General features: G+C 38.9%; 1 protein-coding gene and 1 long non-coding RNA gene across 2 annotated transcripts; one reads left to right on the forward strand and one right to left on the reverse strand.

The window, feature by feature from the left end:
* Positions 1-32,762: 32,762 nt before the first annotated feature.
* Positions 32,763-72,286, reverse strand: LOC124049839 (cadherin-12-like). The gene is made up of 10 exons (XM_046371914.1): positions 72,154-72,286; positions 68,927-69,046; positions 67,127-67,294; positions 64,259-64,446; positions 51,047-51,300; positions 46,235-46,371; positions 42,652-42,773; positions 38,644-38,761; positions 36,744-36,995; positions 32,763-33,992 (listed from the first exon to the last, which is right to left on the reverse strand). The coding sequence occupies exons 1-10, from the start codon at positions 72,164-72,166 to the stop codon at positions 33,481-33,483; spliced, it is 1,884 nt and encodes a 627-aa protein (XP_046227870.1). The 5' UTR covers positions 72,167-72,286; the 3' UTR covers positions 32,763-33,480.
* LOC124049840 lies at positions 34,836-60,372 on the forward strand. The gene is made up of 3 exons (XR_006841482.1): positions 34,836-35,606; positions 45,252-45,344; positions 59,151-60,372. It is a non-coding gene; the product is annotated as an uncharacterized LOC124049840 (long non-coding RNA).
* Positions 72,287-144,179: the final 71,893 nt, after the last annotated feature.

Raw genomic sequence — 144,179 nt, forward strand, 5'->3', positions numbered from 1 at the left:
CTTTTCTCTTCCAACAGGAGGAACATCTTGTGGTCTTTCAGGTAAAAGGAGAAAAACATCTGAGGGCGAGATTCCACTTTGATGTCAAGTTGCCATCTCTGACAGTCATTCTTTCTTTAAGCTGATTCTTGGGGTTATGCAGCTTGAGACCGATCTGATCTGCTCCCAGAGATTTCTCTTATTTCTCCCCACTACAGCATATCAACCTTGCTGAGCTTTCTGATATCTCATTGCAACACCTTGATGTAGCTGAACTCCACCACCTCCCCTGCAGTTGTCTGCAAAATTGTTTGCCGCATCCCTTGCCAGGTCAACCAGAATAGGGCAGTGAATAGATGACTACCTACAATTGCAAAAGCGATTAAGAGTAAAACCTTGTTATGGTTGATTGGCAAAACACAAATGAATACAGTAACAGATATCACCATGAAAGCTGTACTCATGGTCCAAATTAAGTGGGGGCCAATGGAAGCTGAGCTCCCATGGAGAGAGGACTGGCTAAAACAGTAAAATACATACATCCATGGGGGTCATTAAAAATGCAGCATCATTATATTGTACTCACAAACAGTTCTTTTCCTGCAATATGTTGAATAATACTTATGTTAGAGATAGACAAAAAGGCCTAGAATAAACACGTTTTCCAAAAGAACTATGCATTACTGCTAGGTGCGTACTCTTGCGAATGCAGCCCAGCCCAGTTACACCACAACATTATATGGCACAGGAGAATGTCGTGCAAACTGTCCTTGTCTCGGTTTTCAAGACAAAGAATTAATATGTTTTCAGGATAAAGAATTAATGAGTTAGACTACTGGCTACCATGCCTCCAAAAAAAGGCCACTACTGCCGACATTGGATTTCAGATGTCACCGTTGCTTCCAGGAACACGACCACTGCCTGCTGAAAACAGACTACTTTGGGGGCCTCCTGTTTTGAAGATGAAGAAGCTGGTCAGCTGCCCTCTTTTCTGGTACACCGTCTTCCTAATTTAGAGGAAGTAGTACTCAGACTTGACTACTGATATTCTTCAGATTGTTTATATACATGTGGACTGTGGACAGCTGCATCCCATGGCCCTGAGACCATTGTGCCAGGAAAAGTCTTTGTATCTTGCATTACCTGGATAAGTGAATGGTGTACGCATGCTTGGAGGAGCAGTGCTGCAGCAATATGAATTCCTGGAGAAGTGGGAGGAGAAACCGTGGGTTCCAGCCCTCACAGTTCATGGTCTTCCAAGGCATATATTTGGATACCAGAGGAGAAAGGCTTTTAGTCTCCTGGAAGACAGGTCACACAAAAATTGCTTGTCCCAGTTTTGTATGGGGCAGGGTATATATGACCTGTAAATTTTTTGGGCAAACAGTAAAGGAACAGAGAAAGCATGTATATGTTATGGTAATCATCTGAATGGTGTTGCTTTCTTCTTTTTAGCAAGTATATAGAGTTGTGTGCAGATATTGGTATGAATGAATAATCCTTCATGTAAAGGTGCCATAAAACAAAAGTACAAAACACCAAAGGACATGCTAAAAATAAATGAAGACAACTTATATGTAAACAATGAGCAAAAAAAGATATGCAGAAAACAAGACACTAGAGAAAAATTCAATGGCAGTGCTCAAGAAAATTGAGTCCTGTGGGACCAATTAAGTCGGTGCCAAGAGACCATGAATGAATACAAGCAGTCTCAAAAACTTTTCACCTATGAAGTGCCACTAATTAGCCCAGGCTTTGGGCCTGGCTCTAGAGACCCAAACTGCTAGCCAAAGAGGTGCCCCAGTCTACAGTTAGCAATCGGCAAAGAGCCCAGCCTTCATCATCATCTTGGGACACAGATTGTCATTGTTGAGTAGTGTTGCAATTATAGTGCAACTCAAAACAGAGATATCCAGTGTCCTGCATGGTTCATGACATTCTCCTGTTCAAAAAAATGTTGGTGGACAAGTCTTCATCATTTTTAGGGGAACGGAAGCAGTCCAAAAAAGGAGGCTCGTGTTGGGCCCTGAAACATGCAGAGTTGTTGCAACCTTATTGCTTAGTTTATTTAATTCCTACCACAGATGGACAGCTGCCCTCCCATGGGATTTACAGGTGGTGCTGCACTGCAGCATGAGCCATTCAAGCCCCTGGAAATAGTCTAGAATAGTCTAGAATTCTTTCAGCATTTGTGTTGGCTTAAACAATGGGAGAGCTCCTGCTCAATACATAAGGAATACTGCCGTTTCTTGTGAAGCTGAGGTGGTGCTATGCCCGAACACTGCATTTCACCTGATGGTCTGGTCCAAGTCTCCTGTCTGTCAGTCATTTGAGCTGCATCCTTTCCAACCACCTTAGGATGTTAGGTGAAACGCTGTTGAGTGGGCAGCTACTGTTGTGCCCTGTCAGGTCCTTGACAGTGTATCTTCATTAAACAAATTAATTAGAATTATTATAATGAACTATGAATTATGTACTTCTTGGCTCATTGCCAAGAACTGGCAAACTCTTTGGATGTAAGTAATATTAGATGCTTGCGTTTTCTTTCTCTTTTCTGAATTCATTACTAGACTGGAGGCTTTGGAAGGTCTGGATTAATCCCATGGGCCAACAGCAGAAGCTGAAGTCGTGGATGTGGACATAGTGTATATTTGCAAATATTTACACACACACACACACATATATACATATATACATATATATATATTGAAATAATACATCTCAATCTAACTCAAATGCAGTTTCAGGCTCCTGGACCTTCTTGGTTTCCTCATGGTGTCTAACCAGCAATACATTTAACTATTCATTATGCAAACAAAATAGCCTAAATTCTAAAATTCAAGTGGTGCTAAAAAAACTTTTTTTTCGCCTGCCTTGTTGGCTTCCAGGGATGAAAGTGATGAAAGTCTGCAACTCATGGAACTAGTAAATTCGAATTATATACAAGGATCTGGGATGGAATATTCTGCAATTTAGGAACAGGCACAAATTTTAAACACAAATCCAGATAAGTCCTGCTTCTAATCAATTTATAATAATCTCTTACATTTAAAAAGATCAAGTGGCTGAAAAAATACAGGCCCAAATGCACAGTTAAGGAGAGACATGGTGGGGCATCTTTGGCTACAGGCAAGCTGGAGTAGATTTTCATTTGCTTGTGATTGTGTTAAGATCCTACTAAACAAGTATAATAACAGACACACAGAACAAATCAAAAGACTATTACCAACTGAGCCTCACTATAAATGCAAAGCAAGCACACTGTATTTTTCTATGTGCTACTTTCAACTCATGCTGAGGATTTTGATTGTTTTTTCGTGGCATTTTCTAGTTTCAAATAGTTGAAAAATTGTTTGTGCTACATACAGGAATCATCATCAGATGAGAAGTAATCTATTTAACCCACCAAGCACAAAATTTATCATTTGCACTATAACCTTTATTTCCTCAAGGGAAGCACAGTGTGACTATCCCCCTGAGCTGTTCATCGGGGGATTACAAAAGTAAACTGCAGCTTTACAGGGACAAGAGAGGTCACCCCAGTAAACCCTATCCCTCATCCCTCCCTCCCTTTAGCTTCCCTCCATCCTATCTGGTACTTCTTCAATTTCTTCAGACTTCTTCTCTCTCTCTCGTCTCATCACTCTATTGCACAAAGGCATCCTCCCGCTGCTGCTGGTCTCACCTGGGACTCGTATGTGACCTCCCCCTCGTTGTCTCATTGTGCAAGGACAGAGCCATACAGAGCAGGCAGCCCTGGCAGAAAACCAACAACACATCTACCCTACATAGACACAAAGAACATGTCACTACATGTTGTCAGCTGTGTGTTAAGTAGCTGGGAAGATGAGGTTTAGTTGAGCTCCCATAATAAAGCAGTTTTTGACCATGTCACAAAGTACATGTGGTATATAACTCTGTTTACTTGTATATTTCACCTTGTCAGATTGATCACATACTGTGTCGACAGAGCTGACACTGGCCTGCTCTCAGAAAGGTTATGAAATACAGAAATCACAATAAAGAATTAAAAAAAAATACATATAATACATAAATATGAGATTTATTTATTTATTATGTTTTTCTTTTCTATTTCTTTACTTTATATGTTATCTGTGCTAGCATGAACAAATATATAGTCACAAGCAAAGAAATACTGTATGGAATCCTACATACTTACTTACATTACCGAAGTCTGAGATTAATTAACCCCCTGATAACTCCTTGTTAGACTTCTTATAAGCATACTGTTATACTTAGGACACTGCATTAACCTCCCTAAATGTCCTGTCATAAAAGCATAACAGTATCTGTCATATCCAATCAGCTAACACATATGGAAACTTGTATTTTATAATGCTTTACAGTAGAAATCATCGTTCAATTAGAAATAGAAATGGATATTTAATACTCCTTTCTAATAGTGAAAGGACTTCACCATTGTTTTCTGTTGACAGTTTTGTAGTTATCCTCTTATTATCCCTTCACTTCTTTTTCCTGATTGCTAGAGACACATCAGCATAAACCTCTTGAAACCATTTTATACTTTTGATGCCATGAAGTGCCTTGAGGCCCCTTGTTCTTTCTTTGGTAAACCCGGTATTTATGACAAGAACAAGTTGGTGCATCATAAAAATCTATAGGAGCAGGAAAGCATTTAATAAAACAGCTAATGTATTAATAACAACGTTATTACCAATCTCTGTTTAGTCAGTTGATTCTTCTGCAAAACAGATTTTCTCAAGGCAATAAAAATAACCTTTTTAACTACAATCTACTGGGATTTGTCACAGGAGTGACACTAGTAATGTAATAATAAAGATATGTTCCTGAAATATTCCCCATAAATCTTATTTCAAAATAACAGCTCTGCTATGTTTGAAATTGTGCCTGCACTACTTGAAATTAAGAAGTGTGTTGGGATAGGAATCAGAAAAGAAAATAATGAAATAACGAGAACAAAATCTGTTTGGGGAAACACTCCCACATGCACAAATAAGAATCAGCAGCATTTCCTTGAAGCTCTCAGGGATATAAACATCTTCAGGCAAGTGGGCATGCTCACAGATGATGTCACACCAAGGTAAAAGTTCAGCTTGAGGCCATTGTCTTCTCCTTTTCTATTCTGTTTTCTGTCAATGCGCTTTTAATGAACTGCGACTGAGCGTTTGTTTTAAATGTCTCAAGAATGTTTCTGCTAAATCCTGCTGCTTTTAAGCATCAGATATCATTGATACACATCTTTCATACTCCAAACTCAAATTCACTTAGAGTCCTAAAAATAGGCACCTGGTTCACTTGTGATTCACTAATCAATTATTGAACTTGTTTGCACATTTGAAAGGCTCAGGCTGTATCTTTGAAGCTATCAAGGTGTTAGACTTTTCTTTCATTTTGATCAAAATATACACAGCGTTTGAAAACCACAAAGTCTGCACATGTTACATGGATGTGTTCAGTGATACATGTTTGTAATGTTCAGACCTATTTCCATATATTCTGTGCATACTGACATGCATGTTCATATTCTGCTAATGGAGGCTTGATATTTGCACTGCAATCATTCAATACAGTATAGCCTATAGCCTATATGAGAGAACCAGACAAGAAAAAGAATGAAAGAAAGAAAGATGTCCACATGGTTGAGCTCTTTCACTTTGGCTGTTAGAGTGGGTGTTACATATCTTATTACAGTTCACTTAACAGAAACTTTGATCTTTAATCATTTGCTGGTCCAACAGAGTAATTAGCCTCAAGTCACTTATTAAAACTAGAAATACGCCGCTTGTTTACACCTCCTTTAGAGATTCGGAAAGTAAGGCCTTATTGTTTTTCTTCTACACAGCACCTGATATTGCTATTCAAAACAAACAGAGACTCTGCCAAGGCGTAATGTTAACACTGGGGGATAGGAGGTTATAGGCAGGGCTGTGGCCATGAATTAAATATCCATTAAAATAGAAGCGTTTCCCTGCACCTTTCCAGGGACCTGGGAGGCAGTACGTTAAACATACAGCTCGGAGATTCTCGGCTTGTGACTGACTGCAGTAGATCCTCGTGCTGTGCATCACCCTGTTTGATGATGAGAACAGTGCTTTAGCTCCATTCAGCAGTTTGCTAAATAATTAAAAGTGCATATCATTTCTCAGCCTACCCTTGCTTCCTCATTACACACTCAAGACATTTTTGATTAGCCTATACAGTCTGGTTAGTAGTGAGTCTGCAGTTGCTGAAGGAATGTAAGACAGTTCGTGAGCAAATAAAGCAATCAATATGTCACTGTGAAGGGTGCATTTTGTGTTCATTCCATAAAACTTTGTTTATAAAAAAAAAAAAATCAAGTGAAGCTTTTGGAAAGCAGTTAAGCTTACTGCTGTGGTCGAAGCACAAGCATTTGTCCCCTTCAGAAATGCACCTTTGAATCAGTTCAATCGGCAGCTCAGCCATCTATCACGCCAGCAGTAAACTGACGTAGCCACAACACTAGCTCATTCCAAGAGGTCTGGAGAAAATCAAGTTAGAGACTGCTGAATAGTTGGACAGTGTGGAGCACAAGGTTTGCAATTGGATTGGTCACAAGTTTGAGGAAAAGTTTCTCATGCCAAGGGCTCACTTGCTGTATTTATTGGACGGGACGGGGCAAGTTCTCAATTATTATAATGCAATATGCAGTAGTGAGAATAGTCTTGCCAATGTGACTCAAAAAAAGGAAAACAGGTGAAAACTAATACTGAGTAAAACTGAGTAAAATCTGATCACTGTTTTGCCTGTAGTTTGGATGTTACAGCAGATTTAAAGCGGTACATATCAACATATCACACTCAGGTGTAATGTTTAGTTTACCAAGCTAGACTGTCATCTAATGGCACACCGATTAATATTAAAACCAGTGACAGTGAATGACTTTAATCATATGTTTACAATACAAGGTTCTACCAGGAACCTTGGGTTCTGGCAGTCATGTGGATGCTCTTTGAGACCCACAATCCACCTAAACATTGCAGACCAAACCTAAAAGCTCCCAACCCCATGTCAACAGTTCTTCCCATTAGAAGCATCCTCCATGCAGCTGGACAATATACTCTGCCACGTTTCCAAAACAGCTCAGGAATGTCTCAAGGACCACAGCAATGGCCTGCAGACTCTCAATCTGATCGAGAATCTATGGGATCCACTGAAATAAGCCTCCAATCTGAACTCCCCATCCTCACTGCACAGGACCCAAAGGATCCAACATTCTGATGACCACAAAATACCCCCAGAGGTCCTGTGTCCCTTCCCCTGACAGGTCAGAGCTGTTTTGGCAGCACAAGGGAGATCTACAAAATATTAAGCAGGTGGAATTAACATTGCGGCTGATCAGTGTATATTTGAGAAAGAAATCTATAATAACATATTCCTGTCTTCACATATCAATAATGCTGGATCAATTTCCTGGGCAAAAGTAATCAGATGACAAAATGTGGTGTGAAAATAGTCTCTATAAAAGAACAATAACAATAACAATAACAAACAACAATTCCTCAGAAAACAATGATGGATAGTAACGAGGCAAAAACTACAAGATAAGATGTCAGTCAAAGAAAAACAAACTGCTATTTAAAGAGTAAAGCCTGGACATATTAATGTAGATCAAGTATGTATGGGCCCATAAGAAGCCATATGAGAATATAATGACCAGCTCAAGAACTGAAAGTGTGAAAACACGAGTAATAAATATTCTACTGTCCAAAGAGGAGATCATTTCTCTGCACTTATGGCTATACTGAGGAATCTGCTGTAGCAACCTGTAAGCTGGAAAATAACACCATAAAAGACACATTATTACACATGATTCAGTGTAATTCTTTACATAATTATCTGAAGTTCTTTCCTAATTTAATGGGCATTTTAATTATCGGTCTTTGAGGAATGAATGGGAAATACAGCAAAAAAAATAGGACTTCAAAACCTGGTTTGTCACATACAGCACTTATGGATTGCATAATGCACTTGGGTAATCTTGTTTAGACAAAGTGTAAAAACTGACAACCATGAGAGAAGCAGGAATGATAACGCTTTCATCAAAGCAATTGCTGAATTATTCAGTCAAATTAATGGAAGTTCATAAAAAATGTAAGTCTTTGACATAGCGCCGCCTTTTTGACAGACATATCTCAGCAAGATTAACCCTGAAAAGCTCCTTTGAAATAGTGAGAGGTCCTTCATTATTAAACATCTCTGGGGTTTGCTCTTTGAAACTAAGAATTACAAAGTCTAAGTGAGGGACACATGAAGTCATGTCTTGGTCTGGTCTAACAAAAATCTAATTTGTTTTTGGATATTCTGTTATATATAGTTAAAAACAAGCTCCAGAAAGGCATGGATGCATTTTTTCTGCATTTGAAGCATCATTCAAATTTGCCCTGAAATAACCAGTTCCTTTCAAAGTAAGTGCAAGTCTAGTTTAAATCAAAACTTCCTCTTACCCCTCCCATACTGTATGTCCAGTTAGAAGTTCAAAGCATTGATCTTCCTTTTTTCTTCATAAACCTTTAATCATGATGCACATTAACTCTCTATTAAGATTAATCGACTGATAGTGTGTGTGAAGACACTTGGTAACTTAGAGTTGTAGAGTATTATTTATGACTTATGATGCTTCTTACATTTAATGGCTAAATTCATAAAAAGATAACTTCAAATGATGACTGGTAAGACATGTTAATATTTAATCAAAGGCTAATCCAGGCGAAATTTGTCATAACAAAAGTTTAGGCAAAGTTTACAAGGAGCAAAATTAACAATGAAGTGAAAGGGAAAACTTGAACAAAGGAGCGGAGAGACAAAATGAATACAGATGCCTCCATACAGTTGTGCTGAATGAAACCATTTGGCAGTGATCAACTGTATAATGCTATCTGAGAAAGCTGAGCAGGCCACGATGACTTAGACCTTACCAGCTCATTGTCTTAATCCAAAATTAGGGCAACAACTGCTGCTACAGTTTCTACAATTTATCACCAATAGAAGCAATTGATGCGATGTGTTTATATATTTTTAACATGAATTAAATTAAATATGCTTACATACTATGAATATTTTGAGATTAATTTCCAGAGATCGAAAATGATTTATGGAGTTCATTTGAATCTGCTGCTGAACCTCATGAACCGTCCTGCAACATGCTGCAGCTCCAATTAAAAATTCTAATTAAACTGACCAACATATGGGTTCAACAGAGTGCACATTCACATGTGGTTTAACACACGCATAATTCAGAGCCTCATGGAGCTGCAGACCCTAAGGCAATGCAGGTAAGATCTCATTAGTTGTGTTCACACTACCCCAGTGGATGACTACTGCAACTAAAAAAACATCAACCAATATTGTTCATTTATTGCCCAGTAAGTTTTTCAACTGCATGCAAACTACACTATATAGACAAACATATTCAGACACACCTCTTCAATTCATTTGAATTCAGTTGTGATATGGGGCTGTTTTTCAGGGGCTGGGTTAGGCCCTTACTTCCAGTGAAGGGGAATCTTAATTCTTCAGTATACCAAGACAGTGTGGACAATGCTATGCTTCCAACCTGGCATCAACAGCCCAGGAAGTGCCCCCATCTACCCCTGCATGACTGCGCCCCAGCCCACAAAGAAAGCTCCTTAAAGACATGGCCAGATGAGTCTGGTGCAATAAGAATCCAACTGGCCCACACAGAGTCCCGACTTCCCATCAAACACCCGTGGGACAAACCAAAACGGAAACTGAGAGTCAGGCCCCCGTGTACAACACCTGTGCACGACCCTACAAATGCTCCACTGCACGAATGGGCGAAATCCCCTACAGACACGTTTCAAAATCACAGGGAAAGTCTGCACAGAAAAGCGGAAGCTGCAACAGCCACACCAATGTTCATGCACTTAGAATGCAGTGCCACCAAAGTCCTCATTGGTGTAATGTCAGAAGTCCATAGAGTGCATTTAATATGTTTTTTTTTTTCAATCTCTCCTTTTTTGCATTCTCCTTCCCATTAAATTAATACATTCTTGACTTGCAATTTCCTCCCCCAATATTAACACTGAAATCAATTGAGTATTATTATTATTACCCAACCAAAACTCATACTCATTAACATTTCATGAATTAAGGAAAATGTGTTTTTCTTCTTCCATCATAGTAAAGCAGAAAGCGAGTGTTATTCAGACTTTCTTAGAGTGAATATGTGGGGATTATGTTGACTGTCAGTTGAGCAGTGAGCCTTGGACCAGTGACCTTCTGGTTACAGCTCAGTCTCTACAGCAACTGAAATGCACTAATAATAGCAATCATCAAGAATAATATTCTAGTCCTTCCAGTGACAAACATGGTTTAAAGGTTCACTGTTGCCTAACAAGTGGCAATAATTCAATACAACTATACGACCATGATTGTTTTCAGACTCACCACAAGTTCACATCATTCATGTGGTCTGATATCAAACAGATGCACAAACCGGCATCTTTTTTGAAATAAGCCCTCACAAAGCTGTCAGCTTTAGTGGCCCTCACATTTCACGAGTTCCTCTGAGATTTACTCTTTGTTAGGCTCATGAAGTAGCCATGTGTTGGCACCTTCTGCACACAATTCTGCAGGACCCATATGCTCTAGCACAGGCTATTATGTCTGAAAGAAAATTAAGGTTCTTGACATGTAGATGAAAAGGTTGTTGGAACCCACACTCTGTCGTGACATGGTAAAAGCCTGTATTTCTTTATTTTCTGTATTTTCCATAAGAAAAAAAAGAAAAAATGAAATCTTTGACAATTGGACCAGTTTCAGAAGTTCATGTCTGGATATGTTTTGTGGATGTTGAAGATGCTTGAAAACGCACCTGCATTCCCTAAGGTGTGCCGAGGGAGTTGTACAGAACATCGGCAGCCAAGTCCATCTACATAGGATGGACAAAATAGCAGGAACTTGCAATATAAAAAGCATAAGGCAACATTATAAACTATGGCCACAAATATCGCCACATCTTTCAGACATGGAGACATTTAAAACCAAAATTTAGATTTAGTACGGTAAATATTATACCTGTTAGCATTTACTGTTGTTGACAGTAAGAAGCTCTTTTGTTCTTGGGCATGGTCATATAAACACAGCATCCTGGTTTCATCTGGGTATTTCATTTGATTCAGCTTGAATTCAAGCCACATTTGCAGTGGCTGGCATTCAGCGGAAACCCCTCAGAGAATAATTATTGTCCTTAGTGAGGCAAATTTTAATTTTGTTCGCTTTGCAAAACTGCTCTATAGAGAGTTTCAGTGTTCAATTAGATATTTCACACATCTTTAATAAAAAGAAAGGCATAGGAAATGAGCGACCTAAACTGTAATGAAAACATTTCAGAATTATCATGTAATTTATACTTTATATTGGATATAGGAGCAAGCTTCCTCTGGAAAATGTATTTTAAAAAAAGAAAACTCATTAGACTGTGGGGCTCTTGAACAGTGTGATCAGTGCTCCTCCTCCTTCTCTGTTTATTTAATTATTGTTTATCCAGTCGTGTGAGTCAGACTTTCTCCTGAACCACAATGAAATTCTTCATTAGCAGGTAAGGAAATCTAAAACCCGCTGTAAATAATTCACACGTGGGTGATACAGTAAAACCTTTATATTCGAATGCCAATTCAAATGTTGTGACGTGAGTAAGCAATGACAGAAGCATCATACAGAGACACACATATAGTATTTCATACCCACACAACAATGTGGCATCTTTATGATGTGAGAGTTATGTCTGACATCTCTTATGAAAGGGCACGAAACACCACATTGAGCTGAAACAAGTCCTATGCCTTTCTGTTATTTACATTCAGACACAGAAATAGCTGCATCTTTTTGTGCAGCGCTTAAAACAAGCGAAAGAGCAACAACATGCAGAAATCATGTGGGAGATCATGAAGGTGCTTCATTTTCTTTGAAGGAATCGACTCATCAGGGTACATTTTCCTGGCTCTGCCAAAACTTCTGAAGACGCAGCTACTACAGCACCTCTGGGAGAATTCCGCCCATTACCAAAATCCCATTAGCTACATCCCTGCACACTGGCATCACAATGAAATGACGCATGCCACCAAAGTTCCATTTTAATTATTCATTGTTTGCAATAAAAGTTCTCTAGTATGTCCAGTGAGGTAGACAGTAGAGCTTAACCGAGCTTTTCTCTTCTCAAATCTTCCAAGAGAGAGGAGTGAAAGGAAAGCACGGTGATTCAGAGGCTCTGTTGCTAATCCTTTTTATGTAAAAATTGTGCAGCAAGGTTGCCTGATGATCAGGGAGATGGGCCGATGGTCTTTCCTGTAGGACTTGACTTGGCTTTCGTTTTGTACTAGTATGAAATTTAACCTTGCTTTGTTTAAAAAGTATATTTAACATTTCTTCAGTAAAATGTCAAAAACAAATGCAGTTTATTTAGTTAGCATTTACTCACATTGACTATTGGCATCATATCAACACCCAGCAAATATTGAATAATTGAACATGATTATTTTTTGGCTATGAGAGAGCAAATGTCTCAGAATTTGCAATATCATGTACAGGCTGACATTTACTCAGACAACTGGAATAGTTTGTGAGCAGAGCCTTGACTGCTCCTCCAATCTTGCAACTTATTCCCATATCAGAAGCATAGGAAGCAAATTTCATTGAATTAAATAGTAAATCATCTGATTTATTTTCAAATTCTCATTCTAAAAAGTGTTATTGCTCCATATAGATTACATTAGCTGTATATGGACTTCATCTATTTTCATAATCTTCCTTAAGTATTTCATATAAGATTGTAAAATCCAATATGGCCAGAAAATATCTCGATATGTAACCCCTGTAACAAGTTAATCGTTATACATTCATTGGGAGAGAGGCAGGCTAGATGCTGTCTTTGTGTCAAGTTACCTAAACATTTCAAATATGCAACAGCTAAAAACGTAAATATTTTTTTCTTAACAAGTTCATGGACACCAAACCAGAAATACCTGTAAGGACAGTGAATACTGACGCTTGATGCGTGTCGTTAACAAAAACTTTGTTTATGAATCTCTGTGAATTGAATCAGCCACTTTTCTCTATGAGTGGTACCTAATTAACTGAACAAATCTAGTAATGAATCATCCATTACTGTTTTTGTGCACTCCAAGTAGACACATAATACTGGTTAGTTACTAAGTAGTCCATCATTACTTGATTATTATCTTACGATCAATTACCCTTTCTGTGTCCTTTCAAATAAAGTGGTGGATGATGCAGAGTGGTTACTGAAAACTGAATCATTTTTCTATAGTCTGGCATCCATAACATAATCAACAGATATGTGCATCAGAATATAGCTATTAATGTCAGCAATGTGTTGTATTAATGTCTGGATTATACGATTCAGGTGTCACTAAGTGCATACTGGCTTTCTCAGAAACATCACTGCTGAAGTTTTATGCACAGCTGGCTGGGTGTCAGATTCTTTCCTTTGACTTTATTAAACACTTGCAGCATCGCACGGCAGCTGAAATGATAAGTCTGTCGGCTTTAAACTGAGAGAGTGATGTGGATATTTGGGCATATGGCACAAAAGCCATTACTTTGGATCTAATTAATTAATGTTCAGCTACACATCTACGCAGTTCAGCTGTTACACATAGACTCTAGATTTGAATGGTGGAATTGTTTGTAAACAAAAAAGAAGCCCGTATAGATGAATCCTGATCTCTGGCAGGGATACCAGGACATTTTTATTTCATATTCATTCATTCATTTACAAGGAGAATGGATTAGATGTCAGGAAAGAAAACGTTCCTTTAATTCCAAGATGAGCTTAATAGTCTTAAGGCTCCAGCTTCCAGATTTGGCAAAAGAACACTGAGCTCATTTTATAATTAAACAAATGTATTCTTTCACATGTAATCCATTCTCGTCCACCCACCTGCACCTATGTAGTTGGTCAAATGTATGAAACGGATCGAACCTGGTATATATGAAACAGACAAGTCTTCAAAATTCATCTTAAACAAAATCTTCAGACATTTGAGGGCCACTGAATAAACCTGAAATCTGTTTGTAATGGCTGAAGGACTTAAATAAGGACTGATGCTGCTGTGTGATGCTGCAGGTGTGTAATTAACTCAAATGAAAGAGTTTGACACACAGCCAGCCGGGGACAACAAAAAGAACATCAGCGTGGAATGTTTCTGAGAAACCCAGGATAAATTCAGCAACATCTGAACAACATTATTGTAATGTAATTGTATGTTTCAGACCTGTCTGTCCCTGCCTGTTACAGTATGTTATGTTATAGAGAATTAAGAGAAAGCCACACATAAAAGCCACACAAACAAAAGCTTTTTGTTCTCTGTGCAGTTTTCATTATGGGCCAATCTTGTATTGAAAGATGGAGAAAATCACTGGAGAGAACTCCTCTCTTCATAAAAATGCCTGTACTGATCTGATAATAGCTACATTCATGGACTGTACTATGCATCTTGTTATGTGCAGCACCTCCCTCTTCCTTTATTGGTACATGTTATGCAAGTTTTACACTGTTAAATTAGAATACGGGTGGCACAGTGGTGCAGTGGTTAGCACTGTCGCCTCATAGCAAGAGAGTTCCAGGTTCGAATCCCCCTTCTATGTGGAGTTTGCATGTTCTCCCTGTGCCTGCTTGGGTTTTCTCTGGGTATTCCAGCTTCCTCCCACAATACCAAAAACACGCACATTAGGTTAATTGCTCCTAGGTGTGAGTGTGAGAGTGTGTGGTTGTCTGTCTTTGTGTGTTGGCCCTGCGATTGACTGGCGACCAGTCCAGGGTGTACCCCACCTTTCGCCCGTAGTCAGCTGGGATAGGCTCCAGCCCCCCCGCGACCCTGACGGATAAGCGGTATAGAAAATGGATGGATGGCAATTAGAACACCAGTTTTTATCTTAGAGACAATATAACAGTGACGGCTTGCAAGCAAAGCAGTCACGTCCCTAATATCCAAGGTTAAAATAAAGCTTTGCTAACTCCTGCACTGTCATCTCTACACACTGCTTTCTTGTGAGTAGGAAACACTCTCATGCACACAAAATGTGTTCTCATGAGCACAGGAAACTTTCAAATGGGATAGTTTTCCATGCTCATCAGAAACCTACAGATTTTTTCCTTTTGGCCATGTCCTCTTAGTGGCTTCATATCTTACTGTACTAACTGGGAGACATTTAAAACAACTATGACTTCAAAATGAAAAATTAAAGTCTTTAGGGGCTCCGGCTCTTTCATTAAACTGTGAAACAGAAACCATTACACTGTACACAGTACACACAGTACCTTTCTTATGCATTTTGTTGCATAAGAATGAACCACTGAGGTCATCATGCGTTATACTGTAGCCAGAGCAGACTTCACAGAGAGAGCCTGCTGCCCTTGTCTCACACCCCCATCAATAATTACCTCCCTTTAAAACTTCCTTTTGGAAAGCAAAGCAGGTGGACTGTTGTCGGTTTTATCCTTCATGAAAAGAGTTTCAGTGGGTGGCCTGTGGTGTATTTCTTTTTAATAAGGCGATTTTCATAGAAGACTAACCTGGGGTTGAACAGGGTGAAGGTTTAGAAGAGGACAATGATGAATCATCAGAAAATGGCTTTATAGAAAGTGTGGTCAGCTTTTTTGCTTTAAAATTCCTGCCAGAATTGTTGTTGTTCGTTTGTTTTTTTGTTTTTTGTTTTTTTGTGTGTGTGTGTGGGGGGGGGGGTGTTTCCCTTACCATGTGTGAACAAGCTGGATAAATGACATAGCAGTTTGAGTAGCCACCATTGGAGAAGAATAAGAACCTTCCTTGTGTAGATTGTCAGTTGAGTGAGAGGATCCCTTCTTGATGTCTAAACTTTGCTGAGGCTCAGCTTTGTAGCACTGTGAGTGGATCAGCTCTCTCGCACACTCTCAACCACGAAAAGACAGTACTGAGAGTATATCTACAGCAACCCCCCCCCCCCCCCCCCTTTTTTTTTCTTTCTTTCTTTCTATCTTTCTTTCTTTTTGGAAGACGAAGAAAAAGAAGAATACTGCTCCCTTGCCTGTCTTGTCACTGAAATAGGGCAGCATCAGCCTGAGTTGCTTTGAACACTCTGACATTATTTCAGGAGGCGTCTTAAGGGAGCTGAAATATAAGAAATGATCTCTCAAAGGTGTCGGAACAAAAGCAAAAAGTTGAGGACTGTTGAAAGTTTATTGCTCTGGAGCCAGCGTGGAACTATTTTCAGCCGCACAGCAGTTGAGTGTTGTCAATAGTTAACTGTGATATACAGACCTGCCCTCAAGCATAAACATGACGTGATGCTATTAAAAGACAGATAGTGTACCTCTGTGATCACAAGAATCACTGCATCACCGTGAATGCTTTCTTTTATTCCATCCGTCCATTGTATGACTGCTACAAAGGTTCTGTCCAAAACTGTTCACTACATGTGTTTGTCATTTTGTGTGGTTGTGCTGAGAATTATTATACCTTAGTATAATATACCCAGTGGCATATATTACACAATAAATTATAAAAAGTCTTGTACAGAAGAGCTTAAGCTGGGATAACTGGACTTCAGTTTAAAAAGCGAAGGCGTCCAGTTGCCCCAACTTAAACTCTTCTGTGCGAAATGACCAGGATGACTGAGAGTCTACACAGACAAAAAGTCTTACAGAACTGCCATCACTATACACAGACTGAAAAAAGGCAATTTGAAACAACTGCCAAATGAAAGAAACAACCTTGTGGAAATTTTTTGCAGATTTTTTTTTCCCTTAGTTTCCTAGCATTCCATGTGTACTGAATATGTGAATCATTTCATGATATGTAACTTCAAGAAACACATGGTTCTATGACAAGAACCTCAAACCCAGGAACTAAGTACTAAGTAAACACACCTGCTGTAATTTTCCTATATGACTGCAAACATTTTGAAATGCAAAAAGGCAGTTGTCCCTGGTGTGCTCAACATACCTGAAAACATACTGAAATACTTTCATTGTGTCATATGCCCTTTTTGCAGTAGGGGTCTGGAGTCTTTGAGCTTTGTAAATAAAACAAGTCTGGAAATCATATATATCCAAATGTAAAATGACTAATACAAACTTGCAATCATTATAGCGCAGACAGGTCTCCAATAAGCATAATTTCTCATGTGCTTCCTGGTGAAGGCTAAATCCTCAGTGGAATTTAAACCATGATTATAATCCAGAATAAGTCTGTCTCATTATTAGGCAAGTAATCATCTGCTTCTGAATAAAATTCCACGTGGTAATAGTGGAGATAAATTTGTAAACGTGTGAATGCTTTGTGGGGATGCGGTGCAGCTTATCTTGAATTTAGTAGTTTGACAGGAAATAGAAAAAGATGGTGTGTGTGTGTGTGTGTGTAAAGTAAAAGACTGGCAGTCATGGATGACCACACTGATCTCCATATCTTCCAAACACAGCCTTGTTCTCTAGGGTCACCTTGTCTGACTGCTTTGCTGCAAGGGGCTTCATGCATAATCCGCCATTTACTCCCATGCTCTAAAAACACGGGCTTACAGACACACAAAGCTTGAGTTACGCCAACAAAGCTTGTGTTCCTGCTGATCCACACCTAAAACACCCAGGTGGCAAGCTGAACATGTGGGGGGTGTACACAGATAAAGCTGGAATTGCTTGTTGTCTTACAATGAAATGATTTGCATGAAGCTTTGGAGAAGAGAGAATCTAACAATATGGATTATAATTGAGTGTAATTTTTATTTATTGGTTTACAAAGTGGTTTAGCATAATCTAACACAAATCCTACCAGAATGAGCTTTGCTGGTTCTACTTGTTTTATAAGTAAACACATTGCAGAAGCTGAAAACATTAGTTAGTATGCTTGAGCATTGTTGATGGCACATACTTAGGAGAAGATTAGGTAGCCTATAAAAATAAATTCCTCCACACCTCCGGCATGTAAGCTATTTAATTTCAATTAAAGTATGTCACAGAGAAATATTTTACTGAGTGTGAAGTCATTCATTAACCAGCTTCAAAAGCTTATGGCAAAATTAACATTTGCTTTGTTGTATCAAGGTTTATGTTGAACAAACAACCGAATTTTGAATGCATGATGTAAGCAGGATATTTTTGTCTAAAACACTTACTACACAAGGCATTTGTATCACCAAGGGAAGACCCAGTGATGAGAATTCAGTCTCACAGGACACTGTGAGACCTGAGAGAATCAGACACAGGGCTTTTCTCTAGGTTCTCCAATAGAAATTTAGCTCTAAGTACCAGTGCTGTAGTCTGAGCTGGAGTCCCAGATGTTTCATGAAGGTTAAATTTGTCCCTTTCCTGATTTTTTACTGGCAGATATACTGACTCATGCACACTTGTGTTTATTCTCCATTTTCTGCTATTAATATTAATGATTCTTAATGACTTGTTTAGGTATGATAGCATCTGGGCTCTACAGATAGTTATGTTCATTGTTCTAGCTACAATTTGGACCCCAGAGATTTTGTACAGATTTTGACTTGAGCATAAAGTCAGCCATTCAGGCAGTCTGCCAGTGTTAGCATAGTATATGAAAGGTAGAATGTACTAAAGTAAAACTAGCAGTTGAAAGAATAGTGAAGTCAAGAGATAATGATTTCATAACCACCACACACAATGCATAAAACTGTATTGAGTCAGAAAGACAGTCTAATGCAGGTTCAAATAACATCAGATATTTATTTATTTTATTTTTTTTGTCAGTGTTGGGAGACTCAAAATTTGCTCAGAGCTTAACCTGCCAAATAAAAAACCCCTCAAAAATACAGATGATGTCACATTCTTTTCCTATGTGCTGCTTTTTCAGTGATTTAACTTATTGACTGTGGCTGCCATCTATCTAAACTATTTCTATGTTTATTTCCCAGTCAGAATCTCCAAATATTTTCAGACTGTGATCTCTTAATTGTCGGTGTAAAATAAAAAATGATTGAGATTTAGGTATTCGTCTATCACCAGTTATATAATGGTAAAACAAGCACTGTGCAAGTCATGAGCAAAGATTCTGCATTTGGTCCTCACAGTCTCCTCACGACCCACACACTTTGTCATTCTGCCAACCTGCGGTAAACACTGACTACGCCCAACACATGCTCCTTCACACAACTCTCAGTTCATCATTGCGGTAGATGCACAGTCCTTGTGGTAATGCTTCCTCGACCATGAAGGTATTTCATACTTCATGGGAGAATTTAGATCATGAATTAATATACCCTTTGATTTGGCTGTGTCTTTTGATTTATTTACCTCGCAAACTCACTAACCTTGGAAGAGCTCTAAGCTTACAAGGCACTCCTGGAGGTTGTACACATTACTGTGGTTAGCAGCAGTCTTGGCATGACCAATGTACAGCTGTTATCAGTAATGAAGTCATACATACATAATACATTTTTTAATTCATGCACATTATACAGGAAATTGAGTGATTTAAGTGACAACATGCCTGTGACAAGCCAGCATTGTGAAGAAATGAGACATATTATCACAACCCAGTCACCAGAATTTATTATTAGAACTGTACATTTCTGCAAACCACAGATATATTAGTTTTGTATATTTTTTATGTATCTCAGCAACATTTCTACACTACATAGATAGATAGATAGATAGATAGATAGATAGATAGATAGATAGATAGATAGATAGATAGATACTTTATTGATTCTGAGGGAAATTCAAGCATCCAGTATCCCATTACAGCAGTGTAGGTTAGTCAAAAGTAAGCAAACAACCAACCAAACAAGGTCTAACTGTTAGTGGGAAAAATAGACTAAACATGCTAAATAAACTAACATACGCTACATAAAGTACAATAGAGTGCAGAGAAAGCAGGTCAACCAGATTGACTGTGTATATAAAACAAGAGACTAAAGAGCCACAGTGTAAACATATGTAAATGGATTGCAGGTTAATTGTGCAAAAGCCCATATAAAATAAGGTGCGTAGTGGAATAAATGTCCAATAAATAAATGTGATTTTTACGCCTGACGTGAGTCAAGCTCAGACTGTCGTTGGGATCGTGGCCCCTGAACACCCAGAGATGTGTGTTTATGTACATGCTTTATCACGTTCTGACTGTATTTATATGAGCTGAATTTCTCAGCGGAAACAACAGTTTGGTCAGAGATTCGGGGTTTTGTGTTAGTAATGGCTAATGCCTGCCCTGAGCTGCTAGCCTCAGGCAAAGATGAGGATTGGGCTATATGGTCTATTAACCTCACTTAAAAGAAAAAAGATACTTTGTAAGACATAATTCTCAGATATTTTAGAATACCTCAGAGCTTTGTGCTTTGCTTACATCTCTCTTCAGATTAGGGAATCCAACCTACTAAATTTTAAACTGTATTCAATCATTTTTTTGCTGCCCTCAGTATCATCAAACAGTGTTCACACATTTGTTACCAATATATATATATATTACACACTAACTAATGTGCATTCCAAAACAATGATATGATATTTTCTGTTGCTGTCAGTGTAGAGACAAGATCCTTTATTTTTGTCTTTTTTCAATTCTTTCACTCTTCTCTAAAAAAAGAAAAAAATGGTGCATGTGTGTGTGTTAACTCTGTATGTCACTTCGATGACTATGCTTCCTTGACACTGATGGAATAAACTTTCTTTCACCCCTTTTTTTTTTTTTTTTTTTACTGTTTTGTGTCATTCCTGCAGGTGATAAAGCATATTTTGCTTTGTAATTTCTTCGGTTATGGAATAATGATGTTTTGAAAATTTGGTGCACACATGTGTTTAAGTATGATAACCCTAAGAATTAAATTGGATTAAGAGGAGGTAAGACATTCATCAGCCATCTCTGCTCTCAACCTGCTGCAGCCAGCCTTTTCGCGAAACTGCTTCATATGCAGTCATCCGGAATGAGGTCATATCATACTAAAATGAACACCATAATACAGTGCTCAATAGGGCTTTAAACACAAATCTTCCCTGACATTTACCACAATTAGATCGCTTGATTGAGGTTCAAATGTATTGACCTTGCTGGTTACCACATTCCCAGCAGATTCAGCATCACCGATCCTGGGGATGACTTGATTTATATTGCTTAGAAACAGGGGATGGCTGTTCTCACCCACAAACTAAAACCACCCTGCTCTCCCCAACCTATTTTGAAAACAACAAATAGAAGATCTTATTTTGAAGTTGATTCAAGGGCACCCCAGTGAAGCACTAACAGCAACAAATTCATGCTGTTATTATATAGCTTTCGAAAGGCTCCCCGTTGTTTGTCTTTCCATTAGAAAGGTGTTCAGTGTTTATTTCCTCCAGAGTCCCTTCATTAACTGGAAACAGATAAGAGAAGCAGCAGATCAGTTCCACTTACGTGCTGATATTACTGTAGAAGCAGAACTGTTTTCCATCTTTAAATTCAAACTTCAATGAAACACTCACGCTCATTAACATGATTGTTCTCAACAGAATCACATAATGGCTACTGATGAAAAAAAAAAAGCTTTCTTCAGTGTTTAGATGCTTAGTTTGAGCTATAATTTTACATGTCAAGATCTTTAAATGTGGGGGCAATTCTTGTCTGAAATAAAAATGTCCAGGACTGGCAACATTAAATAGATATCATGTATTTAGGTTCTTTCCAGACATGTTTGCATGATAAATGCGTAAAATCAATTTAAAATCTATTTCACATTTTCTGTTTTCGTGTTGAAAAATTTTAATTAGCTGTCAATATGCATATGAAAACAATCTACAAAAATAGAGCCAAACTGAAAGTTATAATCACCTCACTGATTTTGATGGGTGACACTGTGCAAAACAAACCAAGAAAAATCCTGCAGTACTGCAAATAAAAATGTTTACTGGCATGTACAGTTAATTGAATTTGTTATGGAAAACAATCATGATAGACATCATTTATGATCAGATGTCAAAGTTAAGTTTGCATTGTCATTCTTAAGTTTAGGTGAAGCATTACTGAGTTAGAACGGTGACAGTGAATTTTGGCGTTTAAAAGACAATTTGATATTGAAAACAAAACCTGAAAACACTCACAAAGACTGATATTGGAAAAAGTTCAGTTCATACTAAATAAACGTTCCACATATTATTTATTTGTTTGGTTGTTTTTTACTTTTGTTCATGTATCGATTTTGTATTCTTCATATTCTGATGTATTTTTCAATGACAGTATAGTTATTTTCTGCATAGAGCTGAGCTAGGATTTTATAATGTATATATCACATATCGCTCTCAGAAATGATATGCTTGGGTGATTTTAACTCACTATTGTCAGTCCTCAATTTGCTTATAAATGCGAACTGTCTGCTTAAATGATCACACAGATAAAACACTATACAAGCACAGTGAGTGTATTTGATAACAAACCTCAAAAGAGTATAATAGATTGCAAGTGGTGGTTTGGGAATTGTTCATAGAAGCAAGCAAACTTTTTTAACTCCACCAAGATGTGCTGTTTAGATGTTGAGTGGAATATCACTTGGAATTGACAGACTCAAAAAGAGCTCTGAAGTGAAATCACAACCACCACATAAACATTTACTTTTTCAGTGTGGTGTCTGATGTCAGGTAGTTTGCAGAGGGCACACTGCCTCCTTGGTTAGGCATCAAGAATTAGCTTCATTGCTATTGCTGGAGTGATAATGAGAGTTCCATCATGCAGAACGGAATTACACTGTAAATGTCTGCACTTACACCTGAATGAAGTGGCCAATTTCAGGGTAACTATATTTTTTCTTCTATTCTCTATGGCCCCCCCGGCAGTTTATGAGTTACAGTAGTGTGCTTCTCATCAGTGTGCAAAACTTACATGGGTAATGAGTTTCCTCATTTTCTCTTGGTGAGTTTCTATTTCTGTAATATGGGTGCTTTTGGCAAAGTTATTCGAGTTGAACTTGTGTTACTATCTCCTAGTATTTTCAGCATCACTTTTAAAACAGATTCCAAGCAATTCACCCAGACAAATTTTCGACCAGGTACAAGTGCAAAAATACTAAAAATGTCCCAGTGAAAGCATTTTGTTTTTTCAAGCTTTTCATGCTGCATTGTGTTTATTTCATTCATAACAACAATTAACATTGAAGCATTTTTTCACTAAACAGCTTCTCACTTCAGAGAAATGCCGCACCTTTAATTCCTAACATTACCCCATAATGAGCCCTATTGTCAAAGAAGGTATTTTTGAAACACTTTAATAATTAGCTTCTTGCAGAAACCTTAAGTGTGTGCAGAGCAATGCTGCCAGTGACACAGAAAAGCAGTTATCTTTCCTGGCAGAGTCGGTGAACTGCCTTTTCATTAATAGGTAGGAGCAAGGGCTTCTACTTGAGGAGTGTCAAATCTCAGGGGCCTCATTTATAAAAAAAAATGTTCTCACACTTACATTTGAACTCAAGAGAAAAAATAATAAACTTGCTTAAGCAGTATCCCATTTGTCACTAACACAAATGTGATCTATAAATATCAAATCAACTTAAACTGACAGTCTGCCGTTACTCCTTATATAATGCCAGTGCTAATGAGGGTTTAGTCGAGAATACCTCTGGACCAAATGAGAAAATCAAGCTTCAGATCAAGCCAGAAGACAAGATCACAGCAATGGTGGAGGAAACCGAAGCCAGGCGACCCGTTTTATTCAGTAAACTAAATATTGGGTGGTTGACAAATGAAGTTAAATGAGCAGCATGATATTTAAAAGAAATGGTCTAGTTTATCAAGATTCAAGATTCAAGACCTTTATTGTCATCAAATAGTTGCCTGTACAATGAAATTAGACAGCAAGGCCACAAAGGTGCAAAGTGAAAGTGTCAAGTGAAGAAGCATTGTAAGAGCAAAGGAAAGAGGGGAGTATATATAAGGGCATAATAAATAATAAACAACAAGCAGCAATAAATGGGCTACGTACAGATGCTGTGAATAACAATACTGCACTTCGAGGTAGGTATTGCACATCATGCGGCAGGCACAGCACAGCAAGGGGTAGCGGAGCAAACCCGCATTGACATCAATCAACAGCAGCAGTGAGGCGACAGGCCTGTATTTAACATTAGTATAAATATATATATATATATATAACTATATATATATATAAATTCAACATAAAAAACTTAGGTGATGCAGTATGTCCAAAAATAATGAGTGGAGGTCTGCTAATTTGTCAGACTTTATTATTAATTACTTATACTTGGTGTTCTGCTCAAGCACTATCCATTATCACTATCGATCCATTATCTACCACTTACACTTTGTATAGCACACCCTGCTCACCAGTTCACCAATTAAGGACCATGAAAGGCCAGTGGATGCTGGATTCGAACCCAGAACCTGCTCGCTGTTAGGCGACAGTGCTATAAGGTCAAAACTGATCCTAAGTCTGTTTTATAAGAAGTACCAGGTTTTTACAAAGGTGTCAGGAGTGTTGATGATGTCGGTGCACAGGATAAAGAGAACCGGATGGTTAAGTCTTGGCACACAGAACACAAACTGAGGCAGCAAGATTCTTAAAGCACATATCTTAAGATATCACATGAGTCAAATGGATTTCACAACCACAAGTACTAAGATGGAATCATGCAGATCAAAATCTGTAGCACTCCCACCTCAGGACTGGCTCATCCATGAAATAACCGTCAGATCAGAATAAACATTCAACGTGCCTTTCTACACTGATTATTACACACAAAAAAAAAATCTGTTGTAACGTCTCAGTAAATCAAAAAGTATCAAATAAAGGAAAAAATACTGAATAAATGAAAAGTTTTACTGTCAAAGACATTATGACATCTATAAGCCAATATCATTTAATTTTACATGAATAAAATATCAGCCTCAAATTTCTACTTCTAGCTCATATTTAACACCAAATCAATGGCAAATTTACCACATGGTAAAACATTAAATTCTAGAAATGAGGTTAAAAATGAATGCAGTACCAACACATACAGTACCAGTTTAAATGATGAAGACATAATTACTATTATCAAACCTTTTGAACGACAAGGACATAATGACACTTTTCCACCAACAAGTTAAGCAGCCAGTGCATGAAAGCGAACCTGTCATGTCTTTGTATGGCTAATGAGAGAGTGAGCCATTAGTGACATAATGCAGGAGGGTGAATGGGCATCACTTACTGAGTCTTTTCATTGCTATCTTCATTAGATATTTAAATATTATTCTAAAAATATTTATATTTCTATCTAAATGCTCTAAATAGTTTTTGTAACAGATGAAAAATAATTAAGTTATTGTCAGTTAAAAGAAAATTGTGTTCCTTTGGTTTCACAAAAGACTCAAACACTGGTCTCCTGGGTGAAAGTGTGTTTGTTGACTCATTTACTACCACAGCTGATATATAAACTTTTTAGGTTCAGTTCAGTTAATAGGTCATTAAAATGACAGCCAATAAAAGCACATCCCTCCCCCTCGGAGGCTAGAGGAACCACTGATTAGTTAAATTTGACAAACAGGTTATTGGATTACATCCGGAAACTGTGCCTTTAAGTCATTATGTCACACAGTGCATTTAGTACAGACACAGGTGAATAACATACACAGTAAGAGCAATCTTGAACAGCACTCTCTGCAAAAAAATGCATTTGCTTGGAACTTCAAAGTGGAACTTTAGATTGATTCATGTTTCGCCCCAGTGTGTTGTTTTACAAAACACATGGATAATCACAAGCGTCATTACACTGCGTGGCTGAGATATTATTTTGCTTCTTTTTCAATAGAATGTGTTGCTTTTGCAATTTGTTTGGTGGCCTCAGTGGATGTAGCATGAAATTGGCACATTTGTGGCATGTTTTTAAAATTAACATTTGGTGCGACATGTGAATTTCCTGTTAATGACATTAAAACAAGGAAAAGTCTCTGAGAACTCAACACCCTTCTCCATATTTCACTCAACACAACTGCCACAGGTTTATGAGGTAACATGGAAGTGTCATGCCTTCAACCGAGAGCCATCCATCCATCCATCCATCCATCCATCTTCTTCCACTTGATCCAGGACCGGATCGCGTGGGCGGCAGCGTGAGCAGGGATACCCAGACTTCCCTCTCCCCAGACACTTTCTCAAGTACTTCCGGGTGGACCCCAAGGTGTTCCCAGGCCAGCCGAGTGACATAGTCCCTCCAGCGTGTCCTGGGTCTTCCTTCAGGGCCACCTCCCAGTGGGGCATGCACCTCCCCAGGAAGGCGTCCAGGGGGCATCCGAAACAGATGCCCGAGCCACCTCAACTGGCTCCTTTCGATGTGGAGGAGCAGCGGCTCTACTCAAAGCTCCTCACAGGTGACAGAGCTCCTCACCCTGTCCTTAAGGGAGCGCCCTGCCACCCTGCGAAGAAAGATCATTTCAGCCGCTTGTATCTGAGATCTTGTTTAGGTGAGGGTAGGAACATAGACTGACTGGTAAATTGAGACCTTCACCTTACGGCTCAGCTCCCTGTTTACCACGGACGGACCGATACAACGACCGCATTACTGCTGTCGCTGCACCGATTTGACCGAGAGCCAGAGTAGAAGTGGACAAGAAGCTATATTTTTAGAAATACTTAATAATATTTTCCCACAATCAGTATGTCACATCCTAATGAAGGGATACTGTTTCTGGGGATTGTCAGAATTACTTACTTGCTTTTTGCTTCTAATTACTGTGATCCTAACTGTAATGTTACACCTTGTTAAGGCTTGCCAAGACACAACATGTATAAGACTCAGGTTGTCCAAGTCCCAAGCAGACACAGAGACAGACTGCTCAGATTTAACAACTGTGTCAAGTTATTTGGTTATTTACTTCAGCGTAGGTGGAGCTGTGAATGTGTGAATGTGAGTTTTGCTAAAGGTTTTGTCTTTGTTCCTAAAAGCCACTAATATATCTGCTCTGACACCACTATGGTTAAGTTTGGGAAAGATCATAGTTTTTTCGGTTAAAATGGTTAATTTACGGTTAAAGAAATAAATCTTGGGAATGATCAAAAGAAAGCAAAGGAAACAGAAAGTGAACAGTGGTGTCACATGTCATAGTTATGTTATTCTTATACAAATCCCAGCATCACTCTCAGTAGACTCAGATCCAGATTAGGTCCCACAGTAACAAGGTGACTTGACTTGGATAATAAAACAAACTGGCCTTTGCTGCAATGAATATCAACATCAGACATCTTGTAGACATGAAATATTGCTTTTAGGGTTTGTTTGCTCTTGTTCAGATAATTTGTACTTGCCAACAGCACCATCACAGTTGCAGGAGATCTGAGAAACACATTTTAAATAATAATTTCTAAAACTTTTGGAATAAATTGCTTCAAGCACATACAAATATACATCCTTAGCTTAATCCTGTACCTTATCAAGACCTCTTTATCAAGATTTCAGGGTATTGCAGGGGCAACCAGCTTTAGACCCTCCCTCTCGCAAGAGAAAAAGAACAAATGTATAAATAAATTCATACTGAAAGAAGCCAAAGAAGAGGAAGACTACAGACAGAGCATCTCTGACAAATATCTTTTTTTTAGATTACACCCATCTCTCTGTTGTAGGAGTTGCTGCCTTTGTACTGTAAAAGGATGCACATTTGTATCTCAAGAGATGCCTTCACCTGTTTTGTACTGGCTTTAAAAATTACACGCACACTCCCTTGGGACAGCATGTAGGCAGTGGTCTGTGTTTCTTGTTGTTAGTAAAACACACCAGCAGATGATTGGGTGACTAACAGGAATGAGTTCAACCTGTGTGTACTCTATGTGTACATACCAAGTATAAATAGATAAGAGAGCACATTATGATCAGAGAAGCTGCCACTCCTTAGTTAATGAACTGGCAAAGACGATGGCATCTAAAAGACAAGATTTGGATTTGGATGGATTTCCGGTGTTAAAATGACTATTTCTGCATTAAACATGAAAGACGGTAATAATGTCTCAAAGTATCTTTTTAGCGTTGTTTTCACCCATACAAGACCTTGTGAATTCATAAAGGGAGTAATTTTCTTTATTAAGTCCAAACTGTCAAACTTTTGACAACTGCAGCATCATTATTACTTCTGAAATTTGAAAGGATCTTAAGTAAGCTGCCCTTTGTCTCTGATCCAAACATGAGTGAAAAGGTGAGAGGAAAAAATGGACATTTTTAGATTATGTCACCACATTAACCCACAGAAGAAAATATGCACTCATCTTTTTGATTTTATATTGTGTGTCATTACCATATTAAAGTATGAGAGAATAAGTGAGGGCTTGAGTGTGGTATAAGCTGCATGCTGAGTTATTGGGGCTTTCAATGTTTAATGCATCTGTTTCCACTCTTGCAATTTATCGCCTGGAGCAGTATTATCCAGGACCTTGTACTGCAGTGTAGTAATTGGGGATCGATACGAAGATTAAAAGTCAATGCAGAACAGATTCTGCTTCTGTGTGTTAAACACAAAATATCACTAAAGCAAACTTTTTAAGCATTAAATTTTGTTTTATTATGGAAGATGTGCACTTCTTCAGTAAATTCTGTATTGTTTTATTTACTTCTTCACTATGCTTTAATGTACATTCCTGATATAAAGTACACTGTCTTGCTTTTCTCTCGCTGAGTATTCATTTTGCTTTTTTGCAGTATTAAAGCCAAATGTTATACGACATGTCAGACTAAGTAAGCAGTAAGTGTTAAAAGGGTGTGTGTATCTGTGTGTGTGTGTTGGTTGGGGGGGTGGGGGGTTGTTGCTGGTGGATTACATTCCCGTCAAGTGTTAACTCTGGGAATGTCAGTGTTGATTAGTTTCATAGCACTTCCTGCAGAGAAGAAAAAAATAGTAAAAATGCAACACTATGCTCTTTTTGTTTCTTTTTGGACTTGTTAAGGATCAAAATAAAGACAATGTTTCACGTATGCCTTTGAAAATTGTGGATGGATTTTAAAAAGTTACTTTGCAGCTCAGTTTTTATGTAATATCTTCAAAGGAAAAATACAGCCCTTTTTATTCGCTGGCTAACTTTTTCACCCCATTCTTTTCAACCCTGTCTCTAGTGTATTACCGGGGATAAGGTTGTGTTTGGTCTGTGAGACTTTTGAAGCTGATATTGAATGAGCGAACTATACTTGTATCTAGACTATAATAGAGTCATTGGTGGTGCACACTGAGTTCGGCTTACAATACTTACATGTAGCCAATAAATTGACAAAGCTGTAATTTGCCCATGCAAACTTATTGTTGCTGTTTCTCCCGTCAGTTAACACTTTAATCACTACTGAACATGTTCTTAGAGTGTGATGATGACGTGCTCTGTTCGCTTATGTGACAGTGTCTCAAGGTTAGTTACTGCATAATTAAAAGGGTTAACAAAGGTTAGTGGCTGCAAATTCATGCACACTAACATCAGCACATTCCTGTAAAGCAAACCTGTCAGCTTAGAGAGCATGCTGTAGCAGTGGTGACAGCTTTATTTCCATATGCATAAATACCCTTAGATGCAAAATAATAGAAAGTGACTTGTATTAATTAAAGCACACATATCAGCACTGTAATACTTAACCACAGAAGTGCGAAGTACACTTCTAAGACTACTGGTAAAGTTTCCTTTTCAAATGGAAGATGGGATGTGGTCAGTGTCAAAGGTTTGTAATGTGGACAGGTTACTTCTGTAAAAGTGCAGAAGCTGAGGCATGTTTCTATACCACACTGAAAAGTAATAACAGAGAGCGGTCTTGGGGATGTTGTGTATCCGTTTATTTCAGCCTAAGCAAATTGTTCAGTGCCTACAATAGGAGAGTTTATTCAAAAGGCACTGTGACAACTCGTCTTTGTTGAATCATGACAGCTATGCTTGCACAGACTGGTGTGACTCAGAAATTGAATGCTGTAAACATCTTGGTTCACAACTAGACAATGTTTCCATAATTTGAAAGACCTGTAAAGTGTGATGTTTTCCTACACTGCAAAGTAAAATGTTTACCGAATCTGTCCTGAAGCGAATAAAGCATGTTATTGTGATGAAATTACTGATAAATGACTTGCAGGGGAGAGGATATTTGGATTTTACACAGTCACTTTGCTCATGGTGGAGGACTGACAGTAAAAGGCTAGAGAGGAGATTGAACAATGAGTCTGGACAATGCTGCTCACTGGGCCACAGAGGGCTGAAACTGATCCAACATAAACAGTATCAATGCCATCACTTCTTTTTTTTGCTTTGGCTTGTGGTAGTGGTTGCTCTCCCCTGAGCTAGGCTGTGCCAGTTCTCATGTTTATGTATAGGATGGCAGCCCCATCATTTCCACACCCAACACTCCTCCCTCTTATTGCTGATGTCTCTGTTTGGTCTGTCTACACTGCCTAGTGCTACGAGACAGGGTGAGTCATAAGTGTCATGGAAGTGTTGGCAGGGGAAATGCAGTGTTTAGTGATCACATTTTCCTGCTGTAACACTTTAAAGACGACTTTCACCGAAATGACCAATCAAGCAACCAAGGCAGGAATTTTACTGGCAGCCACGAAGGCCTTGGCCATCATTGTCCCTCTGTGTGGCTTTGATGCCCTCCCCCTCTCCTGTCAAGCCTGCTTGGTAACAGTTGGTCAGCAGTAACATAATTAAGATATGTGATGTGAAAAATGCAAGTATGACAGAGCTCTTGTTTTAAAGTTATAGTAATAAGTTACCATAATATAGCACCACAGACTTTACAGTCATGTAGCAGATCTGTGAGGCTGGACTTGGGCACAGTTATGCTTTGAAGTGCTAACATGGGTATGCTAATTATCAATGTCTGCATCAAATTCTGTGCCAGTTCATCAAATAGATTGTAAATATCTCACAGGATAAGTTGCTAGAGTGGCTAAAAACCCAAATCAATTTGGCTTCTGTTGGGCATGAGATAGAGAAGAACTGCAAAATCACTTGAAAAGCTGGAGCCTGCAATTCCATGTTTATTTACTAGGCAAGCAGTTTATTGTTTCACCGTGGTTAAGGAAGTAAATAAATAACAGTAGTTCTACGTAATAAATTGCCAAGAATGACTACAGTGTAGGCCTACATGTTAATACAAAATGGCAGTGGTACAAGTTTTGAAACAAAGCTTCACTCCCTGACTAAATTACTAAATTTTATTACAAAGACACAAAAAATTAAGTCGATATTTGGCAGAGCCCTCCTCACTTCATATGACTGCTACAAAAATTATTCATGTGACAATTTTCTCATCTGGGAAAAAACATCCTCCCCAACATTTTCCCTAAAAGACGTTTTGTGTTGCATGAACATTGCAATGTTTCCACCTTCTCATCACCACAACAGGAAAACATACACATGGGTCAGTTTAAATGAACTCACAACCAACACTTTTTTGGTGAGTTTTTTTATTATTAAAGTAGTTTGTATCAAGATGATATATCACCTCTTTCCTACATTTTCCTGTTGTGTCTCTGTTCTAAATTACCAAGTCACTCCTGTCTCTTTTGAAAATGAGACCACATTGTTGTCAATTACAGACAATTCAGAAGGATGGTGAGGGTGTATAAGTTTGTTTATATCACTGTTGTTGCAATTCCTGCCGTCTGCTAGGGTCATAGACTGCTTAATGTCCAGTCAAGCACATCCCCGGACATTTACTGAAGCTCACCCTTGAGGTATACCTGTTGGACATGATAGAAAGAGACAGAAAGGAGAATCACTTCACATCCATTGGTAGAGGCTCTGCATTTTATGTCACTGACCGCTTTGGCTTTCATCCAGACCTTCCATTATGTCGTCACCAGACCGTAGCAAGAAAGGTCTGAGCCACTCTATTCAATGACTGGGGAAATAGGGCCATTTTGATACAATACTGAAGCTCTGCTGTGATTTGCCTTTTGTCAGCATGGGGATGTTTCGCCAGATCCGGAAATACTCTCTTTAAAAGCATTTATTTGTTGATTTATCTCAAGAAACCCAAACAGCTGTAAAGTAATTTGTCTCTTCCAGGAAAGCTGTCAGCTAGATGCTAGCATGAATAACAAAGGTACAGGTACGCTAATGGGACCCAAAACCTTGGACCTAATGATGTAGCTAGACTAAATCTAAGTGCATCAAAGAAAATATTCATCTGTATCAAAAATTTCAAATGATGGCTGTAAAGAAAAAAAACACCAAAGTCATAAAGTCATTCAGGTACATTGGAACCATGGATGTTTCTACCAAATTCTGCACATCTTGAAGATGGCAACCAAATCAGTAAATTTGACCCGCTGATGGTGCTACATAAAAAGTTATCGGGTCTTTAAAATCATTAAGATTCATCCTCTGAGCTACATGGATATCTGTACCAAATTTGATGCCAATCCATCCATTTTAAACAAAACCAAAAATGCCAAGTTGTTGGTGTTACAAGAAGAAAATTCAGGGAAAGTCAGGGATTATAAATAAGAGTACTTTCATAGCAATCTATATTTGTTGAGAGTTTTATGAGAATTGGACCAACTGAATAACATTAGCATAGCCCTAAATAGCAACAACAGGTAGATGTGAAGAGTAGACAACTTTAAACTTATCTTTTGATGTTGCCATGAGCCCAGAAGTTGTGTTTACAGCTTCAAGAGGACACACCACCTTGCGCAATACAGTATTTTCTTTAATCCATTGGTGAATGAGCTTTAAATATACTAGATGAGACACAAACACTGCAGTAATGTAAGTCAAATAAATACATTTCAAAAGGTATGCTGTCCAAGTGTGGTTTATTTAAGAAAACTGTTTATTACATGACTGAACTGCAGTATTTAGCCCTAATGTATTTTTTACAACTCTAGTACAAGTCTATTCACAGGACCCACCCAACAGAAACATACATTTTCATGTGGGCCTTGACTGATTACAAAATCTCGAGTGTCTCCAAAAATAAAAAAAAACACAGATTGATGACTGAGAGATAAATAGATAAATACACAAAAATCTAATCAAACTCAATCAGCCAATAAATAAATTGAACAATAAATAACATTCAAAAGATCTTTGGCCAAACTTGGGCCGCTTCATTGTCCTCACAGAGTTGACATTGGTCTGGGTAGATGTCTCAGCCAGTCAGAGCACAGTAGGCTGACTGAATTAGCTTGATGTATGGGGTTCTAAGGAACAACGCTGGATATGTGGCATGACATAGCAAAGAACAATTATATTGAGGCACTTTTAAGGATGTTCTAGGAAATGAGAACATTTCCATGTGTATGCGTGTTCCCCAAGAGGAAACAAAATATAAGACAAGAAACAACATTCAAGTGAAAGATAATTGAATGGCTGCTCATCTAATGGTGTCACCATATATTCCTTTGCCTTTTACAATTTTGGGATCGAGCATGGCAAAATGAAACACAAAAAATAGGAAATAGTGAGCTGGAAAAAGATGAAAACAGATAACATGGAAAGAAATCAATGGTAAAACATTGTGTGTCATCAACCAAAAGAACATTGTTACATATTTTTGTTTTGGAGTCTGTGAATAACATCAATGTGTGTTCTCTGTGGTGGTTGAGTCCGACTGGGTTTCTGACTGCTCCCCGAATATCCCTGCCAGTGTCTTAAAGCGGGGTCCCCACTCGTTGAGATAATCATAGTCATCCTCAAGGTCTATGGCGAGGGAGTCAATGGAGCTGAGCGACTCTGCCACAGAGCCGTTGCCCTCATAAGCATACGTGGCCAGAGAGTCGTAGGGTGGGGCTGAGTTGTCCATGTCATGCTCTTTGAGACGCTGGTTGATAAAATCTCGGATGTCGGCACTGTCCTGTGAGACAGGAGGCCTGGGACCTCTCTTTACCTCAGGTTTGACATCCCTGCGGTAAAGGTTCTCCTTGACAACCTTGGGATTACGAAGTGTTCCCATGTCAAATGCATGAGTGTCCTCCTCCCCACCTCCTTCATCATCATAGTGGATCACGTTGTCCCGGATGTCCTCTTTGGATGACATTAGTGTTTCCTTTTTCTTCTGCCGTCTTAAGCCCACATATAGGACCACAATCACTGAGAGAACAAAAATAGAATACATTTCAATACACTAGTGGTAGTAATAGCAGTTTTGGTAAACTTGTAAAAAAATATTTGGGTTAAAAACCTAGGTTTAAACCTAACTGAATCTGAACCTGCTTCTCATTGAGATAAAGTAAATAAAATCCCACTGAAACTGTGGTAATATCTACATTTTCACATCATAAATTTCCGCCCAGATAAAGAAAACTCAGAAATGACTGACAAAATTTTTTTTTTTTTCTTGTTTTGTTTTTTTAACATTAGAAAGCATCCTGACTAGTAACATCAGAAACTGGCTTGGCCCAGGAGAGGATGGCTCTGCAGATGGTGATTAAAACCACCCAGAACATCACTGGTAACTATCTACACAGCATCAGTGATGTCGGTGAGGTGAGGTGAGGTGATGTGAGGTGAGGTGCCTGTCCAGAGCTTAAAGGATACTGAAAGACAATACCCACTCTAACTACAGCCTGTTCACTCTGCTGCTGTCTGGATAAGATACAGAAAAATACATTGCTGTTCCACCAGACTACAGTGCAGCTTCTTTCCTCAGATTGTGAATTATTATATCATTTTTATGACTTATCATTAATTTATCCACCTATATAATTTCTTTTTTTGTGAGTAGTATATAGGCAATAGAAATTTCATTCCATACTTATACAACCCTGTTGTAACATGATGAAAAAATAATAATAAATGAATCAATGTGAATTTGACCTAGGCCAAAATGGTTTAAAATAGTTTTCCACCAAATATGGCCAAGTCTTTACCAGAAAAGTCTAGTTGTACTATGATAACCTTTTGTTGTCCAAAGCAAATAATGTATGCTGAAAGCATTACACTTTACACACTAAGAAATTGTACCACTGAGAATATACTTAATTCAGCGATTTACTGCTCTATCACGCAATCCTTCAGAAGTTGCTTGAGGCTCTGCACCTTTCAGACACTGTAATGCAGTGTGATTTTTAACACATGTTACAATGAATTTTCTTCTCTCCCTTTTCCTGTCAGTACAATATGTCTCTGTCTGTACCTCTCTCTCTGTCTCCTGACTGAAAAATGAAGTAAAATATTTTTTTTCTCCTCTGGGTACACAGTGGCATATGGGATGAAGAGCAATGGAAAACTGGCTAAAACTTGAATCATTTACGTGAAAGGGTCCAATGAATACATTCAGACTGAAAAAGGCAATAAGTAGGTCTCTTCCTTTCATCCTTATTATATCTCACTTCCTTTCTTCCTCCCTTCACTGCCAAGCAATTTTATCTGTCTGTGTGTAGTGTGCCAGCTCCCCCCAGTGGTGCCTACATGTTCTTTTACAACAGTCTGTTATTATAGAACACTGATTGAACACAGCTTGTCGCTGGGTGCAGCCAATCCACATCAGTTTGAAAGAGACAGCAATGCAGATGAAAGTCTCAGTGCTGGTCTGTTTAATTTACCTCATCATTTCTCCACACAGGACAACTGGGTCATCCAGACAAACCCTGCACAGGAATTAAGTGGCTCTATGGAAATGCTCACAGTGTGAGTTGTGATTCTCTCTGCCACTTTGCTTCTCAGGGACAGCATGACAGTTTGGCATCAGCCTCAGCCTTGGGGGTGAGTCGACTTGTAGCTTTGAAGGCATTCTTCTCTGATGAAGTGAACACACTGACACAGCTCTACAGCACACCACTATACTATCAACTGTGTTCTGATATGTTCCCTTGCATATGAAACATCGAAATTCAAGCTAATATTTCATATGAATACATTCATGAGGGTAATGAAAAAGGATTTATGATGAGACACAGCATGATTTTAACAGTGGATTACTTGCAGGCCCATATATTCAAAGTGATAGAGAAATGTAAATAGAGATCACTTCAAAGGTCATGGCTATCCTGCACTTCCACTGTCAGACAGGAACTTCTTTAACAGCCAACCACCCCATATTCATAATTTAGAAAATGATGCTATAAACCTACATTTACTTCCTTCCCACTGAATAGATGAGTTTGGATATTAATAGCAGAGAATTAGGGAGGAGTTTTACAACCATGACCTTGTGTGAAATGTAAAAGCTGTAGCCTGGGAAGCAGCCACAGGGCAGCAAGATTGGATTTAGTTTATAGAGCTAAGCGCACCCCCCCAACCCAATCCTGAACATCACATTGGATGCATATGGGTTCAATAATTAGATGCTCTTAGAGAGACACCAGACTATACTCAGCACATTTGGAACCAGGTCCTGTCAAAAATTGCAAAAATTAAAATAGACATGGCTGTTGTTAGATGCACGTTTGTATTTTGGGTGGTACATTTAGTGCTTTGCAATAATCTGGAAAGACTAAAAGACTAAAAGTAAAACTAGCAATACCTGCCCCGTCATATCACAGAAGCTGGTTTGAAAAATGGTTCAGATTAAGGGATTGACAATAGCATGATATTTTAGAAAGCCTATTGAAGATGGCAAATTTTCTCCTGAACTTGAAAGAAAAGCAAAATGACTTGCAGACATTAAATCGCCAGACATATGAGAATATGGAAAATGTATTTGGATCAGAAAAGTACACAGCTAACTGAGGTAATGATAATAATTATATTTTATACCCTAGTAGGAGCTACCAAAGTGCTTACCTTGTGCTGATGTTTATAAGATCAGGGCTGTAGCACTACATAAAACACCTTTACGATCATCAACGATGTTGCGCTAAAATGAAGATCGTTTACAAGCCTGAAGACAAGAGGTCTCACCTAACAGGATGATAATACATAGAAGGATGGCGATCAGAGCTCCTGTGCTGAGACCCACAGGGAGAAAGATGGCCTCTGCACTGCAGGTTAGCAGGGAACCATCTGATTCGCAGCCACATACACGGATGGTCAGAGTGCCTGTGCTGCTCTTAGGTGGGTAGCCATTATCTTCAATCACCACTGGAAGGAAGTAAATCTCCTGCAAACGCCGTCTGAAGCCACTCCGCTTTGTCACAATTCCAGCTGTGTTGTCTTGAACAAGAGAAAATGGAGAAATTTTGAAATCAGTCAATAAAAACCAAAAGTATATGTCTTAGAATGCAAGGAATGGCCTGTAGTAGTGCAGCAAACACTCACTCCTTGATCTGTACACATTTTGCCAAATTTCTTTTGCCAACGCTAAAAAAAATATATATTCTACTAAGTATAACCTCACATCAATCACAATCCTCTGAGCTACATTAAAGTCTGGAGGTCCAAGTATGAGAAGATAGATAAAATTTACTATGTAAGATAACTATGTTTCATATCAAATCCTCCCTGAATATGATGAGAAACGATAATGTATCAAAGAGTTTGTCTTATCAAAGTTCTCACCATTTTACACCACTTACTTTAGAAGTTGATAGAGCCAGACTACATCATTCCCTGAAACACTGCAAAGCGTTTTCTGTCTCCTTGCGCTGTGAGAACTATTGGGATCTGTTGTTATTTTGTTATCTCCTTGTGCAGACAGCATCACTCCAGAGAAACAGCAGATTAGCAATGAGAGATAATGGATAAAAAAATAAATAAATACAAGAAGGGAACAACTTGGGAAGACAGCCGGAGGTGTGAGGATGGCGAGTGGAATAGAGGTCGACAATGTATACAAGGGAGAGGCAACATGTCAGGTTGGGCCTGCCTGGTTCTGTCTGCTGCAGCTAGACTGTCTGACCCCTGTCAAGCCAGGTTTGTTCCGTTCACGAAGCATGGCACTTTTTCTTGACAGGAGGTCAGGCATTCTAGCACACCTTGCATGTTGTGCACAACCGTGATTTTGTTTGTGTTCCCGCTCCCTCTCTTGGTGGACCTGTCTGAGGTGCCCGTGGTGTTTGTATTTTCTGTCCCTGCTTATCAGATCTCACTCTGTGTCTGGAGAGAGTACTTGTGGGGCCTATGGCAGCCAGGAAACTGCAAGACAGTGTGTCCAAAAGGAGGAACTGGATCAGAGGTTCAGTCCTGGGCTTGTCAAGGATGGTGAATGCATTCGTTTTTCCTGGCCTCATCCTGCCGTGTCCTACTTTTCATTACCCATCTTTCTGGTTAGACTTCAAAGGGGTTGGCCAATGCGGAGTGTCGTACAGTATATGCCCTTATCATAAGACAACGTCTGACTGCATGTGCTGAAGTTATTTTTAGCATTGAGACATCCCACTCTTATAAGCTTGGGGCAACAAACTTTTTAACCAACTAATTGATCTTGAGAGGTGGCTGTTCTAATACCAAACTAGCTGTATCGAGACTGGAGGGTAGCTGTCAAGATACAACTAATGTTTCTATTTGTTGGATTATTTGTCCCTAAAGATTCAAGTGTTAATTAATATACAAGAAGTTGATATTCTTATTTTTATCAAGGCCAATTAAGTATCATTTACAAATATTCTAAAGTAGTGTAATCACATAAATTCATTTTCTTTCATAAAAAGTTAGCAATTCACCATCTGCTTTCTTTCTGCACGCACCGTTTCTTTATCATTCATAATCATCCGTCACCTTTCACATCTGAAGAGTGATGCTATTTAGTAGTTGGAGCTGCATAGACTGTGGAAGAAAGTGTGACGAGGTGGCATGTCTTCAGGTTATATAGTCAAAACTCATTTAGCTGTATCGCACTTTGCCAGACTGAAAGAACACTCACTTCCAAAGTCCCGGATGGTGAAATTCTTGTTTTTTATATCTTCCTTTGATGACTTGAAGGAGAACAGTTGTCCAGCAGTTGGTAGATCCTGGTCTTTTGCACTGAATATTTGAATCACCTGTGGAAAATGAACACCAAAATCACGTTCTTGAATGATAAAAAGGAAGGCGTCGTACTTTTGATTCAACTGGCATTTACTTGTTTCATTTTAGTGCTAAGGTTTTAGCTAAACTTTAACTTTGCTTGTAGCCCTGTGGTCCTGTGTGGGGTAAATACTGTGTATTGGTTACAAACTTGCAACCCTTTCATCTAGCCTACATTTTGACAGAAAACTGTCTGATGTTTGGTGGTTTTGTTTTGAGTAGTTGTTTCCTTGTCAAATGTTTCTCTTTAATGGAAAATAAAACTCCTCGGAGTCAAGCTGTTCTTGCAGAAAATATGAAGTTATTCAACACTGAACTGAAGTGTCAACTAGTCCTGAACTGACTGCATGTCAGACCTGTCAGGGCTGAAACAAGGCGGTGAATTGCTCTCAGTAGTTTTGGATACAGTCGCTGAACGCTTGATTGATAACTTGTTGAAATTTCTAGATCACCTCAACACACTGTGTGATGGATTAAATTCATTCAAAAACTGCTGAAGCTTGCTCAAGAGCCACGAAGAGAAAACTGTTGTTTTACAGGATATTGGACTTTCATTACATTGCATCTTTTGGGAGCACAAGGCCAGCTCCAGTTGCTTTCTCAAAACAACGCACAGTAAAACAAGAAAAAGACACCATATGAACAGGAGAACACCAACTGTAGCACTGCAACGCATGAATGATTATACGTGGCCACGTGTTTGCTGAACAATACCTAGCCAACCAACCACTAACTTCTCTGTATTTACACCTTGCTAGACACAGACTGCTGATTCAGCTGCCTGTGTACCAGACTGCTGACAGCTTTATACATTCTTCTTTTGCCCTTACGCCTCAGAGTTTTGTCTGAAAGCAGCTGTCCTGCTAGACCAGCTGAGCTTCCAGTCTGCTCTTTCCTTGCCCACTGGGCTTGACCTGCTGCAGACCTGATAACTCAGTCCTGGATCCCACACAAGGAGAAGCCACGAATAAGCCCCGGTGCCCTGTTACATCACCCTGACTATGTTGATCTCACTCTCTTTCTCCTCTCAATATCTTAATAAAATCCCCTGCAGGGAAATAGCCTGAATCTGACACCAGGTGTGACGAGAGCCCTGTTGTGTTCCTCACAGCAGCTGTACACTCCACATTATTGATTTCCAGCAACCAAATTAGCTTAGTGAGAAGCAAATCGAAAGCTGAAATTAACAATAAAAAAAATAGAAAGTAAAGCAGCCAATCTTTACATTTTATTAGGAAATGTTTAATAAAAATTGTCAATAATTAATAATCTGTTGATAGACCTACTAATTAATCAGGAAATCGCTTCGGCTCTAAAAAAAGCTACATAAATACATTTCAGCAGTAAAATTATCATTAAATACTGAGCAATCCACCACTGCCATTTCCTTCCTGCAGCTACAGAAAATTTGTATTAAACTGAGGTTTCTATGTCATGTCAACACTATCCCTTTCTTTCAGAAGCAACTGAATATTCAGCAACACTGAATCAGTAAAAATATGTACTGTATATATAATATGAATATTGTATATGACACTGGCTATATTCAGCTCAAGGACTAAAGCATTAGCATTTGGCATTGGCTTTTTAAAAGCTGTAAGGTTTGATTTATTTTCTAATTACACTATTAATCATGTATATGTCATTTTACAAAAAAAAAATGTTGGTTTTCCTGGGCTTAAGGGTGTTTCCCACCTTTTCTCAACCATAAGTGGTTTGAAGGCTGCTGAAGCTGCTTATTGCTGGGTGCTATTGTATATGTTAAATGGCTTAAAGTGTATGTTGCTTTTGCACTCATCTGCATTGTACATTAAGCTTAATAAGAGTGTCAGCTAAATGCTGTAAATGTAATTATTTCATCGTAACAAACATAGCATAATGTAGCATTATGAAAAGCAAAGAAAACATATTTGAGAGCAAGAAGCGCATTATAGCACTGACTGTCTTATGTATATCTCCACAGCAGTAAATGTGCATGTTTTATGATTCCTTTGTAGAGCCTATTTCTCATTTCACACTTCACCAGTCGACCAGTCAGGTTCTTGAGTACAGTTAATATTAAAATAAGGAAACTGCTAATGTATTACCAACATTTCTGACCAGTTTTATTTGCAAATCCCATTTTAAGGTCTCAGGCCATACATTTACATGAAAAAGCTGTTTGCCTCTCTTGCTTGGATATGCCTTGGTTACAGATTATTTTCCATGGGAGGTTGTGCCACAGTGTGAGACACTCCAGCATGAGCGGTTTTGTATGTTTTTTTAGCAGTGTGAGTCCAGATAATCATCAAGAGAGACATGTGATGGATTTTACAAGAGAGGATCTGCAGTTCTTCCACCAGCTGTGTGCAACACCTGGTGGAATCATGCTGTGAAAACACTGTATATTCTGTACTGTAGGGCAAGTGAGGAGAGGAGAGGAGGAGGGAGGAGAAAGAAGAGATTAAAAGAAGGTGATTAAAGTAAGAATGCAAGGAAAGGGACAACCTAAGAGGAAAGGAGAAAAGGTGATGTCTTCGAAATTCAGGCCACGTATTGCGTGATGATTACAGTCGATCTGAATATAAGCCTAAAGTTATCTAGCTTTGCACTTGTTTTATACCTTTTTTGACTTGTCTTTTTTGTCTGTTTAATGCTTTCCGAATGTAACAACTTAACAACTTATAACTTAACTTATTATACTATAACTTATAATAACAACTTATGGACCTCAATCCTTGATTTTCTTCATTTGAAAAAGTTTGAAAAGACATTGAGCAGATTTGTATGACAATGGCCTAACATAAGCAAAAAAAACATAAAAAATTGTCATAGAAATTATATGTAAGTATTGGATTTATCTACACAACCCCACGGTTTTCAAACTGAGCCCTTCAGCCATCCAACCAGTAAAAAGTGCACAGACAAGTGAAATTATCTAAACTTAGGAAGAAAATTGAGCATTCATGTTGTAGCTGATTGAGAGAAAAGGTTGTCAAGGCCCTTATGCTCTAAGTGTTTTGACTCAATCTTGAAGGCTGAAAACATGGCAAAAATCACAGCTAACTTCATGTTAGGAAGACAGTGGTGCCTTCAAATGCAGGGCACAGCCGTTGTTTTGATTGCAACAGGCCTGAGGACCGGCAAAACATCCTCAATGTGATGAGGAGTCTACAGCAATTTGATAGACTGCCAAAGAATCTGTTCCCTCAGAACGCTAACTGCATATAGATGCTAGTTAATGGGCTAATTTGCAGGCACAGGTGGTTTACAACGTGCACAGGCAAATTCTCCACTGCGTCTCAAAAATATCATCTGAAATGTATTCTGGGTTACTGATAAGCGAAGCACTGTTGTGCTTTATGATTGCTTCTTCTGCTGAATCTATGACACAGTAAGTTCAAGATCACGATTCATTCACTGTGCTGAAGGGTTCTCTGCAAACTCCCTTGAAATGAAAGGTTTTATTCAAGTGACCTTGAGTAAAACACTGCAAATCAACCACCTATTAGCTATCGATGTGAGAGCGGAATGTGTACATTTGCAGTAACATGTTGTTCCAAAAAGAAGAAAAATACCACTAAATTGTGTTCCCAGATGTCTCAAAAGCAGTGTTTATTTCTGCCTAAGTAAAAAAAAAAATACTTTTTGCCAGTGTTTATGTGGACCCACACCTTTCAGATTCAATTTAACACCTTTAAATAGTTTTCAGCAGCCACCCCGAAGTTATGTAAGCCCCATGAGAGAACAAGCAACACTCCAATCAAGAGTTATTAACTCACTGAAGGATTAACTCACGATGTATTAACACTAGAAAATGTTTTTATGTTCATTGCTATGAGTGCATGACAGAAAGATGTGGGGAAGGCAGCTAATGTGAACGTACCTGTCCCACTTTGCCATTTTCACACACAAAGGTCTCATAAGGACTGGCGAGTTCAGGGGGGAACTCGTTGATGTCCAACACATGGACAGTGACGGCCACCCGGCTGGTCAGGACTGGACTATCTGAAGAAGAAAACACAACATAGAAGTGTTTAAATAAAGCACAGATAGACTCAGGGCTGCGTAGTATTACATGAACAAAAAAAATATATATGGGAGGAGTTGTTTTTGTTTGTTTGTTTTTCACAGCACTAGCATCATGCGGATATCTAAAGTACTACCATGATGAGCTGAAGCATAAATGTTTATCACTGTTGCTGTAGGATGGCCAAGTGATTAAACAGGTTGTCATGCCTGAGTGTCCATTCAGAGTGTCCATGAGCAGATGCGAAACTGCCTAGCTGTTTGCCCATTGTAGGTCACTCCGGCTAAATGTCTGTGCTAGAAAATCATTCAGGTGTCTGGAATATGTTGATGCATATATTGTACCCAGATACTGCTGTTTTCTGACACTTTTGATTGATGAAAAGGAGAATTAAATAAAAACACAGAGCATCAAAAAGCATCCCATGTACTGCTTACAAATGAAGAATGACTCACACTGGGAAATGTGGCTCTATAGAAAGAATATTTTCTTTGTAAGCTTTTCCCCCCTCTGGTTCTATTGTGGATTTTATCCATAAGATGTGCAGCCCATATTAATTAAAGTGTGAAAGCCCCCTTGACACTGACCAACTTGAATCCAGGATTGTTTGTTACAACATTTCCTCACTGCAGGAGCACAACAGGGAAATGTTCTCTCTATGTGAAAGCCCAGGTAAGGTAAACTTTATGGATTTGATGTGGGAATAGGCTTTACTCTGCAGTGGGGGGCTTAGTGTGCGTTTGTTTGTGTGAGCGCCAATGCAGGGGCATGTAGGTGGGTAGGTTTGTGTGTAGGTGGGTTGTTTAGAGGAATGGGTGGGGGTGGGGGATCTGTAGAGTTGTCTCATGGGGATTACAGACACAGCCACAGCTCAGTTAGTAACCTGTCTCTGACCTTGATAGAAAAAGCAATCTTCCCACCAAGGTAAAAATGACACCAGGCATGGGATTTGCTGCTTTGCCCTGACTGACTGAACTACTAACACTGATGCTCATCCTGCAAAAGTACTGATCTTTTCTGTCGGTGAGGTTGTCCATTCTTTTCAAATCTTGTAGATAAATGAAAATTTGTCCTATTTATCATCATGTTGATCATTTCCTCCTCATCTCATCTCAAAAACTCATCTCCATAACTGTTTAAAAGAGTCGGCATGTCATCAGTGATATATCTTATGGCCCACTAGATGGAGCAATGGTATAGTGGTTATATTGAAATCTGACTCGTGTCAGCATTTCAGCCCAGTAACAAATGCTCTCTTTATTTTATTAAAACAGAATCCTATATTCCTATAGAACGCTTGGTCGATCAGCGATGAAGTGGCCTCTGCTTTATAGTGCCTTTCTACTGGATATTACTTTTTTTAATTAAGCTCATTTTAATAAAAAAAAAATTAAGAAAAAGTCCATCTCCGCAAGCAATCAACCACAAATCTATAAAAAGTGCTACAAAACATTCTTGTGGCTGGCAGTCTGTCAAAGTGCAAGTTCAACAGAATAAGTAGGCAAACTAGCAGCACAAAACTCCATGCTGGTGTGGAACTACGCTCAATTGCTGTAAATAGAAAGTGTGCTTCCTCATTTCCTCCTGCCAAGGTTATTATTGCATTTAATAGATCTTCCCCCGTCTTAGACTCCTAAAAATTGCCACTGGGTTTAAATGCCAAAACGCAAATGGTTAATCTAGCACGCCTTCTGCTATGTACTGTGTCTCAGGAGAGCAGCAGACACTGCACTCATTTTGCTGCATGACTGCGGTGTCTAGCAATGACCGGACAAATCTCGAGGCTTTATGAAATGAAAAGTCTCCAACTTGGGTGTTGTGCTAATCATTGTGGAGGGAAGTTACCATTATTCAAGGAAAATGTCATCCAACAACTCACATCCAACTGCACTTTTTCCTCAGCCATTGTAAGGGGGAATAAAAGGTGTTAGTGTACAAGTGTTAGACAGCATAAGCAGCAAGGACACACAGTAGAAGCAGAAACAGGTCAAATACGAAGATCTGAAATAATTTTCTGTTTTTTGTGAAAAGCTGCTGTGCATTGCTGGCGAAGGCTGCTCCTGACTGTGTGAAAGCCAGGACATTCTCTTCTATGCATGACCTCTTCTAATGCACTGCGTTATTTATATGGGCACTGAAGATAACTTGCTTCAGTATTTATTGCTGTTCTTCATGGTTAAAAACCTAAAATAACAGACAGACAACATCCAGAGATGATAATAGAATGCACCGCAGAGGAGCTATAACAGCTATCCAATACCCAGAACACAAAGTTCTGCCAAATCTCAGTCAAGGTCAAAAACACATTTGAACTCACAAGTTGGGATACAAACTTTAGGGTGCTGAGTTCATCTCTATCCCTCTTCTGCCAGTGCAGACATTATTATTATGATTAATACTTTTTTCATTGGCTCTAGATAATTTATTATTGTTGTTATTGTCATTTTCCCTCATAGTGAAAATGGTGTCCTGCGGAAAATCAGTTCTCCGAGAGAGGAACCAGAGCGGGCAGAGGGCCGGATCAGAGGCTGATGTGAAAGGAGTGAAAGGTAAGTGTGTGAGGGCAAGATGTGCGGAAATATTGCTCGATTCCTGCGTCCGTAGACTGAACGTGTAACACTCTTGTGAAACTCCCATCTTCCACTTCCTCCCTCCTCCCACCACCTTGTATCCTTTTAGTCTAGCTCATCCTCCAGTCCCTTGACACTGAGGCACAAAAGCCACACAAAGAGACACACACGTACATACTGAAAACAGAATTAGCATGTCACTGCCATGACCTTGTGGGGAAGTGAGTAATATCAGTTTCCAAGGCAACAATGACTCAAGTTTTAACAGCCCATATTTCACAGTCTGTCCTAATGAATATACAGCGTGGGTAATTTTGATTGAGCACCAGCCTGCCTCTGGGATAATGACTTTGACGGTTCTTAGCAGATTTGATGACTTGATGACGATGGATTTGCTTATTTATCCGGAAATTTGCTCCACTTCCTTCATAAAAACATAATTAGCTTGATGACATGTCTTAAAGCAACAGCTCTGCAGTCCTTCACTCAAGCTCGACTCACAACATGCTGTGATGCGACTGCATCTGATTGCTATAAAACTCCAGAAGCTTCACACTTTACTGCTGTGTAAGTAAAAGTAGACTCTGGCAAGTGAAGCTCCCTCCCAATGCCAATGTCATCAAATGTGTTAAAAAAAGACAGTTAATAATGAAAACAGAGTTGAAGCAAGTATTCTAGAGGAGACAGGTCCTAAAGATACATTCTTCCGGGAGAGCCATCATGGTTTATAGTCAACTATAAACCTTTCCAGCAAAATGGGATTGAGTATTGACTTGAGTAAAAGCGTGTTAAATCCTTCACACAGATTATGGCTGGGGAAGGACAACGCCACCTGCATGAATCACAATCGATCTTGTTGTCATACTCACTAAGTTTGGTCGCCACGATGGAGATATTGTGCTGGGCGATGCTCTCTCTGTCAAGGAGTTCGTTCGTGGAAATCGTTCCCTCCACCGGATCAATGTCAAAGTAGCTGTCCAAGTCACTCTTCCAGTCAATGGAATACCTGAAAGAAAATGTTTGTTTAATGACACCCATTTCCAACATAAACCGGAGAGTTAAACCACGGTCATTTTCCCTCTGGGCTCATGTATATGAGTTAGGTGTAATATCATTTTGTCATAGCCTTCATTACTCATTCTGAATGGTCATTTCCAGAAAATGTGCTGAGGATCGCATATACATTCCAATCTAGTAATGGGGCACATGTACTTTGACCGTGCTGAGAAAATGGTTTTCTTCTGAGCATAGATGAATTTTAGGCAATTGTGTCAATCTCTGACGGCCAATGAGCAACAAAAGCATAAAAATTGTTGGTTTTGTGTCTGAGAACAGAGGATACAGTGTCCTCTCTGAGAGACACATCTCTGGTGTTGTCCAGTTGCTGTGAATGCAAACTATGCAATACAAAAGAGATCTGAAACCAAACCGCACGCCACTGACAGCGCCATTCATCATGCCATGCTATTTGATCTTAAAGGCTATTTTTCATTAATAATTTTGTGATCGTCAGTGGAGTTCCCACAGGAGAAAATATGTTGCTGTCTTTTATTCCCCTTCACAAGACAGTCAGAGGATGGGGGCTCAGTGCCTTGCTCACAGGCACTTCCACAAGGCAGATGCTTAATTTCTCATGGGCTTGAATCTAGACAGCCTTTCCAGACCACCATTCAGACACTGATCTTAATAGGGTGTTACTCACTAATATTTATCATGCTTGTTTTGTTACTTTGTAGAGCCATAAACTCGACTTGATTCACTCATTAAGACAAAGAGGCCCAGTATACATTCAAACCCTGCAGTCTTTCACTGTAATGAGAATGATGACAAAACCACTTCTTGGTTTCATCAAATTTTGTTTCAATTTTGATTTGTCCATGTCCTCTCTTTAATTCTGTCTTACACACAGCCTTGAAGTGAACACGGTCATGTCAAAATAGTTTAGTGTGAGTCTCTTTGATAATATTACAGCTGAACTCCCATGAAGAGTTCAAAAGATCAATGGTTTGCAATTTTCCCTCAGGGAAAAATGTTTTTTATGGAGGGACATTATTTGAGTCAAGCTGTTGCTAAAGCATACAGCCTTATAACCAGTATTTTACAAACTAAGTCACATAATATGAATGTTCTGAAATTCCCTTGCCCAAAACAACATGCCCAGACCAGTGCACTTGCAATCTGTCAAAATAAATGGCAAAAAAAATGTTTCAGAAACTGCTTTTTTCCATATAAGACAAAAAACATCAAAAGTTACTTGTAATTGTTTCAATCTCTGAGTTATCATTAAGGACAACAGAGCTCATCAACAGCTCTGAGAAAGAAATCATAGATCTAAAGAGTCTACTTAAGTTCAACCGAGTGCTGATAACAGTAGATATGAAAATTAATTACAGTGCTATCTCCTTCTTTAAGCTGCAGTAAAGTTAACTCAGTGCAGAGAACATTTAACACAACACATCACATATTAACACAAAGCACAAGGCAATTTAAGAAAAAATAAAGGCACATTTATGTTTATTTTTCACATTTTTATACAGTAAATGCTTTCAAGTTCATGACCAATGTGACTTCTCACTGTCATGTGATTTATGGAATTTTAGACAGAGGCCAGAGGTTCAGTCTTGAACAGTCACGGATTTTAAGAAGGTCTTTAGAATGAACTAGCAATGCCTTATTCATGATGCCCTTTTGTTTCCCCAGCTACAGATAACTCGACACTATACTGCTAAATAGCAGAATCAGTTGAGTATAAAGTCTAAAAGCATAATTCCCTATGCATGATGGGTCATTGGGTCTATTGTTCTGAAGTGAAGAATGCAAGCTCTCTGCTTTCTGAAGACAAATGAACAATGTCAGCTGTGGTGCTGATGAATATTTAAAGTCCTGGAGACAAAGTGGAGATCCACAGAATAGGGGGCATAAGCTTTATTGTCTAAAAAAAAAAAAAAAATACCCCTGTAAATTTTTTTTGTTGTTGTTTACTTGAATAAAATATTCATCATAAAATAGCTTCTGCCCATGCAACAGGTATTATTGCCATTTGTGTTGCACTCGAACACTACATCTTCGAAGAACCATTACAACATAACAACATGCCTGAGCAAAAGGACCCACAGCAATAGATTTTAACAGAATGGTTCTCATACATTTTTAAGAATGCACTTCTTTTGTCTTTTTCAGTGATGATCTATTGTTATCTCTTAACTCTTAACTTTTTATGAACATCGTTTCATGAGTTTGAGGATGATTTTTGAGTTCTATGGAAAAAAAAACAAAATAAAATGAAAACATAAGGAATCATTGCACTGCATTGCTGCATTGCTAACATTTGTATCAGCTGTCATGTTCAATTGAGATTGTATTTACAATGTTCTGATGTGCAAACTTTCTTTGACAGAAGCTCTTCTAGTCTAAAACTGTTTGACAGTGTAACACTACTCTTAACATTAACTAATTAATGCATCACAGTTAATTCAGAATGTGGATAAAAAAATAAAAACATGAGGACAGCTGGTACAGAACTCAAGAACACAGAAAACATTATCCTCTCAGTTATGTCATATCAGCCTGCCAGACATCAACAGCCAATGTGCACATTGTTATGTAAGTTCCCATCTACACAAAAATAAAGACAAGTCTACAATACATAGCATTTCTGTTTATTTAATTATATCCAACAAATATCAAAAATATCTAACTATCTAGCAGCTTCAAAGACCTGCCTCCAACTGCATGGAAACAGTTGGCTGCTCTAAAACACTAATGATATTATTTAAAACAACATTCCTGTTTCTTCTGTTTTTAAGCCTTACTGGATGTCAGGGGAAGAAGATAATCTGCATGTGTCTTTAAAATGGTCCAAAAAAAAAAAAAAAGGCGTCACACTAAAACTTGTATGACTGGTCAAAAGGTGACAGAATAATTCTTTCTGAAACTGCAATCCGAATTCCAAAAAAAGGTAGGAAGCTATGTAGAACGTGAATAAGAACAAAATGCCTATTTTCATCTTTTTTTTAAATCAGTATGAGTATATATTTACCAATAAAGTTTGAACACTGAATTTCTTGCTTGTACTAATTTTATTGTTCTATATTCAATATTAATCAATACATTCTGTGTTTGTTTACATTTTGCAGTGTCCTGACTTTTGAAAATTCTGAGTTCTAAAAATTTTGTGAACTTAATATACCCCCTAACCATAATTATGAGGGCAAAATATTACTTTTATTCATTAAATAGCAGTGTGCATTAAGTTGAACATACTGTAAGCTGTATGTAAAAAGCCGCAATCAGTGGTCAAATAAATCAGTGGTCAAATAAATTTAACATAAATAATCTTAATATATATAATTTATCAGACTAAAGTCGGAAAATAGCTGACAAATATATAACAAATAACAATATGGGGCCTTTTATAAAGTTATAATATTGTCCCTGTCATGTCGCCAACATGCCCTGCATCGCCAAGAGATGATGCAGGATTTTACATGACAATGTCAAATGTTCTACACAGATTGATTAGTCCCAAAACTGATGAGTAAAAGTGACAGTTCTTTCAAGATTAAAGCCATGGTGACATTGATGAATGGAGACTGGAGACATTGATAAGTGGATTAGACTTCTAAAACCATCAACGACTGGCTTCAGTATCACAGTACTTCTACCTTTATCTATTTTATCCTCACAGGAGTTACGAGGGGTATTTGGTTCAATGATAAAGCTTCTTAAAATGAAGATGTGCATCCCAATTGAGGGCAACTTAATTCACTCAAAGTAGTCTTTGTAGAATTCTGAATAATACAAAACCCTCACAGCAAGAGGGTTCCAGGTTTGAATTCCAGTCTGGGCTGAGAATTTGGCTGGTTTGACTGGTCACTGGTCACACAAAGGCAGAGTAGAGTAGCCTAATGTGCATGTTTGTGGGATTGTGGGAGGAAGCCAATGTACCTGGAGAACACCCATGCAGACACAGGGAGAACATGCAAACTCTGCACAGAAGGGCCCAGACTGGGATTTGAACCATCTGATAAGAATTTTACTTTTAGATATTTAATTTGAATAAGCGTATGAAAAACGTGACCAAAACAGTCACATTTTGTTAATTGTGAAAATTAGTGATCAACCTTTCTGCTGAGGACTTCCTGTAACCCACTCAAGGACCCCTGGGGTTCCCCAGAACCACTGATCTACGGTATTTAAGCTGCAAAGTCTTCAATCAAAATGCAATCTGCATAGTTTTTCAAAAAGTAGGTCAGATTGTGATGCGCCTCTCCTTCAGAATACATCAGAACAGAATTGTAGATCATATTCAGTCCATATCTTAAATGTATAAAAACCACAAAAGTATCCTGATGCCCCTTAAGTGCCTTTAAATTCAATTAAAATTGGGAATGTGAACAGAAAGACATATTAAAATAATACAAAAAAGAAGCTCACCAGTGATGATAATCTAAACATGGTAGGAGTAACCTAAAAAGACATCCGCCAAACATTTGCAAATGTGGCATTTTAGCCAAAGTGGAACAAAGTCCTATAGAATATTTATACGGTACTGGTATTTTCTGGTGAAATTTGCAGCCACTGTTAATCATTCTGATAAATGCATTTTCTATCAGTACAATGCAATCATATGAAACTTCTGTAAAGTGTATCTTATTTTAGACAGAAGAGTTTAACTTTACCTGACTGGACTGCTGCTGGCATCTAAATCCTGTGCCGTAACCGCGCCGATGATGGTGCCCGCAGGTGTATCCTCATACACATCCATCACATAGGAGGGCTTATTGAACACTGGGGGCTCGTCCACATCCAAAACGTTAATCTTTACTGTTGCTGTGTCTTTGAAGGCCCCAAAGCTTTGAAATCTTGGGTCCATATGAGCGTTGGAGGCATCTACCTTAAAGGTGTATGCCTTCTTGGTTTCAAAGTCCAACGGCTACAATAAATCAGAAAAGAGTACAGTGAAAGTTACTGTTAGAACCACACTTTGTTTTTACAGCATAACTTTAACATGACTGATAACATGTCTGCACTTCTGCTTGAAATTATTTTCTCTGCAGTGTTCATTTGTATAAGCTGAGAGCACTTGAAGATTTGCAGTAACTGAACAAGAGCATGAGTGCTGACAATATGTTTGCCCTCAGTTAATTTTTGTTAGTCTAACATTTTCAAAGATGAGTAACTGCTATATCTAATTTCAACACCAACCTGTTCACATCTGACAAATTTCAGTATTTTGATGATTTGAATGTTTATGTTGTCTCTCAAAATAAACTCAAATAGTATTGTTCTCACCTAACTAAAAAGCAGAACTAAAGAAGAAAACATCCCCAAATCGGTGAAGATTGAACAGGTTTCTGTTAAATGACAGCTCTAATGGCAGTAAATAGTAGAGAACCTACAGTATTTCACCAGAGACGTACAGTAGGTCCTGACCAGGTTAATGTCTTGTCCCCTCAGTAGGAATAGGTTAAGCTACCGTTACTGGGTTCAGCGGAACTATGCCCCTTCAAACAACAGCTTAGGTGTTCATGTCATACATCCTGAAGCCCCTGACATATCAGCCCAGACTCAATTAGTCAAAAGCGGGGGCGCAGGGAATCTGCATCCTTAGTACGTCTGCTGCTGAGGTGTAAACATCCGACAGCAGTGACACCCATGTTCGTACTTCTGCCTGTCTCCTGCTCCCTCATGTGTAACCAACCATACTTGGCGAGCTTGCAGTTGTTTACGCTCTACTGGCCTCAAGTCACATGAGAGGCATTCCTTTCTGTGTATTTCAAATTGACTAACATGTCACCACTATGGCACCAATACTATCTTCCTGCCCCAGGACTTGGGCTTCTCTGGCTTGTTGTTTCAAAAGACACCAAGTGAAAACAGCTGGTAATAGTACAGCAAAGTGTGCTTTTGTAAAGAAACAGTGAATGGGAGAGGGGAGGAGCACTGGAGGATGTAGATGCAGGATAAATATGACCAGTCAACTGTCCAAATTAAATGCACATGAATTAGGGGACTAATTAGAGTGCAACCACTAGAAATGACCAGAAGCTGTGCAATCATGATTTTGCGGTGATAGCAGATGCTTCTCAAGCCCTGTGTCTTTCCTTCATCTCCGTGGTTTCACAGTCTTGCTGCTACAGCAGGTGTCCGTAAAAAGAAAAAAAAAAGGGGGGGGGCTATGTGAAGGCAAGCCAATCTGAAAGCAATCATTGACCATCAACCACCATGATTGGTTTGATTACAGTGCGCCAGATGCAACTGGCTAGGAAGAGCTATAAGATCCTTCAATAGGAAATACACTCTGTCCCTTTCAATCTCTTTCAAGAAGTAGCAACAGTGACAGAAGACCAAGCTCCCTGCTGTAGGTGTCAAATGCTGATCCCTACAATCATACCGAAAGATTTCTTGCTTAGTTATACCTCCAAAGTGGCCTAAAATTTACAGCAGTCATTGTTTCAGTTTAAAGAGCTTCCTACTGGTTTCTCCAAATTGCTGGAAATCAGCATCAAAAGGAACTCAATGTATTGCCCTCCTCAAAAAAGTGTGTTTTAAGCACTGAAATGTAGCAATGATGTAATCAAAACTTTCTCATTATTTGGAGTTTATCTGATTCAAAAGCAGCATGAAAACACAAACTAAATACTATACAAATAAAGTAATACCTAATAAGAGACCTTTTTGCATTGTATTATATTGCATAGTGTCATATTGCACCAGTACCAACACATGTAGACAGCCATGCAAAGCTCAGCTGAAATGCCTGAACAGGTGGAAGAGGAGGAGGGAAGGCGATGCTGGGGAGGTGGACAGCAGGAGGTGTACACCAGGCCTCATTAGCCAGAGTCTCACTGGGAGTGAGGAGAAGCACTGCTTTCCATCTCAACATGCTGCATCGTCACAATTAGGATAGAGGTCCAAACTCTCACCCTTTATAACTGTCTGATTTTCATGTAATCCTCAGCTAGCAGAGGACAGGGACTTGTGGAGTGTGATGGGGGAAATGCTCAATTCACATGCAACCCTTGGCATTTCTGACACAAATCTGCAAGCACAGCTGGCATCCTTAGAGTTCAATTTGAGAAATTAGACGTGTAAATAATGTCTAAATTTAATACAGCTAAGCATGAGAACTATCATTTAGATGCAGGTGGACTGGGTGAAGTTAAAGGTAACTGGTTTGATGAGATATTTTGAGATTTTAGCATCTCAAAAAGCTTGTTTTCACTCTTGTTCTGGTCCAAGAAGAAGTGATCACAAACGCCACCTCAGTCTCAGACGTTTGTTTTAACATAACTTTGCTAAAATACTATTTTTTTTTATTATTTTTTTTTTTTTTACAAAGTTAGCACTGGATTAATATTGACTAGCACTTTCTGTCATAGATGATTAACCAAATAATTGACATAGCCATTGCTAGCCTCCACTCACCAACTCTTGGGTTTTTCTCCTGCTGTTATCTGTGACAGGATAATATCCATTATGCTAAACCAGCATCATGGTAATACAATTTGCTTTTCCCCATAACTTTACCAGCCACTAGTTCAATCCGATCATTAAGAAAAACTTCATGTGATGGTTACTAACTTACAGAGATAGTAGAAGAAGAAGTGCTAGCAGGCATAGATCTTAATGTTAAGCCCTTAAAAACTTTAATGAGATACTGTCACCAATCTGCATCAATTACTCTGACAATAGTTTCATTTGTGAGAGTAATGTTGACCAGATGCTTTTATTAGTTAACTTATGAGCTAATAATATCAACCAACTCAAACAAATAATTTTTTCTATTTGTTAAAAGGTTAAGAGCCCCTGAATAACCATGATCAAACATGATCTGAAATGTCTCTGCACTGAAGGTCATCCATGTCAGTTGATTTATATTTTCTTTTTCTTTTCTCGTTTTCTACAATACTTCATTGCAATATTCAACCCAATACAAATATTTACTGATTTCATTTGATGTGTTAATCCATTATAGTACAACACCATACTATTTCATCATGAATGAAAGGTTTTGCTGATAAAGGTACCTGCTAATTAGCAGTCAAGACAAAAAAAGAAGACATCAGAGGAATAAACGCAGTTCATTTCCTTTGCAGAAGGAGGAGGGAGAAGCCTTTCTGACACTCACGGAACAATGCATGGACAGCCATATGATTAAGTGTCAAGCAAATCCCACAGATTCATTTACATATTCTGGTTTGGCTGAAAAAAAGTTAATGTTGAGAGCTTCACTGCCTTTTTAATGTGTCTGAGACACACGATGTTCTAAGTATGTCTGGGATATCTGTTGTTAAATAGAAATAAAATGGGGCCAGGAGGGGGTAATGAGAAACTCAGAGTTAATGAGAAGACGTGCTAATGTGTCAACGCTTGACTTGGGGAAAATCAAATCAGATCTGGAGGCCATAGGGGAAATTTACCAGGAAGAAATAGACGGCCATTCATTCTCTGGCTGCATGTATCATTTTTGCGTTTTTCCCCCTTCCTCGAAGATGACCTACTTATACGCACAGAACCAATGCTGTATGAGTAACTATTACCCAAATCCACACACATATATTATCCTTAAACAAGATGCATACACCTATGCATGTTCAATTACTTGTTTGAAGTGTCTCATTATAGCGTCAGTTGTTATGCACCTTTTATGGGTTACTGCGGACACAATAAGGAAGCGTATCAACGGAGGAATTTGTAAGGAGGACAGACGAAGTTCCTCTCATGTCAGTGCTGCTGCTCTTCAACATCACAACAGAACACACTTGAAATTCTAGACATGGTGCTGCGCCCTTTGATATGTAAATGTGCACCTTCATTGCACCGGCAGTGGTACTGAATGAAGGAACTTTTTTTCTTGCCAATTGAACATGCTATGTTCCAAGGGAATTTGTTAATTCAGAACAGGGGACTAATCAAGGCATCACAGTCTGATAGGTGCGATGTTATACTTCGCACACATTAAAAAGTCCTTACATCGTCAGATTTACACATGTGAATACTGAACAATGGATGTGCTCGTTTACAGTTTATACTGAGACAAAACAAGAGCAAATCCACAAACTGAAATCTGTTTCTCACTTGATATTTCGCTGTTTCTGGTCCAACCCCCAACAGCTTGCTCCCCATGCAGTGTAAAGTGTTAGTTGCAGCTGTTTTTTCAGCTTGCTGGTTATTTTGAGGACGGGGGAAACAGGATGATATGCATTTTGAATAGGTTCTCCGTTTGGCGTTCAGTTCAGTGTCACAATAGCGGAGTTCAATACTCTTCTCATACCTCAGCTATGCTCACTCAATAATATGGAGGACAGTCTTCTGCCAACATCCATGGGTAAACCGAGCTTTTCCCCTTGAAGAATCATTATCACAGCCCTGTAAGTCATTAGCAGGCTAAAACCATTTGTTTGTGCTGAACGCAGGTATTACCCAAAGAGGGTGAAGATTAAATAGGGTGAAAAATACTGAAAATGTTGTTTAATCTGTGATATGCAGAGCAGTCTTAAATCCATTTAACCACAGTATTATATATTTACAATACAATTTATGAATCATTAAAACCCTCCTTACATTATTTATCCTCTGAGAGTAAATCAAAGCTGAGCCAAACATGCCTAGAATATCACACATTTCTAATTACAGCTGTGTGAGCCAACATATTTCTCCAAACAACATTAGGCCATGTCTGGATGCTTAATTCTAGCGAGGCCATAACCTCCTGATCCCATTTGACAGCGTCCATCAGCTGAAAGCTAAAGATTTGCCAGTTGGGTTTGCAGTAAGCTCTAATAGCCCTAGCAATGTCTAATATGTTAACCACATTATTTCTGGGATGCAAAGATGCTTCAGGGAGAAAATTTGACTGAGATTCTGAGATAAACAATTATTCATCAGTGGTTTGAGTCTGGCTTGATATCTCTGTTGTGAATGAGTGACTTCTATATAAGGTCATGGCAGCTATTGACTGACAGGCTAGCAAGACTCTGCCATGCAGAAGAATGCTAAAGACCTCTAGCGACCATAAGCACTCAAGTGACCACAGGGCACAATGAGCTTATCATCAGTAGAGAAAAGGTTTCATGCCCCAGAGAGCCATTTGATGTCCCTCTGAATACTGTGGGGTCCTAACACTGTGCCGGAGATGCTCACTTTATTGTGCTGCCATCGGTCACATCAGTTTGTGTCCTTGGCTGCCTCGAAGCATCTGCACTCCCCCCACCCCCCGAGTGCTCACAACAGTGGAGTGCCATCTGAGAGCCTTGCCAGCAGCCCTGTCCACACTGCAGTAGAGTGGAGTGACTGTGAAAGACTCGCACTGCCACTCTTAATAGGACAGGGTTAGCCATGGGATGAGCCTCGAGACACTAGTTTAATCTATTACACCCACACCTCTCTAGTCCACCAGAGAGAAAGGCACTTCATCGACTCCAAGCATCACCTCTCCTCTTTGTCACCCTTACTCTCCTCTTTTTCCCTATTTATACTCATTGACTCACAGACAGCACATGCATAACCAGACATGCACGGAGACATGTGCACACACATTGCTCCCTGCTTGGTTGCTTGGTGAGGTGTTATTCATCTGCGTTGGACACCTGGATCTCCTGTTGTTCTGAGGTATTGTTTCCTTCTCTCCTCCTTCTTGCCTCCTTCCTTTCACACCAGGGCCTAAAATAACTCATTTTGCCTCCCACTGTAACATTCAGCACTATAATCAATAGATTAGTTTCAGCTCCTGTCTGTGAGCGTGGCTCAGTTGCCACTGGATGAGCTCTTAGATACTAATGCTATCAGTTTTAAGCTATAATGCACTGCAATTACCCCATAGCAATAGAGAGATTATGCGTCAGACACTGTTACAAGGTAAGAACATTTTGTTATTTTAAACTGCTGTAAACTATATTAGGCAACAATCCATTTTGTTGTTTAGTATTCAACCAACATGCCTCAATGTCGTCTGGCTGTAAGTCAAGTCAGCAGTTTGTTCATTACTTTCGTCATTTGACTATTACTTCTTTTTTTATTATTATTACTACTTGGTAGTATTTCATCAAGACTAAAAGCTGGTAACGGCTTCCATTCTCTGAAATGATTTACTGTTCAAAAAGCCTGGTAATGACATTTCTGATAGAGAAATTAGACTGCGGTCACTGTCTGGCTTTAGTGAAATTAAGTCCTTAATTGATGTCAGAAAGGATGAAAAGGACTTCTTGCCTCAATACTGCTGATGGTTCTGACTTAAAGAAAGTCTAAACAGGGCCACATTCGAGAGGATGCAATCCAGGCAATTAGCTGGTTTGTATGCACATGCTTATCATATTTTTGCACTCTGTTGGTGACAAGCTCTTTTCCTAAATGTCACGCAACACTATAACATTAATCACTGAATGTGCCGTTGTTTGGATGTGGGGAAAAAAATGTCACCTTATGCAAGCTAGGTGAGTCATTGGCCACTTTTTTTAGAGTGTTACCTGATTAAAACATTTTTCAGGGGTACATCAATTGCATATTTGCATAATACATCAAAACATCAAGCTGGTCTGGAATCTTGAGTCAGTGACCAAACATATAGTTTTTATTAAATTTTCAATGACATGTCCCCTTGTTATTCTGAACCTTTCAACTTAGTCTCTTTCTGTCTCTGTCCATGGTTCTGAAATGTTTAAAAGTAGTAGTAGCTTCTGACTTTGTTAGAAATCGCTCCCTTGTTCACTCATTTGCTATTCCATAACAGACATTTGTAATGTAATCTTTATTCAGATTCCAGAAAGCATGTTGGCTTTATAGACTTGCATTTCATGTTGTTGCACTGACATATATGGCCTGTGAGTTTATTTGTTTATAAACTGGGACAATAAATACATTTACAGAACAGCCTGATCAATCTATCTGAATCATCTGAAAAGAAATTGCATGGAGCTGCCAATGATGAAGATGCTTTTGTTTTTTTCAGATGGTCAACAGTATGTTAACTGCAGAGCCTTGGGGAAAAAACGACTGCACTCCAGTTTGTTTATTCTAGACATCAGTATCCAATATCTGTATGAACAGTTTCAAACTAGACTAAAAATTAAAAGGACAAAAATAACTAAAATGTGAATGAAACTGCAAAGACTGTACCACCCACTCTGCTGGTTTAATCTCTAAATGAGAGAGAGCACTTGAGGTGTACATGCAGGCATTTTTACTGCACAAGTCACCTGCACTTCTCAACAATGTTTTCTGAACCACTCTGACACTGTGGGGCAATGGATTTTGAGGTAGAGCCAGAGGTCTGCATTGAATGCTCTTTATTCAATGCACAATGGCCACTGGGGGCATTCTGTTTGTACAGTGAGGAGATAGTCCCGTATCAAAATAGATTGCCTGCCTGAACATGAACCAGTAAATAATATGCCACACATGCTGTCATTACACAGTGTCATTCCTCTAGGCTTACAACAACAAATTTCAATTACGCCTAACTGCCTTCTTTTTATTTTTCCTCCCGGGAGGACGTAAATAAACATGCAAATGGACAAACAACATTTAAGCTTACTAAAAGTGATTTTACCAACACAACCCAAGGTTATCAAGCTGAGGCTTCTGATGTGCGGGAGTGCTACTGCTCTCCATATACTGCATGTATAGCAGTGTGTATATGTGGCAGTGTCCCTCCATCTGCTTTTACACGTATGGTATGTTGGTCCGTGAGCACGCATTTAACTGCAAACATTTGTCTGCATGATTCCCTGAGAATTCATTGGTGGATTGATCCATTGTCTCCCATAATCCTATGTTTTGCAGATGGGATGTGCCAACCCCCTCCATGCCTCTGTGCTTCTTTTTTCCTCTCCTCCTGTATCGGCAGACTGGGAAACAGATGATCATCCTTTGAACCCATTACTCAGCCTGATCCTCTTATCATAACCAACCTTCCTGAGTCTCTAATTTGGGGTCTGCCAAACTCTGCTCTGTGTACAATGTGGCTTTCGTCTCCATCCTGCTGTGTTTTTTTCAACGCTGGTGCGAGGGAGGGGAGTCAAAAGAAAACGAGAAAGAAAGAGGCAGAGAGAGAGAGAGAGAAAAGAGGTAGAGAGAGGGATTGTCTGCACACATTTGCACACCTGTCTCTGGGGATCTTCTACCAATCTGAAATAAGACAAGTCTGTGGGTGGGTCAGCATTCTTGGAACACAGTGAACAACTCATAAAGGCGACATCTCCAGCTACCTACTCCCCACACCTTTCCAAGGACGACTCATTCTTTCTCTGCTCTCTTTCTCACTCTGTCCGTGTCCTGCTAATATCACAATCCCACACGGGTAGAGGCACATGTTGTTTAGTAAATTACACTATGGGGGGTTTTGGTCAGTTAAAGGCGATCAGAATGTCCCCCACCAACAATGCCTTTGTGCAGTAGCCTGCCACTGTAGGGAATACATCACACCGCCTCATTGTTCTGTGGCAGCATATCAAATGCTGCAAGCAAAACAATAGGGGGAATGATGCATGCTTACCATCCATCGAGGGTATACATGATGTAAACAAATAACTGTCTTCATTTACATCATAATTGCCTCCTGTCTCATTCTGTTATTCCATTACTGTCAATGAGAAGGTCACTATACAATGATCTATAGAGATGACGGTGAGCACAATTCACACATTCAGTTCACACATACATGATTTACACACAAAATTCCACATATGTTCATACACATGCACAGAAAATACAGAGGGAGCTCTACACCGAGCAGGGAATCAATTACTCACTGAGCTGCATATTTTTGGGGATCAAAGGATCACACACCTTTGTATGCCTGTGTGCTGGGGCATGTACTAAAAATGTACCAGTTAACTCAGTCTGATACATCAGAGAAACAAATGCAGATTTGCATTCCCCCAAAGAACATTTTAGACACTTACATCAGAAATACCCTGAAAGGCACAAAAACAGATAGAATTGGCTGCACATTTTTTTCCTATTACTTTTGCAATCGGATGAAATATATCCTGCTTCACGAACATAAAACAAAAGACAAAAACAGATGTACTACACCTGCTTTAAAAGTATTTAGTTGAGGTGAATATGCATAAGGCAGGATTGAATGAGAAACCCACTTTTTTAATCTTCCAGATTTTTGTGCAAAGCTTAATTATGGAGGACGTGTGACAACCTGCTTTTACCAAGAAAATCTGAAGCTCAGTGATAAATCAAATTGTTCAACATTCAACTGTTTGCAACAAAAACTTTGATTTTATCCTCTCCTTACAAAATACACGTTCATATTGTAAAAGAGGGGTTTGGAAATGACTAGACAAATTTCAGAAGCCAATATATACCCAAAATTCATCAACATTTCAGAAAAATAGGAGGAGAACTCATTCTGGAAAAAGAATCCTTATTATCCATGCATCAGAGCATTTTTTACAAAAAAAGCCTTGTGACATTTACATTACTCTCCTTTTTTTGTATGGCAGAGACATATTGTGGCTGTTGCATTATGCAAACTTGCTCTCCAGTTTTTTTTTTTCTATTGAACCTCTATAACACTGACAACAAATGGCATTTAAACTCACCACAGGGGTCTACTGCATCCTGCCAAAAGGGAAGTGCAGTACAGAGTATGAAAGAATCAGTTTGTAAAGGCTTGTGTGAGCAAGCCAAACCGTGTGTGTAACAAAACAGGTCATACTTTTGCATGTTTGCATAAGTATAAGCTTTGTGGTCTCATCAGTCTGTGTATAAATTTATACTTTCAAATTGTGAGCACCAAAGTCCAGTTTTGCAGGTAGAAGTTTTGCAGTTTTGCCCCATACATCAACCCTAACCTGCACCCAGCTTGGAAGTTTTTTGCTCTTTACTCTCTTTTCCTGTCAATTTTTATGCTAAGTATTTGAACTCATCTGTTTATCACAGAACTTGTTGGTAAAAAAAAAAAAAAAAAAAGAAAGAAAGAAAGAAAGAAAAAAAAACACCTGCATACAAAATTGGACTTTGGCCTATGCACTACACCCAGTTTGAAATTTGAAAATTGGTGTTATTTGTACACAGAATGAAGCAAATTGATTGGTGTGTGAGAGTAGACAAGAAATTGCATATGTGCGCACCTGTGTAGGTGGGAGAGACTTACTCATTTTAACACGTTCATGTTATGTTCTTAAGCGTTACATGGCACATTCGGAGACAATGAGTCAAATACTTTCCAGCTGCTCCAATGAAATTGACGTGATGTACTTAAGTAAGTTCATATTAGCATTGCAGAAGCGGATTCATTCAGTCATGGCTCCAAATGGCAGCGAGAGGTACCAGTCTGCAAACTTTACATTACATAGTATTTTTTTTTGCTAACCCAGCTTGCCTGCAATGCTTTATACTGTCCCATATCAGATAAATTAGAAAGGGAAACAAACCTACATCTGTGAGCACTTTCATTTCAATTGATATGGCACAATGTGGGCAATGAGCAAATTGCCTGAAGATTTGATTCATACAATACTCTTTTTGTTGTATCGATGCTTGCCACAGTTTTTAAAGCAGGTGTACCTTTGAAGAGTTGATTCCTAAAACCCCGATGAGAGATACTGAGACTTTTATTCCCTGCGCATACCCATAAAAACATTTTAACCACCCACTGTCACTGAGTTGAAGGCTTTCGACGACCAAAGAGGAAGTAATATTACGCTTTTCTCTAGTGCAGTCAAGCCTATGGGTATAAAAATATGATTTCTTTTTACTGTGTTTGGACTTGATGGATCACCAAGTCTTTAACTCAGCATACCCTATCACAACAGAAAATGATGAAGATTTTTAATGGGGAGAATTTTACTTCATTAACAAAAAAAAAACAAACAAACAAACAAAAACAAAATATCAAGACATTATGAAAGCTGATGAAAGCATTTAATGAAAGACTTTTCTACAGAGCACTGGTGAAGATTTTATTCTATTATTGAATGTCCTATTGCTCACATTTAAATCAGAATAGTAATTAATGGAATTGTTTAGTTTAGTTTGCAGGGTGGTATAATTGAAATGAAATGAAATATCTGTAATTTGTTAATTCCCTCTTAAGGTCCTATAAGGCCATAAGATCAAGATGTTTTTTTAGTATGAATGAAGTGAATCTTTGAACCAAGCTTTTTAATCTTTTATATATAGGCTAAAGTTAATAATTGATTGCATAAGAGGTCTTATTATAGCCTGGCTATTTAGTGGATTAGTACCCATTGCACTGCCTGTATCACTCTATTTCTCTCACTTATTTTAGTCTGTGACTATAATGTATAATGTCTTTCACCTCTGGCAGTTGTGAGTCCGTCTTGAAAATGAGAAAATAGATCTCAAAGGGTTTACTCAAAGACTAATATATCTATATATACATATATATATTATTTTTTTTTCTTTTGTGCCACTTCCTATTTAGTGGAGTTATTCCATGGCCCTACAATTATCTCCATGCTAAAAGTTTGTATTAAATTAGATTCTTTTGCTCAATAGTTGAAAGAAAGTGCATCCAAAGACCACGACCTCTTGCTGTGGGTCAATATGCATTAGAGGTATTAATCCCCCATTTAGCAAAAAGAACATATGGCACTCCAAATGAGCTATGACATGCTGAGTGAATGCTTTATATAGCTTTACAGGCAGTCAGAATAAGCCATGCCATTGCTTTGAGTTATGCTTTAAGGCATTCACAGCAAGCAGACAAACAGGTAGAGACATCACACAACTAGAAGATCACAGTTTCAGCTCTCATCTCTGCCAGGTGTCCCGCTGGTACATCATTATGCACCATATGCACACTTATTATCATTTATTCTATCATATATCTTATTTTACCTATTTGAACTGGGATACTGACCATTCAAATCGCCCCTGTTCAAAATGGGCTGATTGCTCATCTTCTGGTATTGCTGCTTGACTGCAGTTTTCTCCAGGGCCACTCATCCAAAGTACTTCACCCTCAACACTGACTGTGCAGGTTGATCTAAACATTAACATTACAACTCAAAGAGTGTTGTTTGTGTAAAATTCATTAGTACTGAATAGCTTCTAGGTGTAACTATAACATAAAGAATGACATAACCTGCAAGAAGTAGAGGGGACAACACCCCAAAACCCAAGTGTTTGAGCGAATCACTTTTTCTATATATATGTATATGTATATATATATATACATATATATAAAATATATCTTTTCTTTCTCTTGTGTTACATCACATCTCTCCCATTCCCTGTCACCTGTGATACCTTTTCATCTTTTTAAGCAAAGCAAGCTTCCCTGATGCTTCTTCAAGTATTATGTGTTTATCTGTTGTGGCAGGAAGGTTTGGACAGGTTTAGACAGCCTCTCCAGCATGAAAGAAAAACTGAAGTTAAAATGCAGAATTCAACCAGAAGTGTAATGTTGAGTGACAACTACGTGCAAAGCCTTACTTAAGTACTTTTAAAACCATGTTGTTTAAACTGTCAAATTGTTTACATGATATGATATTTTCATTTAAGATGAGATGCTGAATGGGCTTCACAGAACACTGTTCTGCATATAAATCACAGTAAGTTTCATATTATAACAGTCATGTACAAGGAAATAACCTCCTACTTATAACAATACTCCTATACCATACTCTGAATTCTCAAATAACTGACTGGGTTTGTTTGTTTGTTTGACATCTAAAATGCACAGAGAACCAGGCCTTTATTTGAAATATATACAAACTTTTATTTTTAAGTTCTCCTGCCTCTTTGTGAATGCATGTTTGCTTGTTGTCTTGATGATTTCAGTATCATGTGTTCCACAGCACTAATTTCTAAGTAATTTATGCTTGACACAACACTGAATACTGGTTTTTATATGAGAATTCACAGTATATGTTTAACATTTTTTCTTAGTTTCTGAGAGTCCATACCCTTTTGAGAATGATGATCCCCTCTTGGTTGTGTTCATTGGTGGTGATGTCAAACATGGCTCCTCCGTCACCTGGCACAATCATGTACTCCACTTCAGCATTCCTCCCGATGTCCAAGTCGTGGGCTTTGATTCTACCAACAGCAGATCCCACTGCAGAGGACTCGGGAACTCTTAGGTGAAAGAAGCCTGTCAACAAGGAAATGGCAGACTGGACTCAGGCTCATGTATTATCATCACATGACACTGGCTGGGAAATAGTAAGTTCTTCACATCTTGTTTCTTGTATGTAATCTCTCATGCATCTGCGGATGTCTCATCCACCCGCAGGCAAGCAGCCGATATGTTGCTGTCTGAAGTCAGCCCTGTAGCAATAGGCATGACATTATTCAATTTTGACTTGTTTGGACATCAAGGATGCTCAGCTCCTTGTAATTGGCTGGCTCAACCTGTCTGATCAACAAACAGAAGAGCTCAGGGGGCTTTGATACTCCCAACAGGAGAAATCACTACTGAGGACTAGAGTAGAAATCTACAAACAAACAGTTTGTGTTGATTGATTTAACTTAGACCTGACAATAGGTGAAAATGAATCTTTTGTGCGTGTGTTTCCCTTCATTCTCTGAGATGTCTAGCTGTTATAACAATAGTGTCGACTTGTGCCAGAGAAATGAAAACTCTACTGTTCAGTTTCAAATCTGATGTGAACACCTGGTGGCACCATGGAGGTCTTACTCAGCAATACTATGCTATATTACTGTGAGAACTATTCTGAACAGCTGGAATGTTATGGAGTGATTACACCTCAGTCTCTGTACTCAGAACCTTGTTGGTTTAAGAAATGTTACATTCATCTGAACATTCATTTCGAAACTGGTGCTATGTCAAGAGTTAGAAAACAATTATTCGAGAGCATGCATCGTGATTGAATGAGTGAATTCCAGAAGGCCATATAATAACAGTCTAGCACTCTTTGGCCAGCTTAACTGTTCACTGACACATTCCACAATTGTACTAAAGAAATTCCTTGCACACACTGCAAGAAAGAATCAGCAAACCCAAGGCCTGTTATACAATTTATTTTGGAATTAGATTTATTTAGACTAGATAAGATAAATAAACCCCAACCTGAACTTGCGCTTAAAATGGAAACATCCAATTGAAGACAATGTGTCAGAGAGGCAGGTATGAGTCTCTCAGGAAGTCCCTCTGAAGGTAGTGCTATTTGACACACAATGGCATCAAACTTGGAGATGGATGCATTTGAACATAAATGTCTACAGTAACTCAGAGTGTCAAAGGGGTGAAGAGATATGCTGCTTGGTACAGAGGATGTTTTTTTGTTTTCTTGGTGGAGTACAAAAATCAATGTAGTGAAAAAAAACCCATATCTGCTCAAACTATTAGGAAATCTTGCATTAAATGTTGTCATTTAAATTTATATATTTAAATATTCAATACCATACTCTACATTGCACTACACCATTAGATACTGGTGTTGCTGTCATGCATGTGTTATTGCACTCCCTCTCATTTATTATTCCTTATTTTTACTGTGGTTAGGATCTTTTCCCTCAGTGTTGATCCTAGGATTGAGAGACAGGAGTGGAGGCATATGGACAAATTTGCGTGCTATAATTTCAATAAATAATAAATTACTTTGAAGGACATGCATTAACTTTAAAAGTCCTATAAGGTTCATGTCCTTTCAAAGGACAAGAAGACTCCTTTTTGATAGCGGGTTTGCAGGTTAACAGAAGTTAACTGTGATATGGCACTCTGTGTGTTAACAAGTCTCTAGGATAATTCAGCAATGATGCAGGTATAAACACTGCTATTAGTCACAACCAACCCAGGCTTTGTATTTGCAACCACATCTGGTGTCATCATCATTGAAATTCATTCAGGGGATTTCTGGCATAGACAGATGTGAGATGGATCCATGCAGCGCTATTAGTAAACTAAATCATCTGATGAAGTCCTCCGACATGGCCACCACGCCGTCATTTTTTTCTTTGTTTGTTTGATTTTTGGTTTAGTTCTTTATTATGATACATGATACCTATAAGCCCTCTTTAGATGGAAAACAGCAGAAGACAAAGAGGAGATTTGGGACAGGGCAGAGGAGCCCAAACCCCTGTGCTGTGACAGCATTATGGAAATATCATTTTTTCTTCGCAGCCAAAGGAGCTTGACCGTCTGACTGTCCATATTTACATTCAGGGGAGAACATTCAGTATCACCGCAAAATACATGAAGACACTGCATCAGTGCAGAACAGCATTTTTGCTTTCCTGTCATACATTTGCTGTTTTGGAACAGAATACATTTTGCGCACAGTTTAGAATATTGTATGCAGAGCAGCTTTCACAGATCAATGTGTTAGCAATGAGTATTTATTTTATTTTATTTCACATTTTTTACATGACCTGGTGAGCGGTACAGTCAAATTAATCTGGCTCAGCAGCTTATAGAAAATGCCGGATAAAATACAGTCTTTGAATACACTGACTCAATCCCTTGTGCAGCACCATCATCAGCTCAAACCTGATCTAAATATAGAAGGATGCCCCATGAGCAGGATAACACCATTCCTGGTGTAATTGTCATGAGTAGTAGCTGGAGATGCAATCATGCTAAGTAAACAGGTCTTTGCTTACTACAGCGTATAATAACAAGTAATGAAAACCAATTACAAAGAGTGGACATGATGAATACCCCTACCCTGTTGTAACTGCAGTGTTTATTTTGTAACCAGAAAATGCATGAACCTGCATACGGTCGTGTTGCTGTTGAGAAATGAAAGTTGGCATTGTTTACATTATTTTTCATTATATTTAAATGACTATTACATACAAATGACACTTACTTTTGGAGAACCTGGGCGGATTATCATTCACATCGCTGAGGGTGATGTTGACGGTGGTGGTCCCAGCCAGCCCCCCCAGCTGGCCTCCCATGTCCTTGGCCTGAATTAATACCTGGTACTGTTCTTTCACCTCTCTGTCCATATTGGGCAAGGCTGTCTTTATCACTCCTGGTGTACAGTACCGTTGATGAGAAATACAGATAATAAATGAATGTGAAACATAGGATGAAGGGAAGATGGCAAAATGTAGAGATAGGGAGACAAAGAAAGAAAAAAAGAGACATTATTTTTGACAAAACCTACTTATAGAGCTCAGTCAGCAACAAGAAGTTGCACGTGTGGCTCTGACCAAGGCTAGAGGTCATTTCACAAACTGGAGACACTTGACATTCAATAAGCAACTCTGGTGAAGATATATAATGATTCACTTGAGGATCAGAGACCCTGAGATCAGAGAGCGTTTGTACTGCAGATTAATAGCTTGGTCAGTGGGAGGTTGACAGGGTAAAAAGAAGCAGGCAGTATAGGTTGGTCTTCCTATTCCATTTAATATGGTGAGGATGCCGTGGACAGATCCCCAGACCCCTAACTTGGGTGTATACTAAATCAAGGATAATGTTTATTTTTGAAGGTTCTGTCATCTTTTTTGGGGGAAGGGATGATGTCCCTCTCTTAGAAGGATAATTCTGTGACATGCCGGGAGATTTACGTATGTTGTTCCCCTCACGTTGCTCACCTTTTTCCTCCCAGTGTTTGTTCCCCTTGTTGATGTGCATTCGGAGAAAGATGCATGCCCAGCAAGGCAAACATTTACTTTAACCGTCTGATTTTTTCCAGCATCAGTTTGAAATGCAGTCGCAGTATGTGCTCTGTAAAGCTCTGCGATGAGCAGAATAATCAGCAAGAGCTTCCACCGTATCTGCCTGCGTGATATGTATGAACCTGTTTTCATATGCTTTGAACTGTCCCAGATAGTAAGCCAACAGCAGCCCACTACGAGGTATTTCAGATTTAGAGCAATCATCTGCCGTGCCCTACCCTGCTGCCACTCTACTATCTTTTCATTGCCATTTTCCTCCAATGACACCATCTGCCTACACCAGCAAAGTGCAGTTATAAATAGTAAGGAAATGACTAAATAACAGCGTTAAGCAAAAAATGTTGGGTTATTTATTTTGATGATTTTACCTACCTGCAATATGAGGTTGCTGGTGAACTATACACAGCAAATATTATTCAGTATCCTTGCAGCAAAGATTCAGAGAGTCACTGGTGGTTTTGAGATCACAGTTTATTTCCTGATGCTGAAACTGTCAGCGTGCAGGTTCACCTGACACAGTGATCTGCTGCAAAAAAGTGATGCCATTCCTCCACCCTGGCAAAGCTAGCTTTCTATGAAGTGCTTGATATTAGTGCTGCTTGCATTTGATATAACTGTCTACTCTACTTCAAACCTGTCAAATAAATATTTCACTTTATTGGAGAGCATGTGTCCTTTTGAGGCCCACTGATTTGTGGAGTGGCCCAGGGGTCATCTCTGGAGCCTGTTTAATTCTCATGATATATGCTTGCACTGGTTCACACTACATCATATGCACTCGGTCATACATATCATTCAAGACTAATGGCCTAGATAACATTTCATTGCCTCACTGCCAGGTCCACATAGAACAGAGGTATCTCTTGTCTGAGACTTTTGACTCGACTCATAGTTAAAGTAAAAAATTAACAATTATCACGAACATTACACTCACTGAATCACTATTTTGTTACATAAATCAACAACAATAAGTACTTTACCTGTTTTAGGGTCAACAGAGAAGTACGGCTGGCCGTGGAGGATGCTGTATACCACTCTAGCACTGTTTCCATAGGTGGGGTCATCTGCATCTGTGGCTGTAACTTGTGTCACATACGTCCCTGTGGAAAAGAGTGGGAAGACATATTGACTTTGACTTAATTTGTTCCCTCATGAGACTGAAATCCAAACTCTTTGAAGTTCATCAGCTCACTGAGCAATCTCACCTGACAGTAATGAATGAATCACAACTGAGAAAGCTACAGCTAAGACTGAGCAGACACAGTCCCCGATGGAGTGCAGTGAGGACAGAGAATGTGTTGGGGTGTTGTTAAATTTTTCTACTGTTACTACTGTATTGCGCATTTGTAGCATTGCTAAGTGGGCAAGGTTTAAAAGAAATGAAAAGATCTTGTGCAGCCATTCTGCTACCATTAAGAAAACAAAGGGCCATGGCAAGAATAGTATTAGGATGGCAGTCTTCCAACGTCCTGCAGTGAAAGGGACAGAATAATTGCTTGTTGAAGGGGTTGGCTCATCCTGCTTAACTAGGTGGAACAGAAAAAAAAAAACGATTCCATTAACAGTCATTATTTACTGTGTATTTAAATTCAGCATATTCAATCCAAAGTTTCCAGTTTGAGAAGAATAACCAACAAAATTGCCCTGCCAGTCTGACTATTTTATACGTCCAAGACACGAGCCTGATGTCTTGGACAGATGGGCTGATTCTTCAGAAAGACTACGTGCAGACAGGTTGACATGGATGCCATTACTGGCAGACAGCTCTGTGCTCATGTGTCTGTGTATCAATCACATACCTATATCTGGCTTCCTTAAAAGTGTAAAATGTTTTCAAAGGCAGGATTTGTGGAAGAGGAGACACTGGCCAGAGGTGTAGCATTTTTCCTTAGTCAGTTTACATTCTGGTGAGCTCCGAGTTGCTCCTAGAACTTGTCGTCTATTAAATAGGCTTTGCAGTCTGAGCAGATGGTAACAATTGCATTAAAACATTAGGTGAGAGAGATTAGTGTCCCAGTCCTCCTATACAAAGCCACACACATGTCTGATTAGACATACCAGAGAAGGACTGCATCTCGCTTTCACACAAATGTACAACAGGTGAGATAATACATTAACACCTTTATTTGAGCAAAAAGAGAGGAAATGCACAGCTCAAAGGGAAAGTTTAAAAGCCGTTAAGTACAACTGACACAAATGCATTTCCAGGCGACACCGGCAACAGCATTTACCCTAGGTGTAAGATGATAAACATGGCAAATAAATTCTATTCACGCAATTATGGAGATTTGGGTGTGTGATTAAGAACTAGGTACAAAGAATGGCTCCAAAGGTCATTGCTGGTAAACACGAGAGGAGAATGCAGACCAGTCTTGCAACATATAGATTTTCTTTCTGATTTCATTAAATATTCTTAGTAATACAATATGACATAACATGGCAACTTGACACAGTATATGATGCACACAAATTTTATATGCAAATATGAAGAGAAATAGTGAGGAATTAATGCAATTAAAAGAGTGATCCAATTGGGAGAGAACATCTGTGGAGTGTAAAAGTCTGATATTTACCATTTGAAATGTACAATTGCAGAACAAAGAGTGAAATAAACAAATTCACCAAGCCTTAGACATTTCGTGTTACTTTTTCAGGCAACTGTGTGAGATAATTATAACAGCTACTATTGCATATTTATATTCAGGATTTCTCTCATTTAGTTTTCATGTTTATGGTGGTTACATCTCACAGAGTATGAACAAACACTCTATTACGTAATGCACTGGTGAAAAAAGGTGTGTTCTCATGCAAACTGGAGAAAACTGTTTGGAGCTCACAACTGGATTCTCAGCTAAGATATTTCTGTCAGTTGAGTCACTCTGCATAATTAACCTGGCAACAATTATCAGTGTTATTAAGGTTTTAAGGTTTAAACTATAATGAGTGAGAATGAATGTTATTTCTGTACTTACAGCTTATTTAGTCAGAGTTCAAGTCAATCAGGTCAGACTTGTTCATTAGCCTCATTTTAGGTGCACATGTTGTGATTCCCCTTGATTTGTAGCACTATGCACCACTATGACCTTTCCAGTTCCAGTAAACAACAGCCCTGAAAGAATTCTGGTGTTTGATATGTTTGTGAAGATCTTGATCACATATTCTTAAATGTGAAAACTAACTTTCTGGCATCCTACCTTTAATATTTATTTTGAAACATTACCATTTATTCATTTATTTAGTAAAGAGAACACCAAATTAAACAGTTGAAGAAAATTACCCTGGTGATGATTATTTCACTGATGATTTTGTTAAAGACCCAATATATTTGGATCTTTCTTCATACTTAGTATCGAGATGTCTCTGCTTCTGTTCCTTTATTGTTGGCCATTCTTTTTTAAATGTGCATCTTGCTAGGATCCTCAGCAGGATTTTGGAAGGGACATTCCTTGCTGAAGTACTCCTTTTAAGTGTCATCGCACGGGTAATCCATTCATTGTAACTAAAAATTAAAGCAATTTTTAAAATTACTTTTAATAATATAATAATAATAATATGACACAAAGGTAACATTTTCAACGTGTCTTGGCAGTTCACTTGAAAATGAACATTCATGTGATTTGCTTTCTGTCAGTTAACTAACTGATGATCTTCTTGATTTATTCTGAAGGTGGTTTTTAAAGCTGGGTGCTTTAAAGCTAATATTTAGCAATAATTTAAAGCTAATGTCAGTGATCTGCCTCCACTACAGTCGATGAGTTTTTATAAACTTGAAAGCCTCTCTGATTCTACAGAAAACAGTTGCTGTGCAGCTTATGATTTCAAGTGTTCACTGGGGCAAGGCTCCTGCTCTGCTTTCAACCCATCCTCCAGAGATTGCTGATTGTAGAGTTTTGAGGGCTTCATTGCCATTCAGATCAAGAGGAACCATTCTGCCAGTGAATTACCTTGATCTGTTTTCCCTGGGGGTTGGGGGAGGTTATAAAGACAAAACTGTGAAATATTCTCAGGGCACACCAAGAATAACTGGTTCTCCGAAATGTCAAAATCTGTTGGGAAACAGCTTTGCCCCCTGTGGTTGTACCTGAGATACTCCTGACACTGAATTTGTATTCTGTAGCTCAAGTGCAAAAAAAATATATAATCAATACAGGAAATTACTGTTTTATCTTTAGTGGCAAAAAACAAGTCGCCACAGGTGGTTGCTTACCTACTGGTGACATCTCAGGGACACTGGCCCTATATGGTCCCTCCAGGAACTTTGGCTCATTGTCGTTGATGTCTTGAACCTTGATTACAAATTCCGATTCAGGCTCCAAGGGCCTATTGGTGTTGATGTCAACAGCCTGGGCGCGTAGGGTGTAGTAAGGCTTCTCCTCCCTGTCAAGGCTCCTTAAGGCATGGATGTCCCCCGTTGTTTGGTCAATTGTGAAAATGGAGCCAGCCCCATCCCCCGAGAGAGTGTATTTTACTGCACTGTCCCCCTTATCGAGGTCAGTGTGCAGCTGAAAGACAGAAGAAGAAAAAGACAGGTTGAGTGCAAACACTGGCACAGATAATGATTCATTGAAAGCACTGGGGAAGAACTGTCAAAGAACTCTATTTTTCACAAAGACAGTCAAGGAAGTGTGCAACAAATAGCAAATCAGAATCAGAATCAGAATCAGAATCAGAAAAGACTTTATTGCCATGTAAGTGAAGAGGTTTCACATTACTAGGAATTTGTCTTGGTGATTGGTGCATACATAGAACATAACAGTAACATATAATTGAGGAATAAAAATAAAAAATAAAGATAAAAATAAAATAGAGTAAGGCAACACAAAATAAAATAAGTGAAATAAATATTTTTCTGGATCTATGTCTCTGCAAAGATCTGCAAAACACTTAAGTCATGAGAAAAATAAAATGATAGTACTTTCAGAATGTTTTACAGATTAATGAGGCTAAATCTCTCATAAATAATGTATTATTTCAGTGCAATTAAGCTGCAGTGATTGTTCTTCCACATTGTGAACCCATTTCTATTCAAGTATGACTCAAAAATCATCTCTCACATGAAGAGTTTTACTGAAAGTTGCAAAAAGTGTGAAAATCAGAGATAAATACTCTACAACTTTGAATGGCTCCACCTGACGGTAAAGGTTTATGACCAGATGACTCTTAGCATAGTCACTACACCAGCCAGAGAACATGCCATCTTTGTTAGTATGGATCCAGGGCCATGGCAGCTCTCTTTGTACAAGACAAACATATTCTGGGCTTGTGGCAAAAAGCTTATTGACATAGTTATGTTTGCCTACCAGAGGAGATCAGTCATACAATTCACAGCCTTTTAAATATTTAGAGCTCTAATGCAAAGTGACCATCATCATACATGGATATGGGGGTTTTGCCTTGACTATCGCGTGGAATTTTTACCACTGGTGTTGATTCTGTGCAATAGTGAGATGGCATTTTGAGGAGAGAGAAGAAGGAGGAAGAGGAGAAGAATGAAGAAAAAGGAAAAAGAGGGAGACAACTGAGAAATACAAATGGGTTTATCAGCAGAACTGTCTGGAACCAAAATTACCAGCATATCCTGTTCTGATTCACACAGCACAGTGCCAGAGCAGATGTAACATGTTCATTCTGCACTACCTGGGTCCTCAATTCACAACCTTTGGCACTAATAGCAGATGGTAATCATGTTAAGATTGCCACAAAAAAGTGAAAATCAGAGCTGGCATCACACATGTTTATGACAATTAGATGAGGCGATCATTTGAATCAGACGTGTTGGAAGCCGGGAAACATCTAAAACATGCAGGACACGAGATCCCCGGCACAATGCCTAGCTGGGTATGAAATGTTCACTCTGCATCACTCAGGACTGAACCTCACCACTTTAGACACCAAGAGCAAGTCATGAGCTTGTTGAGAACCTGTGTACTAGACAACTAGTCTAGACAACATAAAGATGTCTGTAATTTATTTTTTACAATGACTGATTACTCCAAAAGCCTTTAACACATTGTTCTATGAGAATTTGCAGTATCTGTTTACATTCAGACATCCTGATGCAGTGTGGCTTTGACGAAAAAAAAAACCCCCACAGTGATCGACTTAATAATTCTTGCCTGTGCAAAGCATATGAAAAATTCTGCTCATTTGGGTCTACTTTTCCGTGAAAGCTGAAAAGTTATGGCGCACACACAGAGTTGTGAAAATTCAGTTTTTAAACTTAACCGTTGTTGTAGCTCCAGTATCAGGTCTATTAGCCAACAATGCGAGTTGAGGAAGTCTCATGCAGTTTGGTTAATTTCATGCATGGGAAGAAATATTTTCTGGTGAGGAGGTGGATGAATAGAGAAGGGAGAAGAATTCCCTTAACTTGTATCCACATTTCCTTCACCTGCCCCTTTTTCTTTGCATCTTGTTGTTTTATGAGAAATGAGATGTCCTTTCCTCTTAAGCTCCACACAAAGCAACAACCATTTCTGACAGTTGATCGCAGCTGGATCAGCTGTCATTAGGTTATTACAGATGGAGAGACTTTTGATACTGCGCCAATACCAGTAAAGGAACACAGCTATCACTACAGAGCACCAGTGTTTTCACACTGTAGCCTTTTAACTGTTGTGTAATGTAAACCTGGAAAGCTTCATTCTGTATTTATACTGTGTACTGCGTCCTGCTCAGAGGCACAGAACCCATTTATACTGGCAGAATGCATTCATATTATTTATTCATTTTTTTTCGTCAGTATTGATTGATATTCCGATTGTCAATTCATTATTTAATAACCCAGAATATGATTACGATGTCTTTTGAATACTGGAAATTATTTATTAGGCTAAATGTTTCAGGGGAAATTAAAATTATGTAACATGTCAAACATGATGCACAGGAATTATCAGCTTTATGTGACTGAATGGAAATGATGTGAAAGGTATTTCTTGCTGACAGACTCTTCTACTTTCTTATCCATAAAAAAATTAATGGGGGAAATAAAAGTTTATGAAATTAACAACATTTTTAATAAACAGAGAGAATGTTGTTTGCAGTCCTTTTGTTGTCTGGACCTAATGAGGCTAACACAGATTTTAACTAGATAGTGAATCAGAAAACTTGTCTTCCCTCTGGAATGACACCCCAGTGATGTTATGAGTTATCAGATCAATTCGATAAGCTCCATTCTAACAAAGCGGCTGCTCTGGCCAATAGAAAGACTTCCCTGAAGGCTGCTTTTGTGTATCCTTGCCAGTGGCTCCTCAGAGATCCCTCGTTGCTTTTTGCTCCATGGAGCAGAAAAAATAGGTTAGGATGGCATGAAAGATCGAGGACCAAAAGGACTTCCGGGACATATACAAATTTACTCCAAGAAGAAGAAGCCAAAAAAGAGCTGCCTGGTCACCAAAACCCTGTTTGAGCCTGTCTGATGCTAACTCATAGACCTTTCTGGCTCTGGACAACATGAATTAATAACTAATTAGCTTGCCTCACTTACACTGAGATGCCTTTGATTGACTAGGGCTGCTAAAACAGGATTGACATGGTAATCCATTTGGTTGCAAGACTGAAATGGAATGGTAAGTTCATTACTGCCCTGTAATCACATTCTGATTTATCACCCAAGTATTCTCAAGAGTCCATACCAGATGATTCATGATCAGTGCCAATGATCAAGACCAAGAAATCATGAAGATGTGGAGGTACAGGCTTAGGGATTAGGCCTTGTCATGTTACAAGCTCCTAATCAGAAAGTTTTAACTGCTGAACCCAGAACACATCTTAGTTAGCATAGCTGCCATAGCTGAACAGATCCACAGACTGACACCATTTTATTTATTTATTTATTTTGTAATTTAGTCTCTTTCTTTTACCTTGCTAGTGTATATTAGACAGTCATTTGCCCATAGCAATTTCCCCGTGAACCCCCGTGGTAGTGGTAGCCATGGAGAGGACAAGTGAGCTGCAACTATAAATTTCTGTAGGTTCAACCCAAGACATGCACACACAAGCACAAACACACCAGGTAGAATTGGTGATTCAGTGCAAACTGCCCAGTTCTCACAAGCATAGTATGGAACAGTCTCACCCGTGGTGCACTGTTCATTGTTATTCAAATGAATGAGAATTATTTTCAGCGCATAACCCTTGATGGGAGATTATTGGGTCCCATAACATTTTATGCAATGAGCACAAAATCTAAAATGTAGATTAGTTGTTGTCCATATAGGCCTAAATAATGTGAACAGAATCGCTAATTCTCCAGAAACAATCTGGAAATAACATCACAAATTAAATTATCTGTTTACCCTTACTTCTTTGCTAATGGTAGATAAGATGAGCTTATTGTTCAGTTTAGGCAGCCATTCTTTTACTTTTATTTCCCTAAATCTTAAATTATGTGTCTCACAGTAAAACTAAAAGTCAATAATGACAAAGGTTTTTCTTTTTTCGTACCCAGCATAGATTATAAATTCTTGAATGGGTATGTAAAAACGACTCATTGCAATCGGTTGAGAGATGTAAACGCTAAAGTGCGTTTTATCCATACAAACGGCAGCTCGTCTGTTCACTTTAATGCGTTCACGGGCCACTCCTGCCGTTACTAATATGGCGGCGACGTTCACGTGTTGCAGGAAAGCGCCGAAAGCAACTAATGCGGTATCTGCGCAGATTGGCAGCCAACTTGGAGTCTCAAGTCTGGTCTCGACAGGAGAAAATAAAAAAAAACATTCAGAGGGAAACTGAAGAAGACATCGGCAAATAAACGGTTAAAAAGAGAAACTGCGCCAGGCTTTTCAGGCTGTAAAATTCTCTATTTGACCCGGTTAATAGAATAAGTACCAATAATGTTAAATGGGGAGGGCAGCTCGCTCAAACAAGGTGCGGAAGTCACTAAGGTCCAGCCAAATTTTAAGCCGGGGTATATGAAAATTTATTTAGAACGCAACCTGGACAGAGATTGCAATGGACAACGTTTCGAAAACAGCTACCTGGAATTAACATCAATAAAATGCTGACTTTAATAACTTCATTTGAATTGTGACGTGAATGCCAGCCCTTAAGGATATTTGCAAAAAGAGCCACGGAGTCGATAAGGGGACGTGTTATGCATGTTTTGGATTAATAACATCAACGATCGTGTGAGCTGAGATACGAAGATTTTTCCACTGAACTTTCCAAGGCCTCGCCAACTTGGAAAACGGGCTGTTGAGGATATTGGACCGGGATGGAGTGAACGTCAGCTGTGGACTGGATAGGCCGTGACTTGTGTCTTCAAAGGGTAGGATATGACTCCATTATTCTTCTGTTTTGTGGCGCTTGAAGTTCGCTTTTTTTCCCCCTCGCTTTGCTTTGTGCGTCTTGGTGAAAGGCCACCTTGTCATTCAGTGTTCCGTTGTTTGTGACTGCGTTTGGCGCTGGGCGACAGATGATTATTTTGCAAAATGATCATGTCAGAATAACTTGGAAAGTAACAAAAATAGTTGTTTGCGTTGTAGATGTTTTGCTTGCTTTTTCTTTGTTTGTTCTGTATTAGATTTTATTCTAATCTGCTTTATCCTGTGCTATGCTGTTTGGTTGCTGGCTGTGATGCCTTTGTGTGCTTTTTCTGAATTTGGTCGTGTTGGCCTCAGTTGTCTCAGTACTTGTTCTGATGTTTTTGTGCCCTGAAGCCACTACTCCTACTCCATCTCTGCTTGTATCTGGTTACTTTCTACTCTGACAGAAGTTTGGTAACATGTACACTAAAGGGTTGGTCGCTGTACCACATAGTTGTATTTGTGTATGTGTCCATGCTCGTTTGTGCGTCATGGTTTTGTCCCATTTGCTTTGGAGGTGCTTATGGTTGATTTTTGTGGATTACTCATTTTGTCTGAATAATTATGGACATTTATTTGTTGGGTCATGTCATTGGACAAATTGGGGAAACACTTTGAGCTGTAATGGTTACATGAATTTTTCATTGAAAGATATAGGGTGATGTTAAGTTATGTTGTCGATCAATAATCATTAATCAGCACAAAGCCGTCAGTATCAGCTTTTTGGATTTAAACCAGGGGTTCTAAAAGTTTTGTTGACTGGCTGCCAATTTATGGAATCAAGAAATGCCTTGGGACTTTTTTAAAATCTCACTTTTATATTAAACTGTCCACTATTTCAGTTATGTCCTTCATTTTGTCCACCAAAATTGCTCATTCCTGTGTCAATCTTCAGGTGCCACTAGTTGCCATGCAACCAATAGCTTTCTTGTTCCTGACAGATGCTTGTTAGGGGGGTGCGCAGTTTGCCACATAAGCAGAGTAGTGTATTAATTTTGGGCTGTTGAAAATCAAAGAACTGAAGCGTCTGCGGATGATTAATCATAATCAATGCATTTAATGTCACATTTGAAGGCTGCAGAAAATGTTTCAGAGGGCTATTGTCAGCCCACAGGCCACAAATTGACAGACTATGATGTAAACGGGTAACTGCGAAGTGATTTTAGGATTTTAATTTTTTGACTTGTGATGTTTGGTTACACTGATACCTTCTCTGAGTAAAAAGACAATCTCCTCACACAGAAACATATTCCATATCTATGAGGAGTGACCCACTGGAGCACTTGGTGTGGATATCACTAAGGCACACCACTTGGCAGTACGGTACATGTTTAAAATGCCCAGGTGTGCGTGCTTTCACTGCTTCATCCATCTTTATATATAGTTAGTGGTTTAAACCTTTAACAACAAAAGTGCCACGAGTTATAAACTTGTGGAATGTAAATACGCTAGTTATGATAGTCACAAATAAGCAAGCAAAATGCAGTCATTCAACAATTGCATTTTCAGTTTAGCCAAATGAGAACTATTTCTTTTGGGACATTTGGCTGTCAGCAGTATAGTTTAAAACTGTTGTTGCCTTCAGGTGATCTCCAGAAAGGTTTGCCAGTTTCTAATAAACACTGTACACTCTAGTACCCTCAGAATCAGAATCAGAATCAGAATTCCTTTATTAATCCCTGGAGGGATCCCTGTGGTTGAGCCAAGTAGTAACAGTTCCTGTAATATGAGTAGCTGGTCATTTATTATGCATCTTGTTTCCTGTTGTTTTGTAATCCTGTAATTTTTTTCAAATCCAATCAAATGCCATCATTTGTGCTAGATTATCCCAAGACTTTAGTGTTGCAGATTTTTTTCAAACAGTTTTGTCCTGTTAGTCAGATGAAATTGCATTACAACTCAAGAACAATCTAATTCTTGGACACAATCAATGAAGGGTGTTACTGCTTTTGCTTGTGGTGTTCACACATTGGAAGATGAACTGTTGCAACAGTGTAGTCATGGTAGAATCCACAATCTTTTACTCAGTAGTCTCTAGCCAAGAAAAACACATTCTGACAGAAAGCATAGTGGGATACCTATGCAGCATAGACTCCTGTGGTCTCTTCTTGTGCAGTCCAATTTGCATCACCTGCAACACTGCTGCGAAAAAAAAATATTTGCTTTGTTGAGAATTTTTGTTGACACACACTTTGCGATTGTGATTGCATTATATTGCACGATGTTCATCTTAACTTCTACTTCCAGTGAAATAGAATAACAAAACCCTGACAATGATGTCCATAACTTGTAGCACTGAATCAACGTCATTCTGAGACGCTGTCAGAAATGAAGCCTGTAAGTTTCACAGCAATATTTTTAAGGGCACTTGTTCTGTATAATATAATATTGTTTGGTGTTCAGGATATAACTTCTGACTCTGACTGATTACTATATTGATACCTCATCAGGCTGTTGAGTCCCAATAATCATCAGCACAAAATATTTTTAAGGAGGCACTGCACAAAAAATGATGCTTCCATAAAACACGGTAGTGCTTTTTTTCAAATGGCATTTTGTGGGATGAAAACATCACACACTATGTTTCCATTTGTTGTTCCAAACCATGTGATGTGTGCTGATTGAGACTCATTGCTTGTAAGACTTTATGTAATTTTTCTACCAACCCTCTACTTAGCATTTTTCAGTTTGGTGCAGTGGCTCAGCCTTGCGTTTTTGACGGCTGTAGAAGCACCAAAGGACTGCAGTCGGTCCCTTGATGACACCCCCCCTCCCACGAATGCACACAGACATAATGGGGAATCTCTCATTCCCTCTGAGCCTCCAGTTCAGCTACAACACAGGTACCACAGAGAAACTTGTCCAAAGGAGAATGAATGTGCTTTAGTGACTGTAAAAGTTCCAGTGGAATCCTAGTGTTTCCAGCACAGACAGACAGTCTGACAGCAGCTGCTCATGGATGGTTAGCTCTGGCTTCTAGCTCACTGTGTCTTATACAGTGAGTGATGGTCGGTCAACACACTGTTGAAGTCACTTGATCTGGTTGTCGTCTCCTTACTATCCTCATCACATAGTACAATTCTGCAAGGCCATGCCCCTGACAGTGGTTGCCCTGTGCGGTCCTTACTGCTTTTTTAAAATATGCTATGAAGAAGAGAGCTAACAGAATTTTAATATGCAGTTACACTTTATTAACTAAGCTGGAAATCGGTCGGACATTTGTGTCATACTGAATAAATTATCGCTGTATTTATGATAAATGGTGAATTTACATTTTGTTGTCAGTTGTCTGATGGGGAAAGGATAAAGGAAAAAAAAAATAAATCTTGGATCATGCTTTTCACAGTTGCAGTTTATTCTATACAATACCCAGGAGATGCACCTGCAAATTGATTCAGATGTGCACAATTAAAGATGAAAAAGAAATGCAAATGCAAATAAAAAAAGGATAGGCACATTGCCACATTAATTATAAAGGAAAGTTGACTGATATTAATTAAAAATCCCATTACTCTAACAATGGTTATCAATTATATAAAAAGATTCATTAATAGGGAAGCAGACAAGGGCTTCTTTTAAACTACAAACCGCTCACTGGACTCAGCAGACAAGAGGAAGAATCACAGCCACAACCTTCTGAAAAGTTTTCTTTTTTCCTTTCAAAAGAGGCAGTGATTTTACTAAAGAGAGGGACAGAACATCCATTCCTTTCTTGTACTAATTGTTTCCTCTTTAGAACACATGAACAAAATACAGTCTGTGCATGCAGAATTCAAATGATGGCATTACAGATAACCCTGTGTTAATAAATAAAGAAAAGAATAGCAAACATGTAGAATGATAGAATGAGAGTTGCCTTTTAGAGACAGCACGATGATATGAAGCCATGTTACGGAAAGGGTGTCTTTACACTCCATATTTCATGATAAGCATAATTACCAAGTTGCTGTGCTCGGAGTACCAGTTGACATGATGGCCATTAAAAGAAGCAGGTAGTGCGAGGAACTGGAATATGATTCCTTACTATCCAAACTCACCATCTGTTTGAGTAATTATGTTGTTTTTTGCTCTTGGATGATTGCTCTAAGATGGCAAGAAGAACATTTTTCATGTACAACTTATAAAGTTAGTTTATGCCTTTATCAAACCAGTGTGTAGCAGGTCTTGCTTATCCTGATTTTGACAGGATTTGTGGTTTTTTGCACACACATTACATATTTCAGGGTTCAAAGCCCTAACCTATAATTTCCACGCTGCTGCCAGTAACAGTTGAGGCAATGCAGATGGCCAATCAGTGCAACAGCGGTGTTGTCAACACAAACATTGGCAGGCTGATTACTCTTAACCTATCAGGACAAAACAGTGTTACTGGTACAAACTGGGAAAACTTTAGCCCATACTGGCTATGGAATATTCACATACTCGGGCTAGTGATTATGCTTTATGTTTTTTCAGGGAATTCTTTGCTTTGAGAGAGGCCGGCGTTTCCTGTTCCTTTCAGGATTTGCAGCACATGGTCCCTGATTGGCTATGCAGTAAACCAGCATATTGATTAATTTCAGTGATTTCAGAGGAGAATGTAACCAACCTCTGTAGAAAATGCTGTAATTGGATTTCTGCAACCAGGATTATGTGGAGCTCCTCTCAGGAATGCATATGGAAGCTGCAACTCTTTTCTGATAGTGTGGAGACATTGTTCCTTGAATGGCTCAGCAACCCTGCACCAGCAAGTACATTTACAGATCACTAAACATCCCGAAGAGGGGTTGTACATGCTTAAATGTGAAATACAGTCAATATATACTACTTTATGTACAAAATATAAAGATTGCATTCTTTCTGTTTGTAACAGCATACAACTATGCTCTGAAAATCACTTGTCCTGGAAAAATAAACAAACCAAAAAGAATAAATTGCATGTTTCAGTTTCATGATGGTGCCCCCTAGTTTTGTATACATTTGATGGAATCCCCTTCCTGTATCCATCTGCACAGATGGAGATCTTGTTTCAGTACAGCCAATCAGATGCTGCATGGAGGAAACAAATGTCAGCAGTTTATCAGGCAGAGCAGACAGTCACACTGAGCTAGATGGAAAAATGCTACACAAGCTTTCCTTTCTGTGCAAACATGAACATGTGTCTTGACCTGCACTTTAACTTGTTGAATGGGCAATGTGAACTGGGATACATTCTGAACATGTTCCCATATTAGTGCCACAAGGCTATTTCTTGTAGATTTATTATACTTTTTGATTACATTTATTCTTCCATATTTATTGGAGGAATACGCATTAAGCAAAACATACACCTCCCTGTAGAATTTATACTGTGTGCTGTTAATCAGTGTAAATCATTCTGTATATGTTGCTGCTTTGTATGCATCTCTGGTCTACCGATGTCTTGAATTTATTTTTGTGCTTTTATTCCTTATAATGTCTGAAACGACTCATCTATCTATGTTGGCATGACGGTATGTCGTAGGTGGCTCCGAGTTTGTGCATTGTCAGGTCACTGCCATGTCATACCACATAACGACTACCGGTTGCGTGGTACATTTTCGCAGCTAGTCGGTGCACTGGTGACTGCTGATGGAAAGAAAACACTATGTCAAATGCTGCAAGCTTATTATAGCTGATCGATATTGGCTTGTGAGCCATTTCGTTGCTGCTGACAGCTCTGAGCTTGCTATCTTGGTTGTGTCATGCCTCAGTCAGGTAATAGGGATCGAGGGGAGAATGCACACAGGAGACTACTGTGGCAGATATGCAGTGACAGAAAACATATAGGGACATGAGTGTGAGAGAGGGAGGGGAAAAAAAGAGAAAGAAAAGGAAGATGGAGAGAAGAAAATTGGCATAGATTGACAGATAAAGCCTTGGGCGAATGAAAACAAAAGCTGTTTAGTTGCATTCATCTCTGATGCTGCTGTAATGCATCGCACCATCAGTTGTAAACAGGCATTGATCAACACACAGACAACTAGTTTGTGACTGTGGCCATTGATAGAACTTTACTGAGGTCAGCGGCTAAATGAACTAATAGGATGCAACAAGTAGCACCTTTTATCATACTTTACTAGGAAACTGTTCTAAAAATTTCTGAAAAAATATTCTAAAATATTTGTTCTTGTGTGAGGTTATCTTTTGCATAACAAATGACCCAGTGTCAGAATAATTTTTGACATATCACATTAATGTACATGAGATTGTTATTGATCGTAAAGACGGGGGGTTAGGGCTTGATTCCCTTTTCTCATATCACACTTGATTAAACAATATAGTGATATTGATACAACATACAGAATGCAATTTTCTACCCTGAATCACAACAGTATTGCCTATCATTGTCAAGGAACAAATGGAAAACGTTGACCACGGTAGTAAGTGATACTGATTGGGGCATTAGCACACCGTTTGGAAATATGATCCAGGCAGTTCTGGGAAAAAGTCCATTACCCATGGGGACAAAATACATGAAATATATTACTTTGGCAGGACAGATGAATGGCATCATTAGCTTTTATTTCAGCTGTTCTTTTTGGAATTTCTCGCAACATTCATCATCAACATACATTACAATTGGAAATGCCCTCAACCTCTTAATATGTTCTAACGAGCAGCTGAATCACTGGCATACCTCATGCATAATTTTCAAGAGAGCGATCCTTTCAAATTACTTTGCATTTGACAGAGAATTACTTGGGCAACAAATTCCTAGATTAATTTTGAGATAAGATCATGTCGCATTTGTCTAGGATAGTGTTGTGCACACATTTTACCTCAGCCACACATTTTTTGTGTGTTCTTTCCTGGCATTCAAAGGTGTATCTGTATCTCTGAATGTGTTTTCTCCTCTTAAATAATTGCATTATCAGTAGAGTCTAAGGTCATGTGATTGCTGATAAATGTATGTTATGTGTTTTGTCTCTGTGATTGCAGTTGTTGCGTCAAACAATCAGTAACTGCATTACGCATGCTTTATGGATGTCTTAGATGGATCAACAAGATCACTGTCATGCAGTCCCGCTTAGCTATAGGTCACTGAATAGACCTCTGCATGGAATTGTGCAAAGCAATAAAGTTATGAACCCTGTGATTTTTGGAGTCAGTGTTAATTAACTGCTGGCTTGCATTAAGTCCCATTGAAGTATTTTACAACAGCTGCTATCGTTATCAATTGTGTGTAAACAGGTTTTCTGCTTTTATACGAACCTCTTCAGGTCTTCAAGCATTTTACACCTAAATTCCAAATCATTTAAACTGAGCCATATTTAATGACGCAGAACGCTCTACCAATAGTACGGATGGTAAATTTCATGCGGTCAGATGATGCAATCTGTCTTTGTTGAGCCTTGTGCATACGTCTTGTTGAAAAGCTTTTTATGTCCTTCTTATAGGTCCTCATTGAAAGATTAAATTGCGGGCTCCACATCAGTAATAAATCTCAGCCAGGTGTGGGGTGGGACTGGGAGGAAGAACATCGATAAAGAGAAGGATGGTCGTTCCCTGTCAAGCAGGAAGCAAGGGAATAAACAAGTTGTAGGAGAAACAGGGCTGCCTTTTCAAGGAAAAAGTGGTGTATTGACTTGTATTTAAATGAAAGACCTTTTGTGTGAGAGTGTGAGAAATAGGCCATTGGAGCATGCCACTGCATGCTATCGACTGCTCTGCGTTACACTACACGTTATAACTTATTGTGTATGTGTGTGTGTACATATGAAGTATAAACGACGTGTAAAGACTCTGTACAAATGCTTTCTCTGATCCATTATTATCTTTCCAATTTCTGTACCTCTCTATCCCTGTCTTTCTCAGCACAGAGTTTGCTCTATTTTTATATCTTAATTATCACAAGAAATAATCAGTGTTATTAACAACTGCTGAAATGTAAAATAGTGTTCTAGATTCCTTCCACTTAAACCACCATGACAAGTGTCAACACAAAATTGTAGCATGGGGACAGAAAAACCGAGCATTTTAGCGATGGCAAGCCTGAGAAATATGCTGCTTTTTATTACGCTTCCTCCAGTAGTGAGTAGTCATTGCGTTTACGATGCTTCAAAATGACAGACATGGTTCCTCTAAGTGGATTCAGAACTGCCATTACTATAATTGCTGGTAAAATATGTCAAATAGCAGTCCATGACCAACATGTTGAAATGGAGAGTGCCATGATGCTGGCAAGACATGGTGGAAAATAGCCGCTGAACTCAGCTGACGGTGAGAGGACGAAGCTCGGCTTGATGTACAGCCACACCATTAATGGCAGGTTTTTCTTGTAGATAATCACTGTTCAGCATAGGAGAGGCCCCTCAGCTTTATCTAATTGTGAGTGCACGGGGTTGGCACATCAAACCTCTTAAGCCCTGTGGGCTTTAATTGCTAATCTGCAGTAATGTGGTTGTTGTCAAAAGAAGATTGTCAGAAGTTTCTCAGCCTATATGCTTCAAGGAAATGTGTAATGTTGAGTGAATTGTAATCAATATGTTCTCGTGGTCGTTTTGTTTCTCTAGTGACAGAATAATTATTTGTGTCTTTTTAAAACTGTAGTGGGAGACAGGGAGACAGTTATAAAGTTATAATGGTTTGTTATTTCTCTTTGTTTTTTTTTTATTAATGGCATTGTAATTTGGGAGCTACATGCAGTGAATTTCACTCAGAAGAGCAGCCTTACACATTAACAAGTATAAGTGGTGCATTAAATATCCTTGAAGTCTCTATTTATACTACTGGGCCATCGTGGTATTTCCTCCTTTGTGCTATTTCAAAAGTAATTTGATTCACTCTTAGCAGCAGTTGCATTTCCAATGAAAGAAGCTTTGTGACCCACACACTCTTGAGACATTGTGCCTCTATGTGGAAAATTCAGTTACCCTTTTTTAAATCACTGCAGGTCAGTTGCCATTGAGCCAGGCTCCAAAGTACTCGCTCTCCTATTAATACCAGCAGTAGGCACCAGCAGTAGGGCTGAAGTCCACGCCGAATCTTGTCCTGCCCTTATTTGCACCTCAGGGAGTAAAGAGGATAATTAAGCCGTCTAACTTTGAGCTCCCAGCTGTGAGTGTAGGTTGTCTTACATTCCCGTCACGTTTAGCACCTGCCACCAACGTGCCGGCGGTGAAGCTCTCAAGGCAAAGAATATACACATTCTGACTTAAATATTGATATATAGTATTGTGTGAAATAAAATCAATATGAATATATTGCTGTACTTCTTTTGTTTTTCACAGTTAGGCAGTTTTTGTCCTCAAATTACGTTGCATGCACTGAATGTTCTAAGTGCCCGAGTGGAAATGCAGACATGACATATTTTCCTAATGATGTCACGGTAGAAAATAAATATGCTTTGCTAGCACTCATTAAGCTGAAATAAACCAAACGGCAAGAAAAGACGAATAGTGTGACTTATTTATTTATTGTATATCCTTCTCTTTACAGTCCCCTGACTACAATTTACCTGTGGCTCATATGATTGTAACATGAAAAGATAAAATGTACACATGGAAGTGAAAACTGTGTTAGCACTTATCTAATAAGATAATCATAAAAATTTAAAACAAGCGTGTGTGTGCGTAAAGAAAAAGATTGTGCTCTGATGGAAATCCAGATATTATTTACGAGTGTTGTTTATCCCAAACAGGTTCTTCAAGACTTTGTTATGCAAGCAGCGTAATGATGATATGAGTTATAATTGAGTTGAGTTTGTGATATGATGATTGTAAATGTGCCTGAAAACTCCCTGGGGTTGAAAATAAATAAATAATACTAAATAACATAAGTTCATTCATTTTCTATACGTCTTGTCCGTCAGGGTTGCAGGAGGGAGCCTATCCCAGCTGACTATGGGAGAGAGGCGGGGTTCACCCTGGACTGGTCGCCAGTCAATCGCAGGGCCAACACACAAAGACAGACAACTGCACGTGCACACACTCACACCTAGAGGCAATGTAGATTAGCCGGCTAACCTAATGTGCATGTTTTTGGGAATGTGGGAGGAAGCCACAGAACCCGGAGAAAACCCATGCAGGCACAGAAGGTCCCAGACCGGAATTCCATCCTGGAACCCTCTTGCTATGAGGCGACAGTGCTAACCACTGCACCACCGTGTGTGTGTGAAAAGTTTTTTAAAAATAAAACAATGACACGTTCACAAGAACATCTAAATGTTATCATGTTGTTTCCAAACATCTGCCATCTCTACAAGCAAGTACTGGTGCACTCAGGCGAACGTCACCATTTAATAGAGAAACGAGTTGATCCGTAACACTGGTACACTTATGCTCCACTCCTCCATCTGTGGTTGTCCCCATGCTCCCTCCCTTCCTCCTCCAGCGCTTGTCTTGCTTTCCATATGCTGTCAGAACTGATGAAATTGCTGCATTCTTTAAGTAATATGAATTATGTGAATGTTAATAGACAGTGCTAACTGGTATTGATTTGGCTGTTGTAATTATAGTTGGCAGTGATGCATATAACACAACACTCTTTAAACATTCTGATTTTATTATTGCTGACACAGTCAGGTTTTGGTTTAAAGAAAAAAAAAAAAAGACCCAATTTCTTTAAGGTTTCCACATCATTAGGAAGAATACACATTTGCGAGTAATATTGTCTTTTTTTTGTCAGTTTTAGTTAATTGCACTGTGAGGCAAAATAGAAACCAACCTCGTTTTGATGAAACACTTAATATTGATCCACAGATTTCAGAGTTAAATAGCAGCTAACAAGACCTTGAAGCCACAGAAGCCAGAAAAGGGACTGACTTTTTCACCTATATAATCTTAATCTTATATTCACACCTGCTGCATTTGCACTGTTTCTGTTTGTGTTGTAATGTCGTATGGGTGGTTACCACTGTGGCCTCACAGCAAGCGGGTTCTAGGCTTGAGTCTGAGTCCAGTCTCTTCTGTGCAGAGTTTGCATGCTCTGACTGTGCATGCGAGGGTTTTCCCTTGCTTCCTCCCACACTCCCAAAACACATGCACATTAGGTTAACTGGCTAATCTACATTGCCCCTAGGTGTGAATGTGTGTGTGTGTGTGTGTGGTTGTCTGTCTTTGTGTGTCAGCCCTGTGACTGATTGGCGACTGGTTCAGGGTGTACCCCACCTTTCACCTGCTGTCAGCTGGTATAGGCTCCAGACTGGCTGCGACCCTGCAGGGATAAAGCGGGTGGCTAACACCAAAGATATAACGCTTACTAATTTTTCATTTTTTCTCTGAATGTGACTGTTGCTTGAGCCACCACAGCCTCAATACTCTGTAGATCACTGAATGGAAATCATATGAGTACTTACAGTGAATACACTACTGGTTTATACACATCAACCACATCAGTGAACACTATTAGATGTGCCTGAAAAAGCTAAATTGTTAGGCCTCTGTGAGCCTGTTGAGACCTGATGTTAACACCAGGACACAACTCAGAGTCCACTTGTGGTCAGAGATCAACCAGACTAAGATGTGTACTTACTTTCATCATGAAAACATTTTTACAAAATTGATAATGTTTCTCCTAACTCAGTAACTCACAAAAGTTTTTTATATTTTATTTTATTTTATTATCATTATTTTTAATATTATTTTAAGGAAGTCTGGACTTTCAGACGAAAAAGAAGTTGTCTACACTGGTTACCGTTTACTGTATTTGTAAAATCTGACATTTTTATCATCACTTAAATGTTGCCTTCATTTATGATGAAAATGGTGAAGTCAGTTGCTGCTCGGTGTTGGCAGGTAAGACACATTTTGAGGAGTAGCACACAGGCAGGCATAAAATGACATTTTTTAGAAGGAGAGAAATAATGTCTTGCATTTAGTGCCGAATTTAAAAGAAGGTACAAATTTATTTTGCAAAGTTTATTGAGTTTATCCGTGCTCAACATATCTCAGAATTGCACGATCTTTGACAGAGACTGGGAGTATCGTGGTAACTAGCTCAATTGTGAAATCAGTTGAAAGAGACAGTATGTTCACAAACATCTGCTGCTTAGCTTGGCAGGTAAGAGAGCCCAAACACTTTGCATTACAGTGAAGCAAACAGAAATCAGACAGCGTGTAATCAATTATGCCTCTTGTTGTGGTTTCTCATTGTTAACCAAAGGATGCCATTTGTGTAGGCAGTCCTTCGGTGTGGACCAGGACACATTCAAGAACATATTGCTAAAACAGTGTGGTCATATGTGGCTGAGAACAGCTCTGAATGTGATCTAATCGGATCTCAGAAGTGTTCTGAATGCCTCTTGGGTGCATTCACACCTCTGCTTAGCCATTCACTCGCAATCACATCTCTCAGAATGGATGTTAATGCCAGGTTTGAATGGGGCCTCTGATGGTACTTGATAACTCCTTAGAGGACACATCACTAACACCCTGGCCTCCCAGTCTCCAGGCATTGTGTATTTAACTTTTATCCTGTTATAGCGACAGTTGTTTTGAATCAAAAACTTTCCCCTTCAGGTTGTCCTGACAAAGGTCTAAGCATCTCATCTCCAAATGCTTTTCATATGGCGAAGAATCAGTCAATTATTTTGAAGCAGTGCAGCAGTCCAGGATTAAGTGACTTAGGAGTGCAGCAGACAGCAGCCTCCTCCCCCCCCCCAGCTTTTAGCCTCAGAGGCTTCCACAAACCGTGTGACTTGTCAGGGCTGATTGCAGCGGCACTGGGGCAGATAAGTCTGTCTTACTATTATCCTATGTAAGCTAGGAGTGCCAAATTACAACCTTAGCCTTAAACCCCCACAGAGTTTACTTTTAAATGTCTTAAGCTGCAGCAGAGAATAAAGAATCCTAAACTAAAAAACAGAGATGGCCAAAGTTTAGGGGTGGGAGGTGGGGGACATGGATGAAAAAAAGTGTGTCTTGTGCGTGTGTATATATCTCAGTCTGGATTCAGTTAATACTATTGGGTCCCTCTGCCGTCCTTTTATTGCTGTCAGCGTCTTCTCTGGCTCATAACTATGATGTCCTGACAGCTTTACAGGGACTGTAATTTGAATTTATTTCTCCCATGCAATCGATTCTCTCGCCACGTCAATGTCATGTGTGTCTGACTAGTCTAACATAGAAATGTTGACACGGGTCCATTAACATGTATAGATTTTCTGACCATGCCTGAGATCATTCATACCTTAAAATGCTAACAGAGACAGTTTTACAACAAGAACATTATTAGATTAAAATGGTGAGTCTTAGTTTCGGGAGGGGGGTTGAAAATAGCCCACTTAAGGCAGTAGCCATCGTAGTTGGTAGATGTATACGTACACATAATTGTTTTGTTAAAAGGGATTGACTTACCCTGTAGATTATCACATTGTTTATATACATGCAACTTAACACATAGTAATACTTTGCTGATATTTCCCATTTGAAACCAGTTTTGAACTTACTCTGTGGTACATTAGGGTTCTTTCCTTCTGTCCCTTTTCTCCTATTTTATCTCCCTCACGTTCTGTTGCTCCCTCCATTTACCACCAATTCAATTTCTCCCAAGCTCCTTACTATGTGATTTATGACTTCTCCTGCACCATAAAAAACTAGGGGGGAAAAAAATAAGGCTTTTTACCTTGCCCACATACTGCGGGTCTGACCCCATGTACTCCTCCAGCACAAAGAACTGGTTCCACACCCAGCCCCTTTTGACACGTTGAAATCCAGCTGCCCCATTCTTCATCGGGCCCGCCGAACTCCTGGCGTGCACCCTCCCCGTTCGGCTCCGTCCCACTAGTGATGAAGGTGGCCGCAAAGAAAAGACTGAGCCTTCGTCGACAAGAATCCAAAGGAACAGCAACAGGCAGTTCCTTGTTAGCATTGGCAATCTGTGAGGTTCAGGTCCTCCAAGTTAAAGCCCAGTGATGAGAGCTGAGCCACACTTGAAACAACTTCTGGAGGTTGTTAAGGGGAATCGGTTAGGCGGGGGGCTGTGCCAGGTGTGGCAAATCCAGAAAGCAGTTTTCCTGGGCCTGTCAGGATCCCACTCAGAGGTTTCTGGAGCTCATCCCTGAGAAAGAACAAATGTTAAAAAAAGATTTATAAAAGATTTGCCTTGCGTTACCCATACTATCGATGCAATGTTTGTTATTCTGATTAGAGACCATCCAGGACCATCTCACAGCACACGTGGTCATCCTATACAGTGGGTATGGGGTTTCAAATGCTTGCTATTCATGAATACTGATGACTGAGATAAATGAGAGTGGTGGCATTCTCCATCATAAGAAAAGTGTTATAATTATTCACCTGATGGTAGATTACCTCTGTACTAGACAGTTCTCCTGGATGTATGCTGTAATTAGCTAGATTACTCTGCAGTGGAAACTGTTACTCTGTTTTTGCTGTCAATTATAGTCCCCCAACCTGTTAGGTTTACCACAGTTCCTTGAACGCCCCAGGAGGTTGAAAATCATATATTATTTAAAGATACTTGAATGAGAGGGCGCTGATGAGCTTTTGTGTTTTGCTTCACAAACCTTGTCCTTGTAATTTTAATGAAAACTGATCAAAAGGTGCTGCAAAAAGTGTGCACCTGTTACATCATTTACAGCCAACGTCTGAAGCTATATAGCACGATGTATCGGCAGTTCATGTGTCAGGTTGACACGTGTACTGTATGAGATGTCAGTGTGAAGCAGCATGGTCACAATGATTTCTTTAAGGTACTTTGCTTTCAGTCAGACATCACTCGTGTGAGGAGCAAACAGATTTGACAGCCATTGGCCGCAGGAGATTGTCCTGCTTGCTGCAGCATGTCATTTGACAGACATGCATCATATGAAAGAGGCAACTCATGGAGAAGATCACTAATGTATAAGTCAGCTCACAGACTTGCAATTTGAATATTTGATTTGTTCTTTTCTTCCATTATGTGCTTTTATGTCTTCACATAGATCAGTGGAAGTACCAATGAGTGCCAGAAAGTACCAATAAATCAGCCACTAGTGTTGAGTGTACAAGAATCTACATTTTTTCACATATTGCAGACAAATAACTGTGTGCTCTTGTAAAAGAGTTCCTTTTTATAACGAGTAGATTTGATCTCAAAGTTATAAAACAGACTGTGACTTAATACAATTAATCCTTCATTATTGAACACAAGCCAAAGGAAATGCAGGTACTGAATAATTTCTAACTGTAGGCGTAGGTGCTTTCATTAAAAATAAAAACAATAATAAAAAAAAAAAAATCAGAAAAATGAAACAGGATTACAAAAGTCCACCTTATCCTTTGAGGTCACTCTACACCAGGTGACTTCAAAGCTCTCGGCGTAAATGATGTCAGTGAGTTGTCTTTGGACAGGTAACACATTTTCATAATTAAGAGGATTGGAACCTGATTCTGTAATTGAACAATCATTCATTACACACCCTGAAGCATAGGAGAAAAATAAATACTACAGAACCAACCTAATTTGTTAAACCTCATTCATCATTGAGCAAACAGCTATTGTGCTGTTGCTGTTCACACCTTGTTTGCAATCCTGACTACCATATCAACACACAAGCATTCATCTCTGGCCTTGTTATGAGACACTTAATTGGGCTGGAAACAAGCAGTGGAAGGACAAATTGTTGGAATGAAGAATGAAGCTAACCTGTTTTTTTTTTTTTTTATTTATTTATTTTTTGTTCCTTTATCCTTCCTAATGCATTTATAAGCTGTACAGTAATAGAAGACAGCATGCCTCTAATTTCATAACTGGAGCCCTCATTGACATCATTGTCTTTGATTAATTACACAGACTTGGAACATCGGTTTCAGAGGGAGATTACTTCAACAAGGTTATGCCGTGCACCCAGATCCATTTATTCTCTCTGTCACCACAGTATCTTAAAAGTCAAAACTGATCTACAAAGTTCTCCCTGTAAAATTGGCAGGAACCATCCTGACATGGGTCAGGCATGCCTCTCCCGCAGGTCACTCCTCATTTAGCACTGACATAATGGAATATGACTGTTCCCATAATTCCTGCAAAATCACGCCTCTGCCACTGTATGGTCCAGGGAGGGCTTGATGCATATTTTATGAGATAAGTTCATTAGCATGTGTCGGGCTTCGGTTGTGAGCCTTGACCCGTGTGTCTACTTCAGATAAAACGACGCAGTGGGCTGACAGCGTTCTCACACATCACCTTCAATAATCAAAGAACATATGGCCAGCCGATCTGCTGGTGCGGATTACCACCCACAAGAGACTCCCACAGAAAGTTATTAGTCGTCAAGGCTGCCATAAACATGACATACAAATAAGTAGGCCCAGGCACTGACTTCTGGAACGGAGGGGAGAAATGAGTCATCTGGATCAAGTTCTTGTTTTGCATCTACTTCATTTCCTGATAGATATGTGGGCAGAGATTATTTGCCCCCCCCACACACACAACTGCATTGTTTTGCATTGCGCACTGAGATATCATATGTCATTGAGAGACATGAAGAAGGCACATTTGTTTTGATAAGGTCGTGTACCTGCCTCCTTGTGATTCAGGTAAGAATTTATTATCCAGGAGTTTTCAAGAAATCTTTTGAAAATGGAGTGTGACCCATGTTTATAGTAGAAGCATATATAAAAGCACAAATACAGAGATTTCCTGAATCTAGAAATGTGATATTTATGTTGAATTAAATGGCTTCATAAGTAAATTGGGATGATGCTCTACATCTATTGACTCATCTTTGTTGTGTCAATTTATAGGGCTATTTTTCACAAAATACAATGATGCAAAAATTGTAAATTGCAACCAAAACAGATACAGTTCATTGTACAAAGGGGCAGCAGTAGTGTCACCTGGGATATATTGTATAGAGAGAACCGCATGTAGAATTTCTATCAAAATGTGTTCCATCCATTAGAGTTTCCTGCATCGTGATAAACCTCAAATATTTACAGTAGATCCTCTTCACACTCCGTTATCTACTTCTTTTGCTTGCAACTTTCTGAAGAACAGTTCCTTCAAACTACCTCACACTCGACTCTTGACTGTGTGGGGATATTAAAACATTAACATGGAAACTGAAATAAGTTGACCTTAACGTGGCTCTGGAAATAATGTAGACTGTGTAGGGCGGCACCAAACAGTTTTAACCACTTAATCTATTGGCTGTTTTTTTTTTTTTACAATTAGTCGACTAATCCAGTGGCTGTCACACATTAAGCAGCGCTACACAAATTAAACTCATTTGATAGGATTTTGTCGCTGACAGCTGCAAGGATTGTTTTCTACTTCTCTCTTTTCGTGTCATATGGTGTTACTTTTCTCTTGCAGTCTTTCTCTTCTCTTGCGGTAAATTTTGAATGTGTTTGCATTCATTTAAGTGTGGTTGTCATAGAACATTAGATGTGCCAACAATCAACAGTTCTCTCCAATTAAAAGAAAAACAACAGACTGGCAAATGACTTTTTATGTATTTATGTGTCTCAGCACACTCCAGGATAATACTAGTACCGAACATATCGGTTTAAACATCTGATTATAATGAAGTGAATGCTCCTTTCACAGATATGCTGACATTCAGCACCAGTCACCAGTCCACAGTGATCTCATTTGAACTACTGCCCTGACTGATGAGAAAATATGTGCATGAGTGTTAGTCAGAGCAATCACTGCGAAGACTGTTTTTATACAGCTCGGGCCAAAGAAGAGTATAATAATATCATTGAAACCCTTCAGGGGAAGAGTGGGAGGACAGAAGTGTAGGTGGAAGCAATGTAATGAAAATGGGAGTAACAACACAGCTGGCTGGTCAAGGAAAATTATCAAAAAGCACCTCATGCGTAGGTTATGGCACAACCAAAGTAATGAATAGTGAATAAAATGGCTTTGTTAGCTACTTGGATACGTTTACTCATTTAGGATGCTGTTTGGCTTCAGCCATTCTGTTGACTTGGCAAAAAACAAAGTGATTCATAGATGGAGTGCAGTTAAGCCACACCCATCCCGGGCAGGGAAATGATTCATTGGATACCGTTGACCTTATATTGCAAACCTTATTTCTGTCTGTTAGAAAACAGCAGAAAAAAGCTGCTATGTGATGGGATGCACAACCTACTGTCTGTAAGAAAATGGATTCAAATTCAAAATTGATTCAGTATGTCCATATATTATAAATATTTTACTTTTAACAAGCTATTTTTTTTTCGTTGACAAAAGATTTTATTGTATTGCAGGCAATATGTTCATGAAGCGTTTTGAAAATTGGATATCAAATGCTTTTGTGATGGTTTGTTGTAGGCTAATTTGGTGAACTCGCCATATTATCTGGCGACGACTTTGCTGGCTGCTTTTTTTTTGTAGTTGTTTTTTTTTTCCTGGAGCTTATTGCTGTGAAATCAGCTGTGAGAGGCTTAATATGTTCTGTTTCATTTTGTTTGTATATAACATAATGTTACCATTCTGCTGTACCCTGTCCCTGTGCAATTTCTGGAGCTTGGGTGGTTAGCTCGGTCCGTTGTCCCCGATTCATCACACAAGGTGAGAGTGAGAGGGATGACATGGTGCTACACTGCATATTGTATGTATGTTTTTACAGGCCTTTTGTTAGCGTTCAACCCTTGTTTGCATGCTGTGGCGCTGATTGTTTTCCTCTCTGGTGGGCATGGTTTTCAGTGCGTGACATCTTGTGCTATGTTGCTATTCCTGTCAAGGTATAAAACAATGACTCTTAAAGCAAGGCCCCACATGTTGCTGTGCCAGGAACAGAAAAATACTGCACTTTTAAGAGATGTTTTTTTTTAATTTAAAACATTTTTTTAAAATTTTCTTTATATATTCATGTGATGGACTATGTGTGTGTATGTGTGTGCGTGCATGCATGGAGTTTGTTATGGGGAATGGGTGAGACAGGGGGGCTGTGTCTTATAACTCAATGCACAGAGGAGAACAAAACTTGGTTCCCTGAACAGTGGACACATTAATAGGACCTGATGAGTCATCTTTCCCTTTCTTACATCCCACACACATTATTTTCGGGGAGAGCAAAAGGATGCCTTCTACTGACATTATGGTTGGGCAGTTGTTAAACATGGCAGTGGATATGAAAGGGTGTGGGCACTCATATCAGGAATATGAGATTTGCTTCATCGCTCCTCAGCAAGACAGTGGTGCTTTTCCACCTACAATATAATGTTCCCTCGTGTTATAAACCACCACACCTTTAAAATAAAGCGGTTTTGTAAATAATTCTGTTAACCTCAGACTGCAATAATGAAAATCTCTCTCTTTTTTAAAAAGCAGAACTGTCTGTTTTTGTATACTGATCTGTTTCTCTTATTTTCTCCATCCTCTCGCCTTAGCTTACACATTACAGGGTTTTGACCATCAGCGAAAGACTAAATTAGCTACCTTGCCGAAAAGCTGATTCAGCCATAAATAACCTTGGGGATTTATGGCTTAGATGATAACAGTATTTAATGCCAACACTACTTTTTTGAGACATAGATTTGTCCAGTTGAAGAACACCTCTATCTTTTATTGAGTTCATTAGAGCCCTAAGACAGTAAGCCAAACACTTTCCTTTAATAGTGACAAATGGTGACTACTCCCTTTGCCAAGGCTATTTCTGTGATAAATGTGCTTTGATGCTTACTTCACGAAAGTGCTTTGCTGGCAGAGCCAAGACTGGAAAAAGATTTTGCACAGGGTTTTGGTCATGTTGTAGAAGCTGCTTTGCAAATAAAATTTAAATGCTGCCAGTTAGTATTGGAAAATGTTGGACTGCGAAAATGTTACCCTGGAGAAATCAATTTTTGTTCAAAAAAAGTTACTTATAAATGTCCTCATCCGATTCTGCAAGCTTTCTACAAGCTGGTATCTACTCAGCCAAAGATCTTTGGTGAGGGAGGAACTTTCACTCCATGGAATCACCATACAGTGGCAATGGCAGCTGTGGCTTTGGAGATAGAGCTAACACTTCTTCGATGGTGTGTAATGGTTATTGCTCCTGATGAGCAGGTGGTGGCTTGCCTGGTATCCTCTTCAACCATTGTGTGTGCCTGGGTGGATGTTGGCTCATGCTGTGAAGGGCTTTAAGTGATGACTGTCTAGAAAGTGGCTGTATTAGTACACAACTGTGGGTATTTTTTATAGGTTCAACTACAGAGTGGTATGTCTTCTCTCTGATCCCTTTGCATTCCTCCAGTTAAACTTTAATTCATATCATGGAAATATTTTCAGTGATTAACCTTTATGGTTTTGAAGCAAGAGTGTCAGAATTGAGATCAAGTAGTTCATAAAATATAACGTCCACCAAAATTATTGGTACTACAGCTGTTTTAGAGGGTTTTAGATACATATTTGATCAAGAATTGGGTAAATGTTGGTCTTAGATCACACTCAGAGTTGGCAGGTGTTAAGTATTAAAAGACTGAAATTGGGATCAGGCCAAAAATCTTGACTGAGAAATACCTCTGTGTACAGCGTTTAAAAGGAAACTCTCTGCCAAGCGACTGTCCCAAAACAGGGTCTGGTAATAAAAGCAAACAAGACAAAGCTAACGTTGGCAGTACAACAGATGTCAGCTTGTCTTTTCTGTCAGTGAAGTGTCTGTCATTCAGTCATTCTAACATATTCATTTTTGACACCTGAATGAGTGTTAACCTCACCCAAACCACCCGAGAGCTTACAACAGAAGTCAACTGCACTTATGTGTTTAAACTCTAAATAAATGCACATTATTCCGAGTAATAAAAAGCAATTTGTTAAACACACACAAGTAACTTGTTATGTGCATCACATTGATTTTCAGAAATACATTTAAGCTACTACACTGAAAGAAAAGCCCCTACAAAGCAGTAAAACAGTGATATGTCACAGGGTCAAACATTTGTTGTAGTTCTGCATGTCTGAGAACTGTCTGCCTGGATGACAACAGTTGCCTGTGCACCAGTGGTGTGCCACAGCTGCCTTGGGGCAACAGGGCTGCTTCATTTCATCTCTGTAGCTGCCTGTCTTTCACTGCTCCAGAATGAGATCAGACATGTCTCCTGACTGTGGATATTTGTATCTGTCAAAGCTTCAGATGTCATGAGACATGAGAAAAGATAACTGAACGCTGGATCATCAGGATATTGGAAAGTTAAGCGAAAATAAATAAATATACATATAATCTAAACCTTTGTATGAGTGTAAAAACAGGGTAGCGCAAGATCGACTGTTCCATTAAACATTGTTGGTACCACAAATATAAGTTACATAGTTACTACATATTAAACTAATTAAGATTAACTGGGAAATGTACATCTAGGAGCCATTTCTAGAGTTCAAGGTATGTAGGACACTATATTGGTCCAGTCCAGATGCACCTTGTTGTTTTTTTTCTTTTTTTCTTTTTTGACTGAATGCAACTCCACATGAATGTTGCATTGCTGAAAACTTTGGCTATATGAAGATGTACGATGATTCTTGTGGATTCTTCCATCTAAGACTTTGCTGTACATTAATGGTAAACGACAAATATTCAAGAAGTGAAAGTCAGACTCTGTTATTCCACAATGCAGTACTAAGTGAGTAGTGAGTACGTCAATTATGAGCCGGTCTATGCAGCCATTTTTTGGCTTTAAACTTTCTGAGATGTTGTTGAAACCCTGAATTACCCCTTCTCATAAGTTCTTCCATCATAATGGGATTCAGGATAAAAACGCACTGGATTATGGACTGAAATGAAATGACTTTATTTGTTTAGTTTTGTCCATTTAGGAACCCTTCAAATCAGTGAGTACATGAACTCCCTGAGATGGTATACCACCTTGAATATAATTCAGCGATGATGAAAAATAAATCAGCAGCGTGTCCTACTGAACGAAGGTTGCCTCTGTTAGAAACTGAACTTTTCCCCCCTAAAGATATGGAAGGCTTAGCTGTGGAGACAAAACTGCCCTGAGGCAATAAAGAAGCACCACACTGACTCAGCTTTCCCCAGTGTGAACACGTCTGAATCCCCCTGCCAACAAAGTCTGTGATGCAACAGATATGCCTTCAGTGAAAGGTTATGATTAAAAAGGAAATATGTTTAAAACTTTACATAGGCACCCAGGATCTAAATTATGGATTTTCTTCCTAAGTCTTAGACAGATAATCTGTGACATATTGCACACACACACGTACAGAAAAAGCCTAAAAGCGTTGCTGGGTTTCTGTTGGTGGAGTCAGAGCTGCCACTGTTCTCTGATCTGAACTGAATGAATGTATATTAAAATATAAGGCATGAATGTGGAGAGACCTGTCAGCACTCAGCTTGACTATTAACCCACAAGCCAAATTGACTGTAGGAGGGCGGGGGATCTTGCTTTACCTGGGTGTGCAGTGCATACTCTGATAGCCCCTGCTGCCTCAGTGTGAACTAAGAAAAGACAAACTCTAAGACTGGATCTTGAACCCCGCTGTTTTGTTACAGAGCGCGCCATTAAATTCTGCTGAAGGCAATGCCAACTATTGACAGAGGAGGTTATAGAAGGCAGCTCAGATTATAACAAGACCGATAGCACTGGGCAAACAGTCAAGCACCTGCTCTTTTCTAGGAGGAAAAGGAAGATTAACTGTAGAGTCGCTGAAAACTGTGCGTTATTAAAACACTGAGTCTCAGCAAAGCAAAACTAGTAATGAGGGGTATTTAGAGGCACCTTTAATTTTTGAAAGACAGCTTTCCATAATAGAGATGTTACTGAAGAAAGACTAACAACAATTTGAGGCATTGTGGTAATAAAGAACACATGAAAGTACATTTTACTTTGTATAATTGTCACTGTTACAGTTTGAGACATCAGGAGAAACTATTTCATAGTTCAGTAAAATGTCCTGAGTGGGGAAAACATTCAAAACACTCCAAAAAAGCCTTGTTTAAACCTATGAAAACAATTCTTGTTATCAAGGGGAAAAAATATCTACATATCAGTGGGTCTTTCTATCTATAAATCAGTGGATTGAGTCATTTTTGGTAAGTGATTTTCAAAACTCCTGCTGTCTTCATGAAAGTCATTTAATTGTCCCAAAGTTCAGAAGACTCTGCAGTTGATAGAGGACAAACGTTCCTTAAAATAAAGCCAGTTAAAATGCCTTTATCATCCCTAATCTGATGTAAATCTGGTCCCTTAAATTGCTGAGTTTACTGCATCAGTTGCCTCCACACTTTGTGAGGCAGAGGATGGGTCACCTAAATGTCGTACATTAAATTTAGTCATGGGTTAAACCCCGTAACGAAGGGATAAATTGAGGAGCAAGAGCATCATTAAAGGGTTACCTTTGGTTTATTAACTGTCATTTAAATGTTTTTCTGCTTGAATTATTCATCCCATCATGAGAATTTCCCTTTAATCACTGAATATAACTGAATAAGATGAGCTCCTTTAGACACCCACCATACTATCACTAAACATCAAATGGACTGCATAAAAATCTGCTTCTTGAAGATCTTTAAAAACACTTAAGTGAGTATTGACAATGAAAAACTTTTAAGCGTTTTGCTTGTTGTGACTCTCATCAGTCATTTGCGCCGCTGAAAACAACTCGTGCTGAAAGTTGGCCTCTTTAATCACAGCTTGAACAGCTTTTGCCCGTTACAGCTGTTGTCTCTTTCTAATTAGCCTGATCTAATAATTGCATTTGCTTGCTGTGACAGACGTATATCCCAGACTATTATGACTGTCATTACCCGGCCGCAGCATTTTTCAGCCAACGCGTTTCCCATTTTCACTTAATTAGACATTGCTAAATGTTAACAGATAAAGCTTGGGCGAGCAAGTCAGTCTGCGTTCAGATTTACACTCCGACTGAGCAGATGGCAATAAATTAAATATGAGAGAGGAGGAGAGACAGGGAAACAAAGAAAGAGGGTAGTGGCCTAAAGGATTCCTGAGTTCTTGTTTTAATGGCAGCAGAAAAAGTACCTGCCATGTTTGCATTTGTGGCATTTTTTTAAAGGTGCAAGTCTCTATTCTGATCAACAGTGATGGAGCACCTTTTTCCACTCCTCACTCCACTGTTTGTTATTTTGCTTTGGTTTGGTGTTAGTGTGTTATGTACTATCGAAGCTATTATGCATGCTTTAATATTCCAATTTATAATCAGGTTTTCAGAGCAGTGCTCAAATCAGTCGCAGCCCATTGTTGATTTGGTGGACAGATAAGTCCCATTTCACACCTAACTCTTCTCTTAAGCTTGGTGAAGTGGAGAAGAAAAATAGAATCGAATAGAATCACTCGGCTGTTCAATCTGAGCACACAGAACCATATGAATGGTAAGCTTGTCAACACTGGTATTCACTGAAGCTTAAATAGAGCTAACATCTTCACCTCTGCAGTCGACTGAGTGCTAATAGCATCGAGTCTTTGGGATCTCCCATGAATGAGACTTCGGTTGTGGCACAAGTCAGTGCCACAGATATGAAAAGCTCCTCCCACTTCTGTTTGCCTCCAGTCGATAAAGCAAAGGGGAGTGGAGAAACAACCAGCTTGTTGCCTTGCTGTTCTACGATGCGAAGTTCCCTCTAAACTTTAAAAGCACGTACAGAATAAGATAACGCTGAGTGAACTCTCTCCAAACTTGTGTTCAGTTGTGTTTCTTTCTTTTTGTTTACATTTTCCCCACCATAGTAATGACTACAGTTGACAGGGGAATTCCCTCCCGATGAATCCCTCATTATTTGATTATTTGAGACAGCCCTTAAAAGTGTGTATGAGTAGAGGCTTGGCAATGCTTAATTAAGTGGCTCCGATGCAGTGGAGCCATTACTTTTGCGATTGGAGGACGGGGGGAGACATGAAAACAAACGAAGCCCTTTTGGTGAGCACTGCTGACAAACAATGTGGTGCTCATGAATATGGAAAATGGCACTTGACGCCACGTTCAGTAAATGCCTACAATATAGTAGCCTCCAAACTCCAGTGTAAGTTACATGGTACAAATATGGAAGGGTAAATAATGATTTACATTTCCCTATGTATGAACCTTGCATTGGTATTTCTCTGTTTAAAAAGCTCAGAAGTTGAAAGTAAGCTTAAGCTTGTCGTAAACTAGAGCTCACTCTTCAATCAACTCAATGACAAACTCTTTAGATGAGAATATAATATACCCCTCACCAGTAACAGTATAGCATGCACAATGTGTACGGTTGGAGTCATTATCGCAACTTTTGTTTCTTTTTGCATGGTGCTTTCCACTTGTTAATAACTATGGATTTGCTGTTACTGTTGGATTGATTGTTACGAATCCATTAGACATCTTTTCATACAGATTCACCCACAGTGTTTAACTTTACAATTTTATTCAAAGTACAGCCACATTAGTCTCTTTTTCAGAACGAGATTCATCACCGTGGTTTTTCTATTACCACAGTAATCTAAATGCAAATTTTAACTGTCCCTTTTTCCACCAGGATGATGCTTCTGGCACAGCATGTGCACTAAAATTGAGATGTATTTTTCTACTTCTGTTCTACCTCTCCCATCTAATATTAGATAAAGACTGCTTATCATGTTGACGTATCGCTGAAGAAAAGATGCCACTAACTGAACAAAAATAAAGCCTCGTGCGGTTAAATTCAGACAGTGTTTATTTGTATCTAGTTAGACAGAATCAGACGTGTACAACTAAGAGCTTTCTGAACCAATCCACAGGGATGACTAAAGAGGGCAATATTATACTAAAAGATACCATGTTAGTGGGTGCAGTCAGTTATGGATTCATAGTGGTACTTTTGATAATCAACGTCTGTTTTGAATCAAATCAACTTTTAGTTTCTTTTTTAATTTACCATCTGGACCTAAATGGAAGCTTTGCAGAGTTTTTTTTTCCCCACTGAAGGTGTTAGCCGGTTACTTTCATTGCACAGCAGAGGGGAAATGTACCTTATACACACTGTCTACACACAGTGTGATACCACAGCTATCCTGGATGCACTGATATGGATTGGTGGCAGTGAAAGGCTTCATCATCCTTGCCTTCCTTCTTGCCCCTGCCATCAATTTTCCCTGCATGGATATAGTCCTGAGTGACACCTGGTGAGTTTCTTTCTCCTATCTGGGCTCTTCCCCTGCACTGTAAATACATCCATAGCTCAGCAGCTGAACGTGCCTGTCGTCGTGTAACTTTAAACCCACGTGCTGGAGGTCTGATACCAATTATCTTCCTCTGCACGTTGCTTCCTTGGCATTGCCACTCAATTGTGCTCAATCATTTTGGTCATGGAAGCTTGCTGTGGCCTTTTTTTTTTATCATCTCCTATTCATTAGAAGAGTGAAGGTTATTGAATATCTGGATGCTCACATCAGTCATTTCTTCACTGTCTCTTAAAGACATCATTTGTCCAAAGTGAAATTCTTCCCTCACAAAGTTGGCTGGCAACATAGAAATAGTGTATAATCCCTGCTAATGCCTTCTATGAAGAATGAAGGGACAGCAAAAAATGATCAGATAAATAAAAGTTTTTGGCTAAAGAAATCGGGACATTTAAATGATTTTTAGTCTTCTACACCCTTTCTTGCTCACAAGTGGGCTTTCTAGCCGCGTGCACTGTGCATGGTTTATGAAGAATTATCAGTTTTCCTTTGTGAGTGTTAACCTTCCAAAAGAGAAACTCAATTCTGCTGACTTTCTCAAAAAAGTTCTAGAACAGTTATTTATTTTTCTGAAGGTCTTGTGGTACATTTGTGTTATATCGCAAAATTAAAATCTTTTTAATCACCTGTTTTACATTTTAATAGGACAGCCTTCAAAACATGCTGACATTCTTCTTTTAACACAAAGGTAAGTGTGAAAGACCTGGGTGATGCCTCCACTCTTGGTGCTACCAGTCCTGATAGAAGCTGACTAATGAGTGCAAGAGGGCTCTCTTTCAGTCGAAGCTAATTACACATTTTACCGTCTCCGCTGACAAACTGGCATTTTTTTTTTGGCATTTCGAGGCAGCTCAGAATAATTCAGAAATAGAAGAAACAAGTATCCAAAGGGACAACAAAGGGAGCAACAAACTTAAATACTACGACATCAAACATGCAAGACTTCAGTCACTTCAATTAAACAAAATTAAAAACGGGTATTTTAGAGTTACCAGATTGTGACCTGAGGGTGTGTGGATTATGTAGAAGTAGGTAACAAGAGTGTAAATTGAATTCTCTTTGATTCATTGCTCAACAAAATAGTGCAAAACAAAGAACAGTGAAGTGGCAATTGCTTTTTAATCACAATTTATACAGAGACTGAAAAGGAACAGGCTGCACAGGGTTTTGTCTCGCACATCAACAGAATGTTCTGCTGTGTTCTGATGCAACGTGTTGAAGAATTACTGCAAAACATCATGTCCAGCCTTTTTTCCCCTTCTCTGCCACTGTCCATGGTGCTGGTTTGTCTTTCTAGCAGAATTGGCATCATAGGCGGAAGCAAAGTCCTGTTCTCAGTGCTTTCGAAACACATCCACACTGGCATGTGCAATGTAAACATTTTTATGTGAATTATCAAAGAAACAAATTGAACCAGAGTTGATGAATGCTATATTGTCTAAACCTTTCTCACAGCACCTTTGAATGTAGTCCAGTAATCTGTATTGGCATATCCATATTGAGCTGTCCTTTTAGAAAGAGAAATAAGTTTATACAAACATTTTAATATTTTGTAATGATAATTATGCTTCAGAGCACATCTGCCGTAGTCCAATAAGCATTTAGAATAAATAATGAGAAAATTTTAACTCAGAGAAAGGTCTGCTTAATTATTTAATGCCTCAAATGGATTCAGTAGTCTACATCAAATGGATGAACATCAAAAGGAGGATAAGGACACTGCAATTATTCCACCGCAGAACTTCCCTTCCACTGTAAATTAAACTCAGATGAATCTGATGGATTTTGTAGGCAGAAGAAAACTGGTGTACTACATCAGAGAAAACAGTCAACTCTTGTCTATTATGTGAATTCAGTTATGTGTCTTCTTTCTATACCCAAACAAATCAAAAATAGTTGCCTGTTTGATTAAAAAAAAAAAAAAAAAAACAACAACATGTGGGAGTGTGTGTCAACAGAGTACTGTAAATGATGTACTAACCAATAGGAAACAAAAGCAAACATGGGTAAACTGTGAGCTCTGATTGTGTTTGAGTCAACTCAACAGGTATTGCTATTATTGGACTGCAGCTGCTGCAGCAAATAATGACAAAGATGTGGAGTAACTGCGGGGAGTCGACTCTAAGGCAGCGCGGAGAGAAGCACATTAACATTTAGATTTATTATAGAGAACCGTTAATCAGTGTGTATGTTGGCTCAGTGTGTCTCTTAATTACCCTCTGTGGCATAGGACGAAAGTGTCAAAGAATGTTGCACCGATCAAATGTTCAGGCTTCTGTTGTGGGACAACCTGGTTGGTGCAGTATCCAGAAAAGAGACCGTGATCTCATGATTGCGGAGTTTTGCCAAGATGGATTGTTGTCATTACAGAAGAGCATGGCTCATATTAACATACAAGATGTCTCACATGCCATTCTATGATCAGCATATCCTGACCTTGGACACCTCTCCTATTGATTCATCATGTGGGACTCAATCATAACCCATTAGTGGAAAACTAATGTGTATTTTGCATGTACTGTTCCTCCTATGGGGCTTCTCAGCTTTCTTGCTTTGGTCTAATCTGTCAATAACCAACACATTCTCATTCCAGTCTGAAGCAGACACACAGAGCCTTAACAGGTGGTTAAGATAAAATGCTGCTTTGGTTAAATTTAATTCAATCCTGGTTGAAAATCGTGTGTGACCCATCACTCCATGTCTTTCTCCCTTTGTAAATTACTTAACGTAGTGCAGTTGCTGGGATCATCTGATACTGATGCAGATGTGTTTGCACTGGACGAACATTACAGGCTTCCTGTAACTGGTATTTGTATCCCCAGCAAATATCTTTACATTTCTCCATCTGACACAGATGGCTTTTCATGATCTAAATTGCTTAGCTGGGATTAAAAGAAAGGTAAAACAAACAAAGAAAATAAATAAAACTACTGGCAACAGTGTTGTGAACTATAGATCTGCAGAGTTACTTACTTACTCAGCTCAACCACTTAGAGTTGTGTACCTGTGTAATACATGGAGTTCTTGAACTTTTGTTCTTTCTTCCAAGTGAAGGTTTTCAGGTTATTGTGTTTAACTTGGGTAAAACCTGGTTGTTTGAGTCCTCCTATTACTCGGCCTATGTGACACTAATTAATACAAGCGATGGCTGAAACAGAGAATATAGGCTGTAATACATGAAAAGAAAAAAAACATCAAAGCAGGGGGGGCACATAGTAAGCCTTCAGGAGCAAGGAGAGCTCAGGGATACATTACAGGCATTAATGAACAGTTAATAAAAATAAACCTCACAGGAGAGTTTAATGAAAACCGTGTGCAGGTTTAACAGGCAGTTTTCATATAGCTTCATGAATCTGAGGGGTGATGGTGAGACTGACTGATGAGAGATAAAAGACTTGCATCAGCCAGAAATATGCAGCTTTGCTTTTCTTGCTCTAATTATGGGATACAAATAGATACACTTTATGCACTCAAAATTTTGATGGATTTTAGATTATGTGTGCTGGCTGCGCTGTGGCTACTTAAACAAACGCCCCCTGAGCCTGCAAATCAATGTCAGCACAACAAATTTGTGTCTGCGATGAAACCAATTGAATGTTACAGTGTGTTCGTTATCCCGCGAGTGACAGCGAGTCCTTTGTACCGATTTCCACTTATTCTTTTGCCCCTTCTGCATTTCCATCGGCGCGTTCCTCATTTTGAAAAGTCAAGGGAAAAATGTGTTAGGGACAGTGTAATTAGAAGAGCCAAAAATAATAAATGCGCTGCTTAAGGTCAGTTACATTTTAATTTTACACCTGTCTACCTGCTCAGATGAAAAGGTCTTTGCAGATGACGGTGTTAGAGAAATTGGGGGTGCTAAGAGAGTTATTGTGCACTTACAACAACTTTTCTGGAGGTTATTAAACAAGCTAACACGACACAATAAAATGTTTGCATCATACACCATTAACCGCTTAAGCAATTAACCTTTAACAGCAGGATATAAAATGCACAGTTCTCTTTTTATCAGTACCATTGAACTGTTCCTATCCTGCTAATGTTTTAGTGTCAGTCTTCAGACGCTAGAAGATCCCGTCAGATTTTGGTACGTCCATGAGCAGCGGACCTTAAATTAGGTGTGATACAGAATCAGTAACTTCAAAAGGGACTTTATTATTTAAGTCATTACTTTTGTAATCTTTGGATTGTGTCAGTGTGATCATTAATGGACAATGTCACATTCATGCAGTAGACATTTAACTGGTGAGTATTTCAGTTTTGTATTTTTCTGAAGAAATACTGACATGATCAACACTGAAGACTAACTTCATATTTAATGTACACTTAAATAAAGTTTGGTACTTTCTTTCAATTACATAGGTTGCACAAAGTCAACAAACTATCAACTGTCCAGGAAAATATCTGTGTAGGTACTGTGTGCCTACTTCCCTTTATGTCACGTATGTAATGTGACTAACATAGTTACTCTAACTCAAACCGTGACCTTTCCTGAAACAAAACTAGAAGTAGTTTTGGTGCCAAAACCCTAACCAAACTGCAACCTTTTCACAGGGCTAAGATTTAAAAGGGCTCCACATTTGAAAATTGTAAAAGGAGTTTGACCGATTGTTTTTATGCTTTTTGACTTGTGGTGTCCGTTGTGAATCAGCTGTAATGTCTGTTTGTTTGTTTTATTGCTTGCTCTCATTAATCATGCATTTCTTTCTTCTTTATCTTTATTTTTTTTTGTTTGTTTGGCTGTGATATTGTGAGAAAGCTTGACCACTTATCTGTCCAGCTGGAAGATTCCACAAAGGGAAATTTGTTTCAGTGCTAACAGGGAATCTGGCTGCAAGCATAATCACCCACACCACACATAACTGTTGACGGTGTTTTGGGTCAACTGGGCAGCTGTCACTGAGGAACCATGGCCTTGGTGTTGTGTAACAGTCCTATGTTTAGCAGTTACTATGGAAAAATAAAATCACTACACATCTGAAAAGAGATGCTTCAGAAGCTACTTCTTCAAGAGCTGAAATAACATACATAAGACAGTGCTGAGTCACTTGCTTGTGCTGGAGCGATGTCAGCAGAAAAAATTGATTTCAACAAGAGCCTCATCTTTCTCTGAGACAAGAAAAGATGAACAAAAAAGCAGTGGTGTAAATGTGTGTTTTAGTAATGTTACTTACTTTGATTTGAAGAACATAAATCTAATTTACATTGATTTGTCTATTTAATATACTGTTCCCTCATTATGTCTCATCTCGATGCAGAAAAACCTTCAACGGTGTGAACATCTTCTGTTTTTGAAATGGGAAAAAAAAAAAAATATGAGATGGAAGCTTGAACAAAAAATATCAGTAATACAGCCAAGTTTTTTTTTCTCCTTTATTGGAGTTATGTCCTTGAAATGAAACCTCCCGACGCAGCGCTCTGGACCTAATTTCATTAAACGGTAGAATTTTTGCCAAGTCAGTGAACCTAAAGTGATGTAGTTGAACTCTCTGGTCTCCAGTCTCTGTCAGGGAGAGGGGGGTACCATGCAGTGGCCCCCAGTCAACCTCAACTCCTCCTCAGCTTGCTCTATTTTAACCTTGCTTTTAATGTCTCCTCCATTTTCTCCTACATGTTGTCCATTTTCTGCTTAATTGTGCTGTGAAATAAATTTAAAAAAAAAAGAGAGAGAGACAAAAACAAATTTTTATTAATTTATTTATTTTTTTTCGGCGTTACGGATTATTAGACACACAGTCACATTAAGCTGAGCCTCATTATCAGAGCAAAAATAAACTCAAAAAGCATTAGGGTTGCAGCTCGCTGATGTATGGCTATGATCATCACATTGGATATGCTAATGCATCTCTGTTTTGTTTGTTTGTATGTGTGTGTGTGTTTGTGTGCGCGCTAATGGTCATGTTCATCAACGCGTACTTCTATGAGCAGTATGCATGACTGTATGTGCCTATGAGAGTTTGATACTCCTCACTCACTCTCGTGGTATGTACGGTGTTAATGTAGGAGGAGTGACAAACAAAGCAGTAAATATTTCTTCATAGCTTTTCATTGACGTTGCGAGTATTATAAATTCAGTGGTCTGATCACATTATCTCAAGCTAATGGGCCATTATGCACATTGAACACAGTGGAAATTTAGTGTAATAATTATCTAATTAATTAATACAGAACAAAAGTATGCAAGCAGAAGAGAGTGTGTTCGGGATTTTGCCTTAGGCAGTCCTAAGTGACCACAGTATGTGATAGAAACGATATGGCTCATCTTCCTCCCCGTTAGCAATCAGCGCTGCAAGCTATTGATGTTTGCAGTAATGCACTGCATGCTGCTGAGCGACATCACTCTCAGATAAGTGCCAGCGCAAAACGATCCACTTTAACCTGTGATACGTTGTGTGCAAATAGGTGGGGAAGCCACTTTGAAAGTCAGTGACTTTGAGGTGGATGTTCTGTGGGATTATCATTTTGAAATGGTTGTGATCCAATTTATTTGGCGCTTCCACTGCCTTGCTGTCATCTGGCTCTGATTACTGAAAACAATGTGAGGCACTGAGCTGACAGGGAGCTTTATAGGTAGGGGGTGATGCGCTTTCAATTATTATTATTATTTCTTAATTTTTCTATGTAAATGCAACATTTTTTTTTTTTTTTTTACGAGTTCAGCTGAGCATTATAAGCACAAATCTGTGAAAAACAACAAGATAATCCATTGACCTGCCAAGTTTGGCATATCAGGATGCTAATTAAACAACATGATAAATGCACAGCTGTGCTTCAGACTGGTCCCAATTTAAGGCCATCCTCCAATGTGCAGTTTCATCTTGAAGAAAAAGAATTATGAAAACACTGAACTACGGCCTTCTCGTTACTACAGCTAGGAATGTGCATTGCTTTGTTTGCTGTTGAAAACAGATTCGACAAAATGACAAGCTACTACAGTGATCTTTAGTTACTGTCTGATAACCTATCTTTTTGAGATTTTTTTTTTTTTATCTGTGAGCACAGTTTGACTGCCATGCCCCCCCCCCCCTCCTAAGAGTCCTTATTCAAGCTGCCAAGCCCCCATCTCGAATCACAGATAATCTAATGAATCCTCAACTGAGCCTCAACTGTTAAAGTGAAGTGGTGACCTCAAAGGCATTCAGAAAGCTTACTTAAGCACTAGTGTTTTTCAGCACTTAATTAAGGTGACACAAGCAGTATTCCCAGAGTGTCTAATCAAAGCATTCTTGAAGGTATGACAGTCTCTTTTTTCACTGAAACAGTCCTCTACATTTCCTGTGCTCGCCCCCAGTTTTCAGTACAGACAAATGATGCATGATGTAACTTGCAGTTTTGAAAAGCAGCTGCAATAATATCTCTTGCTACCTACCGAGTCTACTTTAGAAATGAACAAATAAGGCATATGGGCAGAGCCACTCTGTGTGGTTGCCATTTAAAATGAATTGGAAGTCACATCCAGTTGGTGGTGTTAGGGAAAATTAATTTGCATTGTTTATTGATTAATATTTGAGAGTTTTGAGGGCTACTTTGTCACGGAGGACCCATCAGCATCCGTAATCAAGCATCACAGTTCAACATTATTAGCCTCAAGCAGTCTGGTATAATCAGTCAGCCAGGTAATATGAAAAGGTGGGCTCTTTCAGGCTCTCAAGTGACATAACTGCCTTAATCAAACAGTTATCACGCAAGAGGCCAGAGGGAGAGAGAATAATGAGAAAGCAATATCCTAGATTAAGAATTAGTCCTCTCTGCAATGGCTCTGTCTCACTGGGTCAATGGTGCATACTGGTGTAGCATACAAAATTGGGATGAAGAAGATTTGAGATTGGTGCACTGGGATTTCATGACTTACACTGATGGGAACAAAATGGAAACTATTTGTCCCAGTGGAAAAATAGCACAAGAGAATATTTTTTCAGTGTTAGCTTTATGATTATCTCTCTCTCTCTCTGTGTTTTTATTGCATAGTTAAATTGAGAAGTGACAGCCCCTCTGACAACAGAAAGTCCTGCATTTAACAGTCAAAATACTGATTATTGAATCTGAGGCAGCAAAATATTTGCAGAAATGTTGCTGTGTTTTGTTTTTTTTGGTCACATTTTACACCTCTCTCCTACTGTAACCGGCTGAGTTTTAGAAAGGGATTATTCTGTATTTCAGATAGAGTGTGATATCTTTGGTCTGTGTGGCAACAACACAGGCCCTAAAAGTCCCAAAGGGAGGAACTTGCTCCCTCGCTCCCTCTCCATTTCTACTTTATTCCTTTCAGGCTGTATTGAAATATTGAATAGATGGACTCTAATGCTGACAATGGCTCTAAACGTCTTATGAATAACTTCTCACACTACGTTTTTTTTTCTCCTTTACATTATTCAGTTCAAGTTAGCAAGTAAACTTTGAAAAGCTGTTGCCGTGTATTTAAACTGGAGCAGGTTCATATGAATTCCTTTAAAAAGTGGAAAATCTTCCCAGAAAATAGAAGTTGTTTATCCATAATTCTCTGAGATGAAGTGAATATAAAACCTATTCTTTAAAGAGTTTTTTTTCAAAGCCATTCCTTACTGTAGACTGTAACATACGTAGGTACTCTGACACTGGGATGAAAAAGATAAACTAATATTTGTTGCATTATTCTAACTTCAACCCCATCTCTGCTTGGTTAATGTTAAATAATAGAAAAATAATCTGTAATGTTAATAACATTTATAATCTTAGATTTTAATCATGTTATGGTGGATTCACTGTAGAATATAACATGGGCAAATTGGTTCAAGATGTATAACGTAGTATTGCTCTCAATAAGAGAGTCTGCTGTGTAAATGGAAAATAAACGTGGGGATTTTTATAGTGAGGGTAAAAATATGAATACTGGTTGATGAGCAGCCACTGTTAGACATCACCTGTCTGGTATGATGGCATTTTTATTTTCCCAGCAGCTTCAATCCTCAAATCATGATTCCCCCAGTGCAATTGTCAGTGATGTGATGTAATTCATGCTCGTCTGATAAGATAACAGATCATCCATGTGTTTTTGAATGAGTCACATTTGTCTTTTTTTATTTTCTTTTTTACATAAAGTCTGAAGATTCAGGTGTCCTGCTATCACATGCATTATGGTTGTTGGAGACATCACACACCCAAAAACACCTGCAATGTGTTTGAATTATTTTTCTTTGGGGTCAAAGGTAAATTGTTCTCGACAGAAGTGAAGTAAATCATCACAATGAATGTAAAATGCCAGTTAGCAATATGTTTTTTGCCAAAACCATGATCACTAACTTTGTCTTATTAGCTTGGTCTCAAAATATCAGTACACCACAGAGCTATGGATAGTCTGTGTGCACAGGGAGTGCATTATGGATTAAGAGTAAATGTGCCACATGGCAGAATGCATTAGCCATCAGAAGAGTTCTGCATAATAAAACAGGAAGTATTGCTTTCTTCAGACAGTTTGGTCATTTGAGTTTAGAGTGAATTAAAAATAACCTTCGAAGCACTGCAAGTTTTGAAGTGCTGTAAAATATATGCACACCCACAGTTTGATTTAAGCATCTCATTTGTTCGGTTTTTACAGTTCTTTGGAAACTATCAAATGCAATTCATCCAAGATTTTTCAGACAAATTGCCTCTCAAACTTCTGAAATTTTGACTCAAGTCCCCAAAAATACGTTTCGGAATTTGTGACTCCAGTTTGTTTATTCTTGTGCCTGTGGTTGTCAGGATACTCATTTGTGCTAGTAGTTACTCACAGTTCCACTGAGCTATATGTGATGGTTCAGCGGTGAGTACCACAGCAATGCCCCCCAAAAAAGTAAGGAACAATTATATTGTCATATGCAGTAAAACTATTTTGAGACTGAGTTGAAATGTAAAGTGCAAACATATGAGATTCAAAGATGTACCTCACCTTCAATGGAAACTGAGAATTTCTTGTGGCTGAGTATGAATAATAATAATAATAATGATAATGATATTAGTAGATAATAATCATAAGAGTTATTACAGCATGTGCACAGTAGTCCAAATACTGTAGCTCAGGTTAGCCAGGTTTTGACAAAACATTGAATTTGGTTTTAAGATTAGGAGCTTTCAGATTACACTTGTACATCTGTAACGTTACTTGTGTTGCTCACGCAGGTGCACGTTACTGCTTGTTACTCAGTTAAAATAACACCATGCAACTTAGGTCACATAAGTCATCGAATCAATTTAAAGTCAAAATGTTTCCCAAAACATAACCCGAGTGATTTATGGTTCTAAATAAGAAAGATGACTTGTCTGTCCAGTGGATTGTGTAGACAATCAGAGATGTGGCTGACAGAAGCCGTGTCTGCACAAGGGGACCGTGCACATTGTTGTTTATGCTCTAAACAATGAAGTCAAAGGACCCTTGGTCATCCGCAAAACTCAGTTGGCTGGGTCACAGCTGTCAGGCCTCTGGGGTTTTGTCTTGAATTTTGCTTCCTCTGACTCACTGTTCTGCTCAGGAAAAGAAGAGTAAGACTGAAACTTTGGAAGTTTAATGATGGCCCCTCCTGTGTTCATGTGTCCACTTACAGACTATTCAGAACTGAGAAAAATGACCAATAACGTGCATTCACACATGCACATGTTTATGCTGTCTAAAATACTTTGTGCCAACCAAAAGTGCACATATTTTGCACATATTAAGAAAGTCAGCCATCGATCATATACAGTACTTTCCATTAGTGGTTATGTTACTTTGAGCTCAGGCACTGTGGGTGTATGATACTGTATTACATAAAACACTAGCTGATTCTGTGGGAGCCTGTGAAGGTGAGATACAATGTCAAACCTTTTAAATACAGATTGGTGAATTGACACTGCTATGTTTATATATATATATATATATATATATATATATATATATATATATATATATATATATATATATATATATATATATATATATATATATATATATATATATAGGATAAATAAATGCTGCACATCTGTGCAAGCATCACCATCTGCATGGGCTATAACACATGCACGCTGACAACTAGTATACAGAGTATATAGACACAAAAGCATACAAAAGCAAGTGTTGACACAACACAAAGTTATTTAGTTTTAAATGTAAACATATCAACATTCATTAACAATAAGCTGGTAAATGTGCATAGCGTCTTTCTAGAGCAGAAATATCATCAAAGTGCTTCACAGAGGCAAAAATGCATGTGGTGTCATGTCCACCAACAAAACATAACTTTGTTAGTCCTTGGACTAAAGCAGGTTTGATGGAGCTTTTGTGCTGTTCATTTTCTGGTTCTGTTGAGTTCCATACTGCGGCACTGGAATCGGTTACACCAGCCACTTTAGTTTTTTGTTCAAGGCAAGAGCGATAGTTTGATTCTGTTGCCACATTATCATCTCTCTGTAGCACTGACTAAAGCATTTCAGTGTCAAAATGCAGACTTTCTCAGTTCCAATCCTCTCTTTTTCAAATATCATTCTGGCCTTCTTATTTTCTTTGAAGCACACTAAAAATATAGTTCTGCCCTCCACAGTGAGGCCAACATCTTGTAATTCTCACCAACACTGGACAAGCTGGTTCCAGTATTGGCCGACTATATGACCATATCAAGCTCTCTAGACTGTCTTTCAACTATTCACAGCTCTGTAAATGTAATTAATTGCTTGCACCAGAGAGAAGGATTCTTGCAGTGAAATCAGCAGTTTCTCGGTTGTTCTCTCACTTCCAACAATTCTCATCTGTCTTAATACCGAATAATGGAAACATCCCCACACAAACCAATTATTCCCAGTAACAAAATCTCCTTTTTTCCCGCCTAGTTGTGACAGGTCGTTTCTTAGACTAGTTTAAGGCTGAGTTAAATTCTGCTCTTTCTTCCCCCACAGGACATACCATGTTTATTCTCATATGGTAGGCACTCTGTTAACTTAAGGCCAGCACAGACTAGAAAGTCATTTTAATAAAAGCACGTATTCATCAGTTGATACACTGTCAACTTTGTCAACAGTTGTGACTTAAATACATAAGATGACTTGTTTCACAGTTTTTAAGTGTTAATGTTATTAAAATTCATTCAAGCAACCAACAAAGAAGCATACAGTATTTTCTCAATTTTCATAAACTTATTGGACTTGTTTGATTTTTTTTTTTTCGTGTTTTATGTCTTCCCCTGAAACTCTTGACATTAACAGTTAATAAAAAGTCACCTGACTCTTGTAGCCTCTTTCATCTCAGTCACAGCTTAGAAACCCACAACTTTCTGTGACCTCCTTTTACAGGTAAACATGACACATTAACCTCCCAAAATCCTCACCCTCCCTTACCCTCCGTCTAACACTTCATCCTATTCATCACAGGCTCTGCACACACTGAGGAAAGTGCGATCATGCTGACCTTGAGGAAGTCTCGCTCATAAGAAGACTCACCCAGGCCAAGATCTAGGGTCTGTCAAAATGATTTCTTATTCTATTTAATGGAAGAAGTGCAATGCTTTATCACTCCCCAGGTTCATGGTTTATATAAGGCATAAGGGCCAACCCTGTTTGAAATGGTAGACTGTTAAATAAAAAAAATGCAGTACACACACACACAAAAAAGATGTCCTTAAGAGTCACAATGATTTAGGTGCAGGAGGGAGGTGAATGGGTAATTTTATGTTAAATTGGCACTCTCCTGAATAGCAAGGAAACAGATGACAATGTCCTCCTATCTCTTCAATACTGTTTCCCACTGAGGCATTTGTTGGAAGATAAGCTTGAATGAACACGGAGGGAAGTGTTTCTTTGTCCTCAAGCTTTCATGCAGACCACACTTCAGAGTAACAGTTCAGATTGATAAGCCCCAACGAAGGTTTATGTTTGTTTTATGCCACCAAATTGTGCTGTGGCCTGACCCTGGGTGTGTTACAAAACTTTCATTCATGAAATCACAAGATCCAGCCATCCCTGCTGTCATGCAAAATCTGCTGGTCTGGCTCACAACAGCTGAAGTACCTGCAAACGCTCTCTGCCGTTCATAGGTCTCAGAGGTTTGTGTTACATTTTGGCTTTTAAATGAAATGAAATATCATAAGTCAGTAATATTAAATGAATCAGTAAAAAAGACAATAACATCCCATGGCATGTTTAACAGACTTTAATGTGGCTGTGATTACAAAGTGGAACCTCCATCATATCAGCAGTGGGTGATGAGACTTGGCAGTCTAACCCGCGTATATACTCAGAACATGATAATAATATAAATGAACAGGATGATATTTCATGGGTGTGTGCAGCTGAGTTTTGCAGTTAGCTCCCATTCTCCCATATCAAGCGGCTGCCTGCTGCTGTGCTAGCTCAGCCTCTGTTCTACTCCAGTAAGTTATGATGTAATTTTCCTCTCTGCCATGATAACGATAAGGGGAGGAGATGCCAGAAGGAATGACTTCTGTGGGTAAATATTTAAAATTAAACTTCAGCACCTGCACAAGCTGTCCTGCGCTCACAGACTTTGAATTACGCCTCTGATCTCCGTCAATCATAAGGAACAGTGTCCTAACATTTATGTTTTTATTTATAAATGTATTTTTTTTAGTTACAACTTTAATTTTGTGCAGTTTTTCCTATTGATATATTGAATAGGTTGCCATCTACAGTGTTCGCCACAGTGTCCAATTAATGTTGATCCGTGCATTTGGTACCATGATAGAATTACTTAACAGATGGGAAACAGACTAAAACATTTATGCTGCGCTTGTTGCGTTCAAAGTAGTCTATATGCTCGGGAGGATAACTTGCTCGAGTGTGTTAAGCAAAATGTGAAATGTTATACTTTCTGAGAGGTACTTCACAGGAAGGTAGTGTCTGCTGCACTGGGGAATGATGTGATTTAAGGAGCAAATTTTCTTTTAATGGAATGAAGATGAGATTTGACGTGGATGAATAAAAGTGAAAATTTTATGTGGCGTTGAGTGGAGGACAGAATTAATTGCAGAGCCTTTTTGAAAAGAGGAAAAGGGAAACGCTGGCCCTACATATACTAGCTTGACAAACCTTACATGTGGGCAACACAACCATTCATCTGTACTGAATGCATTTACATCATGCGCTTACATCCCTGATTCCAAAAGAAGTTGGAACACTGTGAAGCATAAACAAAACAGAATGCGATCATTTGATAATCTTTCTTGAAATATACTCAGATGAAAACAGCACAAAGGCAGTATATTTAATATCATTGAATTAATGGTTTAATTTCATTTCATTTACCTCAGCAACTTGATTTTTGTAAATAAATGTTCATTATGAATTTAAAACCAGAAACGCGTTTCAAACCAGGTGGATCATAAAATGACTGAGAAAGTTGTGGGATGATTAGATGATTTTTAGTGCATTCCACAGGTGAACAGGTTCATTGGTAACAGGTGAGAGTTATCATGGCTGGATATGAAAGGAGCATCCTCAAAAGGCTCAGTCGCTCACAAGCGACGATGTGCCGAGGTTCACCACTGTGAAACACAATCTACTGCATGGACTCATGAGCACAATTTGTTTACAAATTATTGCATTTTCTTCTCTATTTACTCAGCATCCAGGCGTTTTTTGCCATCGAGGTTGTAACGAAAGTGCATCCGTAGCAGTAATAAGATATTATACTGTGGTGTTAGGTTAAATCAATGCAATGTCTGTTGTGGTTTCCTGGAAATAAAGACCTGACAGTTTTGACTTGTAAGCTCAAATTATTTGGGTCATCCTGTTAAACCTTAAAGACATTTATCAAGTTAATTATCAGGTTGATGGAAAATTAGCTTTTTGAAGATGTCACCTTGGTCCTTAGGAATTAGTGATATTTTTTTCATCCCCCTTTTGACATCTTGGAAACTAAACAGATTAAAAATAATAAACTTAACTGGTAGTTGCAGCTCTAATGCCACAATCTATAAAACGCACATGAAAATGATTGCCACAACTAGGATTCCTTTTTTTAAAAAAAAATAGGCGAAAATAAGCACAGAATTTGTCTGATCCCTTGAAGACTTTGTCAGAAAAGTTATGCTAATAGATGCTGAAGTCATCAGCAAGATATAATCAATTCTCCATGAATAGAGTATTCCATATCTATTTCTACCTCGCACTTTCCTGTGGGAGTGCACTAGTGCTGCTCAGTCCCTATAATGAAAGGCCCCCAGCACCCTCTCCAGAAATCATTACAATCTGCCTCTTCCTCTAGGGTCGGTAAACTAATAGTCATTCACCTGTGTGACAGGAAATCTTTCCCAAGTTGCCATTGGGGGCCGATGAGGTTGTGTTTAAGGTTATAGAGTCGAGTCGAGCCAGAGATGACAATTTATTGTTTGGATCATGGATCCTGATGATTAAATGTGCTCGATCGAAAGCAATTCATCGCAAATGCGGATGGGGTTTACATATATAACCTGCTAATTTGCCGTCTTTCTCATTCTGGCAAGGGATGAAACCTGATATTCAGTGCTTGCCAAATATGGGGACACAAGAGAGACGGACTTTATAAATAGTAGAGCAAAGGCATTGGCAAAGAAACACCCTCCATCATCCACTTGTACTTGTGCCTGTGCATGGCCTCCAGTGATTTTTTTTTTTTTTTTGTGACCACAACTGTTCCTGCCCGCTGTTTACTGAGAATCTGTAGTGGATTTCTCAAAGGGATGGCACAGATGTATTCAAAGGCACAAAGGCCCGAGGGTCTCTCTGGGCTATTTTAAGACTTTTCTCTGCATATTCAAAACATGTATGGAAGAAAGCTTATAAGTAAAGTTCTCTAACAAAGGGACGGACAATGAACTGGCCTCACTTTGGAGGTTTCTCAAAAGATCTTCAAAGAAAATGGTTTTGAAATGCTCAATAAGTCAGTGACATTTCAAGAAGAAGTTTTTTTTTTTTTTCAGTGTGCTCAATTCAGTGTTTAAACTGACAAATAATCAAGTGTCACGGGAGCTGCTTCATGTTTTAGCTAAAGAAGCACACCATGCTGAGCTCACTGTTTCATGCGTTCATCGGTCAGAACAGAAATTTGAAATGTTATCTTCAGGTAACTGCATCCTTCCTTCCATCTATTTTCACCACTGCTTCAAACAACATGCGTATACCACAGGGAAGGATATATTTGTTTGCTTTCCAGTAAAAAAAAAAAAAAACGGAAAGAAAAATGCCTCAGCATCACGAGGCTGTAGAAACTGTGAGATTTTACCTCTGCAGACTATTTCTACCACAGAGGAAGAAACAGCATGTCCAAAAAGCTGACAAACGAACAGAGACAAATCTATATAAATAATTGCTAAGTGGAATGAAGAGGAGTTGCCCATCATTCAGAGCAGAAGCCTGTGCAATATCTCCTGGAGACTGAGAGTCATCCATCACTGCAAAACTTTAATTTGAGATGTTTAGGACTGTGATTGTCTGAGAGCTGGGCAGAGCCCCATCTTAGGGGTCTGCAGGGGTCTTTGTAGAGTTTAGCTGGCTGTGGGAGAAATTGTTGCCTGACAAAATGCAGGTTCATATGAGTACAATACTTTCTTTTTTTTTTGTAATTATCTTTTTATTTGGAAAAAGACCACAATTAAACTTACAGCTTTTCGACATTTTACATAGCACACTCTGCCCATTTTCCTTGTTTTAGTCCTATACATATGTAATAAAAAGAAAATTTAAAAAGAAAGAAAGAAAAAAGAAAAAAAAACCATCCAGATGTCGCAGTTTTCCAGTGTCAAGACTCAGTCCTTAAATGCCTTACAGTCCGTATAATTAAGATGACACTGCTCATCCGTATTCACCCACTTATTTCAAAAAACAGTAACTATATACAATTGAACTGAAGGGAGTTTACATTTTTACATTCTTCTCAACTATAGAGGGAAAGTTGTTAAAACCGGGTGTTATACAAAGTTATACAAAATCTGTTCTCGTTGGGGTTACAAAATCAATCCATTTTTGCCAAATTTGGTAGAATTTATCTTTTTGAGCCCTCAGAGAGTAAGTCAATTTTTCCATCTTAAATATTTCTAAGGTTACCCCATACCAATCGTGTATGGTAGGCGGAGTTGTAGTTCGCCACCTTCTAGTGATTGATTTTTTACTCGCCGCCAAAAGGGCCTGGAGTAGCTTTATATCCCTCCTCTGTTTCAAACACACTATATGGCCCAAATAAAGTGACTCTATGTCCATGGGTAGATGAATTTTGAATACTGTGCACAATATTTTATAGATACCCTTCCAATATGAACTCAGCTTAGGACATTCCCAGAATATGTGTGAGTGGTTTGCCTCCCTTGACCCACACTGTCTCCAACAGATTGAACCTTCATTATTGTATCTTTCCTGGTGGGGGGTCTTAAAAAATCTTACTATATTTTTCCAGCAGTGTTCCCTCCACTCCATAGAGTTAGTTGAGGACCACTGAAAGCTGCATATTTCCCCCCACGCCTCCTCCGAAATTTCTATTCCTGCTTCCTTTTCCCATTTTTCCTTAATGTACAAGGTATTTTCATTTTTAATCAGAAACAGAGCATTATACAATCTTGAGATTGATTTGGAGGGAACCGAACCGAGGGCCGACCTTAAAATCCTGAAGAATTCCGACTCTGTTTTTGAGAAGTCAGTAGGCCTGCACTTCTGGTTGAAATAATGTCGCAGCTGAAGGTACCTGAAGAAATCCCCCTGTTCTAGGCCATGTTTGTCTCGCAAGTATTGGAAACTCTGTATTGCGTTTTTGTGTGTGAATGAAAGGTAGGTTGTAAGGCCTTTCTGTATCCAGGACTTAAATCTTTTATCCCCTCTATTGGGGATAAATTCTGTATCATAAGCACACCATCTAAAGAGCCTGAGCATGTTGTGAATTTCGCTTGTTTTAACCACTTTTTGCCAAATCTTTAACGTAAAATTAATCCAGGGGTTATTTCTCTCTTCCAATTGGGCTATCAAGCCTCTATCTACGATTACAGCCTGTAGAGGTAAATCTAAACTAATTTCAGATTCTAGTTCCTTCCATCTAGCTTTATACTCACTATTGCACCAATATAGTAGAGGGGTTAGCTGTGCAGCATAAAAATATTTCTTTAAACAAGGAAGTGCCATTCCTCCTTTCTCTTTTCTCAATTGTAGAACGTTAAATCGAATTCTGGGCTTTTTACCTTGCCAAATAAACCTAGATATCCATTTATCCCACTCCCTAAACTGATTGTCATTTATTTCCACTGGTAAAGTCCGAAAGATATATAAAAGTTTTGGGAGAGTGTTCATTTTAATTGCGCTAATCCTCGAGTTTAGATTTAGAAAAGGGATAAGATTCCATCGGTGCAGGTCTGATTTTATTTTCAACGATAATGGTCCATAATTTGCTTGAGACAATTTTGAAAGGTCTTTTGTTACCATTATTCCTAAATATTTTAATGATTCTGCTCCCCAGTCCAGGTTATATTTGTCTTGCATGCTCTTTGGTGCCGTGAAGTTCAAAGTCATGACCTGTGTCTTTAATATGTTGAGCTTATATCCTGATAGATTCCCATACTCGTTCAACAGTGACATCAAACCCGAGAAGGACCTCTCCGGTTGCCCCAAAAGAACCAAAACATCATCTGCAAAAAGCATTGCCCTCTGTTCAATTCCCGCCACCTCAACGCCTCCAACAGTGTCACTCTGTCTAATTAATTGTCCTAAGGGTTCTATAAATAAGGCAAAAAGGAGGGGGGATATTGGGCAGCCCTGCCTCGTTCCCCTCTCCAAAGTAAAAGAGTCAGAAAGATCCCCGATAACTTTAATTCTTGCCGTAGGCTTATCATAAAGGGTCTGAATAACTCTTATAAATCTCTCCTGAAAGCCAAATTTTGCCAAAACCTTATATAGAAACAGCCATCTAACCGAGTCAAAGGCTTTCTCTGCGTCTAGACCTACAATTACTGCTGGTGTCTTGTCTTTCTTTATCTGTTCTAGTATATGTAGAGTTCTTCTTATGTTGTCCAGAGTCTGTCTGTGTCGAATGAATCCTGTCTGATCTAGATGGATGAGATCAGGTAAGAGTATTTCTAGCCTGCGTGCTAAGATTGATGTAAACAACTTGTAGTCTACGTTGAGAACACTGACAGGCCGGTAGTTACCGCATTCTTGTTTGTCTTTTTGCTCTTTTGGAATGACTGATATAATTGCCTCCCTCCAAGAGGGTGGAAGTTCTCCTTGTTGTAGGATCTGGTTAAATGTGTTAAGTAGTAATGGTGTTAGTTGTGGCTTCAAGGCCTTATACCACTCTGAAGTGAAGCCGTCAGTGCCTGGAGACTTACCGGCTTTCAATTTGGAGATGGCTAAATTTAATTCTTTTACAGAAATTGGTTGGGTAAGACTGTCATTTTGTAAACTACTGAGTTTGGGTAGTCGTAATGAACTCAAAAATGTATCTATTTGAATTTCATCTGAGGCCCGGGGTTGAGAATACAGCTCCTTGTAAAATATTTCAAAGCTCTCTTGAATTTTCTCTATTGTATTTTCGACTATTTTTGTTTTTGGATTCTTTATTTTGTAAATTGTATTTTCCATTTGTTGCTTCCTTAGCCTATATGCTAGCAGTTTTGCTGATTTACTTCCTGCCTCATAATTCTTTTGTTTCAAGAAGACCCACTTTTTTTGAGTTTCTAGTGTAAATATTTCGTCAATTTCGCTTTGGAGTTTTTTAATTTCCTGTTTCAAATTGGGGTTTATTTTATTACTGTCAGCTAGTTGTAGCTTCTTTAATTTCTCCTGTAGGTCTGATAATTTCTGTCCTTTAATTTTCTTCATATGTGAAGTAATAGAGATAATTTTCCCCCTCATTACAGCCTTCAATGCATCCCAAAGAATTGCTGATGATACTTCTCCTGTGTCGTTCAAGTCTAGATATTCTCTAATGTCTTCCTTTAATTTCTCCAATAGTTTTGAGTCATTGAGTATATTTGAATTCAGCTTCCATACAGTTTTCCTTTTTTTCCTTCCTAGCGCTAATGACATAGAGATAGGGCTATGGTCTGAGAGGTCAATTGTTGCTATGTTACAATCCCTGATCCTAAATTTCTCAGAGCTGAAGACGAAGAAGTAATCCAGCCTTGCGTAAACTGAGTGCGGGTGGGAATAGTGTGTATAATCTCTACTAGTCGGGTGAAATTCTCTCCATACGTCTATTATGCCCAACTCCCTCATCAATGCTTTCAGCTTCCTAGTCAGAGGCTGGTTTTGTGTAATTGATCTTGAGGAATCTAGTGCTGGGTTCAACCTGATGTTAAAATCCCCCCCGCATATTATCACTCCCTGGGAGTTAACCATTAAGTCAAAAACCCGTCTGTATAGTAACCAGTCACTTCCTGGAGGGGCATAGACATTCAGTAAAGTTATTAAAGATCCCTCTATTCTCCCAGTGATCTTAATATATCTTCCCCCCTCATCCACAGTCTCTGATATGTGTTCATAAGCAAGTACATTCGATATAAGGATAGCCACCCCTCTCTTGTGTCCTGCCTTAAATGACGCAGAGAATACCTGTCTAAAACCCATCCTTTGTAGTTTTGCATGTTCTGATTGACTCATATGTGTTTCCTGAAGGAAGGCTATCTGTGCTTTCTCTTTTTTCAATTTTGACAGAATCTTACTTCTCTTAATTGGATTCAGAACCCCATTCACATTAAAAGAAATTATTTTCACTAGTCCACTTTGCATTATGTCATTATAGATGTATAATACTTGCTCTTCCTCTCCATATAAATAGTAGGTGATCCCTTCTTAACAGAATAACAGTAAAACAAACCAAAACAAAAACCTTGAACTTTTTCAACAAGAAACATTTTAAATTTTGTCCATACTTCCAGCCTTGAGGCTCTTTCACTCACCAGCCTCTGTTTTGAGGGATAACCTTTCTTCCCTAACTGGGTTAGAGGGCCCTCCGCTGTTTCAACAGCCACAACCAAACCTCTTCAGTGTCTCGACATCCCTCATAATGAATACAATTGTTTCGTCTAAATTGTTAATATGTTAATGTTCAATTTTTACCTGCTCCGGAGTCAATATACCGTACCCATTATTTTGCTTCAAGTTAGTCTTTATCCTCTGTGTGATCGCGTCTAAACGCCTGCAGCTTCTCTCTGTATCCTGATGCTCCACTGGCTCGCTTCGCGCGTCGCGTCCTCGCCGGTGACCATGACCACCGCTGGATCCTCTCGAGGAGGGACGCCGGCTGCGGGATAACTTTTACCGGTAATCCGCGGTCTGCCAGATCCGACGTCGCCTCTTCCACCGAGTTGTAGGTCTTAGTCTCGTCCTCATAGTGGACTCTCAGCCGGGCCGGGTACAAGGTCTGGAACTTAATGCCTTTGTCTTTCAAAACCCTCCGTGTCTCTGCATATTCTCTTCGCTTGGTCAGAATAAACGGTGCATAATCGTGGTCGAGGTTGATTTTGCAGTTTCTCCACATAAACCCTTTCTTTTGCCATGCTCGCTTAAGCACATCTTCTTTCGTTCGGAAGCTGAGGAATTTAACAAGGATCGACCTGGGTTGGGCTCCCGCCGGTGGTTGCGGTGCCAATGCACGATGGGCTCTCTCTATCTGTAGATCCTTCGACTCGGGTATGTCGAGGTTCTCTTTAAGCAGCTTATCCACGAAGGGGATCATTGCTCTGGGCCCGTCCTCCACACCTTCGGGTACCCCGTATATCCTCACATTTTCCCTCCGTGTGCGCCCCTCCTGGTCCGCTAGCTTCATTTGGAGCTGCTCATGTATCGTTAGCATTTCTGCTAGTACCTCCTCTGTATTTTGCAATCTGTCTTCGTTCTCCATGATCCTTGCTTCGGCTTCGACCAGCCTCGAATTAAACTTTGTCATTTCCTCTCTGATATCTTCAAGTTGTTTTTTGTTGTCTTGTCTAAAGTCGCGTATCTCTCTGAGGATGAGGGTCAGGTTCGCCGAGTCGCCCCCCCCTCCCTTGCTATCGCCACCATGGTTCGCCGAGTGTGAGCTATCGTCAGCATCCTCGCGTTGCTGCCCTTTGTTGCTTTTTTCAGAGTCCAAAGCAGGTTTTTTGCCCTTAATTTTAGACGTCATCCTCGCCCCTTATGTTCCATACAATGACCACAAGTCAATTATTATATTACTTCGATTTTGGGGCAAATTTCAATTTCTTTTGTCGAGAGCGCTTTCCCTATGCCACCATCTCGTTGGTGACCCGGAAGTCCTCCTCCGAGTACAATACTTTCATCTGAGATTGGCCTTACGAGAGCAGAAAGAACAACCAAATCCACTGTCTGATTAGCATTCAGATGCTTTAAACTGTGCAAGCAAAACTGACAGTTAGCTTACTGCATCTTATGGTGCTACAGATATGCACGCAGACACACTTTCATACTCTCACACACGCACCCACACAGACTCACACATACACATATGCACACTCAGACACACCTCATTTAGAACAGAATGATGCCCAAACGAGTGCATTGAGTGCAGGCAGAGACTGAAGAGCCCAAGGTAAAGAGTCTGGAGACTCCAAATAATCTCAAGTATTGATTCTATTTAAGACCAAGGCTCTTGATGGACACTTACTTCAAAATGCGGAGATAGGTGGCATACCCAGATAACTGATCACCGGAGTTCTGCTTACGGTAAAGGCTGCGCACCTTCCATAAATAACAGCTCACACTAATCAAACAGTGCAGCGGATGTGATGATGTGATGACAGCTTAGTGGACATGAGCTTTAATTAACAGCAAAGCCTTTCTCTTAGATTTACATGGATATACTCAGAGTAGAGACAAATGGTCTTGTTGTCCTGTGGCAGATCTATATCTGTCAGGCCATGTAAATCGATAGTTACATGTTTCGTTTTGTCCATTTCAGGTTTCTTCTGGTGCTATTTGAGGATTTGGTCACAGCCAACTATGACATCATCACTTCACACAAAGTCAGAATTCTAGACAGCATTCGAGCGTTATTGTCAGGATTGTTTTGTGGTGAGATGTCTTGATTTAAATGAATCTGCAATCCTAAAAACTAATGGAACTTGATTGCAGGGTGATTTAATTAATGAGTTAGTTTAAATACTGCACACGCTAAAATAATTTCATTGTCTAAGAGAACTGAGACTTGATTAAATCTATGCAAATCGAAGTCAGTGCTTTCTCAGTGTGAAACAAGATGCTCTGATGTAACGCTGTTCAGTGTGATACAGTATGAGAGGATGCTTCCTCCTGTCCTTGCAGAGAGAGTTCACCTATCAAGGGCAGCACTGAAAAGTGCACAGCTTTTGTAACAGTAAGTGAGCTACAGAAGCCTCACATCATTTTAACGGGAATGAAATTAGCACCTGCCACCAGTCAAATACAGGGTAAATGTTGGCTATGACAGGCAAAAAAAAAAAACAACAAAAAATCATGTCTCCTGCCACTATGTTAATGAATTTATGTTTTTACAAAGCAGTTCTTAAGAACAGTCAGTGATTGATGTTACATATTATATTACATTTCTCTACTGTCACGTACCACTGACCGTTAGCAAAGCCAAACTGTAGATTTCAGAAGTGGTAGACAATGGCGAGTAAAATCTCAGACCTTGTTTTCATTATACAAAGTTTGTCAACAGGTTATGTTCCAAAACAACGTTTCCTTCCACTTCACTCTGTCATTATATCGGTGAAATTTCTGGCATAATATGCACCTGACCCAGCTAGTCTCACTGTCATCGCTTAATATACCACAAGTATATTGCGTGTCTCTTCATTTATCCCCTCTAATGCAGTTATAATACCTGAGTGGGTGGTGGCTGCATGCCCTGAATGCTCATTTTCTGCACAGTAGCCTCTGTGTACTCAGTGGGTCCAGCTCCTCTGTTCCTCTGGAAGTGGACTTCTTGGAGTGTAATTTGATTATTCCAAAGCAGGTGTTTTCAACTGAATGCTGATAAGAAGACTCAGTGCCTCTGACACTAAAGTGAGTTACATTAGATATGCTTAAAGAAGTGGAAGGCAAAGGCTTTTTTTTTTTTTTTTTTTTTAATCTAATCTGTAAGATGGGATTGACTTTAAAAAGCGGTGCTAGAATCCACAAGGCATTTCATCAGTCAGGCTGAAATAATGTTACACACTGAGAATGGTAAGTAAGTAAATCTGTATTATTTCTGGCGTAATAATAGAGATGTACAATGGTCAACGAAGTGGCGATAGTCAATGTATTATTTTGGCCTCCGTCTGTGTGGCAGACTCTGGATCGGATGCTGCACAGTACTTGAGATAATTGAGCCTTGGAAGGTTTGAAGAGATGCAAAGTTGCTGGTGTAACAGCTTGCAATGGGAGCTGCTGATATAACAATCAAATGTATAAGTTCACAGCAGTATGCAGCTAAGCATTGCCCGGGGGTGCATTTCTATGTCTTGTGCCCTTATATTTCCTTTTGGGCTCATCCGAACAAGCATCTGCTACTGTGGAACAAGGGCAAGGTTTCATCTGTGATCCCCATGTTTCTCAGGAAATCAGACTCTGCCAAGCCTGTGATATCCTCTCAGATTGTTTTCTCTAATCTCTTTCCACACTACAAGAATGGTCTTACCCACTAATAGTATTGCTCATATACACTGTGTGCAAACATAAAGGATAATCTCATGCCTGTGATTGAGCCATCAGACCCCATGTGCTTTTATTCTCCAACTGAAAACAGTTTTATTACCACTGTGCTGTGGACACAGGTTCTACACTATATGCTACATTTAAATGGAATACATGTCGCTGTCCTTGAGGTCATTCCTGCATAAAATCGACTATAAATTTATATAATTTGTCCTTTCCTAATGTAATTCTTTAATTGTACATAAACAGAAATAAAATGTGGTTTAAAAGATCTGTGGTTCGGTGGCTTATTTGTGCACAGCTTTGATCAACTTGTAAAAACCACTTGACATGCCGTGGGGTGATAATCATTGTTGAACACTATCCAGCTCCGAGTTGGAAAGCTATAAAGCCTTTCCGTTACAGATGAATTACGATATCTCAGTCCCACAAATGGTGTCATTCAGGCTGAAGTGTTGCCTGACATGTAAACCAGTCTGCTTTGATTGACTCTTACTGAATCCTCATTTTAGTCTACAAGCCATGACAGAAAGCACGAGAGACACACAACCGCTCGAGTGTTTGTGGTCCTTGGACTTGAACAGAAACTCCATAGGTTGAAAAATTGTCAAGGGCACAGCTGAAGCACATTTCATTACACTTAATCAGCTGTTAGGAAGAGCCGTTTGGTTCGCTTAGGGTCTGATAGCAATGACACAATGGAATAATCGTCTTCTGTTATCTGAAGCTTCGTCAACAGGCTATAAAATGTATATCAACTACACAAACCAAGTAACAGTGGAGTTGCTGGGAATCTGCTTGAATGCTATGAAATTGAAAACTTAAGTACATGTAAGATGCCTACAGACAGAAAGAGAAGACACGCTTACCTTCTGTGGGACACTTTAGAGCAGAGATGTAGCCAGTTTAATCCAAATGTTCACTGAATCAAACTGTCCTCCCACCTTTTTTATTTCTCTTTTTGCAAGAGCAGACTTTCTCCTTTGCTGCTTTTACTCCGTTTTTAATTCCCTCTCTCAACCTGCTTTCCTCTCTGGTGCCTATCTTTCATTATCCCGCTCGCTGTGTGCAGTTTGAGCCCACGCTGGAACAGAGCAGATGCTCGGCAGTGTAACCGTGAGTTACAGAAATAACAGCCTCAGAATAGCTGGAGAATTGCACGGGAGCCGTACCAAAGTGGATGGTGTCCGCACGGTTACTGAATGACGACTGAGAGAGAGCGAGCGAGCGAGCGGTGAAGTGAGAGAAAGAAGCTTGTGTGTGTGCATGCATCAGAGGGTGAGAGAGAGAGGAAGTGTGTGTGTGTGTGTGTGAGAAGGAGAGAGCGAGAGAGAGAAAGTGAGGAAGAGAGCATGTGAGAGAGATGCGTTTGTGAGCACTGCTGGCTCCGGTGGCGAGCGGCAGTCGCGATTGCATTGGCGTAAGGCAGTAGTGCAACACCCCCACCCCCAAACCCCTTACTCCCCTTCTCTTGTCAGTTCCCCAGAGTGCCGAGGGGATCTTCATCATCAAGCAGATTAAAGCCAACTAGCAGGCACCCCTCCCCACCCCACCCCCAAAACCCCCAGTGACACACGCAGAGCCAGTGGTGTGCGCTGTGGTCACTGGGGATATTCTAATCAGAAAGACACTTGGAGATACGTCTTTTGTCCAGAGCTCATGTGCTCGCAGATAATTTAAGGTCCAACTGTAATTAGAAAACTTCTGGCATTTTGCATTGAACAATACATACTGATAAAATTATATATCTTTTTTTAGTTTTAAAACTGTTTAAGCTGCTACAGTCGAGCTACGTAGCCTACCTAATGACATAAACAAGTGCCTCGTTCACTGTGGGGATATTTATTTTGCTGTTGGGTTCTGCTACTCAAGCTGTGAGACAGTTTATGTTTTCATGCTTGTCGACCAAATAGACAGTTCAGCATAGAAGCTGTAACATGTATGAATGTTTTCAACATATCTTTTGTTTTCATGTCATTAGCTGCTCAACAGCTGACTGTCAGTGTTACTGTCACTACAGTAGGCAACCGTTACTGCTTTATGTTTATGCAATTTACAAACAACTAAAAGGTTTCGATTGGTCACTGTTTATGCAAATTTGTTCCCTATCCATGTAGGTAGATATCTAATGGCAATGATACTGACAGATAAACAGAGGGGAAGAGGGGAAGCCTCGTTTAAGTCAAAAATGAAAAAAGGAAAAGGAGCACTGGGATACCTTTTTTTTTTTTGGAATTCATATCATCATATCATTTACATGTATATATTGAAGTGGAGAAGAAACCCATTTTAGTTTCGGTCCGACATAAATGGTAATGTGATAGTGAGTAGATGGTGTATTCATGCATTTCTACATTTTGTGCGAGACACATCCCAGAAAAGCATCCATTGTGGGTTTTTTTTCTTCACAGCAGCAGAAAGTTGCAATTTTTTTTGTCAGCATTAATAGAGAATTTATTCTCAAGTTGAGTGGTATTTTTGGGGTTATTTCGGAAAACAAATACACATAAATAGATAAAGATAGTGTCAGGAAGTGCAGGGGGATTTTTACGGTTAACCTTGGGTGAGTCAGATATAATCTTAGAAATGTATATATGTTTAAATATTCTATATTGATGTTCATGGGGCTCTAAATATTTATGGTATAGATGTAAAATTTGGTTCTTTTCTTTATGTTTTTATGTTTAAAGTTTTGTATTTTGGGTTGAAGGTAATGGCTAGTTAGTAAAGGGTTCAAAGGGTGTGACAATAGAAATATGTGCATGTGCGGGGGTATGTTGTTGGGGTCATGAAATGTGTCTTTACATGTGTGCTGACTATAATCGAGGTGCTGCAGCACATGGGTAAGGGGAATGGTCCGGGGCACAGTTGGGGAGGCGGGGAAATCTGCTTGGAAGGGGCCTCAGCTGTTTCCCCACTAATACCTATTACTTCTCAAAGAGAAAGCGCTCATAAAGAAACCCACCACCGCCCCTTTATTCCCAACGGAGATCAGCACAGAGAAAGAATTACATCATCTAAACATCAAAACTTTACGGGTTTCTCTGAAGTCTGGCAGTTGTCACTGATGGTGACCTAAATTTTCTTATTTTCATATTTTGCATGATTTAATGCACTGCTACTTGCTTTACTTGGAATACAGACACCAGCTTGTCTCTGGCCCACATATTGAGGAGCAACCAGCAGCTTTAACCTTTAAAATTAGGCCTTGATAAGGCGGAGGAATCAGAGGTGTAGCACACATCAATCTGTGGAAAAGGTTATTGAGGCATTAGCATTTAGGCCTCTCTATATTACATTCTGACTGTCTTGAAGATGGACAGGAGTGACAGACAAAAATTTCCTTTCTTTTTCTTTGCTTTGCGTAGAATTACACAAAAAAGCTCAACTTTCATTAAAGTCGAGAATGTTGAGAATTTACAGATCTTTTGAAAGTTTTCTGTTTCTCTTCTTCTTTTCTCTTTTGTATAGTTTAAATTTCAACACTGGTGATGGAAATACAAAATAATAGTAGAATGCAGACAGCGAGAACCATTTTATCCATAGAAGCAACACATGCAGCACCAACAAATCAGGGTGTAATTTTAGACTGCAGACTCCCCCATTTACTCTGTTTACGCAGTCATTCCATTTGTGTTGTCCTCTAATATGAAAGCAGACGGCAAAAATCAAATAGTGATTTTAAAATCAAAATCAAATGTATACAAATAGTCCTCCTCCAGTCCTCAGAGGAAGCAATATCAAGAGAAAGCAATATGGGATAAAGGAACGCTGAATCTTGTCATAGTCACCCCCTATTGAAAATATGGTTCTCAAAAGCTGAAAGCTGCGTTTGAATGTAGTTGTGCAACATTTTATACACTCAGCAGTCCTGGCTGACAACTCTGCTCCCAGATCAGCCCTGTCCAGATGGCATGGCGTGGCCCTAGAGGACTCCATTTTTAATCCTCTTGGCACAAGCCCCGCTAAGCAAGAGGTGGAACGGATGCTCGGAGTCAGACGTCAATCAGGGCATTTCGGACTGGCCCACTGCTGTGTGGGTCACACTGTCCTGTCTGCACACACACAAGTGCAGTGAGCGCAAACACCGGCATCAGGCTATATGTCAGTCATAGGCACACGGCACACGCTGGCTAACAGAAACAAGAACATTACATATCTCATAGTGCTGAGAGGTTAGGTTGTTATAGTTCAGTTTATATATCATTAAAGCATCAACAGTGGGATGTGTGCATGTGCAACAGCCACGTTGCGGAATGTGCAATGTCAAGTAAGGCAAATTAGCTCAAATTACTCTTACTCTGCTTGGACTTGAAAGTTTTACCACCCTCTGCTATGCCACGCAGATTAAGCATTCAGTTTTTGCATCATTAGACTTGGATAACGCGTAAATAAAACAACTGTGACACACATTTATTCAGAAACACGTTTTCCCCAAATACGTCTTCACCTGTTGTCTCTCCTCTCCTCGCATTCAAATGGGACTCAGCAATCAATTATCTCCAGAATCGCTGGAATGATGAGTGAAAGGTGCTGCCAAAACTTAGATTTGCCTTAATTTTTTTTAATGTTTTGAAACTCTTCATAATAACTGATGTTGCTACCAGAATGGGCCAAACATGCAATACTTGAAATACTACAAGAGATATTATAAAGATAGGATAAAGAAAAGTAATGTGGTGGCAAAAAAAAAAAAACAGAATAACAAACAAAACAAAAACAAGTAAATGGTATTACAGTGACTTAACTGCAACACAGTGTCTTCATAGGGTTCACAAGACAGAACCACATCAGCACATTTGCTTAGGATATTTGAAATATTTCTCATGGATATCAAAAGACACTGCAGTGAATTATGAAGTTTGTGAATTTGTAATAAGCTAAGGGAGTATTTACACTGTAAAACTAATGCACAGTAATAATTCTGAATTAATTGCATCTAGTTTGTCTGTTAACTTTAATTGGCCACCAGAGGAGTGCAATTGCTCATTTCTCTTTCTTCAAAATTTCATAGGACGTCTACAGTAGCTGTTGGAGTGCAAACTTGCTTTTTGAAGGCATTTGAAATAAGAATTTAGAAGATAGGAAAAGTTGTGTATCCTCATCATCTGAATATTTTACCAAGACACTAGAAGGTGTTCCTAATTCAGTCTTTAACCCCTGTGAGTCAAAATGCTTTAAAAATTACAAAAAAACAACCAAAAACTAAAAAACCAAAACAAAAAAACAGCATGTGTAGTTAGCCACAAGGGTTCTGTAAAATGTCTCTGTGTATATTGAGAGATATAAATTTTGAAAGTGTAATCACGGGTTGGGATGGTAACATATTGGCTTTATATATTTTCACTGATTAGCTGTTCTGTTTGCTGTAATATGCATAATATTTTCCTTCCTTCTTTGCTCACCATTTTCTTGGATCAAGACAGGGATGAAAGGCAGGGCGGGCTGGACGGGGAAAGTGTTGCAGGACAACAAGGACCCAGGTGTACTTCGAATTAGCAGCTAAGATAATGGAATCACCAGTCTTCCTCTCTGTCTGGATCATGCAGCTCAAGACAAGACCAGCCTGTCCTGAGGGAGGTCTGGCCCAGAAGAGGGCATCTGGTGCTCTGGTCTGCCTTCTCCTCTTCCCTGGCTGTAATTATCAGCTGGAGAGACACAGGACATTATCCTGGAACAAGTACACCAAATCTGTGGCTCATGAATTCTGCCTGTGGTGTCATTTAGATTAAGCGTACCTTGTTTTATATGTGAGTAAGAACTAATCTAATGATTCAGTGTTGTGTACTTGAGCTAGTTTGATTTGCATCGCATAAAGAAATAATGACCTTTTAATTTACGTATTGTTACTGCATTATGAAACAATTCTTGGAATTTCAACATTTTACATAATCAATATGTACAGTCCCTATTTCTTCTTCCTGCATCAAGACAAGCCAATTTTTAGTTTAGAGAACCAGTTGGAGACATCGTTCAGATTTTCAACAACTCCATTCGAGCACTGTTTTGCCTTGTGATTATAGCTGTATTTGGTTGTAAGAATTCATCCACATCTGTGGATGAGCAGAAGAATCTTTGATTAAGCCTGCTCACATAAACAAGCTCTTCACAATCAAGACCTGAGGCACAATGACGAGAGAATTTTTAAGGGAAAACTCAAATACAGAATACTGATCTGACTACTAATGCTGCATTGATCTGAATGAAACGGTAATTAAAACAGCCATGTGCTTCACAGAGTTTCTTGAATGGAGCGAACTAGGCACTCATTCTGACAATGTCCCTGCAATACAGGTTGCTATTAACAACAATCAGTGCAGGCACTAGGATTGAGACATCTAATCAGTTTCTCAGAGCTGTAACGCCAGCCTAATGAAAGAGATTAAAAACGTTTATTTGAGAGAGGCCGGCGCGTGTTTCCCTGATGATGTTTTTCTTCCTCCAGCTGAAGATACAAACATTGCAGTGGAGCTAGAAGAATTATTCTTGACCAGGATTTAAGATATTGAACATGAGATTTATTTTCATGGGTGAAAAATAACTTGGGGTGGGTGGGGATCCACACGCAATTTGATTTTGTGTCACATCAGTCTCTGTTTGCAAAATGTGCCAGTCAAAGAAATTGAACCACAAATAAAATGAGGTCACATTTTCTGCAGGTAGGAGTGAAAACTGTCCCAAAGTTTGGATGATTTGACAATTTGATCAGCAATTTTTCCAGGTAATCAGTCCTGGCAGACACAAGCCCACTCCTGTCAGTTGCTGCGGGCTCCTGCAAAATGAGCCCATATTACTTGTCTGCTGCAAAGGCTGAGGGATGTGTTGTCAGGCAAGCATTTGGCAAAGGTTTTGAGTGGGAGTCGGAAGGAGGAAACGCATTAAATACTGTGGGGAGATGAAGCGGCTCGTATATGGGCTTTAGCCTGCAGAGGTGGAGGTATATTGAACAAGTGAATGAGGACCGGCTGAACAGCCAGAAGGGCTGTGGTGGAGTGACTGCCTCAACTCACCGCAGGCTCTGAATTGTTCTCTGCAGCTACAGTATATTACCTTTTCCTGCTGTCCGCATGAATGCAGCCTACAGTCCCATAGTTGAACATATTAAGAGTATTTTAGTATTACATTCAGACACCATAATTGCGCAATTGTGTATGTTAGTTCTTTATTTAAAAAGAAGTAATTTATTCAAATGTGGTGTTGCAGGTTGTGCATTTGTAAAGACTTGATAGTGTGTGGATGACACAGTTGCTCTACTGTGGTCTGTTTTTCTGGCCACTGCACTGTGATGGGATAAGTACTGTGGTCTGTCCTGTTAATGGTAGCAAGCCAACTTGGATGTTACGATGAAAACGAGAGACATGTAATCTCTGAGGGAAGGATGATGCCAGGGAAACAGCTTTCCTGTTTGTCCACAGCGCGGATTTAGATCCCTTCATCCCAGCTCTCTCCCACTGCCTCCACAGGGTTATTATTCTCTGAATTCCCACGGTGTGGCCAATCAACAGATGTGTTTAAACAGAATTTCTCTTTCCTCCTCATAAGCCCTTCCCCCTCAGCCAGCGATATTCTGTCATGCAAACAGAACATGGCAAATTCATCGTGATTGCCAAGTTATTGTTTGCAAATAAGGTTTTTGTATTGCTGACATTGAGCAAATGCTTCGCCCTTCAGCTGCAATATCAAATCTGAAACAACTCTAGGTGTAATAATACAAATATGAGTTAGAGTTACATGAGTGCGCATGTGATGGGTGTTATATTTTAGTAGTCCATATTATGGATTTATAAAATTATGAATATGTTCAAACAATGAAATATTGTATGTATTTCAAGTTGCAGTGATCAGTCATAATGTTGGTGACAAATGGTGATAAACAGCTCAAGTGGAGTAAATGGTTATACATGACCATAAATTACTTTACTGCCAATTAATATGCATATTAGTAGCATATTGTTGCTTTATAAGTCATTATAAAACACTTATTAATGCCTTATTCTGCTTGATCATATTCTACAACTGCTAGGCCATTAATGAAGAGTTTCACAAGTATACAGAATTCTTAGGCATCCATAAGTTGCTGTATTTTCATGTGGCAACAAAACACTGCTGCTCTTCTGGCAAACACATGAGGACCTCTTGGTGAGTACAGTAAAAGAGAAAACAAATGAGGCCTGATTGTGTGCCACTGACCCCTAAGAGTCAATTAAAAACTGGTCCAACAAAAGTTGTTTTTTTTTTTTAACCTAAGATGCAGTGGCTACATGTAAGCCACCATTATACACCTTAGCTATTTATGAGTAATTGAAAAAACAAACAAAAAAACAAAAAACAAAACATGAACTGAATGGCTTGGATATTACAGATATACAAGGTAGCTCTTCAGCAGTTGCCATCCAGAGCCAGATTTGTTACTACAGAAAATGATTCCAGCAATTCTGTTTCAAAATTGGGTCAATAAATTGCTGTCAGTCTAATTCATTTGGCACCGAGTCATTAAAGCCAGAATGAAACTGTTGTAGCACTGCTGCAACCGCCATTCTTGGCAAGCACAACTTGAATTAATATTCAGCTGGATTGGTTTGCACACACAGACACACACACACACACACACACACACACACATGCACACAAATGGAGAGACCAATAAAGAGAGTGGGAGACATAGATTATTTAAAAATTATGGTACAAGTACAAGCAAATGACCGCCTTCACCTTCTCCTTCAGGAACTGTTTTTCACCATGAATAATAAGGCGCCCTAAAGTTTTGAGAATAAATACTGAGCTTCATAAACTTGAATCACCTGCTGTATTTCATTAGTACAACTCATAAACACATCAGAGTACATGCAGCTAGCTCTCTCAGTGACTGAATCTGCCAGCTGTTTTTGTGTTTTATATTGAACCACATGTTGTGACCATAAAAACCTCGTCTTTGTAACGTCCCGAAACATATTTTTCTGCAAATGCATCGAAAAGTGTGTTATTATCATGCGGTGCATTTTCCGGTGGTGCTTAGTAGATCGGCTAATTGAGATGTCCAATCCATTATACAAACACTGTTTATCAGTGGTCAGCATGTGTGGTAAATTGAATAAAAAGGGATATTCCTGTTTTATAGAATTCTTCAGGGAAATCTGGGAGGAAAAAACTATAAATGAAGTGAAAACTTGCTAAAAATGCCACCCTATTTCTTTCTGTAATCTCCACAAGGGACTACTGTCACTTGCTATTGCCTCTGAATGTGTAAGCTATTTGTGGAATATAATTTGATATGGTCCTTGGCTGTGAACATCATTTATAGTACTTCTTTTTTTTCTGAAACACATTTGTGTATCATAGTAAAAAAAAAAAAAAAAAAAAAAAAAGCTTGGGATATTCAGCAGAATGTGACTCTTTGAGGAAATACAGTGTGTGATCTTCTTACATGCAAGGGCATTTTCAATTTTCTCTTTTTACCAAAGGAAATCAAGTTTTTAGATGTTGTACATTTTTATGTGTTTGTTGGCGAGGGAAACCACGCACACTCTTCAGTATCATCAACAGGCTTGAACAGGACAAATTGTCCTGTTCCTGCTTGGATGGTTTTAATCTGTATGTTTTCCCATGTAGACAAATTTAAAAAAAACAAAACAAAACAAAAAAAAATCCCCACTAACATACACAGTGCATCTGAACTAGACACAATAAATTGGTTCTGGTGGTTGTATGTTCCCTCTGCCTGGGGCCTATTATGTCACATTGTGAGCTTAGTGTGGACTTAAAGCAGAAATGTGCGATGAAATCTTTTTCCTGGGTACTTAGTGACCTTTCAGTGTGGCACATGTGCGTTCAGCTCAGCAGTCCAAGTTTATCTTACACATGGATAAACAAAATACAGTCTGCATTAGTTAGTCTGTTAATATGTCATATGTCCCAAGGCAAATATCATAAACATTAAACAGGACTGATAAGAAAAATCCCAACATATGAGACACAAGGTAAGTTAACTCTAGAATGTTTTCTTTCTTTTTGGAAACCTAACAAAAATGTAACAAATTAAATTGGACATTGTCTTCTGTAGTTATATATATATATATATATATATATATTTTATGCTGTTCTTCAGGTTCTGCTCAAGGTTTCTTCCTGTTAAATGGGAGTGTTTCCTTGCCACTGTCTGCTTGCTCGGGGGTTCAGGCTCTGGGTCTCTGTAAGACATCTAGAGACAATTTTGATTGTATAAGGTGCTATACAAATAAATTGAATTCAATTGTTAGCTGTCAACTTGCCATTAATGACATCTTCGGTTGAGTCTGTTGGCCGCTCTGTTCTAACTTGTCGGCCAATCAGAGGCTGTGTTTCTGACTGAGTGTCAGTTCTGATGTTAAATTGGTCAGCTTTCGCTCAGGACATACACACTCATTGTGTTGCTTCTTGTTGGTTGGGGCAGAGCAGATAATAGACTGTGGTGCTGAGACAGGCTCCAGTTCTTACTCTGAACTCATTGTAAGAACATGCGCAAATCTACGAAAATGCTTACAGAGGAACAGTTAGCATCTTCCTCAACATTCACGAAAAGTAGTTCTTGGGTGGAAACTGTGGCAAAAGGATCCTAATCTCGTAATTATTAATACGAAGCCATTATTAAAGATACACATTACATCAACATGTAATCTCAATATATCTTTTTTTTTAGTTTTGGAGAGGCACTTCCTCCCCTGACCGCACGTCTCTGGTTTAAAGAATGGTTGTCACTGTGCAGTATTTTGCCATGTACTTTTCTATGAGAGGTCTGGTCATTATTGTAATTAGCTTATGGTGATGTTGAATGTGCCATCATTATCAAATGGTTTCTTCCAACACGCGCTGGAAACTGTTGGCAGCCTTAGACTTCAAGCTGTTCAACCTTACGCTCGCTAATTGCTCTCTGTCAGGAAGGCCAGCATGTGTCACTTCAACAGTGTTCAAGACTCAGGGAGGAACTCTGCTAATGAAACAAATTTAAGGAAAGAAAGGAAGTGGACTGCATGAAGGGGGAGTGAACAGATGCAATACACCATTTTTTACTGGATGACCTGAGTATATGGCAACAACAAAACACTTAGCAAATGGTGCCATGTGCAAGCATCTAATTATCATTACCCCAATCACTAATCCACTGATTATGCCCTTTGTTAACTGCTTAGCTGGGAATTGATTGTTTCGTTGATATAAGCCTGTTTGTAGTGAATGATACATACTTTTGATTATTTTACAAATGTATTTATACAAAAAAGTAAAATACAAAAAAAGGTTTGGTTGGTTTACTTTGTCAAAACAACAGGAAAGTGTTAGTTCAGTCTAATCTGGGAATTCTGGTGACTTTTGCTTTGCTGATAGCTTTTTTTCATGTGTTGCTCCTCTCACCAGAACAAGTCCACACGTGGTTAATATCTGTGGTGCTTCTGAGTGCAAGCTGCAAGCTGGGAAATCTACTCCTTCCTCAGGCAAACAGGAGGAGCAAGTAAAAATAAATCGATAATACAAAAATCCAGGTGAAAGGAAACAAGAAAAATGAGAATCTGCCTTCAGTGATCATTCATGTACCACAAAGCTGAGAATATTATAACAAGAAAGAAAAAAGAGCTGTAGCCAAAACAGAACAAAACAGCCTTTTACACTCGAGCTGTAATAAATACAACAGAAATGGTAGTAAAATAAATCATTTAAAGGGTTTTTTTTATGGTCTTCCAACACAAGTTTTGCAGAGTTTTATCCTAGTCCTTTTTCAGGAATGCACAGTTTTCCATATACTCACATCTTTATGCACTTAGGGCATTCCATCTACATTACTGGACTGACGGACACTCAGTGTTGCCTGCAAACAGTCGGACTTAGCCTGCTTAACTTACCTTCTTCTTGGAATATGGCCTGTTGGTTATTATTGATTTTCTAAAAAGGCATATGACTAGGATGGACATAAAGTTTCAATAGTATAACAAAACAAAACAAAAACAAACAAACAAAAAAAAACTAATCGTCCATCAATGCTGGAGTGCTGGAATATGGAAAATGTTGTAGGCGACCCAGATGTGCACATGAAGGGGAAAATTGCTTTGAGTGATTCACCGTTGCTGCCCTCACCTTTTTCTTCTGTAGTGGTGGGGAGCGAATGCACTACAGCTCTGTTAGAGCAGAGAAGAGCTTTTAAAAAAATAAACACGGCCAGTTTGTGGTGTTTTGACAGTTTCCCCTTTATTAATACCCCATGTTGCTTTCTTGGTGTCAGGTCCTTTTGCAGATAAAGATGATGAAAAGGAAACAGTTTTCGAAAAGGAAAAGTCCATTCATTTTTAAATAATAAAATCACACAATCTATTATTAATGCTCAAAATGTCCAGCTTGGGATATCAAATGCACTTTTGAAGTCGGGAAGGGTATATCTTTTCACCTTGTTTGAAGCCCATCCCAACAATATGAAAGGAGGTGGGTGTATACAGACAGAGAATATAAAGATGAGTGTGTGTTCACTTATTTATCTGCTTCATGCATTTACTCTTCTAGGGCTAAGTTCAGAGGAAGTGCACAATGGGCATCTGGGCCTTTTGGGTAGGGATATTTCATAAACTGCAATAAGGGTTGTGTGCCTGCGGTAGCTTCTTTCTCTTTGAAGACAATTCAGAACTCCTTTGGGAGTTATGTGTTACTTTTTCCAACCTATTGAAATCTGATTGGCAGCCTGGGTTTGTTTCAAGTTTATATTAGTAGACAAGAAATGACTAAAGTGACAAACTCTCTGAAACTTTCAGAAAAAGCAAGGCCACTGCAATGTTATTGTGTAGGGCTGTGTGTGTGCGTGTGTGTGTGTGTGTGCAATGAGCATTGTTCTTCATTTTCAAACATCCAAAGGCCTTGAGACACCCTTATTGTTTTATTGGCTTTCTCCTGACCTTTGTTTTGATTGACAAGTTGACCCCTAAAATCTCATCCACTACAAAAGAGAACCAGAAAATATTAACTGACTCGTTGGTCACTAAGCTCTGTTCCTGTAGAATCAAAATTAAAGCCTTTGTCTGTAGAGCTGCTACAACATTTGAGTTTACCAGCTTAAATATCCAGCACATGCTGACTGTTAAGATGGTTTGGGATCCAAGTTATTTTAATCCTGTTTATGTCTGACATGAACTGAAACTACTGTGTGGGGTAAATCTAAATCGTCTTTGTTGAACAGTATATTTTTGTCTCTTTCCCCTGATTTTAAAAATTGATCTCACAGAGGAAGAAGGGTTTTAACCATATTTGCGGGGCAAATGGGGCATTTTGTTTTGTTAAATCTTAGTGACAAATGTGAAAATAGTGCATCCTAGCCACTGGTTTTAGTCAGTTGCTGTTGTCTCTCCATATAATTCACAAACCGTAGAGGTTGTTGTTAGTTCATTAATTACCTGAGGTCGCCACGTAACGATGGTCTCGTGAGAGTTCTCGAGAGTAGAGGGTTTGAAGCTTACTTGTGTTTATGTATTTCTCTGGCGTAATCATCTATGAATTCATACACACACACACTGAAAATCTAAAATTTAACTGTGGGTTGTCCTTTTTACATTCACACTCACCATTTCAAAAAATGAAGATGTGTGGAAAAAAGACAAAAAAAATTTATTTGAACAGTTGATTTATCATGTTCTTTCTGTAGACGTTGAAGAACAAATGATGCTCCCCGGTCAGCTAAAGTTCAGCTGGTTTTTCCTTTCATATTTTCTCTCCGTCAAGGAGAGATGTAATTTTTTGTGCAGCAGAAACATTCAGGCAGTATAATAATTGGTTTACCCTTAATAAATCTTTGAGTTTGCTTGTTTAAAATTGTATGTAAGACTCAGCTGTCAGTTAGTGGAGTCCCCAGCGTTTAGCTTCATGCATGCAGAAACAAGCAAACCATGCATATAAAAGCACACAAAAACAAATGGGTTCAATAAAGGACAGAGTTACTATATCATTGATACATACATATACATATATATATATATATGTATATACATATATACAGTATGATATATTGAACAAATTCCCACCCAAAGGGAAGTGTACTCTTAAGACTCTCAAAGTTTAGGAAAATTTGCACTTAAACATACAAGACACTTTATGGTATGGTGCTAATATAATGAGGTGTATCAACATTCACCAACGGCAGTGTTCTTATTTGACTTCCAAATTTCCTTAAACGGTTGCCTAAGAGTTTCTGAAGTAGGCATTTTCTTGCTCTTTACACTCTGTCTCTGGTGATAAATCCCAATACCAGTCCCTATTACTTATGCTGGAAAAGGCCTGTGTTCTTCACTGTGGACGGATTGAATTGACTTTGCTTTCAGGTTGGACCTGTAATGTGGAAAGGAAAGAAAAGCGTAAAGTTGCAAATTAAACTGCTGGCTTCCTCTGGCAAGTTCTTTTCAAGAGGAGCCGTCAGGGCTTGACTGGAGAGCTGGTCACACACAAGAAAAAGATAATTAAATAATCGAGGCCCACGTCTCGCAAATTCCATAGTATGGATTGAGGATTTTGCAGCAGTTTCACCTTCCCCATTGTGTTACACAATCAATATTTGATCAAGGTCCCAGTCATCAGAGCCTATGCATCCCTGTTTTAACTTTTAATTCCCACCCCAGATGTGTAATTCCCTTAAACTGGGATGGCAGCTTTTGCCAATATTTGATTTTCTAAGTGCGTAACCACAATCAGTGGCCTTTGAACTGTATAATTTCAGGCATCAGTAGCTTCCGTGTACCTTGAATTGACCAAAGATTGTGATCTATAAATGCATTCAAGGCATCTGCCCACAAATCTGGCATATAAAGAAGAAAGTTAATCAAAGAAAAAAAAGATCACATTGTGGTTATTCACAAAACCACGTCAAGAACAATAATACAGACGTTGCAAAAATAACATAATTTTGTTATTTTGAGTATGTAAGATTGTTATGTTGTAAACTGACAAGAACAAATTTTAAAGACTCATGGAGTGAACCAGCTTGCACTAAAGTGTTTTAGAGTTATTTTCAGTCGACAAGCTGGTAATATGTTGGGGGAAGAAAAAGTTTCTGATGAACTGGAACTAATTCAATTCATTCATTTATTTATTTATTTTTTTCATTTTCCTACTTTATGGGAGGACATGCGGGTAGAGAAAGTCACAGAGGGCTGGTGAAGGCATTCTATCCCCTTTAAGACAAGCACTTTGATGACACTTGGAATGGGCAGTAATTAAAATCTTATTTGCATAATGTTCCTCAAAAAACTTTATGGACAGCAAATTAAATTAGACTACCATACTTACACACCATGACCTTACATTTACTTGAAAAAAGAGAGGCTATTTTTTCCTTTCAAAGCTATGCTAATTATATCATTTGAAAGGAAATTTTCCCCCCTTCCTCAGTTTCTCCTCATCCCGCCTATATCTCTCTAGTGGTCCCGAGAAATATCACTTGGCACTTTACGTTTGACCTAGTAAGCAGGACAATTAGAAACCTCTGTGGTAAATATTAAGCGATTACTGTGAGTTTGACTAAAAAGTAAGGGATTAAATACTTAAAATGTTCTGCCTGATCCCTCGACTGGACTTCAAAGTGAAGTTATATTGGATGAGGATTGTTTGAAAAGACAGGGCATTAACTCAGAAGTCTTAACTCAGTATACTTCCAAGAAAGTTTGAAGCCCGGACAAGTGGTTGGTCAGCTGCAAGACCACAGTTGTATATTTTTGTTGTGAGATGAACTGGTACTGGAAAAAAATCCAATAAAAGATTGCTACAGTTTGCATGAGAAGTGTATAACTGCACATAATAAAGTTAAGAAAAAAAATTCTGTAACCACCATCACACTGACTCCAACAATATAGTAGTATAGCAGTACACGTGGTTGTTATTTGGAGAGCAGCAAAGGGCACAATAGATTTTACTTTTCACAACATTACTGAACAAATACATAAGTACAAGCCCCACTGGAACTGTTACATTACGTATTTTAAAATAAGATTATCTCTCATGCATTATTATGAAAGGCTGGAAGCAAAGTAAAGTTAATTGATCCAGCTGTACTGCTATACTGTTGTGTAGTTTATTTTATCACAAAACTTCATGATTTATATGCAAAAATCTTGGTTTCTGAAATCACTACTAATATAAATAGCCGAGTAACAAATACAATATTTCTGTCTGTTGGTGTAGATGAAAATGACATGAAATGCAAAGAGTTCAAAGTTCAGTTTGGTTCTCTAGTGCTCCAGTTCTCTGGTCTGCTTTCCCTCTGTATAAATGGTATTCTGCCCAGGCTGTCACTTTGCCTGGTGTCTTTCCTCTCC

This window comes from Scatophagus argus, chromosome 18 (assembly GCF_020382885.2).
Source record: "Scatophagus argus isolate fScaArg1 chromosome 18, fScaArg1.pri, whole genome shotgun sequence".
Classification (NCBI taxonomy): domain Eukaryota; kingdom Metazoa; phylum Chordata; class Actinopteri; family Scatophagidae; genus Scatophagus; species Scatophagus argus.

Coding starts and splice junctions, on each gene's coding strand:
- LOC124049839 (XM_046371914.1), bottom strand. Junction 51,301..64,258: donor GGATCATCATTCTCAAAAGG/GTATGGACTCTC, acceptor GATTTATTGTAG/CCGTTGGACTTTGAAACCAA. Junction 42,774..46,234: donor CATCGTGGCGACCAAACTTA/GTGAGTATGACA, acceptor TTTCTTCTTCAG/ATAGTCCAGTCCTGACCAGC.